A 121,896-nucleotide genomic window follows, 5' to 3' on the forward strand; every position below is an offset into this window, starting at 1 on the left:
TGCACCTAATATGTGTGGGAGCCTGGGGTATCCCTTTAATAATATAAACCCACCCAGTATAACTAACTGTAACCTAACCTACACAGTGCACCTAACGTGTGTGGGAGCCTGGGGTGTCCCTTTAATAATATAAACCCACACAGTATAACTGTAACCTAACCTACACAGTGCACCGTATCTGTCTGTGTGGGTTTCTGTATGCCTGTACCTGAATCTATGTATGCCTGTCTGTTAATGTCTGTGTCTATACCTGCATATGTGTGTACCTGCTAACGGCTGCGTCTGTGTATCCTGTCTGTGTGCCTGTGTATGTGTCTGTCACTGGGTGGCTATTTGGGTGTGTGCACCTGTATGTCTGTTTTAAAATTATAACTATTTAGAATTATTACACACACAACCCCCACACACTCACATTCTGCCAGTCTAACATATACACACAATCACCCTCAGCCATCTCCACACATAGATATCACACTCAACCTAGTCCCCCACAGTCATACACAGTGACCACAGACACCCCACAAAAGTCTGTTGGTTAGAGAGGGAACAAGGAGGTTCAAAGAGGGGCCATCATTTAATCTTGAAAAGGACCACTTTCAAGTTATGTCCTTGGAGTGGAGTGTCGCTTTAATAATTGTCATGATTGTTTTTCTATGATAATTGATTGTATTTGCAGCAACTGAAAGCGTCCATAGAACTAATAAAACGTATATACTTACTGTCATTTTCTGTTCATGAAGAAACGTGCGGAAAAATAGAGTGTTTTCTCATGTTAATAGGATCTAATTTCTTTGTGCCAACCAGATGGAAGAGTGATCATTTCTGTGCGTTATATAGAGTTAGAATACCCAGCGTGTGATGGTGTCACCTCCCAATACAGACAGACATCGCACTGGGTCCTAATTAGAGATCCCATGGTACCCGCAGGTTAAATAATTAGTAATTATTAGTAATAAAAAGATTTAAGATAATTATTTAGGATATGAAATATTATATTTTTATTTGTTTGTTGGTGTGATCAGTGTGATAAGAGAGAATTGGAATATTAGGTAACAATTTATGAAAGAAACCTACAATCTAAACCAATAAAAATAATATAATGGCACAATTCTGCTCTTATATAATGAATCACTATGACGTCACTATTATGGTGTAATTAATGTAACCGCTTAATTCTGACATCACTTATGTTCTGTAATGATTCTATTAGAGTCGATGTTTGACATCTCTACCATTGTGGAATGATGTATGACAGTTTAACTGTGACATCACAGTGGATGTGTAATTCGGGACAACCTTGTAGGCACAATTTGATTAAAATCCTGGATTTTATTATAGACAGAAGGCTCATATTATGGTCATGTAAATCTTATAAAATCTCATCAAATAAAATGTCTAGAAATGTGACTATCTGGTTTGAAACTAAATAAATTGAAGGTGGATTCAGACGGCCAGTTAGCTGCTTTAAGAATATCGTGTACCCTGCCACCTGCCTCGAAAACGCATGTCGCCCTTGAGGAACGCACACCAAATATCGCAAAATCAATATCTGCTCACTGACCTATCTCGGTAACGTTTTAGAAGATACAGGGAGAAAAGGCTTTTGATAATAAATGAGCAATCGAGAATATTTTGGCTTCCTAAAACCTAAAGTTTTTTATTCATACATTTTTATACATAGTTTTGGTTTATCTGAGAAGCAAGGACAATTAAACAAACTGAATCAGTTTTCGTTCTTCTAGATAGCCTAAAACTAACATCGTTCAGAGTAAAATGTATGTTAGCGACATCTGATATTCTTTTAAAAGAAATTAAACACAACACACTATGTTTCCAAGACAACTGTTTTAAGGTCAGTTTTTCATTATCATCCCTGGATTCAAACAGATGTAAAACTTGATTATCATCCCAGGTTTCTGTATATTTAGGTTGTGGAGGTCTCTTCATTCGGATGCCCTTCATTAATCTGCAAACAAGAGGATGTTTTCCTACCAGAAGATTATAGATAAATATGTGATTCGCTGAAATTGTTTGTGGAACGCCGTCACTGAGTGCTATACCCACATGTGTCCCCCTCTCCCCACTTGTCCTGTCACATTGGACCCCAAGGACTTGAACTGTTGTTATGTCACAAGTTGAATAGATGAGGAACACAACTGCAGATTAGATTATTTCCTTTATTTTAATAGAGTGCAACTAATGGTAGGGAAAAAGTCCTGTAAGTATGCACAATTAATGTAGCTTTAACCCCTTAGGGACACATGACGGACATATTCCGTCATGATTACCTTTTTATTTCAGAAGTTGTGTCCTTAAGGGGTTAAGGATCCCTGGATGTTGGAAGCAATTTGATGAAAGCAAAAGCAATAGCAATTGTAGCAGATTCAGTAGCAACAATGTTGTAGCAAGAGATAATTAGTAAGCAGTATACATTTCACTAATAATGCAATTCCCAGAATAAAGAATAAGTGTATACTTAGAGTATGATGAGAGTAGTCTTCCACAAACTGGGTCACTGTAGTCAGGAAGGAGCATAAACATTCAAGCAGTCCGGTTCTTGAGGGTTGGAGAGAGCAGGATGAACGAAATTCAGATCAAAGGAGTGGAGAAGGCAGGGAATCCGTTTGACAATCCAGGAGTTCGGTACACAGTATTACAACAAAGAGGAGCATAGCCGGCACAAGGAGTACGGAGGTAACCTAACACAAATACTAAGCAATTTTAAAACTGGCGTGGTTTCTCTATAAAGGCGTGCGAAAGCCGCGTCAGAGAAGGGGGCTGGGACTGTTCCGCATACCCGGAAGTGTCAGAACGGAGCCGAAGAGGAATTGACAGGTAAGTCCTGACAACTGTAGACTCAAGGGGGTCCAACCGACTTGTTGCAGGCCCGTTGTGGATCTGGCCACAGGTCTGTCTATTTCTTTGGGGGGAGGTATGTGATGGATGGCCTAATTTGTTTGGCGCGGGCCACAAGCTTGCGGCCCCATTTTTGGGACTGTTTTACATGTGTCTGTATATGCAGCTGTGGGTCAACAAAGGGGGGTGGGTGGGGCAGCAGTTTTGTAAAGTATAGTTCAGTGAAGTGTATTGCTTGTCTGTGCCTCCTGCCCTTCCCCTTCCTTTTCCTGTCACATCAGCTTCTTTTTTGTGTTGGAGACCCCATGTAGGGGTCTGTGCATGTAAAACCTTGTGTGACTAAATAAACAGAGTTAGTTTGTGTTGTTCTCCCAGAGCTGTGTGTCGTCCAGTTACTGTGGGGGTGGGGGAGGGTAAATGGATGCCTGCTTGTTGGAAGGGCTCCCTAGCGGCTGAAGGAAGGTATTAGTGGAGGTCACCGGTCGGGTGACCCGGGGGGTGCTACAATTGGTGGCAAGTGGTGGGATGGCACTTCCCAGCTGTATGGAACCAGCTTTCGTTAATCGAACAAGCATGGCGCCCAGTTTGACAATCTGCTGACAAGGCTGCTGGCTTTTCATGGACCCAACTTCGCTGAGGAAACCATACAGGACACAAGGAATATTGTGGCCAGGCAACTGCAGCACAAAGCAGAGCGGCCGTGGGAGTTATTGGGAGTGAAGGCAACCGGTCTTGTTCCTCAGCGGCAGTGTGAAGTCCAGGGAACAGAGACGCCCGGTCTTGTTCCCCAGCAGCACACTGCGTCCCAGGGAGAGAAGTGTTCTGTCCTTCCTCCCCAGCGGCAGTGTGAGGTCCAGGGAACAGAGACACCCGGTCTTGTTCCCCAGCAGTAGAGTATGTCTCAGGGAGAGAAGTGTTCCGTCCTTCCTCCCCAGCAGAAGTTTGAGGTGCAGGGAACAGAGACACCCGGTCATGTTCCCCAGCAGCAGTGTGCGTCCCAGGGAGAGAAGTGTCTCTTCCTTCCTCCCCAGTGGCAGTGTGAGGTCCAGGGAACAGGGAGGAAGGACGGAACACTTCTGTGACGGAACGCCTGGCACCCTGACTGGGTGCCTCTGCCAATCGTTGCTTCCTAGTCGCCTTGAGTACTATAAGCACCGCACCAGACACCATAAGCACCATAGCCCCTTAGCCACCGCAGCTTGGCTGGGGTCTCGCCGTCCCTTCCCAGGCTGGATAAAACTCCTGGATCCAGCTCCCAGTGGGAAGGCCTTTCCTCCAAAAGAGTATAGCAGGTATAGCAGTGTAGCTCTTACAAGCGCTAGTGATCATAGCAATCCAAAGAACAATCCCAGGAGCAGGTATTATAGCTGGTATAGCTGTTTCCTACAATCACAAGACGAGGCTGCGTGTTGAGGGTGAAGTGAACTGATTTTAATGGGACCACACTTGGCCTTTTATTGTCACAGCTTACCTCAGTTGGGAGTCCGGTAGGCAGAGATTTATGCTCACCTTTGCAATTAAACATAGGCCAAGGTGGTCAGGTAATTCACCTGGCCTGTGAGTCTGTGCACGGGGGCTGTGCAGGATATTGTCCAAGTCGCAGTGCAGGTAAGGACACAAGCAGGAGAATCCTCGAGGGTAAGCCAAAAGAAGTCAGGATAAACGATGAGAAAGCCAAGGTCAGGAGCCAACTGGAGACACTGGATCACAAATACAAACACAGGAACCAGAGTCAATGAACTGACACTGCCCTCAGGGAGAGGCAGTGTCTTATACCTGGCTAATTAGTGATCAGCTACAGGTGGACCATGAGTGACAGTAGCAGTCACAGGTAAAGTCCAGCCCCCAATGCTGGAAACATGGCAGGGCTAAGATTCTTGCCAAACCAAGAACTGAAACACAGGCTTAGAACCATATAGCACCCAGGTTCAAATCACCTGTTTGGCACTTCTGGGGCGACCTCGTCTAGCCGTCTGGGTGTCACGATGAGAACTGTGACATTTATGACAATCCCCTTGCAAGGGGTCCTCCCACCTGGACCTGATGTAAGACTGAATTACAAAGTAACAGGCCAATAAAAACAGTGGTATAATACATGACACTCCCATACATAAACAGATAATCCCTCCTCTGGGCCTGGGAGATAATGTGATCAGGAACTGTACTAATCTAATCCAATTATCTCCAAGTACAAAACATTCCAAAAGTTACACCCCCTGATAGCCCTGATCTGGGTGACCAACATATCCAAAAATCATCCAGATCAGTTCAGAGGTTCAGGAATTTCCTGGAAGTCATTTATTTGACCGACTGCACGCATGGTCCCATGCCCAAAACAGTTCCAGAGAATCAGGGCTTGCGGTCGGTCTAGTTCAGTAGTTTGAAAACGAACAAACTACCGAACAGAGTCAATAGTCTTACCCTGGAGCTTGTGCCCCTCATCCAGACAAATGATTTCACCGAACAGTGCCCTTCTAAGTTGTATAGAACCGAATGCAGGCGATGGTGAAGTCCAGTGGTGTTCGGTAATTTCTGTGTACGATTTTAGTTTAATGAGATTCATGCCCAAACACCGCTGCCTGCATTCATGTGAACAAGATGGCCGCCACCTTGTGGTTGTCCTTCCGCCCCAGCGGCAGTGTGAAGTCCAGGGAACAGAGACTCCCAGTCTTGTTCCCCAGCAGCAGCGTTTATTATGGGTGTCGTTTGGGTCGTTTAAGGGGGTCCAACCGACTTGTTGCAGGCCCGTCATGGTCTGTCTATGTCTACGGGCGGAGATATGTGATGGATGGCCTGATTTGTTTGGCGCGGGCCACAAGCTTGCGGCCCCATTTTTGGGACTGTTTTACATGTGTCTGTATATGTCTGATTACTTCATGATCAAATCGTGGTTGACTCTTTTCATCTAGTAGTTTAGATTTTGAAGTCTTTTCAGACAGAACATGTTCATTAGAAATAAACTCACTAGAGTCTTTAATGTAAATATCTGAGTAATCAGAATCAGAATGAACCGACTCATTATCAGGTTCCTCTTCACTATCAGAAGTGCAATAGGAATCAGGTTTCTGTCTACGCAAGCTCTTCTTTAGCAGAAAATACTCCTCCCGGTTTGAGGGTCTTTCTCCAGATTTAAAATTAACATTTTCAATATTGCTCCATGAGAGCAAAGAATCCTATTAACTTGGTCTTGAATGTTTGTGGATGTAAAGTTAATTTTATCGCTAATAGGATCGTCATTCTAATGTTTGTGTTTATGAGTTGCCTTTCTACAGATATGATCCCTATACTCTAAGTCAGTGGAATCAGAACAAAATTGCCTTTTGTGGCTCAACGTTAGAGATTTTACTTTTACATAGTAAAGGACTTAGTGTGAGTCTCCTTCATGGAAGACATGGCTGAACAGTTTTATTAACTGTTTCATCCAAAACCATTTTAATTTGTTCTTCGGAGCTTGTGGTCAGTTCAAACAAACAACCGCCAACGTAAACTCAGAAACGCTTGTAAAGAGAGGAAATTGCTAAATTAAGCCAAATATCTCAAAGATATATTAATAAACTATACATGCAAATCAAACTAACACTAAAAATAGCACAAAAATGAGGAGAAAGCAGTATAAAAATTAAGTCAAACTAGAATCAATAAAAATAATAATGAAATAATAATAATTTTATAATATGCAAATATAATTAATACATGAGCTAATTATATAAAAACTTCCTCACATATAATTCAAACCTTGAAAAAATACATATCCTTCCAGCATGACTGCTGACCCGAAAAACAAACAAACAAACCGTGTTGCCCAATAAAACACAGGAGTCCTAGATGTATCGGGATTGGGCAATGGCCACAGATTTATTTAGATTAACAATAACAATGCCAGCAAACATGTTTGGCCTGTTGGGGTACTTCTCCAACAGACAGCTCTAACTGTAAATCTAAAAGTCCAGGGCAGTCTGCCGACCGCTATCAGCTCTTGGCCACTGCGACTCCCCGAGTCGATTCGGCAGTTTCATCCACTGTATCTGTGCTGGCCAGGAATGAGACCAACATCTATAAAAATACAAGGGGAGGGAAAGGTTAGGCTCTCTCAACTCTTTCTCTGCCACTGGTCCCCTCCCTTCTTGTCCCTTTATATCTTGTCCCACAATTGCAACAAATGTATCCCTTTAGTCCAAGCCCCTTGGCCTGGCTGGCCAGCAGTCGTGTTCTCCCTTCCTTATGGTCCAGGGAGATTCTGGAGTGCAAAAAAGAGGAATAGAATCTTGAGACTCGACCTTATTGAGAGACTGTTCCTGATTGGTTGAATTACATTTTCTATATTATCATGTTTGGTTAGTTTTCCTCACATTTTACATTTGCTGCTATTGGAAGTAGTATAGACAGTAAAGAATAATACTTACACCCTGTCTGGAATAAAATTAATGTATCACAATCTAAAATCACAGATTAATAACGTTTTGTCATCTAGTACGGATAAACTAATGACGAATCAGCAAAACATTCACTAATGAATCAAAAGCGCCACTTTTAGTAAACCATTGAGTTGGCGTGTGTCCCCCCCGGTGTCCTTAAACTGAGCACCATCTTTAACTGCTTCTTATTCCTGACTTTATAAAGTAAATATTTAATTCACACTCATTAATACATCAATTCAAAACATCCAATGACAAAAAAAAAAAAAAAAATTCTGGATGAAATCAACAAAATCCATAAAAAATATTGAATGGTGCCTTTGCGTGCTGCGTATTCTATTTTGCGTTCACTGCAGATATAGACCTTTCGCGCAGTAATATCCAGAAGTCCTACCACTGTTAATATCCTAATAATCTTCCAAAAATCTAAACACACAATGAATTATTCCCACAGTTAAAACCGGTCCCTGTGCCGCACTGCAGCTGGTACAGAGCTGAATAATTGTACGGGGAAATCATTCCCGTCTGTTTACTGCGCACCTGGCTCTGGATCCCAGCTTGGTTTGATAATTACCACCAGTCGTATGTGTTTCTATTTTTTAATAAGTCTCAGTAATAGTTTCCGCTCCTCTGGGTATCTTTGTTTGAAGAGCCGGTTTATGAAGACAGCTTGCAGGGATTGTAAGTGTAAATTATTTGCTGAGCACAAATTGGAGCTCCGGGACCACAAATCCAAATTTATTCCCCTACGAGCAGCCTAAAGGATGTCCCCCAGCAATTAGCATGTTTCATGGTTACACATGGTATATTGCAGAGTTTGGTACAATGTTTATTCTGTGCTGGTTAAACAAGGCCACCAAGAATGGTTTGCCCGTAAGAGGACTTAAAGTGACACTATAGTCACCAGAACAACTACAGCTTAATGCAGTTGTTCTGGTGACTAGAATCATTCAGGCAATTTAATGCAAACACTGCCTTTTCAGGAGAAAATGCAGTGTTTACCTTGCCCCTAGGGACACCTCCAGTGGCCATTCTGCAGATGGCCACTGGAGGTGCTTCCTGGCTCAGTGCTGCACAGTAGGCAGCATTGCCGTTCAGTGTCTCCACGCTCTGCATGGGGATGCTGAATTTTCCTCATAGAGATGCATTGATTTAATGCATCCGTATGAGGAGGTGCTGATTGGCCAAAACAATGTGTGGTTAGCCCCCTTGCCGATTTCAGCCAATCCAATGCTTTCCCCATGTGAATTCTGATGATGTCACAAGGGTCTCCAAGGGGGCGGAGCTAGCACCGGCGGACCCACGCGGCACTGGAATTAAGGCGAGTTTTAATTCTTTCTAAGGGGGCTAAGGGAGGGCAAGCCACCTAAACACATGGTTGTGTTCCTGACCCAATAGTGTTTCTTTAATAAGTGAATTTACTAAAAATGTAAATGTTTATATAACCCACCTATATCTGAGTTATTCAGGGTGCTGTTTGCAAAAGCTCTTTTAATAAACATTAGTTATTCCGAATGAGTGCCTGACATTCTTGTAGGGTACCTTCCCTTTAATACATGGAGAAAAGATATGAAGGATATTTTGCATATAGACCAAGCCCATAGTTTAAAATTATGCTAGTTTTAGTGTACTAATAATCTTAATGACAGGAGTCTTCATATTTTGCATATTTTTCTTTACTTAACTCCATAGCAGAAAAGAAACATATAGAAAAAACAAGAACCAATCAGAAATAAGTAATGTATATATGAGTCACAGTGAACCCAATGACCTCCTCTTTCTTTATGCAACATCAAAGGTAAAACAAAGAAATCATAAAGCATGAATCAGTATCCCGCAGAACGAGGATTCCAATCAAACCGGGACAGCAAACATGTCCCCAGAAGCAAGTCAAACTGAAAAGAAAATGTGCTAAAGGTTTAGTCATATGGAAATAAACATATGAAATAATATATCAATGCAGGCAATCAATTAATCTCAAGTATACATACATCATAGCAGAATCTAAGCAATACCACATAACCTAAAACACAAGAAACATTATTAAAGGGATACTAAAGTGCCAGGAATACAAAGCTGTATTCCTGGCACTATAGCTCCCTCTGTTTCCCCCTCCCTCGCGTGCCCAGCCTCCCCCATTGAATAAAGGGTTAAAAACTTTTTATTTGCTTACCTGATTCTAGTGCCGATGTCAATCGGCGCTGGGTCGAAGCTCCTCCTCCGTCCCTCGATGAGCGTGCTCTAATGCGCATGCGCGGCAAATGCTGCTGACGCTGGAGGTCCTCATGCAGAGTGTGAGGACATCCAGCGTGAGATACTGGACCAAAGGTACATTTCAATTCAGGAAGCCCTCTAGTGGCTGTACATGTATAAAAATGTTTAATCTCCTTCGTGAGATCCAACAGAAGGTGGGAATGAGCGCCCCCGAGGTAATTGAAGTAACACACTGCAGACACATTTTCCATCCGGAGCAGAATGCAATAGTTGGACCTTCCTTTTGCCAGACTGTGGATGGAGAACAATCCCGCCAGGAGCTCCAAGCAATTGATATGCATATAGAGTTCTTGAGCCATCCACACACTTCCTGTGGACAGACCTCTGCTGGTCACTTCCCAGCCCCAAAGGCTGGCATTGCCAAATATGCCCAGCTGTTCCAGTCCTGCATTCTGTCCATCCAAAGCTGCAGTTTCATCTGCACCCTGTTTGCTGTTGGGACCGGTTGGTCATAAGTGGGATTCTTCTTGAGGAACTTGTCCTTCAGTCGCTGAATAACATGGAAGTGTAGCGGACCCTGGAAGATTGCCTGAATTGAGGAAGACAACAGCGATCCGTGTGAGCATGCAGAACAGGATGGAGTCGTGATGGACTATCCTGGAAATCTTCCTGCAAACAGAGGAGACCTTCTGAGGTAGCTAGTTTCAGAGTACACAACGTTGAATTGATTTCATACTGCAGAAACTGAAAGGTCTGTGTAAAAACTGGTTGGAATCGTCACTGTTAAATCTTCTTAATTTCTTCTTATCTTCAGTTGATTGATATATATACGTCTTTTGTATATATAGTCTTGGGCCAAATGCTCGCCACAATAATATATGTCTATATTATTGAAAAGTACTAATACACAATCTGACTTACGGTTTCTTCAGGTTTATTCTCAGTTACGGATACATAATAAAACAACAAATGATGTTACAGGATAATGGACATTCAACAGCAGATGGTAATTGCTGGACATCTTTACATCCTTACATCTTTACATCGAGAGAGCCAAGCGAGAGCCAAGAGAGAGATCGAGAGAGACCTCGTGCCCCTCTGTTACTATATATATGTGCCCATACTGACTATAACTCTAGCCATATAAGGACAAGACCCCCAAATCCACATTCCAGAGTTCTCATACAAAGAAAGCTATATGACTTAGACCATCTGTTACTTATGTCAATCAACACATCCATATATTATCAATAGAAACATAGAATATGCAATATTCTACATTCCCTCTGTTTATGGTTTGTCTTAAAACCATAACACAATGTCACTAAGCTGTCCATTCATACATCACTCGTATCTCAGTCTTTGAGCATAGAACAAGATGTAGTCACAACTTTCTATTATATGAGAGTTCTTAGAAGGTCGGGTTTCTATCCCTCATACTGCTTACTTTACATTAAAACTCCCTTTGTTTCAGCTATGTATTGATATCCATATCCATGTTACATCATAACTACTTGAACATCATATATACATATATATAACAATAATAAATGAATAAAATAAAATATTTACAAATGTTGATCCAATAAACAATGTAAAGCAATCAGAAAGATCAACCTGCTCAGCTACAGTCATGTCTTTGTAGATAACAAAATCAAGATGATAACTTTCTAGATAATCACTGTGTATCACTATCATATTCCTACAGACACATATAGCATAGTATTTTCATTCTCAATACCTGATATTACTTAAATACTAATACATGTATTGCTTGTATATCCCGTCCAATTATATTTCCATGAATCATATGGTTTCTAGCAACCTTAAAATCTTTATGTCATTTCTATTCATAAATTACATTCCTATATCATTAATACCACCTAGTGATGATTGTATCAATACTATACAATCATAGTATTTAATTTGTATATTTAGTAGGCTCTCACTAACTGAACTATTTCAACACTACTTATAAGTCTCATTCAAAGGATGTGTTATCAACCATGAAGTTTTATAATAATTCTTCAAATAATGTTCATGGTGTTGACAATACTTATTGTCCTAGAAATTCTCCACCCAGAAATCTTTCTATCATAGATTTGTTTTTGTTTACATAATTATAATTTTCACTGAAATTCCACCTTGTAGTAACAAACTTTTCATTCAACAGAAACATAGTTTACTTTAAAATAACGTGGAAAGAATAATATAAATTAATTATCATCACTCTCCTCATTAGACCTTAATTGTGATGACTTATTAATGTAATACATCTTAAAAGCAGGATTGTCCTAATGTTCTGACCAATCCGTATTCCTTAGTACACTTCTACTGAATAAAATAAAATAAACAAAAATTGGGGTCATACTGCCCAGAAACTCTTATTCCTAGTCTGTGTCTTACAAACTCAGGATACTCATCAAATAACTTATTCATTCATTGGATACCGTCATATCCAGAAACCTATTCTCCCTAGTCCATACCTTTATAGACTTAGGTCAAATATAATTGTGTACTATACTCCTAACTAAACTCAATTCAATTCCTCTTGGATCTCTGAACTCTTATATCCAAGTCATTCTTAATATATACCATTACTTAATATTAATAATCAATATAAATTATCCTTCCTTAGTTTTCTTCCTTATGTTACCATAATTTGTTTTACTTCACCTCGATATAAACAAATTACTCATTATAGTTAATCTATGAAATACTATTGCACTAAATCTTTGGAGTATTAAGTAACCATGATCCTTATTTTATCAACTTCATATTTTATCTACTTCTGATACTTCTCATTCTGTGTATAGCTAATAATGTAATAGTTCTCTTCATAATACTATCCTTTCATACACATTTATAAGTACTCTATTTTGGTATTAATACTCATAACTGTTATATAACTTTTCATTGTGTGTTTTCCTTTTTGTTAATATTTAGGGATATATATGTATTTTAGTGTCAATATTTTATTTCTTTGTAAGTCTGTTAATCTTCTGTATCAAATTAACTCTGTAGAATCTTCCATCACAATTTGCAGATCAGATGAAAAGTCTCTTTCCAACAGTCGATGTCAAGTTGTCTGAAGGAATGCTTTCCTAATTTACTGCCACAAAGATCTGTCACGCTTTACCAGATCAGTTATTTCTGTCTAATTCGTTGCTTCATCCACAGAGCTGCGCAGTTCTGGGCTCGGATCTGGACGCTTGCCAATCTCTGCCACGTGCTTGCTTCTAGAATTCACGTTGTATCTTGTGCTTTTTGTCTTAGTTGTAGAAAATAGTCTTGTACAGTCTTTGTGATTTGAAAACTTTCTTTTTCTTACAAACACAGTTCTTCTGTGACAGTCTAGATTTTTTTTTTCTCTTCAAGTTTGTTTTCCCAGTTCCAAAACAGCTTTGTAACTCGATTCTTCTCTCTCCCCTCTTGAAGTGGGATGAAAAATTGAATAGAAGACTGGCTGGCTAGCCAATGTAAAAACTGGTTGGAATCGTCACAGTTAAATCTTCTTAATTTCTTCTTATCTTCAGTTGATTGATATATATACGTCTTTTGTATATATAGTCTTGGGCCAAATGCTCGCCATATTAATATATGTCTATATTAATAAAAGTACTATTACGCAATCTGACTTACGGTTTCTTCAGGTTTATTCTTAGTTACGGATACATAATAAAACAACAAATGATGTTACAGGTTAATGGACATTCAACAGCAGATGGTAATTGCTGGACTTCTTTACATCCTTACATCTTTACATCGAGAGAGAGAGAGAGAAAGAGACAAGCGAGAGCCAAGAGAGAGAGCGAGAGAGACCTCGTGTCCCTCTGTTACTATATATATGTGCCCATACTGACATCAGACTATAACTCTAGCCATATAAGGACAAGAACCCCAAATCCACATTCCAGAGTTCTCATACAAAGAAAGCCATGTGACTTAGACCATCTGTTACTTATGTCAATCCACACATCCATATATAATCAATAGAAATATACAATATACAATATTCTTCAGTCTGTGAGGGAATCAGCACGGATTTGGACTGATTCACTGGTAAACCTACAGATTCTAGGAGATTTACAACATGATGTATGGTCCCTCAGTCTCGTTCTGTCCAAAAAGAAGATCAGGATGTGATCCAGATAAGTGACCATCAGCTTCAGGATCTTTGAGCATCAAGGGCCAAGCGGAGTCCAAAGGAAAGGCAAGTAAGCAGACAAGGTCATCCCGAACCCGAATCAACAACCGAACAAATGGACGACTGTTGACATAAGCAGGGATGAAGAGGTAGACATCCTTTAAGTCCAGGTATGTAAACTAGTTGCGGTTTTGGAGCAGATCCCGCAAGACGTATATACCCGGCACATTAAGGTGAAGGTAAATTACGTCAGCATTAATTTCCCACAGGTTGATCACTGGTTGAAAAAAATAACCTGTTTTCCTCCGGACCAAGAACGTATTGCTGAAGTAAATGGATTGGGTGGAACAGCTGCCACTTGACAGGTAGATCCTTGAACTTGATCATGTATACCCCTGAGAACTTTTTCATGGAATATTGTGCCAGAGATGAGAAAATGTTCACATATTTTTTTAGCTTTTTTTTTAAAGGCTTCCCTAAAGAGCTTACCCAATACCTGAGGGCTGAGTTGTCTAGCTACTAAGACTGTCAATTTTCCGTCAATGTGGAAGAATGCTGCTTTGCATCTCTCTGAAGAGACTGCTACATTTGTGTTTTTGCAGGATACTCTCTAATGTTGTGCGCCCATTCGCGCACCATGCCCACATCAAATGACTCAGCTCAAGAAAAGGCATTATCTGCTAGACACACTATGCATGTGAGGGGCCCAACAGCATCCAGGAGCTTGTCCTGTGCACCTTTAAAACCTCTTTCCTTGGGTCTCGACCTCCACGGGCCACGCCAACATCAGCTGGTCAATTTCTGGCATCAGGGCATACATTTCAAAAGGTGGACAGGCGGTATCCAATCACCAGAACAGGGTTGGCGTATGTTGCATGGGTTGAACATGCATTGGCTTGTAGCATCTAGAATGACCACCGGGTCCAGCTGGGAAGGCACCTCCCACACCATCCTGTCCTCCAGCACCTGGGGCTCCCCTAGAAATTTTTTTTTCACAAACACAGAGTTCAACCTCTTGGTGGAACCCTAATCCAGAGGCATCTACTTTCCAATCATGAAGTATTGAGAGGGACTGGGGTAGGTCATGGTCTTCATCTGAGAAGTGACAGTGTGGCGGGAGCAAAGCAGCTGGAGCCGTGTGTAGCTTGCCACATTTGAGGGGATTTTTGCCCTTAGATGATTTAGGCGGAGCCCCTTCTCCCTTCCAGTTGTATTTAGTGGGTGTGAACACTCCCTGATAGGAGGCAGAGTCGTCGGATTCAGACCTACAGTGGGCACGATGGGGGTAATTTCTAAGGTGTTCCCGGCGAGCTCTTTAGCAGTCAGAGCTTGCCGGGAACACATTGGAAAACACCCTTTCTACTGATGCAGCCAGTGCTGCATTGATCATAGCCTGGAAATCTACCAGAGTCTTAGTAGTTCTCCATATACAATCACAATCACAGGCCACTGTGGCTCACCCAATGTATACAGTACCACAAGGGCAATAGTACGTAGGCATCCAGACCAGATAAGATGTGATATACATGCGCAGTAGACTAACTGCAATACGTAATGTTAAATGAATAATTCACTAAAACTTCAATGATTGGTTGATTTTGCCTTCTGTATACACCCCTAAGAAAAATGTGTTTCATATATATACACGATGTACACGCATTAAAAACACACACTTTCATGAACTTCATAATAACTGGCGTACATTGATTGTTCACTCCAGTGAACATACATAGAAACAAGCGAAGCAGAATGTGTAGTGCATGAGTTCATGGCAGCGTAAGGGTTACAGACCCTGTAGAATTTTGAGCCTAACACATATAGACCTAGCCCATGATTTATATTACATATAGACCTGGTCCATGATTTATATTCCATGTAGACTTGACCCACGATTTTTACAACATATAGATTCAGCCCATGATTTATACTACATATAGACTTGGCACATTATTTATTTTACATATAGACTTGGTCTGTGATTTATATTACATTTAGAGTTGGCCTATGATATATATTGACCAAGCCCATGATTTATATTACATACCGACCCAGCGCATGATTTTTATTACATATAGACTTGGCCCATGATTTATATTACATATAGATCCGGTCCATGATTTATGTTACATATAGATTTGGCCTATGATTTATATTACATATAGACCTAGCCCATGATTTATATTACATATAGACTTGGCCTATAATTTATATTACATTATTGATATTATATTAGGATGCTGATATTGGCACTTATTGATATTATATTTGGAAATTGCTTTATAGATTGGGTTAGGGGGTACAGGGAATCAGGGATTACATGGGAGAAGGAAGGTCAGGGATTACATGGAAGAAGGGGGTCAGGGATTACATGGGAGAAGGGGAGGTCATGGATTACATGGGAGAAAGGAGGTCAGGGATTACATAGGGGGTCAGGGATTACATGGGAGAAGGGGAGGTCAGGGATTACATGGGAGAGGAGGAGGTCAGGGATTACATGGGAGAAGGGGAGGTCATGGATTACATGGGAGAAAGGAGGTCAGGGATTACATAGGGGGTCAGGGATTACATGGGAGAAGGGGAGGTCAGGGATTACATGGGAGAGGAGGAGGTCAGGGATTACATGGGAGAAGGGAGGTCAGGGATTACATGGGATAAAGGGGAGGTCAGGGATTACATGGAAGAAGGGACGTCAGGGATTACATGGGAGAAGGAGGTCAGTGATTACATGGGAGAAGGGGGAGGTCAGGGATTACATGGGAGAAGGGGAGGTCAGGGGATACATGGGGGTCAGGGATTACAAGGGGGTCAGGGGTTACATGGGGGGTCAGGGATTACATAGGGGTCAGAGATTACATGGGGGTCAGGGGTTACATGGGAGGTCAGGGATTACATGGGGGTCAGGGATTACATGGGGGGTCAGGGGTTACATGGGAGGTCAGGGATTACATGGGGGTCAAGGGTTACATGGGAGGTCAGGGGTTACATGGGGTCAGGGGTTACATGGTAGGTCAGGGATTACACAGGGGGTCAGGGATTACATGGGGGGGTCAGGGGTTACATGGGGGGTCAGGGATTACATGGGAGAGGGGGGTCAGGGATTAAATGGGGATCAGGGATTACATGGGAGAGGGGGGTCAGGGATTACAATGGAGAAAGGGGTCAGGGATTACATGGGGGTCAGGGATTACATGGGAGAAGGGGGTCAGTGATTACATGGGGGTCAGGGATTACATGGGAGAGGGGGAGGTCAGGGATTACATGGTGGGGTCAGGGATTACATGGGAGAGGGGGGGTCAGGGGTTACATGGGAGGTCAGGAGTAACATGGGGGTCAGGGGTTACATGGGAGGCCAGGGGTTACATGGGAGGTCAGGGGTTACATGGGGGGTCAGGGGTTACATGGGGGGGTCAGGGGTTATATGGGAGGTCAGGGATTACATGGGGGTCAGGGACTACATGGGGGTCAGAGATTACATGGGGGTCAGGGGTTACATGGGGGTCAGTGGTTACATGGGAGGTCAGGGATTACATGGGGGGTCAGGGGTTACATGGGGGTCAGGGGTTACATGGGGGTCAGGGATTACATGGGGGGTCAGGGATTACATAGGAGAAGGGGGCAGGGGTTACCTGGGGGGTCAGGGGTTACATAGGAGAAGGGGGGGGTCAGGGGTTACATGGGGGGTCAGGGATTACATAGGAGAAGGGGGGTGGCAGGGGTTACCTGGGGGTTCAGGGGTTACATAGGAGAAGGGGGGGGTCAGGGGTTACTGATTATTGGGGATCAGAGATAACAGGAGGGGTTAGACTCTGGTAGAGGAGGTCATGTCTCGGTCTCGGTCTCGGTCTCGGTCTCTCTCTCTCTCTCTCTCTCTCTATGGAGGGAAGGACCCAGCTCCCCCCAGTCAGTAAGGCCAGGGATGTACTGAGCTGCTGGTAACATTTCTGTGAGCTATAAACACAAGAGACACAGACACCGGATAAATGGTCGCCCCTATCAGCAGGACACAAACACGGGCTGATGTCTCTGGTACATAGCGCTCGGTCTCCCTCTTCGCACCGGAAGTGATGTCAGAGGAGCGGCGCTGAGTTCTCGCGAGGTCTGCCGAGATCTCCCTCTTTCTCCTGCAGCTGCCGACATGGTAGGAAGCAGGGCCCGCGCGGCCCGGGGATGGATGGGGATTCGGGGCCCTTGGGGGCCACAGGGCCGGCTCGGAGGGTTAGAGACCTTCCTGGCAGCCAGATGGGGAGAGACCTGAGGGCCCCGGGGGCCACAGCGAGGGAGAGACCGGCCATAGGGAGACATGTGGCCGGACCTGGCCTGAGACAGCGTGGGGACCCTGCCCGGGAGAGAGAGGGGGGACTGGGCCTGAGACAGCGTGGGGACCCTGCCCGGGAGAGAGAGGGGGGGACCCGGCCAGGGGGGAGAGAGGGGGGGACCCGGCCCGGGAGAGAGAGAGGGGGGGGGGACCCGGCCTGAGACAGGGAACCCAGCCTGGGGGAAAGGGAGGATCGGGCCTGGGGGGGCTTGAGTGAAAGGGGGCAGGGAGAGGGAAACTGAGGATTATTGAGGTGTATAATATAAAGGGGTACATGGTGCAGGATATTATTGGGGTGTAATATAAAGGGGTACATGGTGCAGGATATTATTGGGGTGTAATATAAAGGGGTACATGGTGCAGGATATTATTGGGGTGTAATATAAAGGGGTACATGGTGCAGGATATTATTGGGGTGTATAATATATAAAGGGTACATGGTGCAGGATATTATTGGGGTGTATAATATATAAAGGGTACATGGTGCAGGATATTATTGGGGTGTATAATATATAAAGGGTACATGGTGCAGGATATTATTGGGGTGTATAATATATAAAGGGTACATGGTGCAGGATATTATTGGGGTGTATAATATATAAAGGGTACGTGGTGCAGGATATTATTGGGGTGTATAATATATAAAGGGTACGTGGTGCAGGATATTATTGGGGTGTATAATATATAAAGGGTACGTGGTGCAGGATATTATTGGGGTGTATAATATAAAGGGGTACGTGGTGCAAGATATTATTGGTGTGTATAATATATAAAGGGTACGTGTTGCAGGATATTATTGGTGTGTATAATATATAAAGGGTACGTGGTGCAGGATATTATTGGGGTGTATAATATAAAGGGGTACGTGGTGCAGGATATTATTGGGGTGTATAATATAAAGGGGTACGTGGTGCAGGATATTATTGGGGTGTATAATATAAAGGGGTTCGTGGTGCAGGATATTATTGGGGTGTATAATATAAAGGGGTACGTGGTGCAGGATATTATGGGAGGTTTATTGGGGTTTACAATATAAGGGGTACATGGTGTAGGATATTATGGGAGGATTGTAGCGTATAGGGTACGATATGAGAGGTTCATGGCAGGATATACGAGAGTTATTGTTATGTCTAGGGACCAATATAAGCAGCATATGGCGCGGGGTGTCTTTAGGAGGAATATTAGGGTTTGTAATTATCTGGTGCTATGGATTAGTAGGACACATGGTAGGGTCTCTGCTGGATGATGGGGTAATTGTGCATGCTTGGTTTGTGGGGTTCAGACTATTAAGTTCCCTGTTCGAGGCTTTCTCATTGACAGAGGAATTGGCTGGGAGGAGAAGAACTGCAATTATGGACACATACTACAAAACTTTGTGGTTAAATGAACACTTCAAGCAATATAACTCCATCTATAGATTTAATGGGACATTCCAGGGACCAGAATAACTTCAACTAAAAGGTTGTTATGGTGACAGGGGAGTCTCTTGCCTCAAGAGGTTAAACCGTTTCCAAATGGTTTAACACCAAAGTTGCCTCTAGCAGAGATGTAAACTTATTTTAGATGAAGTTGTTTTGGTACCTGGAGTGTCCCTTTAAATATTTAGATTAAGTTGTTATAGTGCTTAAAATTTATATTCCTGATTTAAAAAAAAAAGTGCAATACTGTTTCCTATTTTATACTCGTGTAATTGGGTTATTTAGTAAGGCAGGGGTAGGTAACCTTCAGCACTCCAAATATTATGGACTACATTTCACATAATGCTTCTACTGCCGTAATGCTGGCAAAACATCCAGGTATATGTAGTGTACAACATCTAGAGTGCTGAAGGTTGCATACCCTGTTGCATACACTGTCATAGGACATTTTTCTGTATTTTATCTTGGTAGTCCCGAGGCTAGAGTCACATCATGACACTGTCATTTGCCATGGTGTGCAACAGTGCTCGGAGAGAATTACTGATCTTTATTCATTGGTTGATTTCACTGTAACTCAGCCATTCACCTGGTCAGTGACAGATCTGCGGTGATAGTTTTTTGTTTTGTTTTTTTATAAGCTGTACAATGACAGTCATATATTTTTTTACTTTATTTTTCCAGCCTTCCAAACTAAGAAAGACTAGGAAGCTTCGTGGACATGTCAGTCACGGCCATGGCCGTATTGGTAAGAATTTCCTCTGCTTTACCTTGTAACTCTTAATCCAAATGTTGTTTGTAAATGGCCCCTTTTCTCAATAAACTTGGCAGATGGGCCAACTGCCATCTCTGTTAAGCTTTGGTGATTTATAAACCTGACCATGTAAGTTTTCTCTGTTGAAATGTTGTTTTCTGGGAATATATGAAGCTTTTTGTGTTTTTAGTATATTGCTGCAGGATCACAATCAATGCAAAGTACTTTAAATCGACTTAGTTATTTTAAATGCAGTCATATCCCTCATGAAAGTTATTATTTAAAACAGTTATATTATGTATTGTGACTATAGAAAATTCTATTCCATAATCCCGAGACTAGAGTCACATCCTGGCACTTCTGGTTGCCTTGGTGTGCTAGAGTACTCGGAGAGAAAGTACTGATCTTTATTCACTGGTTGGATTTCAATATAGCTCAATCAGTCACCGGCTCAGTAACATGCTGATAATACGTAATCATTAAATTCATTATTGTACTGTAATGTGGACCGCTGGCCTATAGGAGGAAGCTGGTCCAGGTGATTTTTTTCCTAAACTAATGCCAGTTTCATGTTATTTTGATAGGCAAACACAGAAAACATCCTGGTGGCCGTGGTAATGCTGGTGGTATGCATCATCACAGAATAAATTTTGATAAATAGTAAGTATTTCTGTGTTTATGTGCAGAATATTAACACAATTTGTTGGGACAATTCAGTCTTTGTGGGTGTAGTCTTCAACTCTGTGCTTGGCTGTTTAAAGCTCTCTATACGCCTAAATATGAATTATCCTCTGAGCAGCCACAGCCTTGTTTAAGCTTATGTGGAATATGAGGTGACTTTCAATAGATTGCCTACAAGATTATTTATCAAAGTCAAAATAGCCACTCTGGAACAATTATCTACATCAGTTTTGTAGTCATTTGGGTTACTCTGGCCTTAAATTTGAAATTACCTTTAAATTCTTACTTTAGTAAATGACCTTCTAGGTCGAAATCAGATGTGACGCCAGTGCACCTGTTTGACACATTGCTTTTATGCCAAATGCAAGCCTTTTATAATTTAGAGCAGTAGAAAGACGTGCCTCATAATATAAGAGCTGGATAGAAATCAAATGCTTCATATTTTTTATTTTCTTCATGCAGTTTAGATGTATTTTTTTAATTTCCAGTCACCCTGGATATTTTGGCAAAGTTGGTATGAGACATTACCATCTGAAGAAGAATCAATCCTTCTGTCCCACCATCAACTTGGACAAACTGTGGACTCTCGTTAGTGAGCAAACAAGGCTGAACTACTCAAAGAACCCTGCTGGTCCCGCACCGGTCATCGATGCTGTGCACGCTGTAAGTAGTGTCCAGTACACCTTTTACTCACTAGCATAGTTTTATGTTCGGCGGTCCTAGAAATTTTCAGTTCATTTATTTATTTTACATCAAAAGTAACTTAACTTTCAGTAAGTTTTTCCAGTGCCTTACTTTGCCGTTATTGGCTCTTGTTATCTATGTAACATAGCACTGGCGAAAAAGCTCTAATGCGCACCATTTTCTACTTACAATTAGGTGAAACACAATGTGATTTGATAATCTTTAAAAGTTCCTCTTTTTTGGTTTGCTCTTGTCTCAGGTGAAATTGTTTACCTATTAGAACTTTGTATGCATGTGTCCATGACTTGAATTAAAGCTTTATTTTGTTTTATTTGTGGAACAGTAAACAGGTTTGTGTATTATTACACGCACTCCTACTCTATCCATACCCCTGTATACGGAGCGTAAATGAATAAACATCCATATACCGCCTTTTATCCATCCGCAGTCATATAATCGTCACAGCGGTCTTTGTATGTGAGCAAAGTAAGGGACAACTATGACTCCAAATGAATTTAAAAATCAGCCAGCAAGTTTGAAAAGAGTTGGAGGGAATTTATTAATGCTTATAGAAAATGCAGCAAGAAGTTAATTGTATAGAAAGAATGATTTATTAGCAACACAGTTTAATCTTCTAATCTGCTGGTAAGTTATAATGCTAGACTGTTTCTCATTAACCTGCCCCCTCCTGCTTTACTCTGAAATGGCCTACTGCGCCTGATCTCCACTTTCCATGAGGCAGTGTTTGTCATTGGCCTGTGCCTCTGTCAGCATTCAATACCTGGATTCCTGTTGGACAAACCGATCCCGAGACTAGAGTCACATCCTGGCACTGCTGGTTGCCTTGGTGTGCTAGAGTACTCGGAGAGAAAGTACTGATCTTTATTAACTGGTTGATTATATTGTGAATCCACCAGTCACCGGCTCAGTTACACTTTAACCTTCTCATCAAGCATCCCTTGTGCAGTGACTTTCCATACATGGCACATCGGAGATCCCAGTGTGGCGCTCTCTGCCTCTTTGAAGCTGGGTGTATCTGCTGTGTCAGGATCAGCCTGTAGGGGGCAGGTGTTAAATCCTCAGAGTAGACCATGGTATCTCTGCCTGTCAGTCTCCTTGTTCCTGGTTTAATTCTGTGTGATTTACAGACAATAGGGGCGATTGTTAGGATGATGGAAGAGGTTCTGTAGCAGTATGTTTAAATATAGAGTAAGGTTTTGTTTGAACGTTACCTAGTAATGTTTTATTTCTTTCCCAGGGGTATTACAAGGTGCTTGGAAAAGGAAAGCTCCCTAAGCAGCCAGTGATCGTCAAAGCAAAGTTCTTCAGCCGAAGAGCAGAAGAGAAAATCAAAGGTGTCGGCGGTGCTTGCGTGCTGGTTGCTTAAAGATTTAATACTCCCAATAAAAATTTGTTCTTTACATTGTTTGGGTGTTTTTTTTCCACATTACAGAATGTCTTATTATCACTGCAAGGTCGTTTATAGAGGCTGCGTACAGGATTCCCTTAATGTAAAGTGCCAAATACTCAGCCAGGAAAACTAAATTAAAGGAAAACTATAGGCACCCAGACAACTTCAGCTCATTGAAGTGGTCTGGGTGTGGTACTTCTATCAGTTTAACCATTCAATTGTAATTATTGCAGAGAAACGGCAATAATTTATAGCTAGGGTTAAAGGACCACTATAGTTGCCAGGAAAACAAACTAGTTTTCCTGGCACTATGTAGTCCTTGGGTACCCCCACCCTCAAGGCCCCCCTCCTACTGGGCCCAAGAGGTTAAAACCCCTTCAGCCACTTACATTTCTCCAGCGCCGCACTCCCTCTGTACTGGGGAACTCTCCACCCCCTGCCGATGCCAGTGCCGAACGCGCTGCAAGAGCCGCGTGCCTTCAAACCGCCCATAGGAAAGCATTACTCCATGCTTTCCTATGAACGTCCAGCGTCTTTTCACAGTGAGAATCGCGGAAGTGGCTATCAGTGAGACGGCCACTAGAGGCTGGATTAACCTTCAGTGTAAACCTAGTTTCTCTGTAACTATGTTTTCAGCTGCAGGGTTAAAACTAGAGGGACCTGGCTTATTGAGCTGAAGTGGTCGAAGTGCCTATAGTGGTCCTTTAACTCCACCTCTAGCAAGGGGGCTCTTTAGTGCAAGGAATGCAATTTCTAGCCTGTTTCCTTTTAATAATCACAACCTTTAATTTGAATCTAAGTAATGCTTTTTAAAAAAAAAAAAAAAATTCTTATTTAACTAGTCCTGCTAATCATTGAGAAAGGGATAATTGGGGTCTCACTGCTCAATTCTCTGCTATTTATGAATTAAATCCCTTTTGTTAATGCAACCCTAGCCACACCTCCCCTGTTTGTAAATCACACAGCAAACATGGGGCGTTGTTTCATTTTTAATATTGATATAGCGCCAGCATATACCGCAGCGCTTTACAATTATAAAATGGGGGTGATTGGTGAACTGAACTTCCTGCTGGCTATTAACGGAACAGGAGATATAACATAAATTAAACAGTGAGAAATAAAGGGAGTTTAAAGGGACACTATAGTCCCAAGAACAACTACAGCTTAAAGGACCACTCTAGTGCCAGGAAAACATACTCGTTTTCCTGGCACTAGAGTGCCCTGAGGGTGCCCCCACCCTCAGGGACCCACTCCCGCCGGGCTCTGGGGGGAGGAAGGGGTTAAACTTACCTCTTTCTCCAGCGCCGGGCGGGGAGCTCTACTCCTCCTCTTCTTCCTCGCGACGTCATCGGCTGAATGCGCATGCGCGGCAGGAGCCGCGCTCGCATTCAGCCGGTCGCATAGGAAAGCATTCATAACGCTTTCCTATGGACGCTTGCGTGCTCTCACTGATTTTCACAGTGAGAAGCACGCAAGCGCCTCTAGCGGCTGTCAGTGAGACAGCCACTAGAGGCTCTGGAGGCTGGCTTAACCCTCAGAATAAACATAGCAGTTTCTCTGAAACTGCAATGTTTATAAAAAAAAAGGGTAAAAGGTAGCTGGACCTGGCACCCAGACCACTTCATTAAGCTGAAGTGGTCTGGGTGCCTAGAGTGGTCCTTTAATGCAGTGGTTGCAATGTCTATAGCCTGTTCCTGCAGGCTTTTTAATGTAAGAATGCCCTTTTCAAAGAAAAGACTGTTTACATTACGGCCTAGGAACACCTTGAGTGGCAGTCACTCGGCCAACAGAGATGCATGTGCAGCATTGACGTTCCCTAAAGAGATGCATTGATTAAATGTATCTGTGAGGAGATGCTGATTAACGCAGCACGACTTTTTGCTGTGCATGTGCAATAGCCTCCCAAAGCCGCGCTATTTGAAAGCATTGGATTGGCTGAGATCATAAAGTAAAATTATAGCCAATGAATTGAATCCATCTAGATGCGTGGCGCTGGGGGAAAAAAGGTGTGAAAATCACCTATTTAATGGGGGCTTGTAGTGATCTTTGTATTCCTGCGGTTGTTTCTTCAAACATTAGACCTCACTCTAGAGAAATTGCTTAAGAAGACTTTGCAAGTTACATGCAGGGAGGAGTGGTGGCTAGGACTGTAAACCAGGTTTAACTCAAATGGCAGGGATTTGAGCAGTGAGACTGCAAGTGGCAAGGTCTAAACACCAAAATGAAGCTAATGTTTTGGTACTTAGTGTGTCCCTTTTAATTATACTTTTATGAATTTCTAAAGCCACTTTAAAAGGATGTGTGTCCACTACAATGGTGACTTACAGAAGCTATTGTGTACTGAAATTCTGATCAGGCTCAGCCAACTACTGCTGATGTTGGCTTTTCTTGTATTCCCTAAACGATGTTTAACAAGTGGTTGTTTTTTTTTCACTATCTCATTGCATCAAACTTAAATTAACTCCTACAATTCTCTCAAAATATCAGTGCATGATAGGAGTTGTAATCTAACTGGCCACTCAATATGATGCAACATAAAGTTCCTGACAGTTTTTTTTTTTTTATTATTTTTTTTTTTCCTTAAGAGCAGGTGTGAAAAATGTGAAGTGATTTGTTTTTTTAAATCAGGGTTAGTTAGCTAAAAGGACACTATAGTAAACACTGTCTTTTTAGAGAAAAGGCAGGGTTTATATTGGGGTCTAGTGACACCTCTAGAAGCAGTCACTCAGAGGGCTACTCGAGGTGCGTCCTGGGTCAGTTCTACACCATAGAGATGCAGATTGGTGCAGTGAGGCATTTTGCTGTGCATGTGCAATAGCCTTTAAATGCTTTCCTATGGGTAAGTATTAGATTGGCTGAGATTGTCAAATTTGGTAATATCAGCCGAGGAGGGGGCAGTTGCATGAAAACCTGCAAGGCACTGGAAGTAATGTGGAGCATTCCTTGACGAAAAATACCTCATCGTGGGCAAGAGTAAAGTATGACAGATGGCTAGCACAAGTTAACCAACTGCAACAAAAAGTTTACAAATTAAGATTTTCAGATCCCAAAAATAATATATTAGGGAGAATACGTGGGAGTAGTAATACAGAGAACGAGGGGGCGCACTAGACCCCGATTTTCTTTACTATTTGTGATTTGCAAATGTCTGGATCCTGTACTTTTTATGAAATTTGATGTAAAAGCTCTGATTTTAAAACGAACACTGAATGGTGCTGATTTGATTAGAATGACCGATATTCGACTGGATTTGGCTTTAGTAAATGTGAGAATTCCCAATCTGTTTTTTGCGCTGTGGAATTTGTTGGCGCTTTATAAATTTTAATAATATGGGTAGTTATGGTCAAAACCTTGTCATCAGTATATTATATCCAAAATACCATTAAAGGAACAGCACACACAAAATAAAATATAGTTTTTAATTTTACAATTCTACTGAAAATCACAATAGGTGGGTATTTAGTTCCACCACGTGGTCATATTGTGTTAAGCCCACCATTACTTCACAGTACCCCAATATCGGTGGGTCCTACACAGTGGTGGAATTACAGCCGGAGCAGCTGCACTGGGGCCCCGCACACTATGGGGCCCCGTCGGGTGGCGCATGGACTTTTTTGCTTTATCGGTAAACAGGGATCCGGTCAGGTGCCACGGCCCTTTGTTTGTGACCGGGCACCTGTGATATTTGCTGACCCGGAGGAAGTAACAGCCGATCACTTCCTCCTAGCTACTTATAAAGTGCGGAGCGTGAGAGGGAGGAAATTGAGGAGTCACACAAAGGTAGCATTGGGGGAGAGAAACAGGAGCTGCAGCAGGACTCTAAGCAACTTACCATCCTGTAAACAAAAGGAAACAGGAGTGTGGTTACAGATATAAAAATTTACATTCATGTGTTTATAAAAAGTATATATAAAAATATATTCAGTAAGGGTGCTAAAAAGGCATTCAAAAAGGTTATAAAAATGGGGGGGGGGGGAACAATGTAGAATTGTAGAAACACTAAAAATGAATTAACAAAACAGAAATATGTAAAAAATATATTAATAAGTAGGGATGTGCCGGGGCAAAAAATTTGTTTTGGTTCGGAAATTCAGGTAAGTAAAAAAAATTGTCTGCTTTGGCAATTCGGGCCAATGGCATTCGATACAGTTCTTCAATACGGAACTTAGGTAATTTGGAACTTTGTAAGCATCCGAATGTCTGATTTGCATGAAACCAATTGCACATGTCTAGTAAGTGGTTGTGGTGGCAGTCCTGGCAATGGAAGGCAGAAGCCCTATAGATGTGTAAGTGGTTGTGGTGGCAGTCCGGGCACTGGGAGGCAGAAGCCCTATAGATTTGTAAGTGGTGGTGGTGGCAATCCTGGCACTGGGATCCCTACAGATGTATAAGTGGTTGTGGTGGCAGTACGGGCAACTGGGAACCCTATAGATGTGTAAGTGTGTAAGCATCCAAATGTCCGAATTGCATGTAATTTGGCCGAATATACATTCAGAACGAAACGAATTGCACATGTCTATTAATTAGCAGCTACACACTTAAGTGCCTTACACCATTAGGGAAAGAAAACCCATAACACAGTTAATTAGAAGTGTATATAAAGTGGAGCGTAACAGGGAAGAGTACACTCTAAAATAAATTAAATGATATATACTTACGTGGATATCTTTACTCCAAGTTGAGGAATTCCATATATAATAAAAAAGAAGAAAAAAAAGACAGTCGTGTAATCCTGTTAAATATATGGCATTTAAAAATTGTGATTTATATAAAAGGAGTATTACTCCTACCACTCTCATAAAGTTTCACACTGAGGTGATTATATTAAGATCTCTACTCTACCTCACGAAAGCTCAGTCAGTATGAGGAGAGATGTTCTGCAGTCTCTATAAGGCGTCTCCCTTGATGCAGCTTTGTCTTTCTCCGAAATGATTTTATTGTGTGTGTACCTGTGTCACAGTGTGTTTGTGTCTGAGTGTGTGTGTGTCAAGGTGTGGCAACAGTACCTACATAGCACCACTACATGTACCCACATACTCTATACAAAAACATGCTTATATTCAAACGCACAAATACAACCCAGCAAGGATGGGGCATAGCATTGTGGGAGTTGTACGACAGATGGGGATCTACCTTTTGGCCACCCTTGCAATAGAGGGGGGCCCAAAAAAACTTTTTGTACCAGGGCCCTCTCTACATTAGTTCCGCCACTGGTCCTACACTAATTTTAACATGGTAGATTAACATGCTGACTGCAATAATAACTGCTTCCAGAGACCCTTCTCAATCTATGCTTTCCTGTGGCCACCTCCAAGGGGGCACCAATAGTGGATAGGTGGGCTGCTCAGCTAATGTAACTAACTGAACCCCCATATTTGTTTGCTGGGATAGGTGGTTTTAAGAAGCCTTGTAAAATTGAAAGCTGTGTTTTTGTGTTTGTATCTGTATTTTGTATACATTGACGGTGGCACCATTCTTGTGAAATGCATGTTCCGGGTGTCCCCCTCAATCCCCCTTGTTATCAGTATATTATATGTTATATTATATATATTATAAGTCTTATGTAAGAGATCAAGATTTCACAGCCTGCGCTACTAGCGAGGTCAAAAAAGTTTCTTGCCACAGAAAGCCTAGAGGGTCCATGGACCATTTACCAGGGCTGAATTTTTACTAGCCAAGGCTGAATTTTTACTAGCCAAGGCTGAATTTCTACTAGCCAGGGCTGAATTCTTCTCACCAACAGCAAATGCAGAATGGACCTTTAGAGCCCTTCATGATATAATATACAGTTATATATACAGTAGGGATGTGCATGGGCAAAAAATCTGGTTCAGTTCAGCTATTCTGGACTCCGGCAATTCGACACTACGGTTCGGCACTTCCAAAATTTGTGACTTCTGAAATCCGGGACTTCGGTTAGGCACTTCCGAAATTCAGGACTTCGGTACTTCGGTTAGGCACTTCCGAAATTCAGGACTTCGGCAATTTGGGACTTCAGCAATTCCCTAACCCTGACCCCTAACCCTACCTCCAACCCTAACCCTACAGCCACCCCTAACAGTACCCCAACCCTACCCCCAATGCCAATCCCACCCCTAACGCCAACCCTTACCCTACTCCCAACCCTAACTCTACCCCTAACAACTACCCTACCCCCAACCGTTGCCCTAGCCCCATCCCTACCCCAAACCCTATCCCTAACCCTACCCCCAATCCTACTCCCAACCCTACCCCTAAGCCTACCCCTAAGGGTTGGGGGTAGGGTTAGGGTTAGGGTTAGATTCCTGTTATTATTAACGTAATTTACCCTCCCTCTCTTGTTTTGCCACTTTTCAGAAATCCAAAGCACTTCGGCAATTTGGTTTGGCACTTCTGAAATTCGGCACTTCGGTTCGATTCGATACTTCCAAAATTTGGCACTTCTGAAATTCGGCAATTAGGACATTCGGAAGCATCCGAATGTCCAAATTGCCGAAATTTGTCTGAATTTACATTCGGAACTAAACGAATTGCACATGTCTAATATACAGTTTGTATTAAATTATTTTTACCGTTGACTCCCAGCTGCAATGGGTAAAGGGGGAAGGACACAGCCTTATCAGCTTCTATTTTATTATTCTATTACCTGAGAAAGCTGGTAGCTGTTTTTTGTTTTTTTTTTGTTTTGTTGTTTTTTTTATTAAAAGGGGATTTTAAAGCAAAGTCCTTTTAAATTTATACTAATAAATGAGAAATGAGTAAAACTGCTAGATGGAAGTTGGAATGGTAAAGGAAAGTTATAGGATCAGAAGCTGAACTGATACATAACAGGTAATTGTGGCTACCTGTGTGAAAGCAGAATAAAGAGGGCTTCTTGTGGCCACAACCCTCCCCTGTTCCCGGAGAATAATGTGATAGTTTCTGTTTCAGTAAAGGTCTTTGGGTTTGGAAGCTGCGTGGCCGGTGGTTTATTGCAGACAGTGTTATCTGTAACGATACATTATTACATTAAAGGGATGATAGAGCTCCCCCATCAATATATCACAGTACACCCCTAAAATAGACTCACCACAGCAAATGTTTTAACAGGGAATGGACATACAAAGAGAAAGAGACCTATAAATACTGGCAGAATTCATTCCATGTTTGTGATCAAACCATGGTGGCACTAAAGTAATGCTGCCAAGGCTGTAATTGTGACAGTAAATAACGAACAGCTTTCCATTATCGGTATTGTTTGCTGACCCTATTACTGTGCTGGAATGAAAGCTCCATTCTGAAGGAAAAGGAGAGTGGAGCAATTACAATTATTTATACATCACCAACCTATTCCACAGCGCTGTACAATAGATAAACCAAGACAAACAATTACTTCTGACAAAACGCATCTGACACACAGGAAAAATGTTTACTGTTTATACATTTATTAGCACAAAGACTAACTCTAATGTTATTATAAAACTTCTACGTGGGGTGTCCATCTCATATATAAATGTTTTATTATATAGATAATGTATAGATAAGTACAGATACACAACAGGGTAAAGAAATAGTACATTACATATACAAATATGATACAATATAGAAATTGGGATACAGCTGAGTATCCAAGAAAAAAAGATAACAAATAATAGGTCACTGGTCCCTGTATTACAATATACAAAATCTTTAACAAGGAACGATAAACTCCGCTGTCACTGTTTTCCAGGAATTCCTGATATATTGATCTTACTACCCAACTCAATGATACAAGAAAAAATATATTTTAAGGCTCAAGAAATCATTTATTTATTGAAAGAAAGAAAGAAAGAAACAAACAAACACTAACAATGTATATAAGTATCTCTGCACTGATTGCCTCCTGGACCTAGTTTCCAATACGCCAATCATGTTTTGTTAGAATTTAGTGTTTGTTTTGTTTACCTATGTACAGTGCTGTGGAAATCGTGGGCATTATATAAGTAAATAGTAATTGTGATTGAGTGATTGGATAGAACTAATTTATTGTCAGAAAGAGATTTGTTCAATCTACAGTTGTGCTCAAAAGTTTGCATACCCTGGAGAATTGGTAATATATGTACTATTTTTAAAGAAAACATGAGTGAGCAGGCAAAACTATTTTTTTTTAAATGGGATTCATATTTAATTGTAGGTTATAACAGAATAGGACAATCATAAAACAAAACATGGCAACAAAGAAAAAAATTGAAATGACCCCTGTTCAAAAGTCTGCATACCCTTAGTTCTTAATACTGTGTATTGCCCCTTTAGCAACAATGAAAGCGTGAAGTCTTTTATATAGTTGTCTATGAGGTCCCTAATTCTTGCAGGTGGTATAGCTGCCCATTCGTCTTGGCAAAATGCCTCCAGGTCATGCAAAGTCTTTGGTCGTCTTGCATGAATCCACGTTTGAGATCTCCCCAGAGTGGTTCAATGATATTAAGGTCAGGAGACTGTGATGGCCACTCCAGCACCTTCACCTTTTCTGCTGTAACCACTGGAGGGTTAACCTGGCCATGTGCTTAGGGTCAGTCATGCTGGAGAGTCCCATGCGCAGCCTTCGTGCAGAAGAATGCAAATTGTCTAACAGTATTTTCTGATCACATGCTGCATTCATCTTGCCATCAATTTTTACAATATTCCCCGTGCCTTTAGAACTCACACCCCCCCCAATACATCAGTGAGCTACCACCATGCTTCACAGTGGGGATGGTATTCTTTTCACTATAGGCCTTGGTGACCCCTCTCCAAACGTAGCACTTATGTTTGTGACCATAAAGCTCTATTTTAATCTCGTCACTCCAAATTACAGCGTGCCAGAAGCTGTAAGTAGTGTCAGGGTGTTGTCGCGCATATTGTAATCAAGCTTTTTTGTGGCATTGGCGCAGTAAATGCTTCTTTCTGGCAACTCGACCATGCAGCTCATTTTTGTTCAAGTATCGTCGTATTGTGCTACTTGAAACAACCACAGCGTCTTTTTCCAGAGCAGCCTGTATTTCTCCTGAGGTTACCTGTGGGTTTTCCTTTGTATCCTGAATAATTCTTCTGGCAGTTATGTCTGAAATCTTTCTTGGTCTACCTGACCTTGGCTTGGTATGAAGAGATCCCCGAATTCTCCACTTCTTAATAAGTGATCGAGCAGTACTGACTGGCATTTTCAAGGCTTTGGATATCTTGTTATTTCCTTTTCCATCTTTATAAAGTTCCATTACCTTGTTACGCTGGTCTTTTGACAGTTCTTTTCTGCTCCCCATGGCTCAGTATCTAGCCTGCTCAGTGCATCCACGTGAGAGCTAACCAACTCATTGACTATTTATACACAGACACTGATTGCAATTTAAAAAGCCACAGGTGTGGGAAATTAACATTTAATTTAGATTTTAGCCTGTGTGTCACCTTGTGTGTCTGTAACAAGGCCAAACATTCAAGGGTATGTAAACTTTCGATCAGGGCCATTTCGGTGATTTCTGTTATCATTAGGATGTAAAAAAAAACAGCCAAACAACTATGTTCATATGATCACTATGGCTTCATATGATCACTATGGCTTCATATGATCACTATGGCTTCATATGACCACTATGGCTTCATATGATCACTATCATTCAATAAAAGATCATTTTTTGCCTGAGCAGTCATATTTTTTAAAATCAATGCCAAAATGTCACCATTTCTGCCAAGGTATGCAAACTTTTGAGCACAACTGCATGCATTCTGGATTGTATATACATCTGTTGAATGATACCATTTATTATTCCCTATGCCCCCCAGTAATCACACATCCTATCACAAAAATCCAGGGTCCCATGAATGAGTGGTAGATGTTGTACCCCGTTCCCACCAGCAGGGGGAGCAGTGAGCAGGCTGGTAGTTACAATGTCTGCAGCTGTGAATACATTGTCTCAGGATCCTGCACCGTCCCTTTAAGAAGGAGGAGAGGCTGCTGGCAGGGGGAGGCTGACCCCAGGACACATCATTAGAGAAGGAGCAGTACCTGTGCCAGTCCATGTGTCAGCCTCTGCCATGGGGACCCAATAGCTGCCCAGAGCATGGCTGCCAAGGAGGACCTATACAGCAAGATAGTGCCCAGGAGGGGCAGGCAGAACCGGACAGGGACCATCAGACATGGATCTTCCCTGGAGATCCTCCTCTCCATGGGCTTCCCTAGAGCTCGGGCGTAAGTCTCCTATTTACTTACATTACTGCAGGAGCTGGGGAGAGGGTACACTCCGTGTACTGTGAGGGCTGGGGAGAGGGTACACTCCGTGTACTGTGAGGGCTGGGGAGAGGGTACACTCCATGTACTGTGAGAGCTGGGGAGAGGGTACACTCCATGTACTCTGAGAGCTGGGGAGAGGGTACACTCCATGTACTGTGAGGGCTGGGGAGTTGGTACACTCCATGTACTGTGAGAGCTGGGGAGAGGGTACACTCCATGTACTGTGAGGGCTGGGGAGAGGATACACTCAATGTGCTGTGAGGGCTAGCAGAGGGTAGACTCTGTGTACTGTGGGAGCTGGGTAGAGGGTACACTCCGCGTACTGTGGGAGCTGGGTAGAGGGTACACTCCATGTACTGTAGCTAGGATAGGCTACACTCCATGTACTGTAAGAGTTGGGGAGAGGGTACGCTTCATGTACTGTGAGGGCTGGGGAGAGGATACACTCCATGTACTGTGAGGGCTAGGAGAGGGTATGCTCCCATGTACTGTGAGAACTGGGTAGAGGGTACACTCCATGTACTGTGAGGGCTAGGATAGGGTACACTCCATGTACTGTAAGGGTTGGTGAGAGGGTACACTTCATGTACTGTGAGGGCTGGGGAGAGGATACACTCCATGTACTGTGAGGGCTAGGAGAGGGTACACTCCATGTACTGTGAGGGCTAGGAGAGGGTACACTCCATGTACTGTGAGGGCTAGGAGAGGGTACACTCCATGTACTGTGAGGGCTAGGAGAGGGTATACTCCATGTACTGTCAGAGCTGGGTAGAGGGTACACTCCATGTACTGTGAGAGCTAGAATAGGGTACACTCCATGTACTGTGAGAGCTAGAATAGGGTACACTCCATGTACTGTAAGGGTTGGTGAGAGGGTGCATTCCATGTACTGGGAGGCCTGGGGAGAGGGTACACGCCATTTATTGTAAAGGCTGGGTAGAGGGTACACATCATGTATAGTGAGAGCTAGGAGAGGGTATACTCCATGTACTGTGATACCTGGGTAGAGGGTACACTCCATGTACTGTAAGGGTTGGTGAGAGGGTGCATTCCATGTACTGGGAGGCCTGGGGAGAGGGTACACGCCATTTATTGTAAAGGCTGGGTAGAGGGTACACATCATGTATAGTGAGAGCTAGGAGGGGGTACACTCCCTGTATTGTGAGTGTGAGTTCTGGTATTTTGAGGCTGGGGCCCTGGCTGTATTCTGAGTGTAAGTTGGGGTATTTGGAGGCTGGGGCCTCTGCCAGGGCGCATACTAATCTGGTCTGTCCCATGGCTGTGTCTACAGGTAGAGCACATGATGAGATATTGGGGCACATTATCAGTCTGCGGCCAGTGGCTCGTTCCCACATAGGGCCCATACAGCCCATGAATGGGCCCTTGATACAGCCTTCTGAAGTGTTGCAGAGTATCAGCCATTAGGCATGGTGGATTGGAAGACGACGAGTGAAACATATAGGAATTATTTCCTGTCTCAGTAAAGTGTTACTGGGCATGTAGTCGGCGTCGTGCTGTGTCAGAGGAGAGGACTGGATGGCTTTATCCTCTGTAATATTGTATTAACACTGGATTTTGTAGAGTGCTCGGCCTACTGGGCCATATCGGATGTTAATGCACGCCGTACGTTCTATGGTAGTCAGTTTTATTAGTGGGAGTTTCGATTATCCTTCGGCACGTCGAGCAGGATACTGAAAACAAAAATACATGTAATTAGTTATTAACATGATTGTTCTTTTAGATCTGTAGACGGTAATTATTTTCGGTCCAGTTGTCTGGTTAATTTCCACGTTTCCTGTAAATTTGGTGAAAGATTTTTCTACAGTGTGTTTTCTAACAGAAATGGATTTATTACTTGTAATTTACGGATAATCTCTTTATGTCTCTTTTCGTGACCACAAGGACAAACACAATTTAAAGATTTGTGCTGACTTAACTTGTGTTGATATATTTAGGCAAAAGTATACAACCTGTTATTCAGTTCTTTGCAATATACAGTTTAGTTATTAAATCGATTGAATAATATAATTCATTAAACATTATGGATTGATCAGTTGAGGAGATCTTAGTACGATAATATTTTAACCCATTTTTGTGTCTGTTTTTTTCTCCTCAATCTATCTATTAATTAGAAAGTGCCATAACTTGTCACGTCAGAAACAAAATCACTTGAATTGGAACGTTTCCCGCATTCTGAAATAGCTTACTGCTTCGAGTATGTGTTCAAAGATATAAACCACACTCAGATCTATAAATGCGTTAACAAAATGTGTGAGAAATATGGCAAAAACAAGCAAATTCTCGTTAAATTCCTCCTATCGTGACCACCATAATCTGATGTCACTTTAAAAAAAACAAAACCATCACGTAAGCAATACATTGTACCAGCCAAATCAAATGTGTAGGTAAAAGGACCTCCAGTACATTATTCTGTCTTTTACTCGATTTACTGCTGTGCTAGATTGTTAGCTCATACGATCAGTAGCCTCTTATTGTGGTGGTTTGTTTCTTTCTGTTTTCTGTTATATGCCCACATTAAACTAACTGCGCTATACTCCTAAAACAGGCGCTATACTGTACTGTTTTACTAGCTATTCTCAAAAAGAAGCAAATCCCATGAAAACCAACAGAATGTGTCTCAATAATTCGCACGCCGGTAACAGCATTTATTTTACCTTGATAAATCTCACTCTGGATCTTCTAAACGCCACCTGGTGCTGTGAACTTAGCGCAGTGTATGGAGTAAATCTTCACTTTAAAATTGACAGATTTTATGTTGCGCTTTACACGATTTGCAATGAGACACATCGGGGTTATTTCTAAACGGTGATGTGCTCAGTTTGAGGCTGTTTTTTTCCCCCTTTTGCACCAAAGTTACTACGCCTTTTCTGTTTATTTTTTTTTCCTTTTACATTTTGTTGTTGTGTTTTGGGGTTTTTTTTCGGACACAGTTTTCCGCTACCATCAGTTAAACAGTATAAGTAGCTTTAACTTCCTTCAAAGAATTAAAAAAAAAAAAAAATCTTTTAAACTGCGAATGCAACTTTTCCCCAGTTATATTGCTGGGTTTTCTTATTTTATAAATGTAATCAAGGGTGCAAAAAAAAAGGATAAAAGGATGTAGTTTAAAGGGTGCAATGAAATTCGCCCTACTGCAATCACAAGCACGTCTTTGTAATGACGTCTATAGATAATGTATTTACATATTGATTATATAAATTGAAACCAATAAAAAAAATAACTGATACTGTGAGATTCCTGTGTTTGCTGCACATTTCAAAGATCTGCAGCTTCTGCAGTGAGCTCTCAGCAGGGAAGGAGGTGACCGTATTGTACATATCCCATAAACCCTTGCTCAACTGTAGTTTACCTGGTCAACCTGCATTTGAAGATTATACCCGGCCACAGGTAACTTCATTGCAGAAAATGGAATTGGATGCAGATTTTTTTTTTTTATGGTTTTTATTTTTTACATTTATTAAGTCTCTCTCCACACTAGTACGCCACACTGTAGGCAACAAACGCGTCTATTCACCCTATCGGCATTGCGCAGCTGTTGTCGATGAACTCACATGTCACTGTACTATTGACGCAGAGAAGAAAAAAATGGCAGATATGAATTTACAATGTTCCGAAAAAAATGACATTTACTTCTAAACTGCCCTGATCTTGTATTGGACCCAGAGTGCAATTTTAGGCTTTTACCGCCCTTATGAATTGAGGTAAATCATTATAAAATATCAAATAAAATAATCACTTTTATTAGAATTGCGTCTAGCTGATCTCACCATAGAAACGACTCACTTCTCAGGGTTATCAGTAAATTGGGGATTATCAGGCATTCAAAGCCTTCTCTCTCTTTTTTTTTTTTATATTATTTATTTTTAATTGCCGTCTCAATACACACGGTACATATCATATCATACAAGGCCATAACACCTGGCTTTCCAACACCGTGTAACGTATGGTAGCCCATGTGTAACCGCGATATCACATCATAGTCTCTGACCGGCGATAGTAACACTGGTATATCTGACGACAAGGTTTTTATAAATAGATACGAAAATAATGTAGCATTGGTCGTAACCATATAACCAGCCCTGCCCTACCCACTTTCTGATAACGAGTATGCACGTATAATAAGAGACATGCTCGTAGGTATTTATGGGACTGATGGAACTATGGGTACTGGCCCAACCAATGCGCAAGAAAAAGTAAATGTGTAGATATAATAAGAAGGGGAGGAGGGGGGGATAGGGTAGGGAGGGAGGGGGAAGTCGAGAGATACTGGTGATGTATTCTTTGTGAAAGTTATCCACCAAAGTTAGGGTCTCCGTCCTGGGTGTCTGGGAGTAAATATCACTTCTAGAGAGCTTTCCTTCCCATCGTTTACGGCTTGCCAGGGGTGGGGTTCGGGATTCTGTTTACTGGGTTAGGGGGCAAAATTTCCCCCCCCTCCCAGCTCCCAGCTCCCACCTCCCCCAATCCTCCGTCTCTACATCTCCCAGAACCAAGGATGTTGTCTCCCGTGTGTAAGTCCCTAAGTATATTGGTTCTCAGTGGGTCATAAGGCCCCCCAGCTCCCACCTCCCCCAATCCCCCGTCTATACATCTCCCAGAACCGAGGCTGTCTCCCGTGTGTAAGTCCCTAAGTATATTGGTTCTAAGTGGGTCATAAGGCCCCCCAGCTCCCACCTCCCCCAATCCCCCGTCTATACATCTCCCAGAACCGAGGCTGTCTCCCGTGTGTAAGTCCCTAAGTATACTGGTTCTCAGTGGGTCATAAGGCCCCCTCAGGAATCAAAGCCTTCTCTAAAGTGAAATATTAGCAGGATGATCTGAAATGTAAATTTGATGCGTGAAGTCATCTGACACAAAAATCGTGGTGTAGTGACAATTCTATCTAAAACATTTAAAAATTCCTTTATTTTTACACTTTGTAGCGTAAGTGTCGCTGTCACAATATCTGTCTGTTGAGAGCTCTGTGCAATGTGTTATAATAACTAATTATTAATATAAAATAACGCAGGATACCAGGAATAAAGAGAAATTATCAGCAAGATAATAGATTTTATAATTCAGACCGCAATAAAACTGATTTGAAAAAAAATATTTTAACAATGTTTGTTTTTTTTAAACAAATGTTTATTATAAATAAATGCTGAAATATATATGTTATATATTTAACTATAAATCGCTGTTTTTACTTTTTGTAAAAGTTGTTTGGAGTATGATTTCCTGGCGCTATATGTTAGCAAGCCAGGATAATTTATATCCTTTCCATGTGCCTGATTGTCTCGTCGAGCCTTATTTTTGCCCGAGGTTAAAACCCCACATGAGGTTTTCAGTCTCACAGCTTTTTAATAGGCCGTCCACTGTCTTTCTCCTAGTTATGGATTTACCAAACTGTTCAAAAACTTTACAGACACTAACAGGGCCATTAACTAAAGCGAGAATTAAGAGTTAATTCAATTGAAAGACCAAAATAGTTGAACTGGAAACATTCTCCAAGTCAGCTCTGTGATTATTTGGGCTACTCTGGCCTTAAATTTGAAATACCCTTTAAATTCTCACTTCAGCAAATAAGCCGATAGCTGCCATGCTGTGAAAGAGGGATGTTTACAGAGCACCAACACATTGTGTCACGGTGTACAATAGCATCATGACATTTAGTTTAAACACAGGTAAAGGATTAATCTGCGATGCCATTGTAATTATAGCTTTATGTAGATCAGTGGTGTAACGTAACAGAGGGTTAACCCATTGATCACTCACTGACGGTTAATATAGTGGTGTTTAAAGAATTAACTCAATTAAATTCCACCATTATCAGTTGTATAAACACACATGTATACACACACTCACCTTATACATACATACCCGCACACACACACACACACACACACACACGTTAACCTACCCATTTACATACACACTCACACACACGTTAACCTACCCATTTACATACAAACACACACACACGTTAACCTACCCATTTACACACATTCATACACACATGTTAACCTACCCATTTACATACATACACACACACACGTTAACCTACCCATTTACATACATACACACACACACGTTAACCTACCCATTTACATACATACACACACACACGTTAACCTACCCATTTACATACATACACACACACGTTAACCTACCCATTTACATACACACACACACACACGTTAACCTACCCATTTACATACAAACACACACACACACACGTTAACCTACCCATTTACACACACGTTAACCTACCCATTTACATACATACACACACACACACACACATACACGTTAACCTACCCATTTACACACATTCATACACACACGTTAACCTACCCATTTACATACATACACACACATACACGTTAACCTACCCATTTACACACATTCATACACACACGTTAACCTACCCATTTACATACATACACACACACACACATACACGTTAACCTACCCATTTACATACATACACACACACACATACACGTTAACCTACCCATTTACACACACACACACACATACAAGTTAACCTACTCATTTACATACATACAAACACACGCGTTAACATTCATTGAATAATGAATTCAATTCAAAATTGTAAAATCAGCTGTGACTAGAGCGGAGTTGGAGAATTTCTCCAAATCAACAATTTTAGTTTAAAATGTGCCAGTCAGGTTTACATTTTCTACAATTTGGGAGATTATGGAATAACCCGATGTGCATTACACGGGTGACGCTGTTATCTCTCATTTATCTTCTCAGGTTTAAACAGAAATATTCTGCTGTTAGGATCCTGTCCATTTTAAGATTAACAAATGTATAGTTTTGTTGCTGCTGCCTGCCAAACTGTGTGTGTATATGTGTGTGTTTATATATATATATATATATATATATATATATATATATATATATATTGCTGTTAGTATATAACTCTGGGAACATCTAGATATAGTTCATGTACACAGATCTGTTACTACCTACTTCTTCTCGGTTAGCTCTATATAAAACTCTCTGCTATACCCCCCACACACCCAATTTCTCCTCTAAAACTTTTATTACTGGTTTATTTTATTTGAAGAACTAACCCATAAATGGCTGCATGTTAGCTTTTACTTTCTGCTTTAATTTAATCTTATACCTGATATGAGGTATTAATTGATGACCCCATTAAATCTTGGTCAACTTTCTTAAGACGATCAATACTTCGCTACTGTACTCAGTATCAAGATTTAGAGATTGGCTGCCGGAAACCTGTTGATCTTTATTTATTGAACAATTATTTTCAGAAATTGATTTGCGACATTTGACCGTTGGGAAATCCCAGAATTTTTCTATAATAAATGTGACCCTCAAAGTCTGGCTGAAGTATTTTGTGATGAGGCATGTTTAGCTGGACATTAATATTCTTTCATTTACAGGGTGACTTGCGTCGTGATTCCTGTGTCTTTAATAAAACACAATATATATATATATATAGATAGATAGATAGATAGATAGATAGATAGATAGATAGATAGATAGATAGATAGATAAAATGTTCTAACGGTGATAATATTGAGATCCGTAGCTGTGGTTAAATTGTCAGAATTATCTCCTCATTCACTGAGATTGAAAGGGATGTTTCTATGGTAAGAATCGGTTACTTGAAATTAATATTATGATGCAGTTTATACGGCTGCGTGACGTTTTATTCAATAAACTAGTGTTACAGCGTCGCGCTATGACAATGTCTGAAACCTTTCAGTAGACAGCGCTGGGGCCTTTTTTTGTATAAATTATTTACCGTAAGAGGAGTGTGTGTGACACATACGTGTGATGTATTTTGTCTTCACGTTTTTTTAGGGTAACACTGTATTCTAGTGATGCACACATTATACCGAGTTTCAGGTTATGAAATGATTCATTGACATTTGGAAACATTGAGAGTTGATACATGTGCGGCTGTTTGGGGACATACTGCGCCGGGTCGGGGAAGGTGTTTAGTAAATGATTCATGGTGATAAAAGCGGTCATGGTTCGAGAACTGCTATATGTGTAGATACGGTGTTGGACTTTAGGCAATTTTTCTGAGTATTTGGAAATGATTTAGGATACGCAGGGTTTACATTTAGCTGATGTTGGCATATAGCGAGGGCAAAGCTGGCACGTTCACCACGCATGGTAATCTAGGCAAGCATGGAGTAGAAGACACTTGGTCATAGGTTGAGATAGGTAGAGGTCTGTCTACATTGGGAGTCTGAAATCCGAGTTAAACATAGCAATGGAATGTTTCATCCTTTAAAGGTACTCTGTCATAGGCTGATGGAGTATTCTTATACAGAGTAACTGATCACACCAAGTTCTTGCTCGGCGTGATACAGGTCCTATGTGCACATTTCGGATTTTGTTACTGGCCACCGTTTGTGCATCCTGTGTTCCTTTCTGTTTACGTCCATTCAACTAGCAGCGATCAAAGAAGGAATCCTTTAACGCATTTATAAATCAAAGCTATAGACACAATGAAAAATCTGCAAAACGAGTCAAACTGCATAAAATAAAATGGGAATGAGAGCCAACTCCTTGTTGGCCAATCTCCATACAATATCTGGATGGACATTACAGGGCATGTGACAGGTCGCGGCAGCCACTATGTGCAAACACCTATCTGCAAAGGGCCGGAGTCAACTAATGGGAGGATGGGGGTATATGTCCTTCTCCAAGAGTGCTATTAGTGTAGCATGCTGATAATAGTGTAAAATAGCCAGCAAATATGGAGTGATAATATTTTCATATAGCACCAGTGACAGTCTGATTATAATATAATAGTGTGATATAGCATGGTGACTGTGTGATTGTAATATAATAGTGTAATATAGCACAGTGATTGTGTGATAATAGTGTAATATAGCACGGTGATTGTGTGATAGTAATATAATAGTGTAATATAGCACAGTGATTGTGTGATAATAGTGTGATATAACACGGTGATTGTGTGATAGTAATATAATAGTGTAATATAACATGGTGATAGTGTGATAATATTGTAATATAGCACGGTGATAGTGTGATAATAGTGTAATATAGCACAGTGATTGTGTGATAATAGTGTAAATAGCATGGTGATAGTGTGATAATGGTGTAATATAGAACAGTGATTGTGTGTTAGCAATATAATAGTGTAATATAGCACTGTTCTAGTGTGATACTAGTGTAATATAGAACGGTGATAGTGTGATAGTAATATAATAATGTAATATAGCACTGTGATAGTGTGATAATAGTGTAATATAGCACGGTGATAGTGGGATAATAGTGTAATATAGAACGGTGATATTGGGATAATAGTGTAATATAGCACTGTGATTGTGTGATAGTAATATAATAGTGTAATATAGCACGTGATAGTGTGATAATATTATATCAGTGTAATATACCACGGTTATAATGTGATAATAATATAATAGTGTAATATAGCATGGTGATAATGTAAAAATATTATAATAGTTTAATATAGCACTGTGATATTGTGATTATAGTGTAATATAGCACAGTGGTAGTATGATAATAGTGTAACATTGAACGGTGATACTAGTGTAATATAGCACGGTGATAGTGTGATAATTGTATATTAGTGTAACATAGCACAGTGATAGTGTGATAATAGTGTAACAACAAACTGTGATAATAGTGTAATATAGCACGGTGATAATTGTATATTAGTGTAATATAGCACGGTGATAGTGTGATAATAGTGTAACATCGAACGGTGATACTAGTGTAATATAGCACGGTGATAGTGTGATAATTGTATATTAGTGTAATATAGCACAGTGATAGTGTGATAATAGTGTAACAACGAACGGTGATAATAGTGTAATATAGCACGGTGATAATTGTATATTAGTGTAATATAGCACGGTGATAGTGTGATAATAGTGTAACATTGAACGGTGATACTAATGTAATATAGCACGGTGATAGTGTGATAATTGTATATTAGTGTAATATAGCACAGTGATATTGTGATAATTGTATATATTAGCGTAATATAGCACGGTGATAGTGTGATAATAGTGTAATATAACACGGTGATAGTGTGATAATGGTATATTAGTGTAATATAGCACAATGATAGTGTGATAATAGTGTAACAACGAACGGTGATAATAGTGTAATATAGCACGGTGATAATTGTATATTAGTGTAATATAGCACGATGATAGTGTGATAATTGTATATTAGTGTAATATAGCACAGTGATAGTGTGATAATAGTGTAACATCGAACGGTGATAATAGTGTAATATAGCACAGTGATAGTGTGATAATAGTGTAACATCGAACGGTGATAATAGTGTAATATAGCACAGTGATCGTGTGATAATTGTATATTAGTGTAATATAGCATGGTGATAGTGTGATAATAGTGTAACATTGAACGGTGATACTAATGTAATATAGCACAGTGATAGTGTGATAATTGTATATTAGTGTAATATAGCACGGTGATAGTGTGATAATAGTGTAACATCGAATGGTGATAATAGTGTAATATAGCACAGTGATAGTGTGATAATAGTGTAATATAGCACGGTGATAGTGTGATAATAGTGTAATATAGCACGGTGATAATGTTATAATTGTATATTAGTGTAAGGTCTGAGCTCCTCCATCGTCCTCGAGCTGTGACCTTATTGATTGGTGAGAGAGAGGTCACGGCTTAAGAGAATTACCTGGGGAGTCTCTGAGGATGTCTCATTATAAAGAGCGTCAGAAACCCTTAGAAAGTAGAGTGGAAACATTGTGTTCGTGGGCGTGGACTGAAACTCTGAACGACCTCTGTGGGGACAATGTCTATACTTTAATGTACAAAGGAAATAAATGAGTAATGGATTTCCGTTATTCAGTGAATCTCTGGGAATTCCCATTAATAATAATCTGCTACGCGTGGTCTTCATTTTACCAAACGTTTGTTTACTTTCACCCCTGGCGACCACTATTCCTTATTATCCTCAGTAAGGACAACATGGGTTCCTTATTATCCTCAGTAAGGACAACATGGGTTCCTTATTATCCTCAGTAAGGACAACATGGGTTCCTTATTATCCTCAGTAAGGACAACATGGGTTCCTTATTATCCTCAGTAAGGACAACATGGGTTCCTTATTATCCTCAGTAAGGACAACATGGGTTCCTTATTATCCTCAGTAAGGACAACATGGGTTCCTTATTATCCTCAGTAAGGACAACATGGGTTCCTTATTATCCTCAGTAAGGACAACATGGGTTCCTTATTATCCTCAGTAAGGACAACATGGGTTCTTGCTCCCTACCTCCCTGATGTTTTCTCTCCATACATAGTATGGGGATATCATGTTATACACTAGTATTAACTGTGTACCACGGAAGGGTATTCTCGCATAAGAAGAAATATATAGCAGTATTACCCATGTATCAGGTCTAAATACTCCCTAGTACTAGTCGGGTATGAGAGCTGAGTACTCCTGCCATGGAATTACTCCCCAGTACTAGTCGGTACTCCCGCCATGGAATTGCTCCCCAGTACTAGTCGGGTATGAGAGCTGAGTACTCCTGCCGTGGAATTACTCCCCAATACTAGTTAGGTATGAGAGCTGAGTACTCCCAGGGCCGGATTAACATAGGGGCTGATGGAGCTGCAGCTCCAGGCCCATGGAATAGGCCCATGGAATAGGCCCACACACTACTCTTGGGTTTGCCACCTGACTGGTATTTTACTGGCACCGCCGGTATTTGAGGCTGCCTGGCCATGCCGGTATTGCAGTAATACCGGAAATACAAATGCACGTATTTTTCGCAGAATAAATGTAGATTACTCTGCAATACCAGCACCGGCCACTAGGGGTCACTGTATGTAGAGAGAGGCAGGGATATGAAGTTACAGCATATCCCTGCCTCTCTCTACTACTCACTGATCTGTGGGGGAGCAGCAACACAGCACAGAGTCCAGACAGCAGCTCTACAGCTCAGGTAAGTGAGGGATGGGGGGGGGGGGAGGCAGCAGGGACACTAGGGGACACTGAGACACTAGGGGACACTGAGACACTAGGGGACACTGAGACACTAGGGGACACAGACACTAGGGGACATATGGGGACACAGATACTAGGGGACATATGGGGACACTGAGACACTAGGGGACACAGACACTAGGGGACACAGACACTAGGGGACATATGGGGACACTGAGACACATGGGGACATATGGGGACACAGACACTAGGGGACACAGACACTAGGGGACACACACTAGGGGACACTGAGACACTAGGACACATGGGGACACAGACACTGGGAGACCTGGGAACACAGACACTTGAGGACGCTGAGACACATGGGGACGCTGAGACACATGGGGACGCTGAGACACATGGGGACGCTGAGACACATGGGGACGCTGAGACACATGGGGACGCTGAGACACATGGGGACACTGTGAGGCATAGGGACACTGTGAGACATAGGGACATTGGGAGACACTTAGACATTGGGGCACGGAGACACTATGTCCCCATGTCTCCCAGTGTCCCCACGTCCCAGTGTCCCCTAGTCTCCCAGTGTCTGTGTTCCCATGTCTCTGGGTGCCTAGTGTCTTAGTGTCCCCAAATGTTTCAGTGTCCCCATGTCTCCCAGTGTCTGTGTCCCTAGTGTCTCTGTGTCCCCATTTCTCCCAGTTTCCCTAAATGTCTCAGTGTCCCCATGTCTCCCAGTTTCCCCATGTCTCTCAGTGTCCCCATGTCTCTCGGGGACACACTGAGACATTGGGACACTGGGAGAAATGGAGACACTGGGAGACTAGGGGACTGGGAGACATGGGGGCACTGACACTATGATACATAGGGACACAGACACTGGGTGACTTGCGAGACTGAGACACTGGGAGCCAAGGAGACACTGGAAGCAATCCATCTATACAGCAGAATCCAACTGTGAGTAGTTTGTTGGTGATTTTACAGAATTTCTCTGATGTCACTCCTTGTGATTTACATCATGTGATGTCATGCATAACTAATTAATTATACAAATGATTAAGGCTGGTATTTTTTTCCAAGAAAGGTGGCAACCTTAACTACTCTTGACATACTCTTGCTTAAAGGAGCACTATGGGGTCAGGAACACAATCATGTATTTCTGACCCTATTATGTTAAAACCACCATCCTGGCCCCTTCTTGCCTCCCTAAATATAGTAAAATATTACTTGTATTCAAGTCTGCAGCTGCTGGCTCTACCTCTGAACTGACTGTCTGCTGACATCATCAGAAGTGGTGGTCTGAGCAAATTACAATACTTCCCCATAGGATTGGCTGAGACTGTCTAGAACTAGGCAGATCAGAGGCAGAGCCAGCACAAGTCCAACATAGCCCTGGCCAATCAGCATCTCCTCATAAAGATAAATTGAATCAATGCATCTCTATGAGGAAAGTTCAGTGTCTGCATGCAGAGGGTGGAGACACTGAGTGGCAGTGCTGCACACTATGCAGTACTGCCCCAGGAAGCGCCTCTAGCAGCCATCTAAGGAGCGGCCAACCATCTCTGAAAAGACAGTGTTTACTGCAGAAAGCCTGAATGGAATTATTCTACTCACCAGAACAAATACAATAAGCTGTAGTTGTTCTGGTGACTACAGTGTTCCTTTAAGTTTGGAAGCTTAAGAGGGATGTATGGGAACAAAACTTGTGTGGACTGGCTGACAAAATTAGTTTAGGTAATGCAGACGTTGGTCTCTCTAACACTGTGACATGTCCCCTTTCTTCTACACTCACTACATACACATTTTCTCTGTCTCAGGAATTTCAGCCTGCTAGTAAGAAGGTAAGGAGACAAGTGGACCAGCGAGTGCTAGGGGACAGTCCTTAGAAAGCATGGAGTGAGCGCATCATTAGACGCAATTATGTCAAGCTCAGGGTGCTGCCTGCATAGTATGCCCTTAGTTGGACAGCCTGCATGATTGGCTGGCAGCCTGACATGCATTCATGCCACGCTGACCTTCCAATTCTTTGGACAAACATGCCCCCTTTTTGGGCACGTTTACCCCTTTTGGTGGGTCCGGTCACGTGATTCGCACCAGTGGCACACCCTTTTACCCCGCCCATTGACTTCCTGCTTCACTGGACACTGCTGTTAGGGGGTATGAATTTACTTGAAAGATGAAAGCATAAATTAGAGAGAGAGATTAGCATACAGTATGTGTTTTCTTATAGCTGCATCCTATGAGTTTCCCTCCAGTACCATCTCCATCAGATACATGACGCTTGGGAGGTATGACTGTTTTAGTGTTTTTGGTCGATAAGATTCCGTAATTAGGCCCATCATAATTGTCAGCACCAGGCCCACTGTGCTCTTAATCTGGCCCTGAGTACTCCCGCCATGGAATTACTCCCCAATACTAGTCGGGTATGAGAGCTGAGTACTCCCGCCATGGAATAATACCCTGGAGTATTAACCCTGTTCTGATGTGATGACGTGGCCCGGTTGTGATAGAGTTTATAGGAAAAGCCTCTGTGGTTCAGACGTTGCTCTTTATCTTATCGAGATGCAGTTTAGTTCCTCATTATTTACACTCTCAAAGTGTCAGGAGTGTGGCCTTTAAATCTGATAAAAAAAGAACAGGGTTTGTTAAAAACTTCCCTTTTTACATGAAAATAGCACCGAGTGGCTAATATTTACACACAGAACCAGGAAGAATAGGTTTCACCTGATTCTATCATGGGATTGTTCTGTGTGTCTTACAAACTATGCAGGTGTAATGTGAGCTCAGTATTTCCATAGATAAATGTTTCTCAATATTTTTAAAATCTATTTTGTGTTTACAGTTTCCCCTAAGAGGACTTTTATTAGGCCTTAAAACATTAGAAATAAAATGCCACACTTCTAATTTCGAAACAAAGCTGTGCAGTCCATTCTGAGAGCTCTCCTCGTTTTACATTTAAAATTTGAAGCTGGATAGACATCGGGAAAATCTGTAATAAATTGTGACTTGGTGTGTGTCTTTTGATTCTTTGAGTGTTTGACTATGAGTGTGTCACTAAGTTTGAGTGTGTGTCTTGTAGAGCGTTTGTCAGAGTGTTTGGAACGGTCTATGATTGCTTCTGTTTAAATCTGTGTCTTTGAGTCTTTGTGACTGTATGTGTCTGTTTGTATGTGTGTCTGATTGTGTTTGTGAGTGTTTCTATGCATCCACATGTGTCTGTAAATGTTTGTCTCTGTGTTAGGGTTTGTATGTGTGTTTGATTGTGTTTGTATGAGATTTTCTATGTGTGTCTACATGTCTATGAATTTTTGTATATTTGCCTGATTGTGTTTGTGAATGTCTCTATGTGTGTCTCTGAGTGTTTCTATGTGTCTGCATGTGTCTGTGAGTGCTTCTATATGTGTGTGATTGTGTTTTTTGAGTGTTTCTATGTGTCTGAGTATGTGTGTGAGTGCTCGTATCTGTGTCTGGTAATGCCTGAGTGTGTGTTTGAGTGTTTCTTTGTATGTCTGTGAGTGTTTCTATATATGACTGAGTGTCTGTTAGCATTGACTTGTTTGTGTGTGTGCATGCATGTTTGTATAAATATTTAACTATGTCTGTGAGTTTATCCGTAAGTGTATGAATGTATCTGTGAGTGTTTCTATATGTGTCTGACTGTCTGTTAACATTGGTTTGTGTGTGTTTTTGTACAAATGTCAAAATATGGCTGTGAGTGTATCTGACTTTGTCTGTAAGTGTTCCTATTTTTTTCTGTCTTTTACCACTGACACACTGTGTGTGTGTGTTTGTACAAATGTCTAAATATGTCTGTTATTATTTGTACTGGTGTTTATAGTGTTTTTGTGTCAATATTATATTTTTATAACAAAAGGGAATTTTACAAATATTAGAGCCAGATGTCAGTTTAGGAATAATATTCATATAAATCTCCATGCTGATTAAACAATAATCAGTTATGGTGATCAGCTGGGCACAGGGAGGGCAAACATTACTACCTAATGCAGACACTTCAGCCACTTACCTGCTGACCAGGAAATGTATCTTCATTAACGTTGTGTCCTGCACGATGACACTAAATAATCAAAACATTGAAACATTGTTCCGGCAAAATGCAAATCACAGGACTTGAGCCTTGAATGACAGGACAAATAAAGTCTGAGCATAGGGCGATTTTTACATTAATAATTGCAGGACCTCTGTATTTTCATGTAAGGATTTTAGCAAAACCAAACTAATCCGAGCAAAACTATTTACTGTCTAAATAAAATATAATGGATGATGTCTAATAGACTGTCTGTTTTGCTGCTGAGCGTAGGGCGTGTATAAAATATTACATTTTTATATAGTGCTTCTTCATCCATTTACAAGTCATCCTTGGGGACATAGAGATCTCTTAATGGAATGTTGCCAATGTAGGTCATGCTAATTGCTGATTATTTTGGGAATCTGAGGTTTAGATCTGATTTAACCCATAGAGCATTGTTACTGTAATTTGGGGCTGATCCAGGTGTCTGCCTGACATAGCAAGGCCTTAGGTTTCCTGGAACAAGCATTAAATGGGCCAGGTCTGTCGGTTTATAAAATGGATTTTGTTTCCTTAACAATTACGTTGATTCAAGTATGTCACATCTGGCACAGAAAGTGGTTCAGTCGGCGATGGAAATCACAATCGGTGATGGAATGTTTGTGGCAATTGCTCAGTTGTTTTCTAACGTGTGCATAAAATACGAACATACTCACCCCGTCCCGATCATTTGCCTTCCAACATTAAGAAATCTGCATTTTATGACTCGAAACATGATCTGTCCCTTTATATAAAGATTTAACAAAGCATAGACGCTGCTATAGATAGAGTGGAGTAAATGGAAAGGAAGTTTAAATTATTAATGGCGTTTAATGCAGAGCGCGATGGAGGTTTTAACGTCCCATTTTAACCTGTTCAGTGTACCCTACATCCGCTCTCTGGGACTTGGTTAACCGCACAATATTTTCCCGGGTCTTCGGACAGACTCCACATCTCATACTCATACTCTACACATTAACTGTTTTGCAATTCAAATTCAGATGAAAGAAACACAAACACGTTGAGATATTGGAAAATTAACAGATCTCGTCAGTCCTGACGTGCGTCATTTCTAATCCCAACGTTATTTGACAAAATATCTCCTAAACTAGAGAGTAAAACTGGGGATAGTGTGGGGCCGAGTTTGGAAAATAATAGTGGAAATGGGACCAGATTTGGACAGCGCCAATTTAGATATATTTACCGTACCTATTCTGCAATGAACTCCTATAGACTGAAAGCTCATTTGAGCAGTGTCCTCTTCAGCCTATCATTCCTGTAAGTTTTCTTGTAATTGTCCTATTTATAGTTAAATCCCCTCTCTTATAATATTGTAAAGCGCCACGGAATCTGTTGGCGCTATATAAATGGCGATAATAATAATAATAATAACTCTCCTGGCTCCTGAAATCCGCATTGGAAGAGGATTCCAGCTCAAGGCCGATTAACAAAAATCGAAATTGGGTTTATACTGATCACCCAACTGCCTGCACCACAACCGCGCCGTTAAAGTCAGTCTGTATTTTAAAAGAAGATTTATTTAAAAAAAAATGTATTTCTCTACTGCACCCCCTTAACCCCTTAAGGACACGACATGTGTGACATGTCATAATTCCCTTCTTTTTTTTTTTTTTTTTTTAATTCTTTATTTTTGATGTGCATAGCAGAATTCACAGAGTAATCAAGACATTGCATAGTAAGACATGAGTGAATATTAACAAGATTACATTATGCCTGTCTGAGGTACTGCACAAGTCATAATTCCCTTTTATTCCAGAAGTTTGGTCCTTAAGGGGTTAAAGGCCCCTTCTAGATAAGGGGCTGCATATTTATTGTTATTATTCCATTATTATTAATACATGTTCTATAGCACTCTCTATGGGGTGGTGCAGCATGATGTGATTCTGACAAAAGCAGTGGAGGTGTACAAGAAATACAAACTGGTTTGTTTGCTAAACCAGGAAATACGACAACCGACAAGATAATTAATTACACATTTTGGCCCAAACAGCAATCTTAGAACATTCTCTCCATTTTTATGTTTTAGTGAATAAACCAGGAAGTGATTTTAAGGAACTATTCGTGATCTAGACTGACAGTATTACTGTACGTAATTGGCAGCAATTTGGATTTTATTTCCTTTGAGCAATTTGTGTGTAGGAGAATATTTGTATGAAATATCTGAAATAAACAAAAAAAACCTCTATTTGTGACATATTTTTAAGATCTGAAAACTTAAATAAATGTGAATTGCTGTATTTTTGACATCTTCCACTTGTTTTGAAAGCTGTGACATATTGATTGGCGCATGTTCCATAGTGAACGCACAGCATTAGATAGTTTCTCACAGTAATGAGCCTTAGGCAGAGAAACTCATTGTACTGACTTATAACCTTATACACATCAACAACCTTTACAACTACCCTTTCTATATCACTGTTAGCCTTTACTGCTCCCACTGGAAGGCTATTCTAGGTATCTACTACCCTTTCTATGTCACTGTTACTGCTCCCACCCCACTGGAAGGCTATTCCAGGTATCTACTACCCTTTCTATATCACTGTTACTGCTCCCACTGGAAGGCTATTCTAGGTATCTAGTACCATCTCTGCATCATTGACACTTCTTTATTGCTTTTTATCTGATTCCTTTTTCATATTTCCGTTCTATATTTGTAAAGGGCTGCTGCATATGTTGGAGCTATGTAGATAATATTTCCTTGTGGTTGAATGGTCAGTGGTTTTCTTGAAGCTTAGAAATAGCCGGACGCCAAGTTCCATTAGAGATTGCCAGTGAGTGTCATATGGGGCCGCGTTAAGCACATTTTGTGAGCAGATTATGGTTAAATAGGAAATCAAGTTATTATTTGTATAAAATGAAATCAATGCACCGCTATAACAGGATATTTTATTCTAACCTTGCTTGACGGGAGCATTGTGGTTGAAACGTTGCTGAACATGTGTCCAGCCCTGTGTTTAAACATTTTTTTTTTTTTTTTTTTTTGCTTAACACGGTTTCTTCTGTATTTTGTTTGGGTAACTTGTCTAAATCATACCCCCTTTGCGTTCTTTTTTTATCCAAATTGAAAATAAACTGTATTTTTGCAGTGAAATTAATGATTATATTTAGATATAGTGCATAAAAAGCCCAAAATATCCTATCCAAGTTCTGATTCTGCATTTTTTATTACGCCATGCGCAGCAGAGGAAGTAGCATCTCACAAAGCTATTTCAGTAATGATGTCGCCACCTCCGGAGAATTGTGGCAGATAGCTTCTTATTGCAGACATTGCGCTGTGATGTAAGAATATCGCTTTATTGTACGCTTTGTGATAAATAAATGGGATACGGAGGGATTTATTCACTAAACTCTGAATGGTGGCAAATATATACTAAATTAACTGATCTGTAACCAATTGTCCAAGCAGCTATTGTTACAGTTTTTTATGTTTAACACTAAATTCTGCCATTTTCAATTCAATTCCCCACAATTTGAAGTTTAGTGAATAAATGTTTGTGTGAAAAGAGAAATGTGCCCGACAGAAAAATGAAAGATGCCTATTAGAACTCATAATGCTTCATTATGTAGAGTTTGATCTGTGCACGTTAAATCGATACGATGTTTATCAGTGAAAGTGCGTTTCGTGCCCGCTGGTTGTAACATAGTTACATAGTTACATAGCTGAAAAGAGACTTGCAAGTTCAGCCTTCCTCACATTTGTTTTTGCTGTTAATCCAAAAGAAGGCAACCCCCCCACTCCCCCAGTTTGAAGCACTTCCTATTTTGCAAAAAACTAGGAAAAGAATTCCTTCTTGACCCCAGAATGGCAGTCAGATTAATCCTTGGATCAAGCAGCTATTACCCTACACTGAAAAATGATATCCTTGAATATTCTGTTTTTGCAAGTATGCATCTAGCTGCTGTTTGAACATCTGTATGGACTCTGATAAAACCACTTCTTCAGGCAGAGAATTCCATATCCTTATTGTTCTTACGGTAAAAAAAAAAAAACTTTCCTTTGCCTTAGATGAAATCTTCTTTCTTCCAGTCTAAACACATGACCTTGTGTCCTATGTAAAGTCCGGTTTGTGAGTAGATTTTCCCTGAATATATTTGTATAAAGTTATCATATCCCCTCTCGGGCAACATTTTTCTAAACTAAAGATGTTTAAATTTGTGAACGTTTCTTCATAGCTGATATAGCTAAAGAGGAACTTCGGAGGTAAAGCATATTTTAACGTCTAACCGAAAATATGCCATTTTGCTTTTTCCCGTTTGTTTTAGATTTAAATAATTTGTAAGGGATGACAGTTTGGCCAACACAAAGCTAATTCAAATAGCCCATGATTCCCTCTGCGTTGCCATCTAATCCTCATGCATCTGCAAGGAATGATGGGAAGTTGATGCCTGCAGGGTATAGTCTTCAGATTCTAAACTCGTTTGGACAGGGACCTCTTTATCAAATGTACCAGCATGTCATACGTGTTTTAAATCTTGTTTGCTGATGTACCTGTCTCTTACTCATGCACCCGTCTCTTACTCATGTACCCCTGCCTTGCGCATGCACCTCTCTCACATAAAACATTGCTGTTTAGACATTTATGGAAAATGTTCGGTGTCACTGCCATAGAAAGGAACATCTGTCATAGTTTATAATGAGTTTCTGTCTTACTTTTATTTACTATTTATTTAATTATTTGCACTTATTTATTTAACATAAATAATATCTCCAACCAATTCACCCTGAGAGTGCAGGCTGCGCGTATTCCCAGATAATTCTGGTTTTCGGATTAGAATTGTGGGTTCGTGCTAGAATTTATGCATTATTCTTGGCGGATAGTTTGGGAGGAACTGATAACTGTTCTAGTTTAATAGTGACCTTTATCAGTACATTCAGTTCCCCATCGAAAAGAAGGAAGTGATTGTTTTACATAATATGAACAAGGAAAACCATAGACTTCTACTGGGGCCCAAATACAGGAACCGCATAAATCGCATAGAAATGTTAACCATATAAACACCTATATAGGATGGACAGTCCCTATATTTTGCCCAAATCCCTCTGTCCCTCTTTTTTCACCTTAGAGTCCCCCTTTTTCTATGAGCTCCAAATTGTTGTTGTCTGAGTGTATAACAGAGCTCCAAAGCAATAATACTCCCAGTAATGTGTCTGAGTGTATAACAGAGCTCCACAGCAATAATACTCCCAGTAATGTGTCTGAGTGTATAACAGAGCTCCATAGCAATAATACTCCCAGTAATGTGTCTGAGTGTATAACAGAGCTCCACAGCAATAATACTCCCAGTAATGTGTCTGAGTGTATAACAGAGTTCCACAGCAATAATACTCCCAGTAATGTGTCTGAGTGTATAACAGAGTTCCACGGCAATAATACTCCCAGTAATGTGTCTGAGTGTGTAACAGAGCTCCACAGCAATAATACTCCCAGTAATGTGTCTGAGTGTATAACAGAGTTCCACGGCAATAATACTCCCAGTAATGTGTCTGAGTGTGTAACAGAGCTCCACAGCAATAATACTCCCAGTAATGTGTCTGAGTATATAACAGAGCTCCACAGCAAAAATAATCCATGTAATGTGTCTGAGTGTATAACAGAGCTCCACAGCAATAATACTCCCAGTAATGTGTCTGTGTATAACAGAGCTCCACAGCAATAATACTCCCAGTAATGTGTCTGAGTGTATAGCAGAGCTCCACAGCAATAATACTCCCAGTAATGTGTCTGATTGTATAACAGAGCCCCACAGCAATAATACTCCCAGTAATGTGTCTGAGTGTATAACAGAGCCCCACAGCAATAATACTCCCAGTAATGTGTCTGAGTGTGTAACAGAGCTCCACAGTAATAATACTCCCAGTAATGTGTCTGAGTGTGTAACAGAGCTCCACAGCAATAATACTCCCAGTAATGTGAGTGTATAACAGAGCAACGCAGCAATAATACTCCCAGTAATGTGTCCGAGTGTATAACAGAGCTCCACAGTAATAATACTCCCAGTAATGTGTCTGAGTGTGTAACAGAGCTCCACAGCAATAATACTCCCAGTAATGTGTCTGAGTGTATAACAGAGCTCCACAGCAATAATACTCCCAGTAATGTGTCTGAGTGTATAACAGAGTTCCACAGCAATAATACTCCCAGTAATGTGAGTGTATAACAGAGCAACCCAGCAATAATACTCCCAGTAATGTGTCCGAGTGTATAACAGAGCTCCACAGCAATAATACTCCCAGTAATGTGTTTGAGTGTATAACAGAGCTCCACAGTAATAATACTCCCAGTAATGTGTCTGAGTGTGTAACAGAGCTCCACAGCAATAATACTCCCAGTAATGTGTCTGAGTGTATAACAGAGCTCCACAGCAATAATAATCCATGTAATGTGTCTGAGTGTATAACAGAGCTCCACAGCAATAATACTCCCAGTAATGTGTCTGTGTATAACAGAGCTCCACAGCAATAATACTCCCAGTAATGTGTCTGAGTGTATAGCAGAGCTCCACAGCAATAATACTCCCAGTAATGTGTCTGATTGTATAACAGAGTTTCACAGCAATAATACTCCCAGTAATGTGTGAGTGTATAACAGAGCTCCACAGCAATAATACTCCCAGTAATGTGTCTGATTGTATAACAGAGTTTCACAGCAATAATACTCCCAGTAATGTGTCTGAGTGTATAACAGAGCCCCACAGCAATAATACTCCCAGTAATGTGTCTGAGTGTGTAACAGAGCTCCACAGTAATAATACTCCCAGTAATGTGTCTGAGTGTGTAACAGAGCTCCACAGCAATAATACTCCCAGTAATGTGTCTGAGTGTATAACATAGCTCCACAGCAATAATACTCCCAGTAATGTGAGTGTATAACAGAGCAACGCAGCAATAATACTCCCAGTAATGTGTCTGAGTGTATAACAGAACTCCACAGCAATAATACTCCCAGTAATGTGTCTGAATGTATAACAGAGCTCCACAGCAATAATACTCCCAGTAATGTGTCTGAATGTATAACAGAGCTCCACAGCAATAATACTCCCAGTAATGTGTCTTTAAACTGCAATAAATGTGTTTACAAATCAGTCTGTGTGAATAAGATACATTGTTCTTCTTCTAAGTTACTTTTCAGTTTTATAAATTGTTATTAGTAAGAACAGCCCCACCTCTGGCCACATACCACTTACACCCCTTATAATAAAGGGATTCTATAGTGCCAGAAATTACTGTGCGTCTGTGCAGGGAATCATGGGAAAACCACACATCAATGCACGGGAAGAGCACAGAGAATTTCTGCCAAACTGCACAATAGTGAGGTGAAGCCTGCAGTGGTTATGGTGTTAGTGGCCATTTAAATCTGTTGTTGGAGCACTCGGTCCTTTGTCAGAGCTCTGTGACCATGATGTTCGGTGAGTTCTTTGAAACCGCAGTGGCAGAGCAGACAGCCCCATGGGTGGGAGACGGTAACCTGTGTGGGCACAATTCAAATCAAAGAAAGGGCACATTTACTGTCTGTGCAAGCTGTGCCGTCTATCTTACAGTGTGTTTTATGCATCGGCGTGAGCGGAAAATGAGCCAATTGTTGATTAACGCAAGAGTTTCCATGTAAAGGCTGATAGTCTTATCTTATCCGTCGATTTTAAGTAATTAACTAAATATAATATTCTATACAGACTGCACACCGAGACACTCTAATATTCTATGCAGACTGCACCCGGACAGTCTAATATTCTATACAGACTGTGCCCCGAGACACTGTAATATTCTGTGCAGACTGAGCCCGGAAGGTCTAATATTCTATACAGACTGCACCCCGGGACATGACAACGCTTTAATATTCTATGCAGACTGTGCCCCGGGACATGACAACGCTTTAATATTCTATACAGACTGCGCCTGAGACATGACAACGGTCTAATATTCTATACAGACTGCACCCCGGGACATGACAACGCTTTAATATTCTATACAGACTGCACCCCGTGACATGACAACGCTTTAATATTCTATACAGACTGCGCCTGAGATATGACAACGGTCTAATATTCTATACAGACTGCACCCCGTGACATGATAACGGTCTAATATTCTATACACGCTCTGATACTGATTTTGAGGAATAAATAATTAATTATTCTATGAATATCCTACAGACAGTCCTGACATATCATGGCATGACACACGTATGAAGTACATTTTCTGGCATGACACATGTATGATGTACATATCCTGGCATGACACATGTATGATCTACATATCCTGGCATTATACATGTACAGTGTGGGGAAAAAGTATTTGATCCCCTGCTGATTTTGAACGTTTGCCCACTGACAAAGAAACGATCAGTCTATAATTTTAATGGTAGGTGTATTTTAACAGTGAGAGACAGAATAACAAAAAAAAATATACAAAAAAAAAAACGCATGTCAGAAAAGTTATAAATTGATTTGCATGTCAATGCGTTTTTCTGGAATTTTTTGTTTTTGGTTTTTCTGTCTCTCCCTGTTAAAATACACCTACCATTAAAATTATAGACTGATCATTTCTTTGTCAGTGGGCAAACGTTCAAAATCAGCAGGGGATCAAATACTTTTCCCCTCACTGTTTGAAGTACATATCCTGGCATGGTTCTCAGTCAAACTAACAGCTATATCAATGCATGTAGTTCCAAGGGTAGTGTGGTGTTGGTGTGATGGATGTGCTAGGATTGGCGGTGAGGCAGTCGCCTAATCTGACCTGATGGCGGGCCGCTCGGAATGAAAAGACACGGAAATCCTGAGAACTCATTGCTTTGCTGATAATTATTCTATTTAAAAAAACTATTATTCATAAAAAACATTGCAAAAACTGTTCGCTAATAATAATATGAGCATGTTCATTCTCTTTACACACCAAAGTTCACCAATAAAACAAGACAATCATTCATTGAGCAGAGCTCCGGCCAAGTTTCCGCTCCGGCCTTTTATCGCAGATTCTTTTGCAGCAAGTTGCAATATTGTAAGATACAAACGTTGGGATAAAGGGCTTTTATACACAAGATAATCAAAGCAGGCAAATAACACTTTCTTAAAAACGGTAAGAGAAACTGGGAGACATGTTGAATCAGGAAATCAATTTTTATTGGAGCAAAATGGTTAAATCATTATTTATGCTCAGCTAGCAGAACACAAGTTCAATTCATGAAAATTGACAAACAGAAACAGATCCTTCCCCAGATCCTTCAAACATCTATCCCAAAATTGGACTTGGATCTGCAACTGATTAAGATGTTTGATTCACCAAATAGTGAAACGTATTGAATTTCTAAATCTGGGACCAAATATCCGCGTTGGAGAAGATTTGCATGTTTAGAGTATAGACGCTTATTTTTGATTCTAGATCTTCGAGAGAACTTTCTAAATTCTGCAAACCAGATGTAAAAAACAACCAAAGGAATCTCCCCGAAACCATGAGCACAGAAGTGGGTGTAGTTTGGGGAGCCCCACGCCCTATACCACACGGCTTCTCTTCATGTAAGGAAGGAGTTATTGTGCCGACGATCACTGTGTTTCTCAGCACCAACAAGAAAACATTTTTTACATTTATTTTCCATTCCTTCGAACCACATCAAAGAAACCATTTTCTTTCCTAAGAGACATATCAGAAAAAAAAAAATCGAAAACAGATTTAAATCGAAACTGTTTCAAACTAATCAACTTTTTCATTTACTTTTACAATTATTGTGAAACCGCTGAGGAAAAGTCTTAATTTTAGTTTCCTTGTATCTAGATTATTATCTCTCTGACATTTAACCTGCAGCTGTAGGATAGATCGTGCGTTATGTGTAGCAAACCGCTCTGTTCCTATTAATTCAGGGCTACTCACTAAACTAAACCATGACCTGTCTGAAATTTCAAAGGAAAATAACGTAAGTCAGAAACAGCTGAGCTAAAAATATTACTGAGAATTGTTCCTGTCCGTGTTTTTTTGGCGTAGAATTTGACATACAATGGTGACTTCTCGACTATTAACAGCAATGGGGTTTATTCACGAAACATCGTTCAGACAGCTATGAATATACAGCAGATTTGAATACATTTTCCTAAATCAGCACTTTTTGCCAACATTTTGCAATTGAGTTTCAGCGAATAATCCTGACGTTTTGAAAACAGAACCTCGGATGCTGTTATTCCATGATGTTGCGACATACTAAAAATTCTACAAGCAGCAAAGTAAGGGAAAATGTCAAAACTGACTGGACGGTTTCGTGATTGTGAAATGCGGTGACATTTCTGTGAATATCGCTGATTGCAAACACTGGAAAAAAGGGTTTATTTTTTTTTTTGTTTTGTTTTGTTTATACGATTTTTATTGTAGGTCAAAAGCTATACAGAAAATGACACTGCAACAGTGTTGAATTGCATCATTCGAAAAAAGTTTCCAAACATTTGTGCTTCCAACCTAAAAATAGTTTTCTAAAAAAGGGCCGTTTACATATTAGAAATACAAATAGCAAGTGAGACGCTTTAAGACGGCAAACGTTTCTTGTAATAGAATAATGCTTCCTCTTTCCTGTCCCTTTCGGTGACATTACGCAATAAACAGACGTGGCCCCGTAATGATCAATATTTTATACACGTATTAGCTGTTTATTCACAAAGCCGTGATTTGGGATTGAAATACACGATTTAGACCAAAAGATAAGAACTGGACAAATTCTCCTCCGCCTATAGCAGTTATTTGTCCATTATTAAGGAAATTGGTCATTTTGCTCCAAAATAGCCAAACTGGTGGAATATGTTTTTTAATAAAGCAAGAATTGCAGAAATTCAACATGGATTTGGAATTTAAGGCTGAACTGGGGCCAGATCTGTTGGGAGAATTGTTCCACTTTCTTTATTTTTGGCCTAATTTAAAATTCATTTTGACTTCTTAATAATTCTCAATTTAGTGACTAACCCTGTAATTGTTTCGCACACAGCAATGTCACCCTAAACCTGATTCTTCCCGTTAAATTCCTGACAAATCACAGTTTAGCAAATCACGTTGTTTTGTAAATAAGCCCCCTTTGTGTTTTATTTTCTGGGGTTTAGTATGTAAACCTCTCGAGGATAACCCGTCAGAGAGAGAGAAACCTTTAGGGACTGTAAAACCGTTCTCTGAATATTGCACTATGTACTATTCTGCTGGGAGAAGAGATGTGTAGTTGGTAATTATGGCTGCGTTAAAGGTCCTAACAGGCCAACTTCTGAAAAGGAAAGGGTTGGATTTTTTTTTTTTTTTTACTATTTAGACCAGGGGTGTCTAAAAGGTAGATCCCCAGATGTTTTAAAACTACAGCTTCTATGATGCTTTGTTATGCTAAAGGTCTTCTAATGACTTGCAAAGCACCATGGGAGTTGTTCGACAACATCTGGGGAATCTACGTTTTGGGCACCCCTGATATAGACTGACAGATTGAATACAGACAGAATGAAAACAGTTTGGACCTCACAGGCTTCTCTAAAATCTGAGAAGTTATCTGTTGCCCATGCGGTGGTTAAGAGGGGTGCTGCACCCAGTGGTGTATTTTGGATTTGTGCTGCCCTAGGCACGACTAAATTCGGACACCCCCAAAATCTAAATTTTTCCCCCAATTTGTGTTAAGACCATATTTTTGACTGACAGACACATGCCCTAATTGATACATGAACTGATATACACTCACTGACAGATATACAGTCATTGGCACACACATACAGTCATTGGTACAGACTGTTTAACCAACACACACTTTCACTGACAGACACACACTGACATACCCACTCACTGACAGGCACACACTCTCAGATACACATAAAATGACATACACACACTGACACACACTCACAGGCACACCCATTCTCACTCACAGACACACGCTGACAGCTACACTCACTCACAGTAAGGTGGACAGCCCCAGAACACGAGGCAAACAAGGCATTTGTCTGGGAGCTTGGGGTGGCATTTTTTGGCGCCCCACCCTGAAAGTGCCGCCATAGGCAAATGCCTTGTTTGCCTTGGGGTAAATACATCCCTGGCTGCACCCTAAATTTGCATGACTTGGCATGTTTTCATGGAAGCACACATACTGTTACTAATATCCCATTCATAATATTGTACTTAGAATGGAAGGAGTATTAGATCAATGCCAGGGATCGTATTGCAGTGAATTGATTCAATGATTTCAATATGAGCCTGTCCCAGTCCGATCAATAGCAATGCTGTTATATTACTATAGCTCCCAGCATGTAACAGGCTGCTCGGGTTAAAATCTGAGCTGAATTACATTTGCTGAACAGGAATTAAGAAGCACAATGGCTTGTCACATGTCACGTACGTTTAACTCATAATGTATATATTACGTACAGTATACAGGGTTTATTTCACAAGGGTATTAAACATTTTAACCCCAGAAAGTGCAGTTGGAGAATTCTTCCAAGTTAACTGTTTTCACCTACAATTTGTGATTTCCTTCTCAATTCACCACAATTACCATTTATGTAATTTATTGAATCCTGATTATTATCATCTTCCTGTCCGCCCGCACCTCCCACGTCTCACCCTTCTGTCAGTCCCTACATTGGCTTCCTATAAAATATAGAGCTCAATTTAAAATTCTGGTTCTTGCTTCCAAATGTCTACATAATGCTACTCCCACCTATCTATCCTCCCTTATACACAAGTATGTCCTGTCTAGGCCCTTACGATCTGCTGAAGACTTACGTCTATCTTCTGTCCGTACTCCCACCTCTGATGCTCGCCTTCAAGACTTCTCGAGGGCTGCACCGTTCCTGTGGAACTCGCTTCCCTCCTCCGTTAGATGCTCACCCAGTCTCCACTCCTTCAAAAAACTGTCACTAGTCTAATACTATCCTTACCTTTTGTGTCATTTTACCCCACTCCCTCTAGCATGTAAGCTCATTGAGCAGGGCCCTCAACCCCTCTGTTCCTGTGTGTCCAACTTGTCTGGTTACAATTACATGTCTGTTCGTCCACCCATTGTAAAGCGCTGCGGAATTTGACGGCGCTCTATAAATAATATAATAATAATAATTTCTTTAACCCCAGCCGATCCTCCATCAGCCGAACGTCTCCCTCAGCTGAACATCACCCTAGCCGATCCTCCATCAGCCGATCCTCTCTTTCAGCCGAACATCACCCTGGCCGATCCTCCATCAACCGATCCTCTCCCTCAGCCGAACATCACCCTAGCCATTCCTCTCCCTCAGCCGATTCTCTCCCTCAGCCGAACATCACCCCAGCCGATCCTCTCCCTAAGCCGATCCTCACCCCATGAAGTGAATAGCACAGTGAGCTAGGACAAGGGACCAGGATCCGCATCTTTTACACAAACTGCAACACATAATCAGTATTTAAACTGGCACTAAGTCTATGTGCAGTGCAGACTGGCCTTTATTAAAACTGAGGCACCCACTGACTGGCCCCTGCTTGGTATGGCTGATATGGAATTGAAATATTGCTTTTGCCATATTTGGCTGCATTAACAGATTGATATCGCTGAAATAGACCCATTAGCTATGGGCGAGCAGGCAGCTAGGTGGCAGCTACCTTGGTGGAATCACTGGAGGGTCCCGTCACTTCCTTGTTCTCTTTAATGTGATGTCATGTTTTCTTTAAATGTAATTTGCAGTGGTTATGGTACGGAGACTTAACCAGTTCTTCAAACAGAAACCTATCTGTCTCTGTGCCGTACCCTTTCCCTACTGCAGCCATGTTGCGGTCTTTATATCCACTGAATTCCTATATCTCCATGCAGTGCCTGGGGCCCTTAGCGATGGCTCCGGACTCCCAGACACCAGGCCAGGATTGCAATTTGAATACTGAAGTAATAAGATGAACCCCAAGGCCAGTGTCTGTATATTTACCTCATTACGGCATAGAAAGTGCACCTCACGTACACTGTGGGTGCTTTTCTTATCACTGATTTTCATGAAGAAAAGCTTTAAATGGACATTTTTCATTACATCAAATATAATATGTCCAGTTTATTGGGTTCTGTGACAGGTCTGTGACTAGGCCTAGGGTTTGCACAAATTTACACCACAAACCATCTCGAAATGTAGAAAATTACTCATCTCCCCCCCCTCCTGCAGCTGATTGTGTACCCTCCCCCACCCTGCCTACTGCTAAGACCAGAAAGGGTTAATGCTAAGTCTTCACAGACTGAAATAGCGGATACGGCTTATACGGCGTGAATCAATGGATGAGCCCTAAGTTTTTTATTGTCAGTCTGCATTTGGCTGTGAATTATTTATTAAGCTGAAAGTTCTGTACGTTTTAAAGCTCTGGGCAGATTTCGGTCGAAAAACAACTTTCACAGTAATATCTCATCTGCTTGGCTGCCATTGGAACCTGCGCAAATGGCCATCAATGGCAAATAATCTTTAAATTCATGTTGAAGCTGCATAAACACATTCACTTATCATGCACAAAAAAATGTGTGCATGTGTGTGTGCATATATATATATATATATATATATATATATGTATATGCAGGGGAGGGCTGGCAGCCTTAGGCCTGGGGGGCAAAACCAGTCAAGTGGCCCATTGCGCCACCAAATCAGTTCACCATCCATGCCCACCTTTTTCTGGTTTTATAACGGATATTGATGTTATGCTAATCAGTAGCTCTTTGCCATACTCGCTCCTTCACGGCTCTGACTTTCAATGTTGTCAGAGCACAGGCTGAGAATCTCTGAGCCTGTGCTCTGACTCACTAACTGAGCGCCGGAACCACGAGGGAGAGGATTTGATCTGACTGCACCTACTGCTGGTGCGCACCAGTGGACCACCAGCGAATCGTTTAAATTAAATATGCTGGTGTACCCAACTTGTGAGCTGTGTTGGCCGCCGGGCGCCTCTGTTGTCATGGCACCCTGCGTGACCGCACAGCTTGCCCACCCTAACGGCTGGCCCTGCTGACACACACTGATGTTACTACTTAGACATCCCTCAATATTAATACAGAGATGAGAGTAAACACCAATAAACTGTGGAAACAGAGCTGATCCCCCCCAAATTTATAAAGGTTTGCTTAGAGGATTTATTCAAGATTAAATCATGCCTCCTCCTCTCTCCCCCATGCGCTGCTCTGTAGGCTGGGAGGAAGTGAAGAGTAATCACAGTCTCCCAGCACAACGCCACCTGTGGCTGCATGGGGAACAGCTGTTTAATGTAATGCTTGCAGGACGGCCAGCTGCCGCAGAACCTCTTTGTTTCCGTCTCTGCAAAGGGCTCCAGGCACTGCTTGTTGTGAGTGTGAGCCACTGTAAATTAGGGGCAGAGGGCACTTGCACTACGGTCAAGACGGGTCTGGGCAGGAGGAGAGTGCAGTGCAATCAGTGCACTCCCCTCCTGTGGGTCACCAGTAGACTGGTGCACCTGCCCAGGATCAGAGCCGGTGCAAGGATTTTTGCCGCCCTAGACAAAATATAAATTTGCCGCCCCCCCATGTGACATCACAATGCCCCACCCATATGATCTGCCATATGAACTAACGCCAGTGCTGCACACAGTGTGTGTTTACATTAAAAAGCCTGCAGGGACCAGCTATAGACACCACAACCACTTCATTAAGCTATAGTGTCCCTTTAATGTGAGGTAAATTATAGATTAGTGTCACTAATAATATACTAGATTGCCTACTTACAATTAGATGAGGATGATGATGGGCTGCAGTTTGGCTCCACTGGTCTGGTGTAGAACAGGACCCCTGGAGGCTGTTTGCAACTGTGGTCACAAAATTCAATGTTCTGGGAGAATTGGAAGCAGCTCCATTTTTTGGTGGCCTCTTACACAGCTCAAGGTCTGGGCCCCAGGGCCTGACGGTTAGTATGCCCATAAGGTCCACTCATAAGTCCACTTATATGTTCCACCCACCCATGAGCTCGCCCACAGGGAGTGGAGTGTGTAGGGGATGTGTTATGTGTTATTTAATATGTGTGCTTATGGTATGTAGTGTATAGGGATACCAGTTTGTGCAGGTGATGCAGTGTGTTTGTGTGTAGTGGAAGCAGTGTGTATTTGTGTATAAGGGATGTATTATGTGTTTCTGGTTGTGTGTGAGGGATGCATTGTGTGAATCTGTGTTTGTATGCATAAGGGATGCAAGGTGTGTGTCTGTATGTGTGTGCATTGAGTGTAAGAGATGCATTGTGTTTCTGTGTGTATGTAAGAAAAACATTTGTTTGCATGTGTGTGTAAGGGTTTGCATTGTATGTTTCTGTGTATGTGTGCAAATGATGCATTGTCTTTGTGTGTAAGGGTTGCATTGTGTGTGTGTGTAATGGATGCATTGTGTGTTTCTCTGTGTGTAAGGGAAGCATGTTCTGTTTCTGTGTATGTATAGGGATGCATTGTGTGTTTCTGTGTATGTATAGGGGTGCATTGTGTGTTTCTGTGTATGTATAGGGATGCATTGTGTGTGCGTGTGTGCGCGTAGTGTGAAAGAGCTCCCTGTCTTGCCCCCTGTCCTATAGAGCTGTCCCTTCTGTCCCTTAGAGCTCTCCCCTGCCCCTTAGTGGTCTCTCCTCTCCCCCACCCTCCCCTAGCGGTCTCTTCTCACACTCACCCACCCTCCCTGTGCTCTTCTCATCCCCCCTCCACCCTCCCTGTGTTCTTCTCACTCCTCCCTCTGTGTGTTCTCACCCCCCCTGTGTTCTGCTTACCCCCCTCCTCCCTGTGTTCTTCTTACTCCCCCCCTTGTTCTTCTTACCCCCTTCTTATTACTCCCCCCTTCTTCTTAACCCTCCTACTTCTTCTTACCCCCTCTTCTTCTTCTTACCCCCTCCTTCTTCTTACCCCCTCCTTCTTCTTACCCCCTCCTTCTTCTTCTTACTCCCCCCTCTTCTTCTTACTCCCCCTTCTTCTTCTTACTCCCCCTTCTTCTTCTTACCCCCCTCTTCTTCTTACCCCCTTCTTCTAATTACTCCCCACTCTTGTTCTTACTCCCCCCTTCTTCTTATCTCCCCTCCTTCTTACTCTCCCCCCTCCCCTCTTCTTACTCTCCCCCCCACCCCTCTTTTACTCTCCCCCCCGCCCCTCTTCTTACTCTCCCCCCCGCCCCTCTTCTTACTCTCCCCCTCCCCTCTTTTTACTCTCCCCCCTCCCCTCTTTTTACTCTCCCCCCTCCCCTCTTTTTACTCTCCCCCCTCCCCTCTTTTTACTCTCCCCCCTCCCCTCTTTTTACTCTCCCCCCTCCCCTCTTTTTACTCTCCCCCCTCCCCTCTTTTTACTCTCCCCCCCCTCCCCTCTTCTTACTCTCCCCCCCTCCCCTCTTCTTACTCTCCCCCCCTCCCCTCTTCTTACTCTCCCCCCCTCCCCTCTTCTTACTCTCCCCCCTCCCCTCTTCTTACTCTCCCCCCCTCCCCTCTTCTTACTCTCCCCCCCTCCCCTCTTTTTACTCTCCCCCCTCCCCTCTTTTTACTCTCCCCCCTCCCCTCTTTTTACTCTCCCCCCTCCCCTCTTTTTACTCTCCCCCCCTCCCCTCTTTTTACTCTCCCCCCTCCCCTCTTTTTACTCTCCCCCCCCTCCCCTCTTTTTACTCTCCCCCCCCCTCCCCTCTTTTTACTCTCCCCCCCCTCCCCTCTTTTTACTCTCCCCCCTCCCCTCTTTTTACTCTCCCCCCCTCCCCTCTTTTTACTCTCCCCCCCCTCCCCTCTTTTTACTTCCCCCCCTCCCCTCTTTTTACTCTCCCCCCCCCCTCCCCTCTTTTTACTCTCCCCCCCTCCCCTCTTTTTACTCTCCCCCCTCCCCTCTTTTTACCCCCCCTTCTTCTTACCCCCTCCCCTGTAGGTGGCCGAGCTGCACTCCGGTCCGCGGTCCCGGCCGGAGTGATAGGAAGGTGCTCAGGGTGCACCTTCCTGTCAGTACGGCCGGGTACAGGAAACAGAAACTCATGTTCCGCGCGGAACAGGAGTTTCTGTTTCCTGTACCCGGCCGGACTGACAGGAAGTGCACACTCAGTGTGCACCTTCCTATCACTCCGGCCGGGACCGCGGACCGGAGTGCAGCTCGGCCACCTACAGGGGAGGGGAGGGAAAAGCAGCTGCAGCCGCCGAGCGCTCTTTACAGAGCGCTCGGCGGCTGCAGCATTTAAAGGGCCGGCCCGCCGCGGCCGGTCCTAAAATAATTTCGGGCGGCCTGGGGGGCAATTGCCTCCCTGCCCCCCGGCCCAGCCCGCCCCTGTGTATATGTATATGTATATATATATATATATATATATATATGTATATAAAATTTATTGTGACTCCTGGGTGCTGTTTATTCTGAAATAAAGTGTTTCGTGTATAGCTGACAATGACTGGCGTCAGATATATTGTGGTAAGTTGGCTCACGAGGCGTGGCAGATTAACAGACATGAAATGAGGACTTTGGAAAAAGATGGCCCCATAGCTTTAATTTCACCCAGGAGTCGGACGGACCCTTTCTAGCAGCCCGGAGAAGCAGTGCATTCTGGGGAGCCTTCCCCATTTACAGCTGACACATATACCATAGCCATAAGTGTGAATGTTCTGTCACTAATGTGTAAATTAATCCCGAATGCATCGCTCCGTCCGTGTGACAGAATAAAGTAAATCCCATCACTACCCCTCGTGACTCCTAACACTTTTGTCCGTCATTAGAAGAACTTCTATTACTTTCAATAATGTTACTTTACTAATAATCTATTATCAGTTCAGATACTGCGCTTCCTCTGCACCGCACTGTGCGGGGAAAAAGGGAATCAGCCGTGTGCTTTTATTACAGCAATTTAATATAAGAAGCAATATTTACCAAACTCTGGACTGACTGTAAAATGCCAAGTCGTACAAGTAAGTTTAGTAAATAGCCAAAATATCATTTTTAGTCAAATTCAGAAGGAAATCTGGAGAGTTTTCTTGATGGTGTTTATTATTATTATTTTTTTAAAATTCTTTTTTTTTATTGTGCATGAAATCACAGAAAAGCTGACGATGCCACAACAGCATAGTACAAGCTCAATTACGCAGGTTTTTGACATAGGTGGCATTGAGTTATTGGCACATTTTTTATATTGGTATGAGGAGAAACAAGCTAGGTTCATACATCTGATTATAAGCTCCCAGAGTGACAAACCTTGACTTCAGTGTGCTTGGCGTGGTGGGCATTGTGAGAGTGACTGTGTTGTATTATAATAAGGCGTATGTGTTGATGGCATGTCTAGTCTGGGTAATGCTATACCGCTCGCTGGTCTAAAGTAGGCTCGAGGGTGACATGTTATGTGTCCTGAAGGTTATACTGAGCCTGTTATAAGTGAGGTACGACAGACATGGGAATTATTAGTTAAAACCTTAACTTGCTTGCATATGTGTCTGAGTCTAGTTACTGTTCGCATTCAAACGATTTAAACAATGAGTGAGACCCCCCTGTGATCCCCTGTGCGAGCCAACATAATAACATAAAATAATGAAGAAAAATTAAGAGTCATCTGATAAAATGGTTGCGGATGTTCAATTGAGGCATATTGAGAGCGGGTGACAGTGGGCACCTTGCCTTGCATTAAGTCTCAATCTCTGTATGGTCAGCCGATGCCTTGTCTGGGTTGGGTGCTTCCTCTCAGTGTGTGTGGGCTCAGAGCTCCCGTGTTTTGCAGCGGTGTGGTGGTCTGTGAGTTTAGTGACATCTGGCCGCATGTTGCGCTGGTTTCACCTGCCCTAGGCTGGGGCAGTGTCGTGCTCGCCGTCTTGATGCAGGTGCCTCTCTTTGATGCAGGGTTCGCCTGTCGGTCGGGCTGGTCCTGCCCCTCCGAAGCGTAAGTCGCTGATGAGGGTGTCGTGGGGGTTTTCTCCGTGGTGTCTTCTGGGCCCTGGGCCCCAGTCTGCGGTCATTCACCCTGTAGCTCGGGTGTGGTCTCGAGGGGGCTCCCTGCTGATCCTTTGCTTTCCCAGGTGTAAGGCTAGGGGGAGCTCCCGCTTCCCTCTGCTGGATTCCTCGTAGTGAGGTGCATGGCCCATCGGCAGTCAGTGGTATGTGCGCCTGGGGCTGCAAACAAGCTTCTAACCGCTGCCAGAAGGAGGTGAAGATTACATCAAGACGGTGCTCAGTTTCCAGCCAGGCAAGTTTTGCACAGGCTGTGTGGGTTATCCCGGTCTACCCCCACAAGATACCCTTGCAAAGCAATGGGAAAGAGACGACTAATACCGAGACCAACACTTGCCGCCAAAAAGGCTCCTAAAATGGAGCCTTTTTTAGGAGCCTTTTTGGCGGCAAGTGTTGGTCTCAGTATTAGTCGTCTCTTTCCCATTGCTTTGCAAGGGTATCTTGTGGGGGTAGACCGGGATAACCCCCACCGGTCCAGAGGGGGGGGGGGGGAACAGGGGCTCAAGGCTCGAAACTTGGTTGGTCGTGGCGTTAGGAGAGCGGCCGTCTCTCCCGTGCCCGCCATCCAGTTAGGCCTCACCTTCGTGTCGGGTGAGCGGGCTTCGGTATGCCGCTTATTTGGTATCCACATGTATCCCCCGGTGTCACTGCACTCTGGGTGGCCCTTCTGGCCCGATTGATTGCCTTTTTGGCTTAAAAAGTCAGCTTTTTGGTCGTGGTTCTCAGGAGCTATCGTGGTTAGCGTCTTCTCTGTTCCACGGTCAGGCCCCTCCCCCTCGGTGTTTATTATTTTTGTCAAGTTTATTGGCTGTAAAATTTCATCCAAATAGTAAAATTGGGATATTTTGCAAACACCGAACTGCCTGTAAATTGGCAGATATAGTGATAATCTCCGAGAAATATAAATCAGTCTATGATTGTCTAAAAACTGGGATTAAATAAATAGCTATTAAAATCTGATGAATGCACACTAACAATCCGTACTGCTGACCTTAAACTGAATAAACCGGCTGATGGTTAGGGATTTAACCCTTGGTGTGTATGGATCAGAATGATATGCATCATTTAACCCTTACATTGCTCAATATCACCTTTCAGGAGCTATCAGTCAATCATTTATCCAACTGTTTCACTGGGAGATAGTGAACAAACTCGAAATCCTTTATTCATTATGCTCAGTCCCTTCTTTAGTAAAAAAACAAAAAACACTGATGAGTTAGGCAAAGAAATACATTTTGATTTATTTAAAAAAATTTTTTTTTTTTAAATCTTCAATTATACTGGCTCCGTGAATGTATATGTGCAATTATTCCGATTGTCATTTAACAGGAAAGCCTTTGCTAAAACGATTGTCTTAAAGAGGGCTGTAACTCATAGTTTTGTTTGTGACTGTTGTGACCTCGAAGAAAACGGACGGCGCTGGCTTACTTCCCATAATTCCGTGCCCCAGTTTCCCATCGTGGTCCAGTCTCTGGATTTGGCGAGTGGAGCTGTGTTTACGCAAGGAACCATGTCCATTAGCGCTCATTAGCCTGGACTGATCTTCTAGGCGGTTTGATGAACAGTCTCTACCAAGACCGCGTGGCTGCATCGGCTGCGTTACGCCGGTTAATGCTGCCGTAGCGTCTGCCGGGCTAAATAAAAAGAAATTGTCACGGCACATGTCACAGTTCCTCTCTAAGCCCCTGCCAGTAGTTCTAACATAAGCTTTTTGCTGCAAATAACTCGATTTGTTTTAGAATCTTTCCCACTGCCAGAAAATGAGTCAAAATAATTTGACAGCAGACACACGTGTAACAGCTTGCATGGCAATATGTCTGCACTGGGGAATATCATCTTCCCGCTACAACGTTTGAGAACAAAAGACAACTCTCTGCTATTCCTGCACAGAAAGACGGTGACAGTGACACAGGGACAACAAACGTCGGTAGCCCTGAATAAGGAATTGGGGCATTGGACCCTTCAGCTCCTTCACTAAAACAACACAACGTGGGGCCAGGATTGAGATCCTTCGGCCACTTCCCGTTTCAGAGAAGCTGTAAATTTAGAGCAAATGAGGAAGAGTCAGAGTTGAGAGAGTTTATTTTGTCTATGTAATAAATTAAGTAAATAATTAATAAAATGGATGTTAATCAAAGTAATCACTGTCAGAATGTCTCCATATAATGTGACCTGCTCCCTATATTAGGGGTACAAGTGATGTAAGCAGAGTATTCTACGGGGTCAACCTTTAGTTACTCTTTAAAACTTGTGTTTACATATTTATTTGCTTTTAAGACCCTGTTTCCGAGATTGTTAACAGGAGGGCCCTGACTTGGTTCAGGCCTACCAATCAGCCCCCGATTTGGGTAATATTATGGAGTGCGCACTACAATACTGGGCAATCATAAATGAATACTTTATATCACGTTAATAAAGGATTAGTGCGTCAGGAATATCACGCTGTGTCATACTGTTTCTTTGAAACAAAACTCCATCAAACGCTGTCCTGTACGTTATTGTCACAGCTGCCTGTTACAGCCGCGGATGCCACCTTAAACGCAGTAATGTTATATGAAAGCCATGGTAGTTTTTATACAATAACCTTATGTAGTGGGGCACATGAAAATACAGGGCATTAATTAATACTCAGCTGAAGTCAAGCATTTATAGAGCATGCTAATTAATGTCACAATGTGCCATGGGCCACATAGCATGTGTCACATGATACAAGGTAACCTTACCTATATTTCTATTCACTAAACAGGGTCTGCAGTCATCATGCACCATCCGCGAAGTTCGAGTTTTATTGACCCCTGGGGTCAGTAGCCACGGTCACCCTTGTCTAGTGCCTTAACGGGTGACGGCTACACAACGATGGCGGCGACTTTCAAAGGCGATTTCTCTTTAGTGATTGCAAGAAGTAAATGTCACATTTTATTTTACTGACTGTTTCACGCTTTCAATTTCCATTGAGTGGGAGGTAAAGTGGTCACAGAGTGGTTTTAAAGGTGCAGACTTAAAAAAAAAAGAAATAGGAACAAAGTCTGTTATTCGGTTTATAGGGTGGGGACTTTGCATTAACCATTTAAATGGTTAGAAGGTTTAGAATTCAACACACATTTATAAGGATTCCAATGAGAAAGCGGATGTTTAGACATTAATTTAAACAAATATTTTTTATAAATTTAATAAATTCCAGCAATATACATGGTTTATCTATCAAATGCAAAATTACCGGCTTACACTTTTATTCATGTGCGTGTGTGAGATTGCCTATTTGTAAAAGTGCGTGTATGTGAGAGTGCGTGTGTATATGAGCGTGCGTGTCAGTGCGTGTGTTTGTGAGAGTGTGTGTGTGTGTCAGAGTGCGTGTGTATATGAGAGTGCATGTCAGTGTGTGTGTTTGTGTGTGTGTGTCAGAGTGCGTGTGTATGTGAGAGTGTGTGTGTCAGAGTGTATGTTTGTGAGAGTGTGTATGTGTGTCACTGTCAGAGCGTGTGTATATGAGAGTGTGTGTGTGTGTGTGTGTGTGTGTCAGAGTGCATGTGCATGTGTGTGTCAGAGTGCGTGTGTGTCAGTGCGTGTGTATGTGAGAGTGTGTGTGTATGTCAGAGTGTATGTTTGTGAGAGTGTGTGTGTGTGTGTGTCAGAGTGTATGTTTGTGAGAGTGAGTATGTGTTGGGGGGCTGCGCTGTCTGATTACATATGGGGAAGTCCTATATTTGCTGATATTTCTATAAATCGCACTAATAAAATTACAGATTCTGAGAGATTTTGATTAATAATAAAGACTTGCTTGTGCACTTGAAATGATAAAAGCATAAAAACCTGTTGTGTTATTTGTGTCCATTTATGTATTTTTAGTTTTTAACGATTATAGGCGTGGGATATTTTTAGATCTGTCAATGCTGGTTAACATATTTTGCGCTATGGAACGAGACGTGCTAAAGGTGACAGTGGAAAAAGGACTGAGGTGTGCTAGCAATACATGTATTGTGGTAAAGACTACGCAGAGACTGCGCAGAGGGCGGGGGCACACACCCACATAACTATCTCTCATGGTGATCACTCTGGACATTAATCATTAAGCTGTTAAATGTGTTTTTACAATAAACATAAATATACATTTAGTTCTTCCTAATAACGCATATGAACATTACACAGCAGGGAGACTTACGTATGGACTTTATTCACCCCAGAAGTAGAGTCTGTATTAAAAGGACTCACAAAACTGCCTCCATCTAACTGCCCATTCCAATGAACCCAAGCTATCCTGCCCCATCTAACCCACCCCTAGCTATCCTGTCCCATCTAATCCACCTCCTGTTATCTTGCCAGATTCAACCCACCCCTGATATTGTGGCTCAATCTAAGTGCCCCATCTAACCCACCCCCTGTTAAAATGCCCTATTTAACCCATACTCTGCTATCCTGAATTCCATCTAACCCACCACCTGCTATCCTGAACTTCATCTAACCTGGTATATTTAGGGGTAAATAGGGAGCTGCTGTCCATGCCGGTATATTTAGGGGTAAATAGGGAGCTGCTGTCCATGCCGGTATATTTAGGGGTAAATAGGGAGCTGCTGTCCCTGCGGGTATATTTAGGGGTAAATAGGGAGCTGCTGTCCCTGCGGGTATATTTAGGGGTAAATAGGGAGCTGCTGGCCCTGCCAGTATATTTAGGGGTAATAGGGAGGTGCTGGCCCTGCCGGTATATTTTGGAGTTAATAGGGAACTGCTGGTATATTTAGGGGTTAATAGGGAGCTGCCGGTATATTTAGGGGTTAATAGGGAGCTTCCGGTATATTTAGGAGTAAATAGGGAGCTGCTGTCCATGCCGGTATATTTAGGGGGTAATGGGGAGCTGCTGGCCCTGCCGGTATATTTAGGGGTAAATAGGGAGCTGCTGTCCCTGCGGGTATATTTAGGGGTAATAGGGTAGTGCTGGCCCTGCCGGTATATTTAGGGGGTAAATAGGGAGCTGCTGGCCCTGCCGGTATATTTAGGGGTTAATAGGGAGCTTCCGGTATATTTAGGGGTAAATAGGGAGCTGCTGGCCCTGCCGGTATATTTAGGGGTTAATAGGGAGCTGCTGGCCCTGCCGGTATATTTAGGGGTTAATAGGGAGCTGCTGGCCCTGCCGGTATATTTAGGGGTTAATAGGGAGCTGCTGGCCCTGCCGGTATATTTAGGGGTTAATAGGGAGCTGCCGGTATATTTAGGGGTAAATAGGGAGCTACTGGCCCTGCCTTTATATTTAGGGGTAAATAGGGAGCTGCTGACCCTGCCGGTATATTTAGGGGTTAATAGGGAGCTGCTGGTATATTTAGGGGTAAATAGGGAGCTGCTGGCCCTGCCGGTATATTTAGGGGTTAATAGGGAGCTGCCGGTATATTTAGGGGTAAATAGGGAGCTGCTGGCCCTGCCGGTATATTTAGGGGTAAATAGGGAGCTGCTGGCCCTGCCGGTATATTTAGGAGGTAAATAGGGAGCTGCTGGCCCTGCCGGTATATTTAGGGGTTAATAGGGAGCTGCTTGCCCTGCCGGTATATTTTGGAGTTAATAGGGAGCTGCTGGCCCTGCCGGTATATTTAGGGGTTAATAGGGAGCTTCCGGTATATTTAGGGGTAAATAGGGAGCTGCTGGCCCTGCAGGTATATTTAGGGGTAAATAGGGAGCTGCTGGCCCTGCCGGTATATTTAGGGGTTAATAGGGAGCTGCTGGCCCTGCCTTTATATTTAGGGGTAAATAGGGAGCTGCTGACCCTGCCGGTATATTTAGGGGTTAATAGGGAGCTGCCGGTATATTTAGGGGTAAATAGGGAACTGCTGGCCCTGCCGGTATATTTAGGGGTTAATAGGGAGCTGCCGGTATATTTAGGGGTAAATAGGGAGCTGCTGGCCCTGCCGGTATATTTAGGGGTAAATAGGGAGCTGCTGGCCCTGCCGGTATATTTTGGAGTTAATAGGGAGCTGTTGGTATATTTAGGGGTTAATAGGGAACTGCTGGTATATTTAGGGGTTAATAGGGAGCTGTCGGTATATTTAGGGGTTAATAGGGAGCTGCTGGTATATTTAGGGGTTAATAGGGAGCTGTTGGTATATTTAGGGGTTAATAGGGAACTGCTGGTATATTTTGGAGTTAATAGGGAGCTGTCGGTATATTTAGGGGTTAATAGGGAGCTGTCGGTATATTTAGGGGTTAATAGGGAACTGCTGGTATATTTTGGAGTTAATAGGGAGCTGTTGGTATATTTAGGGGTTAATAGGGAGCTGTTGGTATATTTAGGGGTTAATAGGGAACTGCTGGTATATTTAGGGGTTAATAGGGAACTGTTGGTATATTTAGGGGTTAATAGGGAGCTGCCGGTATATTTAGGGGTTAATAGGGAGCTGCTGGTATATTTAGGGGTTAATAGGGAGCTGCTGGTATATTTAGGGGTAAGTAGGGGGGCTGTTTGACTATTTTGTCTTTCTCAAGATTGCTGCTATTTCAGGATAAAATCTGCGTTTCCGTGACAATCTTTCGTTGATTTCCGGTTTAGTGATGGGCAAAGCACAGATTCTGCTGTCAGTTAAGGGTTTAAATTTCAGTCTCTGTGATGAACCTCGCTTTTTTAATATAAAGGTCAGAGCCCCAAACTTTGCTTCCAACATGTCGGGTTCTACCCATCGGGTTACCCTACCAGCAATGGGATCCGCGCAGGAAAAGGCTCTGTATTCCCACAATGTGCTAATTACTCTTAATGAACGAGGTATTACAGGATTGTACGGGGAGCAATTACCAGCAGCGTTATTTCAGGATGCCAGCCTTAATTGAAGCTTCCATTGAAGGACAAATTGCACGTTTTGCTGAAAGCAAAGAGCTTGGATTCCGTAGAAACTGCAAATTGTATCAGTGTCACTCGGTCAATGAGTCGAGCTAAAAAAAACAAAGGAAATGTTACAGCAAAATTCAGATTATTTATAACCCATCGGTGTTTTAATTAATTAATTAAATGATATAACGATAAGCGACACAAGGGAAGCAAGAAACAGAAAAGTGCGCTATCGCCATGGAAACCAATGGAATTGCACAGAAATATTTTTTGGAGTTCTCTGTATCTCCATGGTTTTACGCGGTATAATCTCACCGTAGCACTGCTTAGGAAGCTGGTATGTCTACACTGATCCAGGTCAATATCTTGGGGAGAACGACTTTAAAACCTTTGGAAATTCATCGGTGAGAGATAAGGAAAATTCACATTGACCAGCGATGCAACTTTATTACTTCCTGTGGAATCCAGATGAAATATCCTGCGGGACGATATTTGTTAGAGATAATATAAAGAATACTTATTGTCACAGCTGAGGAGCCATCCTTACCAAAACCACTTCCTGGCAAGCAAAACCTGTTCATCAATGAGCCGAGACGAATGGGGAGATGATACGTTTCACAAGCTCTGACACGTAGATTATACAGAAAAAAACACTTGTAAAACAGTCACCGTCATTTTTTACCTTCTGTGAATGGAAGACACGTCTTGACGGAGGATTGAAATATGGGATCATCGTCTTTTTTTTAAAATCAGTTTAAACCTTCGTGAACAAATCTGTCCCAGTCCTCCGTTTAATAGATCCTCTGTGGTGAGGATGACAGGATTGGATGAATACAGCGTTACGGAATCTGATGGTGCTATATAAATAATAAAATAATAATAATAATGGCTCCGGAAGGACGCAGAACGAATTCACATGAGATGGCTAGTAATAATAATGATTCCTTAACTGCGATAATATAGGTTAGATGGGAAGGGCTTGATAATGGCTGGTGCTTTTGCAGAATTAATAAATACAGGTGATTGCCTCGGGTCATGCTGTTTAGATAGGTATGGGCACACTACAGGGCGCCTGCTGTTTATCTCTCAAAATAATCTGTTTTGGTTGGACTCTACTGCGGTGCATACTAGGCCATGTTGCTAAGCGCCTTCATGTATATATTTGTTCTATGTGTGTCATATTAACACAATTACTGCCGCAATAAGCCAAGCTTCAAACATACAGAGTCACACGGACCCTGCGTCCATCTGCCAGGTGTACCCCTCGAGTGTAATATTCCTAATTCAATCTGGATATTGTGTTGTCGAAAAGCACACATAAAACTTTATTTGACCTTGAAATACATTCACTAATCTGAGAATTGTTGAGAACTAACTACAAAAAAAAAAATGTAAAAATATTTTTACGCCAAAACAGCCCGACTGGAAACCTTTTCCAATGTAGAATTTTGCCCTAAACTTTGCGATGAGCTGGTCAGTTCTCCAAGAATGTATGAAAAATGGCCGCTTTGTGCCCAGCTTCTCGACTGATTGGAAATGGCGGCTGCCACGAGCTCAGCGATGGTTTAACCATGTGGTAATCGGGCAGCTGCGACATGCGCTGTCTGTATACTGTGTGTAAATGCTGTCTGAGCGTTCTCTAATCATGCTGATACAATGTATTTATTAATGTGACATTAAACTTCATCTCTGGAGAATACAGTAATTACAACGTATTTATTTTAACTGCCTTTATTTTTTATTTCTATCCTAATTAAATATTTACAAACCTGTTGCTTCTTGTGAGTACTGTACATTAAGAATTAATTTTGCTGCTAGATTCAAACAGTGGCATGTTTCTGCGAATTAGGTAAAATTAAGGGATTAGACTCACATTCCCAATTCTTCTATTCCTGTGAATCTGCCAAAACCTGCTTTAAATAGAGTGGGCGGAAGCCCAACCCTTGGAGGCACTATCCATGAAAATGTTTTATTTAATGATGTGCCCAGAATGATCTGCTGAGGTAAAGAAACATATTTCAGACATTGATTTAGGTGCTGAGATACACCCAGGCCCTGCTTCCATGCGATTAAATCAAACCATTGGCTAGGAGCCGAGGGCGAGAGAAACTAGCACTAATTTCCTTTTAATAACTAAAGAAATGTCTAATCTGTTATCAGAATCCGTTAATATAATGTTATTTCAAACAGTAAACGGTCTATGAGACACAGAGGAGGAAGTGGGATCTGCAAGGTGTGTAATTCGATGAGTATACATTGTAACAGTGCGACATTGTGTCTCCCAGCACAATGTAATGCCACATGCTGTGTTATGAGAGGAGCAATGATCTGAATGCTAAGACTGGATTTTTTAAGATGTTAATAATATTATTCATAGCATGTCCATTTAGCAGTTAAACAAATTATATATATAAAAAAAATCGAGTTTAACCTTCTGAGTAATATTTTGTGTATTCCTCATTCTCAGGTTCTCTGCCAGAGGCCTGCGAGTCTGTCTATCTATCTATGTATCTATCTATCTATCTATCTATCTGTTTGTCTGTCTGATGTCAGTCAGTCAGTCTATATTACTGCTATGAATCACCTGCATATTCCAAGCTGCTGAGATGCAGGGTAAAGTATTAAGCACGCTGTCTGCCTGTGCTCATTTGCATGTTGATCTGGGAACTCTGGGAGAGTTGTGGAAACATCATGTCTTGAGTCTGTATGCCCAAGAAGGACCCCTCAAAGTCCAACTTGAGATATGCAAGTGATTCACAACAGTCATTTTTCTATTTTCACTGCATGAAGTTTTATTGTGTTTGATTTCACCACAATCTTTATAACACACACACACATATATATCATACCGTTCGAGGTCAGCGTTTGAATGACCCTCCCACCACTCCACATTCTCAACACTTTTTCCTTTTCTTTTCTTTCTACTTTTCTTTTCTTGCCCCCTGGTGGGCCCTCTTTATTTACAGGCCTACCGTATCGTAGGTCCAGGCACACCACAACCGACTTGCTCTTCATACTATCCTACGCTTATACTGGAACTTACTCTTTATACGGCTATGTGCCCCTAACACAAATATACATACATATATATATCTCCTGTGCCATGATTCTTATTTAATCACAAATAATGCTTACTTAGTGTAAAACTCATCATGTGGATTTTAATTTAAATAAAAAACAAGACAGAATGATAGAAACCAAATGAAAACCAAACTCCCAGCATTGGGCCATCAATATCTGCATAAATTCTAGTGAGTGTAGATTATTCAGGGCACCCCTAAAGTAACCGTCCCCGATGTCTGATCTGTACCAACCCTGTAATGGCATATGCCTACTGTGCCAGGCTTGTCATGTGAAGATATTGTTAGTAGCGAGAGCTCAGAGTTACGTACAATCCTATACATTGTGACCATCAAATATTCTATTCAAACTACGGACTCTCATTTTACATGTCCATTAACCACAAACAAAAAAAAAATAGTACAATATCGAGTTGAAAAAGATTAAATCAGATTCTTTTTTTTGTGTTGAGTATTCCATTACTACATTGTAGTTTAATCACGTTTTGCTCCTAATATATTATCGCAGTCACATATTGTGTGTATGTACAGAACACATTGTCTAAATGATACAAAGCTTTAAGAAACCTCAACGCCTACACAGGAAGCTCGATTTGTTTGTCTTATCAGACCTTTTAAAACTTCAAGGAAACATGTGAAATTGATGGCGGTTTGTTAAAGGTCATTGTGACTGAGCTGACCCAAACACACAGCATGTAATAGGGGGTTTGATCCTCTGAAAACCTGCGCAGGAGAAATTCACATTTGCTTTAATTTCACTGAACTGTTTGGGTTAGTGTTAAGTAAATACAGATTTGAAATTCTATTGTGAATTAGTATTAAGTGTGCAGCTTTAGCTCAGTAAATATTTATCTAAACATGTAATTATAATATTACACATTGCTGCACAGGATAATTACTGTATGTAAACACCATCAGACTATTAATGTAACGCCTTCACTATAAGGTGGATTAACATATAGACTGCAGTTCAGGAATATCTGAAAAGTAAAATCGTGCAAATGCACCTATTTATCCTTCAAAAAACATATTGGGAGGATAACAATTTGTAGCAATATTCGTAGAATTAATATTCTTTGCCTTGCAATATGTCAGACAGAGACATAGACGTTTGTCTGATACACTACAGGGAAGTAAAATTAGTCCTATCCGTTTATTTAGCAATTTGAAGAATGATGCTTTCTGATATCTCCTCCAGAATGTAAAAATAATGGGTAGGTGGATGGATATTATGACTACATACAGTAAGTACTGATCCTTGGCAAATCCAGCTGTTTCCTTGTTAGAGCAGTACTCGTTGCTCACTGGGACAGTATTTACTGTATAACACTGGGTGTTTGTCACTGTCCTCAACGCTTGCACTTGGTCCCATTAAAGCCCAATTCGTGCCCGTTTACCCTACGTGGTGTGCCAGGTGAGGCAGTATCTGGGTCAGTACTGTAAAATCTCTTTGAGAATTTCCTGCACATTGTATCTTAGTGAATACCCTGAAATACAGGGGAATTACATGGTGTGATGGTGTGTTCGCCATTAAACGCGCTTCTTGCTCGTACTGATCATCTCTCGGCGCCATTCTTTGACTTTGATCATGAATGAATATTAACTCGTGCAGTTCTACTTGTTACTTTATAATGAATGTAATGTCTGTTTCAGGAGCGAGCGAATGAATACTAGTAAAACCTTTTACTTTAACGTTGAATTATTATTCCTCATTCCTCCTCGCCACAGTAAACTTTACTGAAATATTTACTGCAGTGAATAGTGTAGCAATATGGATAATAAAAATTAACTCCCCCCCGAACTCCCGAATTCTGGTCACCCCGAGCACGTCATGCACACCCCGGCATCGACAGTGAATTGATGTGGGATGCATGCGCACTGAGACATTCCTTCCTGCTCACACCCTTGGCATTGCAAGGGTTAATTTAATTTGCACGCCATGCCCTGTGTGGCATGTAAAGTAAAAATAAAATAACATAAAACCTGTGGCTGACTTTTAGATATTCGTCTGTGCAAATATTTGTGATTTTGACAGCTGTGCTTAATGTGTTCATTCATTCTTTTTCAGACAGAAAGCCTTGGCGTCGACGGGTGGGCGGAGCGTCCAGGCTGCGTGTGATTGGTCAGTACCTGCTTTTTGTTACTCATTATTGATAAACGTTAAAAGTCTGCCTTTCACATAGTAACACGGTAACCAGGTGTGTTGCTCGAGGCTGAAGGGCCAGGGGCTACAGCCAGTGCCGGCGCAAGGATTTTTGGGTACATAGGCGAAGATGCATTCCCTCCCCCCCCCCCCCAAAAAAAAAAATTACATCTTCATCTTTGTGCCTCTTAACCTCCCTTTTGTGTTTCTTATCCCCTCTTTTAAATGTATTACTCCTTTTAGTGTATCTTATCTCCTGTTTCTTTCCCCATTGTGTGTCTTACACCTCCCTTGTGTATCTCTTACAACCCCCCTTGTGTGTCTCTTATCTCCCCTCTTTGTATGACTCTTACATCCTTCCACATTTTGTGTGTCTTACTCTTCCCAGCCCCCTTGTGTGACTCCTTCTCTCCCAGCTCTGTTGTGTCTTTTACTCTTCCCAGCTCCTTTGCGTGTGTCTCATTCACCCCCAGCCCATCTGTCTCCACCACAGCCCCTTGTCTTTTTCCCCTTCTGAAGCCCCGCTGTGTGTTTCTTTCACATCCAGCCCCTCTCCCCTCCCTGTCCCTTAGTGGTCCCCTCCCTTCCCTGTCCTTTATTGTTCCTCTCCCCCTCCCCCCTTCTTTCTCTGTCCCTTAGTGCTTCTCTCCCCACCCTGTCCCTTGTTGCACCACCCACCCCTTCTTGGTGTGCCTACTTCCTCTCTTGTAGCGTACCGAACGGAGCGGATCCCGTTACAGGAACTTTAGATTCCTGTACCCGGCCAGACTGACAGGAAGTGCTCTCTCAGTGAGCACTTCCTGTCAGTCCGGCCAGGTGGAGGAAACAGAATCTCCTGTACTGTGGTCCGCTTCGCTCGGCCACCCTACACTTAGTGGTGTATACACACTGACAGTCACACACACTAAATGACAAACACACGACGTCAATGACAGACACAGGCTCACTGATTTGACACACATACACATGGTGATGTCATATTCCGGCATCAGTAAACAGCGTGCAAGGGAGCAGAGCAGGGAGATCACAGCTCCCTCGCCGCCTCTCATGCCAAATCCGCGCACACCGTGCCGGGGAGTCCAGAAAGTAGCCTGGTAGGAGGGAGCGCTTATGCTGTGCTGCCTTATGGACGCGCTGACCCTGGCTACAGCTCAGGATACATTTTATGGCCCCTCGTTGAACTACGCCCCACACCACGCTCTAATTCTGATCCTAAACCCTAACATGTTTAGTGAATCACAAAATGACACCAAATCCTGGGAGACAGGAGAACTAATGTAAAAAGACGCTAAGCGAATAAACCAAACACTTCGTGTGGCCACATTTAATTCTGTGTAGATTAACGTTTTATTATCACTATTTTTTCAGGTTGTTTTCTCACGTAGATGACCCCTTCTTAGACGACCCTCTTCCTCGTGAATACGTCCTGTATCTGCGCCCCACGGGTCCCCTGGCACAAAAACTGTCTGATTACTGGCAGCAATCCAAGCAGCTGTGCGGCAAGAACAAGGCTCACAACATCTTCCCACATATAACGCTCTGCCAGTTCTTTATGGTACGTCACCAGATCGTCAACGAGTTCCTCACCGGCAGTTCGTACCGTGGGTCTATTATCACACAATACCACTTATAGCAAGAGGTTCAGTTTAAAGGGATACGGCCCAGCATGGCATATAAAGTGCATTAAAAATGTGCAGAAACTAAAAATATATATAGTTACTGTGGAAGGTATTGTATATACTGTACACAAAGCTGTGGAGAAAACAGACAAAAGACGGCTATTGCTTTATCCTCTATTGCACTGCTGAGCGTTTTCCATCGACAGTGCTTTATGGGAACAGCAAGGGCTTCTGGGAGTTGTAGTTCGATTGTCAGATTTCTGTCCTAGAAAGCTAAACAATACATTAAAACATTAAATACATACATTAAAACATGAAACTAAACGTGAAACTAAATTATATTGTAATTAGGCCACACTTACAGTGCCATTAGAAGAGACACAGAGCCCGCCTCTGAGGGGCCGTAGGATTACTAGGGATATAAAATGATCTGTATTCAAAGCAATGTTATAATTAACTGTAGTGATTAATCTGACGCAGGGTGTCATTTTATAATACTTTACAAAATGCAATGAGCTCAACACACATTCTCTTGTTTTCATTATTTGTATACACTTTTTTCTTGTACACATTATCTTGTGTTGAATTCTTAAACCATTAAAAAACAAAGCACTGTTCCTTCTCCCTCCAGTGCGAGGACAGTAAAGTGGATTCCCTTTGCGAAGCTTTGCAGTCTACTGTTACCTGTTGGAAAACCAAATTCCCCAACCCACTGCCTCTGGAACTCTACATTTCTTCCAACTTCATTGGTCTCTTTGTATCGGACGATTGTGCAGAGATTTTAAAAAAATTTGCAGCGGATTTTGCCGCAGAAGCGTCACTAAAGACCGGTGAGTAAACGCCAATCATTGTATTTTTCTCATTAGCTGAAACCTCGTTATAACTCGCACAGTAATAATGTGAATAGTAATTAAACAGTCTGCAGTTGGTTGCATTGTGGGAATTGTAGTACAGTGGTAACTGGAGATCCATCGTCGCTCAACAATCTTTTAAAATAAACGTTTCTCTTTTTTAAGAAACCACAGTGCAACAATAACACAATGAGACACATTCCCCAAACCTGCGCTCTAAACTGTACAGCGCTGTCCCATTGTACAGCGCTACGGAATTTTGCTGGCGCTATATGAATAATAAAATAATAATAATAAAATAATAACTGTGATCTGTGATAAATAAGGTCAAAATACCCGAGTTAATCTCAAACTTAACTGAACTTTAGAATTTCTCCAAATCTTCTGTTTCACCCTGAATTTTGTAACCCCTTTTTTTTATGTTTTTTTTGTTAATTTGTAAAAAAAACTAACAAAAAAAACCCAAACTTTTAAACCTTTAAATTTTAATTTGCTTGATGAATAAAAAATAAGTTTTTTGATGATTCCATATTCAATACATTTTTACCTTTTTATAAAAGTGGGCTGAGCTATGGTTAAAGACAGGATAGCTGTATAAGGAGGATCGGGACCTGGTTTAGTCCTGCAAGGTCGGGCGCTGTATCATGCCTTCAGATATTTGCAGCCGCTGCGTCAGATTGCTAGACCGCAATGCAGAGTCCCGGCCGGGGTCATATTGCACGAATCCGGCTGATTCGGTAATAAACGGAGAAAGTTGAGATCTGCAAAGCGCACAATGTCCTTACTTAGTGTCTAGGACAGAGATACGCCAGGCGACAGGGCTCTCCTCTTGTAATTTAACCACACGGTGAGCGCGCCCTCTGGCACATTCTCTGATTTATTTAATTACTAGACTTTTACAGTTTTATACTGTAGGTTTTAGCATTTTGTTAAACTAAAGCTAATAGTCCATAATGATTTATGTTAAATGTGATGTTTAAACAGTTAAAATGTCAAGGCTTATAATACCGACTATATAATAGAGCTGTACGTAAGAGCGCAGCATATAGACAGCTCCAGAAAGAAAAATATGCCCCAAAAAGATACCCTCAAAGTGCAATTATTGCTTTAATACATGCATGAACCAATTTAAGTATTCCAATGAAGTGAACCCATAACAGGACAATACAAATAATAGTGCATTATAGTATAGACAGTGTGCAAATATTCAGTGAAATTAATTTAGAGTTCTGCTGAACTGCGCATGGACGGTATAATCCCCGTTTTAGGACTCATGTAGGTCCAGATGGTGAGAGGTCTCCAGATTAGGTAATGCCAGCATAGTATATGAAAACAGAAGCAAGAGAAACTCCAATGGTGAGTTAAGTACGTTCAAATCCAATATAAAGGAAGTATTATACTTACAATCCCTAGAGCAGGACTTGCTCTACTGTTATAGAGCTTGGGTGGTATAATCCCCACCTTAGGATATTGAAAGTACCAGGAAGCAAGATGACCTTAACTATACTGCCTGACCTCCAAACTATACTGACTGCCCACCAAAATGTACTACCTGCCCCCCTAAACTATACCGCCTGCCCCCAAACTATTCTGCCTACCTCTCTAAACTATACTGCCTGCCCCCTCCAAACTATACTGCCTGCCCCCCCCAAACTATGTTGCCTGCCCACCCAAACTAGGCCGCCTGCCCCCCTAAACTATACTGCCTGACCCCAAACTATACTGCCTACCCCCCCAACTATCCTGACTGCCCCCCTAAACATTACTGCCTGCCCCCTACTTCCCTTTGGCCAGTATGACCCCCTGTGGCCTAGAGGGGACCTGTCTGCCCTGTGGTGGTGTACTGTGTGCATGCCCCTGTGGGTGACATTGGTTGAGATCTGATCAAGGTACATTCCCAATCTGTGGTAACAGAAGTCTGCCGGAAATTCCTGCCGTGTTCGATTAAATGTAAAATGTATGTAAAACATTCCACCCAGAGAGCAGCTAGTCTGGAATAATTCTAATAAAGTGTTTCTACACCTTTAGTGGTGATGGTGACACACCGCTTGCTGACTCAGTCTGTTCAGTGTGGGACTCATCTCATTATCTGTATCTATTGAAGCCTGGCGGGGGTAGATAAGAGGCAGAATAACTGCCATTCACTATCAGCGACTCCGAGGGTGCTACTCCGACAGTAGACAGACCGTTTACATCAATCTGTGCAATATGAAGTCTATTTTTTGGGCTTATTGAAAGGGAACTACAAATAGTTTGGGCACATTCCCACAATGCAGCTATTTTTCCAGTTTTGTATTTTAACCCCAAATTCTCCACAATTTCTGTTTTTAGTGAATAAAACCCTCGTGTTTAAATGCTGTACAAGTATTCAGAAGTTCCTAAAATGACCCTTTTATCCACAACCCCTGGTAGGTATGGAAATCTGTAGCAAAGGTATAGATCGAAACGTCCATCCATCCAAAATCAGGCTGCGTTAGAATCACACAATTTGCGTCACAGTTCTAGGAAATAATAATAAACTGCAATGGGGGGGGAGATGTTGAGGGTTTTTAACACATAATTGACGACAAAAAAACCCAACATTAGCTGTCGCACAGTAATTTATCTTCTATACGTAGCGTAAACGCGAATTGTATCCTTGTGTTAGATGGTATTTTATTTGTATACTGTAAAACTGCACCCTGCTCAGAGTGACAGGGGAACTTTGTACCATTATAAACCAATTTATGAAAGGTTGATAGCAATACAGAATGTGCAGGCAGCAGGAGGAGGCGTGTGTGTTTTAGATTGTAAGCTCTTGTGGGCCCTGTTCACCGAAACCTACTATTCCCGTATGTCATACATAGTTACATAGTTAGATAGCTGAAAAGAGACTTGCGTCCATCAAGTTCAGCCTTCCTCACACCTGTTTTTTGCTGTTGATCCAAAAGGAAAAAAAAAAAAAAAAAAACCCCAGTTTGAAGCACAATTTTGCAACAAGCTAGGACAAAAAAATCCTTCTTGACCCCAGAATGGCAGTCAGATTTATCCTTGAATCAAGCAGTTATTACCCTACATTGAAAGATTATATCCTTGAATATTCTGTCTTTGCAAGTATGCATCTAGTAGCTGTTTGAACATCTGTATGGACTCTGATAAAACCACTTCTTCAGGCAGAGAATTCCACATCCTGATTGTTCTTACAGTAAAAAAACCTTTCCTTTGCCTTAGACGAAATCTTCTTTCTTCCAGTCTAAACGCATGGCCTCGTGTCCTATGTAAAGTCCGGTTTGTGAATAGATTTCCACACAATGGTTTGTATTGGCCCCGAATATATTTGTATAATGTTATCATATGCCCTCTCAGGCGACGTTTTTCTAAACTAAATAGGTTTAAATTTGTTAACCTTTCTTCATAGCTGATATGTTCCATTCCTTTTATTAATTTTGTAGCCCGCCTCTGCACTTTTTCTAGTGCCATGATATCCTTCTTTAGAACAGGTGCCCAAAATTGCACAGCATATTCAATATGTGGTCTTACCAGTGATTTATAGAGAGGCAAAATGATATTCTCGTCCCGAGAATGAATGCCCTTTTTCATGCATGACAATACCTTACTGGCCTTGGCCACTGCTGATTGACATTGCACATTGTTGCATAGTTTGTTGTCTATAACAATTCCCAAGTCCTTTTCGTGTGTTGTTATCCCTAATTCACTTCCATTAAGGGTATACGTTGCTTGTGTATTCTTTACGCCGAAGTGCATAACTTTGCATTTTTCAACATTAAATTTCATCTGCCATTTGAGTGCCCAGTCCTCCAGTCTATCTAAATCCTTCTGCAGCAAAGTAATATCTTGCTCACATTGTATTATTTTACAAAGTTTTGTGTCATCTGCAAACACTGAAACATGACTTTCAATGCTGTCTTCAAGATCATTTATAAAAATGTTAAATATGTTTTGTTAGAATTAAATGTTTGCCTTGTTTCTTATTGTACATCACTACGGAATATGTTGACGCAATACAAGTAATTATTATTGTAATTTTGTGGGGTGTCGCGGGGCATATGAATTGAAAGTAGTTTTTTTTACATTTTGGCTAAACTAACTGATAGAAAAACATTGAAATTGCAGATTCTTTCTAATTGAGCCAATTCAGACTCTATTGTTTTAATTCATTTCAGTTTGTAATAATTCTCCTTATAGTAAATAAACCCCACAGTCCCGAAACAGTTAGATTTCGGAGAAAATAAAAACTTTTGATCTGAAATGTGTAATTCTGTTTCTTTTTTTTTCTTACTGTTTAGTAAATAAATTCAGATGTTTAAGTGCAAACACTCCACAGAAAAACACCTAAAAAATGCAAGACGACTCAAAAAGGTGTAAACAAATTATTTTCTGTACTTGTGAATATTATCAAGGTTATCTTTAGGCAAAACTGACAAATTGTCTTTCCAAGTTAACACTGCGTGACCAGCAAATCTTTGATAACCAGTGTATTAAAACATATATTATTATTATTATTTTATTATTTATATAGCGCCAACAAATTCCGTAGCGCTGTACAATGGGTGATATATATCAATTCACTATCACAAAAATAGTGCTCCAAGAGGATTTTTGTGGAAAAGATATGTTTTAATATATGAATGTTGTTTATCAAACATGATTTGGTCGTTCGTGGTTTAACCCATTGATAGCTGAGCTGGTTTTGGAACGATGAGAGGTGTTAGCGGGATGACACGGGATTATTCGTACATTGAATAACGGTTTCTCAGGACACCACGTAATAATGCAGACATTATTACCTCTTTTTACTGGGTCTCCAGCTAAACCGGTTTTATTCTGGGTCATCCTATGGCACAGTAACAGATGCTGTCTTTATACGTTTCAGGAGAAAATATGCATGTAATCTTTTTCTTTTTACTCGGAGGGAAAAGAGTAGCTGTCAGTACGGTGTGCGCACTTCTCATCGTTTCCCTGCCGTGGGTTCAGTCCGAGTCACCTTCGGCTAATTAGACTGAGTGGGTGGCGAGTGAGTCACAGGGCTACACAGATGTGCAGGTCCCACCCGGATGCAGCTCCAACCATAATCTGGGCCCCCACACAAGAAATGGACGATTTTATAGGATTAGATTCACGTATATATTTACTTATGAATTGATTTTTGTTTTTAACTTGAATTTTGAACACTCAGAATGCAGTGCTCGTTTTCACGGCTTCTCAAGGGGCGATACTTTGTATTGTAGTTACGAATTACTACTTTAGCCGAAGTAGTCAAAACGAGAGAGTTCATGCAGCCGAATGATTACTTTATTCATAAAAAATACATGAATGTAACCACTTACAAGAAAGAAGCTACTCTTAGATTAACTTTGACAAAACAGCGTCCTTCGTGGTTTTCATGAATCACACAACGAATGATCTGTTGTGAGCGATACAGTTTGCAGTAAAAGACTGACAGCTGAACTACCAATCCCAGAATCCGAGAAACCACAAGGCCACAATCTGCTTAAAAATGCTAATTATCAGAGACCTGTGTTTACAGAGACGTTTCCGTTATTTATCGTTTACCAGAATAACCTTTCTTTCAGTTTATTTAGAGACGTCGTATCCTTTGGAATTAGAGCGAGTCTGTTGACTGGTTTAGTTACCAGCCTCGTGCATTCAGCGCAGTAACTGTTAGGAAGCTGCGAGAAGCAATGTAAGGCTTCCGGCTCGCCAGCGTTCAATTTCCCTTCAGGAAGTTTACACAGAGATAACTGACCGGGATCCTAGCAATGTCAGATGAAATATATTATCATTAACTGCAAGGCTGCCTTATGGTCAATAAACAAAGCTCTGCTCGTCGCACAGAATGGCGGTTCATGGCATTTATTCGGGTTCTTGGGGTCGTTCACTCTACCAGGAAATCTGAGAAGGGAATATCTTCTTTTATGATGAGATAATCCACTTGAATTAGTCCCCAAAAATTACAACTGAATCAATACGGCATAGTCCGTTCTTCACAATTCACAGTTTAGTTGTTTTTAATGAATTAAAAACCTGATCTTAAATTAAAAAAAATGTCTGACTTCACCTGGATATTACAGTTTTTCATTCAATAGCATTTCATGTAAATGTACGTCTTTTCGACCCATTTATCTAATGAGGTTTATTGCAAATTGCAATAAACTGAAAACCTACTTGAAAAATGACTTAAATAGCAGATATGGGAAAAATTCTGCATCTCAGCTGTGGTCACAGTTTTACTCTGTTATCCTCTGTTTTGAAGTTCCTTTTTTAATTGACTTCAGTTCACAATTTAATAAATCGTGGCACCCCTCTCCCCTGGCTGTGAAAGAGTTAAGGTTTTGTGGTACTTAAGCCAATTCAGTGAGTTTGCATTCACGGTATCAAAACAGTCACATTCGCTTCCCTTCTTCTAAAAATATACTTTCTTTAAAGAAAAAGGTAATTCAGGGCAACTGTCTTCCTTCTCGTTATGTTGCAATCTTAGATCTAACGAGACAATATTATTAGGACATCAGAAAAAAGAGAGAAATCTGTGTGGTTTTGCTGGTAAAAGCTGGTAAATAAATGAATAAATAACATGTGATCGCGCATTGTTTCCTGAAGCTCTAATAAAATGTATTTTACTGCCGTAGGGAAGATAAAGCAGCTATTTTCAGCGTCAGACGGAATGTAAGAGTTGGATGTAGTTATACGTGTGTCTGCTGTCTCCCCAGATGTTCGTGTGGAACCTCACAAGAAACAGCTGCATGTGACTCTGGCATATCATTTCCAAGACGCGCACTTAGCGACGCTGGAGAAATTAGCTCAGGGCATTGACGTCACCCTGGGATGTGACTGGGTCGCAGCCATATTCTCCCGAGACATTCGATTCATCAACCACGAGGTAACAATCAAAGCACGGGTCTCCCCTAAAGCCAATTTATGCCAATCTCACCTTGTAAAACGGAACCATGGGGTTTGGACACTTAAACAGTAACTGCAACAAAATACTCCGATACGTTGGCATAAATATGGAACTGTTTTGGCAATTCTCCACAATTTCTTACTTAGGCCTCAACTTAATATTGTTAAATATGTTTTTCCCAGTGATTTAATACTTTTGGAAATACTTTAAAAATGAATTTTTGTAAAAAATATTTAAAAAAAATATGATATATATTAAAACATTATATCAATATATCAAAAATATATATTTTTAAAACATTAACAAGTTCTAAACGTTTATCCAAAAATAATTATTCATTTGAAAAGCTTATAAAAAATAAAATAAGGAAATGGAGGCCATTGTGAATAAATCCCAGTTTAGGTGCACACGTAACCCCCTCTCCTGCTCGTTGACTGCGGCAAGCTGGGTCAGTGAATGAATGTGTGAGAGGAAAGAGGTTTAGGAACATGGGTGTCCAGCCACGTCCTCAAGGGCCGTGTTCCTGCCAGAAACGCACAGCTGTGTGAAGCAGCAATCAATGTAGCAGCTGGAATTCCCTGTAACTGATCGCTCTCCTACACTCGGACAAGTTAGAAAAAGAACCCAAAAACATTACAACTGCCCTGACCTGAGAAACCACCTAAACCAGCTGTCCCCCCCATAACCCAGCTCGTTACCTACACTGAGGAGAAGGGGCAGCATAGGGTGACATACATTTACTATAAATATTGTATTAATGTATTTTGGGGATTAACAAAAACACTAAGCTGGTTATATCTGCCCAAACGATGTCCTCAATTCTGTTGGCCAAAATACATTGATTGCCAGAAGCCAGCAATCGCTTAAATATTACTCATTTGGACCCAGCAAACAGCAAATTCTGGACAGTAGGCTTTATTCACTTAAACCAACTAAGCTAGAAATATAACTAAAATCTGAACATTTATTTAACAAAATGTGCAATTCCCTTTTCAGGTCTCCACAATTCTCCTTTAGAGAACCCCTCGTTCCTTCACCCCAGTAAACGCATTTGCAGCATATACCGGGGCGAATAATGCAGCAGGAGTTAGTAAAAAGCCAATTTTCATGTTCTGCACTTCCGCCTTACAGCGACTTTGCCGTTGCATGATGCCCCAGTACATCTGTGTGTGCTCAGGCATCTAATGAGAAATATGACACACACGCATGTACACTCGGCATTTTATCTCCCAGTTCTCTGTGTGAATGTGTACAGCACTGCGAGGGTTAACTCGTTTACATACTTTGCACATTTTACATATAGACATAAAATAAACTATAAAGAATACAAAAGAAAGTTTAGTGCAACCAAAAGCTAGGTTTTAGGTTCAGCACAAAGTGAGGACGTGTCAGTTCCTGTTTAGGTGAATCAGCCTCATGCGTTATTTGTACCCGTCTCATGCTAGGTGTTTGATAAATTTAGCAATTCATATCGAAGATCCGGCACTGAATTCTAATGGGCGTATTCTGGGTTGATTTCTGCAGACTCTGCAAGTCTTGTACCCATACTTGCCCCAAAATGACGATGAGCTGGAGCTGGCCCCTGGGGATTATATCTTCATGTCTCCGGTGGAGCAAATTAACACCAGTGAGGGCTGGATTTATGGCACGTCACTGGCGACTGGATGTTCTGGACTTTTACCGGAAAACTATATCTCCAAAGCAGACGAATGTGGCACGTGGATATTTCACGGGTGAGTAGATAATGGGGGCTGATGGCAGTCCCTGCCCAGTCACAAATGTATTAGCTGTGTGGGGGCTGAGGGGTAATGGCTGCACTGACTCAGTCCTCAGTGAAGGAGAAGCCAACCATTCTCCCCCCCCCCCCCCCCCACCACCACCACCACACTTGTGCCAGCAAGCGGTGGGTTGGAGGATGCCACCATTCATTTTAAAATATAAAACTATTAATTTCTGCCAAAATGTTATGCCCTCGTACCCCATCTTACTACCCTTGTAACTGTAACCCCTCAGACATTTTCTGACTGCCCTCAAATCCCCTCTTACTGCCCTCATATTCCTCTTACTGCCCTCTCACTGCTCTCATAGTGTCCTCTTACCACTCTCTTACTGCCCTCTCACTGCACTCATAGTGCTCTCTTACCACTCTCTTACTGCCCTCTCACTGCACTCATAGTGCTCTCTTACCACTCTCTTACTGGCCTCTCACTGCTCTCTCACTGCTCTCATAGTGCCCTCTTACCACTCTCTTACTGCCCTCTCACTGCTCTCATAGTGCCCTCTTACCACTCTCTTACTGCCCTCTCACTGCTCTCATAGTGTCCTCTTACCACTCTCTTACTGCCCTCTCACTGCTCTCATAGTGTCCTCTTACCACTCTCTTACTGCCCTCTCACTGCACTCATAGTGCCCTCTTACCACTCTTTTACTGCCCTCTCACTGCTCTCATAGTGCCCTCTTACCACTCTCTCACTGCCTTTCACGGCTCCCATAGTGCCCTCTTACCACTCTCTTACTGCCCTCTCACTGCTCTCATAGTGCCCTCTTACCACTCTCTTACTGCCCTCTCACTGCTCTCATAGTGCCCTCTTACCACTCTCTTTCTGTCGTCGTATCCTTTCTTACCGCATGGTGTGGGGGTGCTGACAGTTTGAGTTTACTCGATTTAGTTTAACTGTTCCGTACCGTAGACGTAGGCATGCTGTGAAGGTAAGTACCAGATTCAGGTGTAGGTGATGATTGGCTGTTTTTTTTAGTAGTTATTCAACAGATACAGTGTTTCCTGCTCACTGAGAATTCTAGGTTATCTGTCCATATACCATCCATGGTCCCCAGTTATAAAGATACCCCAACTCTTCATGGAGATACAAACTACACCATAACTAAGGCTTAATTCAGCTACGGACCATGTCACAGAATGAACCAAAGATGGAACTGTAAAATGTGGCCAAGCTGGGCTCACACAAGTAATTTGGCCAAAATTCCAGATTCATTTACATCCAGCCAATAGGACAATAAGGCAATATAACGTTAAGATAAAGGCAATATAGCTCAGGTTGCCGAGTTTCCTTATCGAGAAAATCTAAATCCCCACATTCTCTTTTCATTTATTGATAAACTATTTCCCTACACTACCATAATTTACTAAACCAGGGACTGGATTCAGAAACCAGTCCTGTTTAAGCCCGGATGCGGACCAGTTACTGTCTGCGTAGAATGATACAATTCCGGGTCATGGAAGTAAATATGAATTTCTTTTCTCAGATCTTATTCTCTTCTAAATACGCTGCCCTCCGCCATGTTTTCTGTTGGCGATGGCGTCTTGGAGAAAAGGCAACAGGAAGAGCACGTGTTGGGGGACACAGCGTCACTTACTATTATTTGCCAGCCCATGCAGGTAGGTCAATCTCTATTCCTCAATCAGAACTTTCGAAATCTGAGCCACGCGGCCACGCACACGTCTGGCTGAACGCAGTGTACGTGAGGCTGTAATGCTGAATATTGTTCTACTGTTGAATGTAATATACAAATGTCAATTTTACTGTAAAATATGCTGAAATATGTCATGATTTTGTTTTTCTCTGGAGTTGAAGTTAAAAATGTCATTACAGTTAGACGGGAGATAAAGATGAGTTAATTTGTTACCGTTTGCAGTCATTGTGTCCAACTACACTCAGATTCTTAGTGAGTTCTCAGAGTGAGCATTCTCTCAGCCATGTATTTATTTATTTATAACTGGTAATTATAAAGCGCCAACAGATTCCACAGTGCTGTACAATTAGTGGAGGACGTAAAATATACTCAGAAAAATACAAAAGGTAGAGAGGTCCCTGCCCGTAAGCTGAGATCTAGCCATTTAAGCCCTTTTATACAAAGCTTGCAATCTCCACACTCACTGTTTAGTAGATAAACCCCGTTGTGTTTTAGCAGAGAAAGTGCAGCTAATTTGCATAATCCCCTGCGCTGTAAAGGGAACTGGTCCCGGTTGGTCAGTCTATCTGTTCCTGTTTCTCTTATTATTAGTTTTCAAGGAAACAAACCTTATGGAAATCTACTTAAAGCCGTTTTTTAAAAACCCTGTGATAGTGCCCCCTAGTGGACGTTAGTAGATCAGCTCATAATTACATCATCATTTTCCAGACAGAATGTCCAGGATGTATTGCTTGTCATATGATTGTATCTACCGCCAGAAACGACCAAATACAAGAGAGAATTGTAACCGATAGGGCGACATCGAAACAAAGTGCTTATTATTTATTTAAATGCTCCTTCAGCTTCTTGTCTAGATCCAGACAGACGTTCTGTAGTGTCTGAAAAATTTAATGTTGTCCCATTTAAAGGCACAAACACATGAAGGATGAAACAGTTTGTAAATCTCTCCGACCCGTAACTGGAATGGAAGTGGCTCAGACTGTCACTGGCAAAGACGCCCTGCTCGGAATATCTGGGTTTTACCATAAAAATTTATCAACTCACTGCAACTCACTGTTTAGTGAATAGGACAGTAATGTCTAACTACAGAACTGAAGATATATACAAATTCTGTGACGCTTAGCTGGCCTACATTGTGCCTGCTGTACTAGACTGAGATAATGTCCCTTTAAGTAGACAGTAGGCAAACCATAGAACTGCAAGCACTTCCTGTTAATTATTAACACATAACCCACACATGTCACAGCAGCTGTAAAACATGAAATACATCTTAAAGGTACACCACAAGCCCCTAAAGTACTTCACCTTGCTGGGGGAAGGGGCGTGTGGACCTCAAAACACTCCACCATTATCCATACATGTGTCCATTTATAACTGTTTCTTTAAATACGTTTTATACTCTGACGGAACGGCAACAAATAAAAGGACCGAATGTTACCGAATGTTATTGGAGTTTTTCTTTTCTAAACACGGTTCTGCTTCCCCAGTTTTGATTGTAACTGTTTATGGATCAGTCTTTATGCTGTGGAGGTTTTAAGATATTTTTGTACAGCTATACATTTCCTTTTCCGATTTCGTTCCAAGCAGCCGCTGAGAATTAGCAGTCAGCCTGGGTCTTCGAAGAGCTGTCTATTTGTATGTCGGCATGGCGAAAGGATGGATGTCGTATTCGGAAAATACTGGCTGTCCCAGTGCTTCGACGCTAAAGGTGTGTCTCGTGAAATATGGGAATAATGTACGTCAAGCATAGTGAACGTTTAAACATAGTGCTAATTATTACATATAATATATCAGAATATGATTTCATTTATAATATATCTATTAATTATTACATATAATATATCAGCATATGATTTCATTTATAATATATCTATTAATTATTACATATAATATATCAGCATATGATTTAATTTATAATATATCTATTAATTATTACATATAATATATCAGCATATGATTTCATTTATAATATATCTATTAATTATTACATATAATATATCAGCGTATGATTTCATTTATAATATATCTATTTATTATTTCACATAATATATCTATTAATTATTTTATATAATACATTTATTTATTATTTCATATAATATATCTGTTAATTATTTAATATACAGTAATATATCTATTAATTATTTCATATAATCTGTTAATTATTTAATATACGGTAATATATCTATTAATTATTTCATATAATATATTTATTATTTCATATAATATATCTATTCATTATTTCATATAATATATTTATTTATTATGTCATATAATATATCTATTAATTATTTCATATAAGTAAAGGCTGCTTTAAGGAAGGGTCTCGCAATGACACAGAATCACTGAGATGAACCATTTCTATCTCTAGTGGGGGCAAATTAACAGAAATTAAGTAAAAGGACACCAACATGAACCATAGTGCTGTATAATTGGCAAGAAGCTAGACAGGGTTGTTCAGTATTCAATTATCAATAATTCTGAAAAACAGATATTTTTATTTTTCCAAATTGACTTACTAATAACAATTTATAGAACTAAAATGTAATTTATAACCAGAACAATGTATTTTATTGAAACAAACTGATTTCTAAAACACCTCTATTGTAGTTTAAAGATTACTAGTATAGCTAAGATTTATTGTACTAATATCGCCTGGAATGGAACAGAGCTTTAGTAGCCATAATGAGAGAGCCATGTGAGCACCATTACCAAGATGGTGGCCTGTGGCCTGGCTATGTTTCAGTAGATTCTTACATGATTGACCCTGTAGTCAGGAGACACTATGCAGTCCTATATATTATCATACCTAAACATGAAACGTGCTTGAAATGTATTTATTTATTCACTCAGAAAGGTTGATTATTCTGATACTTTTAGGCCGCTACATGAGGACAAATTTGAACATGTTGCCCAGTTTACCTCAGAGGAGTGGTGGCTACCGAGATTATGAGAAGGATGCGCCTATAACAGTACTGGGATGTAAACAAGCCAAGCTCATCGGTAAATTAAAAACCAGGAGAAAATTCTATTTGTTCTAATAATGAGTATTCTACCAATCCTTGTCAATGTAGATTTCTGTCTGTGCTGCCGTTACACGTGTTAAATATATTCTGTGATTTCTGTCTGTGCTGCCGTTACACGTGTGTTAAATATATTCTGTGATTTCTGTCTGTGCTGCCGTTACACGTGTGTTAAATATATTCTGTGATTTCTGTCTGTGCTGCCGTTACACGTGTGTTAAATGTATTCTGTGATTTCTGTCTGTGCTGTCTCTCTATGTGTATCAAATATATTCTGTGATTTCTGTCTGTGTGTGCAGTGCATGTGGTTATGGTGAGCCAGCGGTTGTGAAATCACATGTGATTGTTCATGCGCAGTGATGTCTTCGTACAGGCCAACCCCCGGAGTGGATAAGGAGGGGGAGCATGACTGCTGCCCGGAGAGGTTGCCATGGTGACAAAAATTGATACAATGTTTGGGATGAACTTGGACCGGGGTCACTGGGAAATACTTACCAGACCACTGGAGAGCACGCTGAGGGAACCTAGCAGTGCTGTTTCTGGTCACCTTTAAAAAGAAAAACTGCTGTTACTGTTTTAAAACTGCTGTTCCAGAATTTTGCCACTGCAGTTAATAACCTAACATCATGGCTCATGTCCCTGACATGCCCAGAGAGGCTCTACTCACGATTTTGCAGGCCTTTCAGAGGACACACGGCGCAGAGTCCTATGCTGCACTGCTTCACAGCGTCCAAAACACCCAGGAGTCTCAAGAGGGGTCGGGGCCCACCAGAGGACGTCGTACCCGCCGTTCCAGGCCGCCATCCAGATTGTCTCCCAGTCCGGTGAGGAGAGCCAGGGCTGTGCCACCAACTACTACCAGTCCAGGGCCGAGTGAGGCTGGCCCCCTGCGGAGGAATCCGGTTTCCGGAAGAAGAAGGAGCGGGGAGAGGTGTTCCACGCGTCGGATGGCCCGGTCGGGGCCTGGCCATCAAGATGGCGGATCCCAAGATGGCGCTGTGGGAGAGGTGAGGTCGCGCAGTCCTCACCCTTCTCTTCCGGCTGCAGCGGATGTGACGTCAGGGCGTGCGGCCGCACGCCGGAAGAGGCGGGGCGCCGCACGCCGGAACGCCGGTGGCGCGTACGTGACGTCTGCGGGTCAAGGAGCGCAGACGTCACAGGCCACTGCCGAACCCGGAAGTCCGGGTGAAGATGGATCCGGGGATTCCGGAACGGAGCACCGCTGGCCCCCCGAAAGTGGAGATGGCCAGCGGGTGCAGGCAGGCCGGCGGAGGAACTCGCCAGGGCATCTTGGGACCACCAGGGAGAGGAGAGGGACGCAGGATTCCCCTCTTCTTCATCACCCCAGGAGACCTGAACGTGCTTCTGCAGCCACAGAGGAGGGAGGGACGCAGGATTCCCCTCCACACACCCACCCCAGAAGATCTGGAGCTACCATGGGGGTGAGCCGCCAGCCCCCTGGAGGGCAGGCTGGCAGGCTGGCCACAGGACCTGTATTGACGGATGGATCGGATGTGGAGCTGATGGAGAGACCCCTGCTCCAGAACCGTGAGTTGGAGTGCGCACGCGCTTGGTTAGGGACAGAGGGGGTCTCTGGGCTGGAACAAGGGAATACTGGGGAAGTCATAAAATTGCTGCGCTTAGTATTAGATCGCTTAGGGCAGGTTGGCTTAACTGCGCAGGACGCTTCACTTCCCACGGGGCCCCCTCCGTTGGGTTCTATGGAGGGTACTGCAGGGGGGCCGGTGTGTGACATAGCCCCCCTGGGGATGCATGTGTCGCTGGAGGTGAAGGAGAAAATATTGAAGGGTGAGTATGTGGACCTCATATCGTTAGTCCCTTTTGATAGGGAATCTGCGGATAGACCGCGACGTGGTGAGGCGACGGAGATTGGAAAAGGTAAGGAGCTCCCCCGTACCTTCGGTAATTGGTTGCAAGGATTTGCAACTTACGCTAGTATTTTGTCGACGAGGTTTCCAGAGCGGGCCCCGTCTTTGTTTTCTTATTTGGATTTAATCTGGGGGGCTTATAAAGTTTATGGGGGTCAATGCTGGTTTAAATACGACCAGCAATTTAGACAAAAAATGGCGGTTCGACCGCACATGCATTTTGGAATGCAAGATGGTAACCTTTGGTTACTTCTCATGACCCCGTGCCGTCCAGCCTCATCGTCCTTTCCTTCGGCCGCCGGCACTCCTGGTGGAGCGTCGGCCGGGATCAAGAAGGGCATCTGCTGGCTCTTCAATGAGAGTCAGTGCAGGTGGTACAACAGTTGTCGATTTAAACATGAGTGTTCCCACTGTGGTGGGGCTCACCCGGCGGTTCGGTGTTTTAGAAGAGGAAAACCCCTCCCCAGGACGGCATCTAAGGATGACGCTCCTCGGGGGGAGGACCCCGGTACGGGCGGAAAAACTGCTTCCGTGGCTCGCACGGTACCCCAGGCATAGAGATGCGCAGGTGCTTTGGGAAGGTTTCACTGACGGTTTTAGGATCCCATTTACTCCGTCTGGGGAGGCGTCGTTTGCGCACAATTTGTCATCGATTCGGGGTAGGGAAGGGATTCTGGCGGCTAAGCTGCAAAAAGAAGTGGACTTGGGACGGATGGCGGGTCCGTTTTCCTTTCCTCCGTTTGATAATTTGCGGGTGTCCCCATTGGGCCTCGTTCCTAAGAAGGATCCGGGGGTGTTTCGGCTGATTCATCACCTGTCTTTTCCAGCGGGGGCTTCAGTTAATGACGGGATTGCGAAGGAGGATAGTCGGGTCCGATACGCTTCTTTTGATCGGGCTCTGGATCTCGTTCGGGAAGCAGGGCCTATGGCCCTGATGGCTAAGTCTGATATTCAATCGGCCTTTCGGTTGCTCCCAGTTCACCCTTCCTGTTTTCATTTGTTGGGATGTCAGTTTCAGGGGGAATTTTTCTACGATATGTGCCTCCCCATGGGTTGCTCGATTTCTTGTTATTATTTTGAAGTTTTTAGCTCATTGCTGGAATGGATCGTATCGGAGGTGTCAGGTTTTTCTTCCCTCTTGCATTATCTTGACGATTTTCTGTTCGTCGGTCCGGGTCACTCTTCGCAATGTGAATTCTTGTTGGGACAGTTTAAGGCAGTTATGCGAGATTTAGGGGTTCCAGTGGCAGAGGACAAGACAGAGGGCCCGAAGGCGGTTATTTCCTTCCTGGGTATAGAGATTGACTCCATCGGTTTGGTCTTTCGTTTGCCCAGTGATAAATTGGGGACCCTTACGACCATGGTTGATCGGGTGAAGGGTGCGCGGAAGGTGCAGCTTCGTCAGATGCAATCCCTGTTGGGCCACTTGAACTTTGCATGTCGGATCATGCCTATGGGTCGGGTGTTTTGTAGACGGCTGTCTCTGGCTACTGTCGGCATTAGCCTTCCCCATCATTTTATTCGGGTCACCAAGCGGCTCAAGGACGATTTGAATGTCTGGAGTGAGTTCCTCGCAGGGTACAATGGTCGGACAATTTGGCGTCGAGAAGCGATATCTAACGTGGCCCTGGAGTTGTTTACGGATGCCTCCGGCTCCCTGGGCTTCGGGGCATTTTTTCGGGGACGTTGGTGTGCGGAGCCTTGGCCTGCTGCATGGCGCGAGGCGGACCTGATACGTAACTTGACTTTTCTCGAGCTTTTCCCTATTGTGGTAGCAGTGGAATTATGGGGGGAGGAGCTTGCGAACAGGCAGGTGGTTTTCCGCACGGACAACATGAGCGTGGTCCATGTGGTGAATCGTTTATCATCTGGCTCGGTTCCAGTATTGGCTTTGTTACGCCGGTTGGTTCTGCGTTGTTTGGAATTTAACATTTGGTTCCGAGCAATCCATGTTCCCGGAGTGTCTAATGTCATTGCCGACTCTCTTTCTCGCTTTCAGTGGGATCGTTTTCGGGAGGTCGCTCCAGGAGCCGAGGAAGCCGGTCTGGTATGTCCCACGTGCTTATGGACCCTCGATTTCGGAACCTAGCAGACCTGTTCAGGAGATCGCTGGCTCCCGCTTCGTGGTCTGCCTATCGGGCAGTGTGGGATCGGTGGCTGGTCTTTGCGAGAGAGTTCGGTTTGTACTCCTCTGAGGGTAGGTTGCTGTCTACTTTGGCTTTCATGTCCTCCTTACGGGAGCGCGCAGCTTCGGTGTCATCGGTGGAACGCAGTTTAGGGGCTCTTTCTTTCCTGATGCGCTGTATGGGGTGGGAGGACCTTTCAAAAGAGTTCGTGGTCCAGAGGGTTCTTCGGGGATGGAGGAGAGAAAGGGTTCCTGATTGTAGACGGCCGGTGTCCGTCCACTTATTGGATGATCTCTGTGGGGTTCTCTCTGCGGTGTGCTTCTCCCCCTTCGAGGCGCTGCTCTTCAGGGTGGCCTTTTCTCTGTGTTTTTACGCTGCGCTGCGGATAGGTGAGTTGGTGGCCGCGTCGGCTAGGACTCTGGCATCTCTTCGAAGGGGGGACGTTCGCATAGGGCAGAGTGGAGTGGAGGTTTTCATTCGGAAGTCCAAAACAGATCAGTTAGGTCGGGGGAGGTCGGTTAGCATTGGTGCTACTGGGGGTAGGTGGTGTCCTGTGGCGCTGGTAGGTCAATACGCGCGCTTACGGCCGGAGGCTGCAGAGTCCTTTTTGCTTCACGCAGATGGGTCAGTCTTAACCCGGTCTCAGTTCTCCAGTGTTTTTAAGACTAGTTTGCGGGCTTTGGGCATAGAGGATAAGGGATATTCTCCCCACTCCTTCCGGATTGGTGCAGCAACTCAGGCGCGACAGGTAGGGTTGTCCGATGCTGCAATTCAGCGCATGGGTCGATGGGATTCTCGCAGGTTTCAACTGTATATACGTCCTCATCTGTTATAGTCTGTTGGTAGTTATGATGTGTTGTTTTCTTCACAGGTTCCCCCCGGTATGTTTGGATCATCGGTCACTCCTTTATTTATTGGGCGGCTAGGCGCGCTGAGCACAGACCATACGGCCGGAATCTAGGGCTCCCGCATGAGCAGGTTAGGGTTCGATGGCGGGGGATACAGGGTTTGGAGTGGCACCAAGTGTATCCGGAGTGCGTCGCGCTCCGGCGCTTCGTGACCGGGTCAGTGGTTCTGGTACTTCATGCCGGGGGGAATGACTTGGGACGGTGCCGAGCTGTGGATTTAATTTACGCGTGCAAGCACGACTTGGCCCGCTGTATGGCGCTTTTCAGCGAGGTCACACTGGTGTGGTCCGAAGTTATTCCTCGACCGGCTTGGGGGGCGCTGCCACACGCCAGGGCGGTGGAGCGCGGCAGGCGTCGTTTCAACATGACGATTTCACGTTTTGTGCGTAGGCTGGGTGGCTTTGTGGCACGTCATGTGGAGCTGGAAGGGAACAACGCAAACATAATGAGGGCTGATGGGGTCCACCTAAACGAAATTGGGCTGGATATATTTAATTTGGGGTTACAGTCAGCCATTGAACAGGCGCTGGCTTCGGGGGGACGCAGTCCTCTCCAGGGATAGGGGAGAGGCTGCGGTGGCGGTTTGTCCTTCGCCAGCAAGTGGAACTGAGAGCAGTGCCCGGACGGGCTTGGGGAGTCGCAGCCTGGTCTGGTTGAGGACGGACTTCAGGCTGAAGAGGCTCTGGAAGATTTGTTGTGTTAGCTGTCTGCTGGGAAAACCCAGCAGCTGACAGTTGGTTTAAATTATGCTGGCTTAATAATAAAAGCTGTGGCCGTTGCCCTTACCCACAATTTGGTTGTCTGTGTTTTATTGGGGGGAAGGGTAACGGAAGATAAAAAGGGAGAGGGTCAGCAGTCAAGGCCAACCCCCGGAGTGGATAAGGAGGGGGAGCATGACTGCTGCCCGGAGAGGTTGCCATGGTGACAAAAATTGATACAATGTTTGGGATGAACTTGGACCGGGGTCACTGGGAAATACTTACCAGACCACTGGAGAGCACGCTGAGGGAACCTAGCAGTGCTGTTTCCCGCCCACCCTCCCTGGGTTGGTGTGAACACGGGATATGTTATGGTTATATGTGTTGGGTTTGGTGTGTTTTCTTTTCTGTTTCTTTTGTCACAGCTGCGGTTTGTCCTTCGCCAGCAAGTGGAACTGAGAGCAGTGCCCGGACGGGCTTGGGGAGTCGCAGCCTGGTCTGGTTGAGGACGGACTTCAGGCTGAAGAGGCTCTGGAAGATTTGTTGTGTTAGCTGTCTGCTGGGAAAACCCAGCAGCTGACAGTTGGTTTAAATTATGCTGGCTTAATAATAAAAGCTGTGGCCGTTGCCCTTACCCACAATTTGGTTGTCTGTGTTTTATTGGGGGGAAGGGTAACGGAAGATAAAAAGGGAGAGGGTCAGCAGTCATGTCTTTTACTGTGTATTTTCTGTTTTACAGGGGAAGCTTTACTGGACAGTAAAACGGTTGTAGATTTTATTTACTGTTCCCCATCTTTACGCTGCGTCCAGACAGCACATAATATATTGAAAGGTAAGCAGATACGCACCAACTAAATTTCAACCATACCTTCTATGATTTAATTACAACTTTCTGATTAATCTGTGCATTGCAAGCGCTATGTAAAGCTAATCATGTCTCCTAAAACCTTGCTACGGCAAACTCACATTGCGCCATCTGTTGGTTAATAAATTAAGAATTGTGCAATCCAGGTAATCGGAGATATAAAATGCTTGTTTACATTGTTACCAATTGTTTCAGGTCTTAAACAAGAAAGTAAGAGTAAGATTCGCGTGGAACCGGGATTATTTGAATGGACTAAATGGGTGTCTGGTAACACCCTCCCATCATGGATCCCGCCAGCAGAATTAGCTGCCGCAAACCTGAGCGTTGACACAACCTACAGGTAAAAAACTCTTACTATTAAATAGTACTAAAAATACAAAAAAATTAAAATAGTGCCAATTTAAAAAATTACAATTTGTACATTTGTCTGCAAAGCAATCTATACACAAAATGACTGCGTTATGATACTTTATATGCTAGCTGTGTCTCCTTTCCTTCAGATAAATGTTATGTTAATAGTGTTTTCAATCAAAGTAGTGTAGTGTTGGTAGTGTAGGGGTGAATATGAGGTGTCACAGTGGTTATGGTGCCATTTTAGAATGGTGGATCTTATGTATTATTACGGCACATTGGGCCATTATTCACAGCCAGCTGTGTCAGCTGACGGCTCTCAACCAGTGTATAATTTCTCAGCTTGATAGGAGTTGTATAGTGGCCCAGCATGATAGGAGTTGTATAATGTCCCAACATGATAGGAGTTGTATAATGTCCCAGCATGATAGGAGTTGTATAGTGGCCCAGCATGATAGGAGTTGTATAATGTCCCAGTATGATAGGAGTTGTTTAGTTGCCCAGCTTGATGGTAGTCTTACAGTGACCCAGCATGATATAAATGGTATAATGTCCCAACATGATAGGAGTTGTATAATGTCCCAGCATGATAGGAGTTGTATAGTGGCCCAGCATGATAGGAGTTGTATAATGTCCCAGCATGATAGGAGTTGTTTAGTTGCCCAGCTTGATAGGAGTCTTACAGTGACCCAGCATGATATAAATGGTATAATGTCCCAACATGATAGGAGTTGTATAGTGGCCCAGCATGATAGGAGTTGTATAATGTCCCAGCATGATAGGAGTTGTATAGTGGCCCAGCATGATAGGAGTTGTATAATGTCCCAGCATGATAGGAGTTGCATGTACTATGCCTGCTCAGTCAAGGACAGCAGGCGTCTGGCAAAGCCCCACGTCAGTAAAAACCTTTTTTCAAACACTATTGTATGGTCCACATTGGGGACTCCTGGCTCCTTAATCACTAGTACCCCCGTAAGGTTGTCATTACTTATTACAAGACTTGTGACATTTTCTTTGTCATCTCAGATTAACATCACCCTTTAAGTTTTATGTAATGACTGAGTGAGATTGTATCGTGACACATCCAAACATTACTGCCGTTTGTTCTGATAAAAAGCCAGCTCAGAGTACAGCGCATTGAGCGATAAGTTATACACAGACAGGTCGGCTACTACTCTGACCTTTAATTTGGAATTCACTTTGGATTCTCATTGCAGTGAATAACTCTGTGGATCTTACAGTTCGTATCATGTCATCTCCCAGAATTGTAAGGGTCGGCAGTGAGTTGTGCAGATTGCTTCTGATGTAACTGAAAACAATATATTGGGACCCAGAATGTCACTAGAAAAAATATATCACTAACCACCATAAAACTTGCAAATCTTTAAATCAAAATAGAATAACATTGTTTTAAAGGACCACTATAGTGCCAGGAAAACATACTCGTTTTCCTGGCACTATAGTGCCCTGAGGATGCCCCCACCCTCAGGGTCCCCCTCCTGCTGGGCTCTAGGGGGTGGAAGGGGTTAAACACTTACCTTTCTCCAGCGCCGGGCGGGGAGCTTTCCTCCTCCTCTCCTCCTTCCTAGTGACGTCATCGGCTGAATGTGCATGCGAGGCAGGAGCCGCGCGCGCATTCAGCCGGTCTCATAGGAAAGCATTTACAGTGCTTTCCTATGGACGCTGGTGTCTTCTCACTGTGATTTTCACAGTGAGAAGCACGCAAGCGCCTCTAGCGGCTGTCAATGAGACAGCCACTAGAGGCTCTAGAGGCTGGATTAACCCTCAGTATAAACATAGCAGTTTCTCCGAAACTGCTATGTTTATAAAAAAAAAGGGTTAACCCTAGCTGGACCAGGCACCCAGACCACTTCATTAAGCTGAAGTGGTCTGGGTGCCTATAGTGGTCCTTTAACTGTCAGTTCTCACATAAATGTAGATGTTCAGCTATAGATTGATGTGCAGTGATATTTACATACATTGACACAATTTATATTGCCCGTTTATGTGTTCACCCTTTGCAGAAATATTTGAGGATACAATATTTAAATTTATTGTGTAACGTCGATCTTCTTACAATATATAACAGGGTCTGAAATATTAGCAGAGAAGCAGAAATTAAATTTTATGCAACCATCAATAGATCCAATAGAAATGGATAAGTAACCTGCTTATGGAAATGTTAAAGACATTTCTGGAAGTATTGCTATTTCAGCCTGCAAGTAACGCCTGTAGTGTACTCGTCTGCATTCTAACGGAGACATGAAGAAGCTCGCTATGATATTTCCTGTAAAGTTTGCAGCTGAGGGTGGGAAGTGGAATGTGACCCCCATTAGGAGCCCCATTACAGGGTTTCCCCTCTCTGTAGGTTAACACTGGGTGCAGGAGTAAAGGGGAGCTGTGTCATTTTCGGGTTAAATACAGGAGGCTGTGTGCGCATGTTTGAGTGTAGTAACATCTGGATGTACTGATTTCTGGAATCTATCAATGTATACGCCTGATTGTGTTGTGCCTGTTACTGCGCCCATTTAACGGTTCCTCAATGTGTTATTTCGTCGTAGACCTCACATTCCAATCAGCAAACTAATTATGTCTGAAACATATGACACGTATATGAGTCGGAGTTTCCAGGTCACAAAGGAAATTCTAAGTGAATGTAAAAGTAAAGGTATGTATTCTTGAAATCATCCTCTTTTTAAACTGTAAATGCTTACCCACCATGTTCAGATTCCAAATCTTTAATCCGCACCTGCAATCATTAGATATCGTTTGCTTCTGGGAATGGGGGGGCTTTGAGATTAAAGTATCCGACTCCCAGGAAGCCAGCAATTCTAAGGAAACACAGACAGGGTATCGCTGTAATAAGAAAATTTATCTACTAAGCTAAAAACTGTCTTACTGTAACGGAACCCAGTTATATATGTTCTATACACATGCAGCAAAAAGTTGTTGTTTTTTTTTAAATCAGTTTTTACCTTTTTTCAGGAAATAATATTTTGATCGTAGCCCATGCGTCATCCTTAGAGGCTTGCACCCGGCAACTGCAAGGACTACCGCCACAAAACGCAAAAGACTTTGTGCAGGTGGTCCGAAAGGTAAGTGGCAGAATGAGATTATGGGACAAGGACAGGCATGCTCCCTCGCAGCCCGGCTGACTAGCTCCTCTGAGTATTCTAGAAAAGTCAGCGATTCGGGGTTAGAGAAGGAATCTAATTCTGGAGCCCATTCAGTTATTTCTCTGCCACCTAATTTTGGAGTAAGTGGCATTTTTGCGACATTTTGGATTGATGGATAATGTACTATTCATCATGACCATATTGGTCCCTGTTGCACAATTTATATTCATGGGATAAATCATGATTTTAAGCTATATATGTGCCTTGTGTTTAATATACAGCTCGTTTACTGGCCTTTACAGTCTATATAGTAAACGTGCTACATTCAATTTATTAGGAGGACCAAAAACACACACACATTATGGGTTCCCCCTTTATCAATGCTTTTTTGGTCCTATAATAATTTGTGAGTAGCACTTTGTGTGCATCTTCTATATGTGGATTTGAACCTGCATTGAGCAACAGGGTGCAAGGGCAGAGTTACTACGTTTTATTTGAGATTGTTGGATACTCTAGTAATCCCTCCTCTATCTCTATGTGGCCACAATATAGTCTATATAGTAATCTTCGATTGGAAAGACTAATGGTCCTTTGTCCTCTCTGCAGATTCCGTACCTGGGATTTTGCTGCTGTGAAGAACTTGAGGACTGTGGTATATGGCAGCTGACGGACCCTCCAATTCTTCCCCTAACGCACGGACCCACGGGGGGATTTAACTGGAGGGAGGCATTACTCCAAGAGTGAACAGAAACCACTTGGGCTGGAATTTAAACCATGTGAACATATCTCCTACGGATACAAAACGCAAACCAACGCCAAACTTACTGACGAACCGTACAGAAGACTCGTCATAGCTTATATATTTATAAAAGATATTTTTGTTGGAAATCAGAATTTACATGGACAGAACCTTAAAGCTATAAACGGAAACCTATAGAAAGTTAAATTATTCGCCTATGCTTGGAAAAAGGGGGATAACGCATGTTATCTGCCGCCATTTTATTAACCTCAACTAAATGTCCGCTGCATGTAAGTCTCTTGACGTCCTTCCAGCTAGCACAACCAATGTCCAGCGGGTATTTAAATCAGTGTCTTCTCAATGTCGAATGATCGTTTGTTATTATCTGTTACACCGTGTCTGTTAAGAGTCATTCGGGGGGAGCTGGGTAACGTGATATTTAACGCAGAAGGAGTGGTCCGCACTCTGATATTTATATATTAAAGTTAGATAAACATTTTTTTAAAAATCCCATCATGGAAACTCCAAACAGAACCTCACCTACAAATGGAAGCACACAGCCATCTTCCTTCGCCATGCGGATGAATCATGAAGTGAACGAAATGGACTGTGAACGAGCCCTTTTGTTTATTTCGTGATTCAGAGTTTCCACCTTTGGCACCAAAAGGAAATTGATTATTAATGGGAAAAATAGATAATGGATGCTTTAGGAACAGTCAATAAATACTCAATTTATTCACAGATCAAGTGGGGACCAAACAGAAGGAGGAGGAACACTAAAAAGATCTATATTTATATACTATATATTTAATTAATATATAAATATAGATATTTTTACTGTTTTTCCCTCTATTCGTCTCTCTCACTTGATCTGTGAACCAAAATAGTGTAAAAATGGTCAATGCAATGTATTGCAAACCGTATACACCATTTATTGAACAAAGAGCCCTGAGAAGGAAAATGCAAATTTTCTACCAAAGCAATTAATCTGGAATGAGTGACTAAGAAAAATACAAACAGGCAGATTACATTGAAATGGGCACTTCTCTCGTCACTGATTCCTGACTTAACGAATCAACTCTTTGTATTTTCCATTTCTTATCGATCCAAGAACATCTGATGACGTTTCCTATCATTTACATTTAGTACTCCAGAGAATAAACGGCGCTGGAATTAAAATTAAGGTAATTTATATCTTTACTTGGTGTAAAATCTTCCCACGACTGGCTCTTTAATTAGCACTGGAGAGATATGCTCCTTAATGCACATATCTCTAAATGAATCATAATATATAAAGCAAACAGACGCACTACGCCGGGGATCTGACACCAAATTTTCTAAACTGGAAATTGCAGAGAATCGACAAGGGAATTTAACATTTATCTTTTTTTAAGTTTTTTTTATGCAAAATGTTTTATCAATACCTCTTCCATAAAATGCCGCAGGGTGCGTTGTCATAACTGCGAGTGTGCACTCAACTCAATGTATGGATTCTTCTGTGTGACGGGGAGAATCCTTTTATTTGGCATTCTACTGGTTCCTAGTAGAGTGCGATCGGTAAATGGTATCAGGCTATCTTAGGTGCTTGTTATACCAACAGTTTAATGGTAGAAATGATATTCCATCATTTGAAATGGAAACCAATATGTATTGTTCAGACTGTAAGGTGTATTGTGGCAGAATATCACATCCCTCCATACGGTACAATTTATTATTATAATAATAATAAAATAATAATTTTATTATTATTAGTCCCATTGTAGAAATGAGAAAAAGATTTTTATTTGTTTACATTTTTTTTAAGCAGTCACCACGGAAACTTGTGAAATGTTTTAGCTATTCTCCCCTTTTATAGTACCAGCTGGGAGCAGGGTGGCAAGGGCAGATTGAGTTATAAATGGGAAATCGCAGCGTCTTTCCCTCAAAATAAGACCGGGTCTTGTATTAATTCCCCCCCTGCAAAACACACTAGGGCTTATTTTCAGGGTATGTCTTATTTCGGGGAAAACGGTAGCAAGCATGTGCTAGAAAGCAGGTGTACGTTCGGGGGAATTCCCCTGGACATAGATCAGTTTCCTAGCACATGGAATTGCGCAAATCTATGTTCAGAGAAACTTCCCCGAACGTAGATTAACGAACTAGGGCGTGGAATCCCACGATTTTATGTTCGGGGAAAGTTCCCGAACCTACATTAGCGAACCTGCGACTAGCAACTAGGGCTTATTTTTGAGGTAGGGCTTATATTACGAGCATCTCCTGAAAATAAGCTAGGGCTTATTTTCGAATCATGTCTTATTTTTGGGGAAAAACTGTATATCTGTCAATCTATTGATCCTTCATAACAGAAAATGCAGGCAAAGGATTAAAACAATGTGAGCAAGTTAAAACAAAATGAAAATATTAACAGAATACATGCGTAACAGCAGATTTCTTCTTATCGTGTGCAAACAAAAAATGGTCAAACCAAGTGTGCAGCCCAATACAGAGTGATCTCGTAGTCTGTAAAGGAGTCTAACCTACAGCTGATATGACAGAGGTTTGTCTTATATATTTTGGCTTGTCATTTAATGGAGGGGGGGGCAATTATTGAAATAACGCAATTAAGATACGCTGCTGCCAAAGCAACGATAAGAATGAGGTTTTAATACTAAGAGTATGTAACCAACGCACAAAGCTTCTCGTTTCAGTAATTGCCCATAATACAGCCGCTACACCGCCGTAAATATTACAGATTTATGTAATTATGTTGTTACTTTGTATGTATATTAATACAATGAGTACCGAGTACCAACCTGAGTTTCTCCCGTCTTGAAAATTTAGGCCTAGATTTAATACGGTCGAATAAGGTATTCAAACTATTCAGTGTTTTTGGATAAACTTTTTAAATGATTTTTTTCAAAATTCAAAAATGTATCGTATAAAAAAATAAAATCAAAATATTAGAAAATTTTAACATTTTTCAAAATATTAACTCATTTGAAAAGTTTATCCATCAAAGTTAAATGGAGGCCACAGTTAGGGTGCATTGACTGTTGAAATTATCCCCAAATGTAAAGTGTCGGAAACCATCAGCACGGAGGGTCTGGGACCCATTCAGGGGAAGGGTTAAAGGTCACGTCAGACTTGTTATAAAGATATATTATATTATTATTAGACTGTGTGTTTGATGTATGTGGAAATCATGTACAGAGGACGTTCGAGATAAGTTCTGTTGTTGTATATTTGAATTGTTCCACGCCATGTTTTTCCAAATGATGTATTATGCAATATCTTTTCTTTATGTGAAACTAGAAAATTGTTCATGTTTATTTAAAAATGACAATCAATCCAAAAAAAGCAGAGACTTTAATTTTTATAAACTGCGCCCGAGCTTGGAGCTTCGCACGCGATCGGCGCTGAGCTGCCTGGAACCGAACGAAGGACTCGGCCGCGTTCAGGCCTTCTGTTTTCGGTTCACAAAGGAGGGAAAATGGAATAAAGGCATTAATGCTTAATATTTGTAGTCAATAAAGTATTTTTCAATGAAGAATGGAAAGGGCGAACGCTATTTAAACAAACCGCAGAAAGTTTGGAAAACTGTTTTTTCTCCATGAAGAAATATTGTGACAATGATAAAACGGTGATTCGAATAAGAAATACAATGGATTAGTCAGACATAGAGTATCTGGCCATTGCTGTCATCTAATAAATGCAGGTATGTAATACATTAAAATCCAGTATAAGAGAGACACTGCTCCTCTAAAGGAGGGGTTTGAGTCCTCCGATATCATTCCAAATGTGTGATGTAACTTTCATTAAAATATGAGGAACAAGTCATTTTCTAAAACATTAGAACGCGTTTCACGTTTGGACGCTTTCTCTTACGTGAACGTGTTCAGCAAAAAATGTCCAAATTTTGTGTTAAGACTCCCATTCCTCATAAAACGGCATGTAAGACAATGAGTACCTCCACAGTGAAAATTCCCAGTAGGGTCATACCCAGGGCCAGATTAAGAGCCCAGTGGGCCTGGAGCTGACAATTATGATGGGCCTAATTACAGAATCTTATCGACCAAAAACACAAACAACCATACCTCCCAAGCGTCGTGTATCTGATGGAGATGGTGTTGGAGGGAAAGGATGCAACTATACGAAAACACATACTCTATGCTAATCTCTCTCTAATTTATGCTTCTATCTTTCAAGTAAATCCAAAACCCCTAATAGCAGTGTCCAGTGAAGCAGGAAGTCAATGTGCAGGGTAAAAGAGTGTGCCACTGACGCAAATCACGTGACCAGACCTGCCAAAAGGGGTGAACATACCCAAAAAGGGGGCATGTCTGTCCAAAGAATTGAAAGGCCAGCCTGGCTTGAATGCATGTCAGGCTGCCCGCCAATCCTGCAGGATGTCCAACTAAGGGCATACTATGCAGGCAGCACCCTGAGCTTGACATAAATGCATCAAATGATGCGCCTACTCCACGCTTTCTAAGGACTGTCCCCTAGCACTCATATGTCCACTTGTCTCCTTATCGTCTTACTAGCAGGCAGAAGTTCCTGGTATATAGTCTGGGACAGAGTAAAAGTGTATGTAGTGACTGTAGAAGAAAGGGGACATACCACAGTGTTAGAGAAACCAAAGTCTGCATTACCTAAACTAATTTTATTGTCAGCCAGTCCACACAAGTTTTGTTGCCATACATCCCTCTTAAGCTTCCAAACGTAAAGGGGCACTATAGCCACCAGAACAACTACAGCTTATTGTATTTGTTCTGGTAAGTAGAACCATTCCCTTCAGGCTTTTTGCATTACACACTGTCTTTTCAGAGAAAATAACTCCACTAGCCACTCCTTTGATGGCTGCTAGAGGTGCTTCCTGGGGTAGTACTGCCTAGTGTGCAGCACTGACATTCAGTGTCTCCACCCTCTGCATGCAGACACTGCACTTTCCTCATAGAGATGCATTGATTCAATTTATCTTTATGAGGAGATGCTGATTGGCAAGGGCTGTTTGACTTGTGCTGGCTCTGCCCCCGATCTGCCTATTTGACAGTCTCAGCCAATCTCATGGGGAAGCATTGTAATTTGCTCAGATCACCACTTCTGATGATATCAGTTCAAAGGCAGAGCCAGCATCTGCAGACTTGACTACAAGTAAGATTTTACTATATTTAGGGAGGCAAGACGGGGGCAGGGGAGCTAGATGGTGTTTTTTACATAATAGGGTGAGAAATACATGATTGTGTTCCTGACCCTATAGTGTTCCTTTAAGCAAGAGTATGTGAAGAGTAGTTAGGGTTGCCACCATTCTTGGAAAAAAAATACCAGCCTTAATCATTTGTATAATTAATTAGTTATGCATGACATCACATGATGTAAATAGCAAGGAGTGACATAAGAGAAAATTCTGTAAAATCACCAACAAACTACTCGCAATTTGATTCCCCTGTATAGATGAATTGCTCCCAGTGTCTCCCTGTCTCCCAGTATCTCAGTCTCGCAAGTCACCCAGTGTGTCAGTGTCCCAATGTATCACAGTGTCAGTGTCCCCATCTCGCCCAGTCCCATAGTCTCCCAGTGTCCCCATTTCTCCCAGTGTCCCCATGTCACTAGGATACTAGCGGACACAATGAGACATGGGGACACTGGGAGACATTGGGCACTGAGACACTTGGGGACACTGGGAGACATGGGGGCACTTCTGAATACAGACATGGGGACACTGGGAGACATGGGGACACAGACATTTGGGGACACTGGGAGAAATGGGGACACCAAGACACTGGGAGACTAGGGGAAACTGGGAGCCATGTGGACACTGAGCCACTAGGGACACTGGCTGAGGGACCCCCCCATGTCACTAGGATACTAGCGGACACAATGAGACATGGGGACACTGGGAGACATTGGGCACTGAGACACTTGGGGACACTGGGAGACATGGGGGCACTTGTGAATACAGACTGGGTGACATGGGGACTCTGAGTCACTAGGACACTGAGAGACATGGGGACACAGACACTGGGAGACTAGGGGAAACTGGGAGCCATGTGGACACTGAGCCACTAGGGACACTGGCTGAGGGACATGGGGAGACATGGGGACACTGTTTCCCTAGTGTCTCCATGTCCCAATGTCTCAGTGTCTCCCAATATGCCTATGTCTCACAGCGTCCCCATGTGTCTCAGCGTCCCCATGTCTCACAGTGTCCCCTAGTGTCTCAGTGTCCCCATGTGTCTCAGTGTCCCCATGTCTCACAGTGTCCCCTAGTGTCTCAGTGTCCCCATGTTTTCCAGTGTCCACAAGTATCTCAGTGTCCCCAGGTCTCCCAGTGTCCCCTAGTGTCTGTGTCCCCATGTGTCCCCTAGTGTCTCAGTGTCCCCATGTCTCCCTGCTGCCTTTTCTCATCCCTCACTTACTTGAGCTGCAGTCTGCACTCTCTGTGCTGTGTAGCTGCTCCCCATGGATCAATGAGAAGTAGAGAGAGGCAGGGAGGGATATGCTGTAACTTCATATCCCTGCCTCTCTCCACACACAGTTACCCCACTGGTCGGTGCTGGTATTGCAGAGTAATCTCCATTTATACTGAGAAAAATACCTGCATTTGTATTGCCAGTATTACTGCAACACCTGCACAGCCAAGCAGCCTCAAATACCGGCTGTGCCAGTAAAATACCAGTCAGGTGGCAAACCTAAGTAGTGTTTTTTTGTTTTTTTTTTTAAACCATTTTTTTTTTTTTAAATGGGCAATGGGCCTATTCCATGGGCCTGAGCCTGGGCCTGGAGCTGCAGCTCCATCAGCCCCTATGTTAATCCGGCCCTGGTCATACCTGAACCTCCAGAGCACATATAAAGGGAGTTTAGACAGTGCCGCTATATTCTCTAAATTCATACTTCTTTTGAATATAACCCTAGTTGAATGGCGCTGGCTGAGTGCGCTATAATGACGCTGGCTGAGTGGAGCTATAATGGCACAGGCTGAGTGGCGCTGTAATGGCACAGGCTGAGTAGCACTATAATGGCGCAGGTTGAATGGTTCTATAATGGCGCAGTCTGAATGGTGCTGGCTGAGTGGCGCTATTATGGCTCTGGCTGAATGGCGCTATAATGGCGCTGGCTGAGTGACACTATAATGGCGCAGGTTGAATGATTCTATAATGGCGCAGGCTGAGTGGCGCTATAATGGCGCTGGCTGTGTGGCGCTATCATGGCGCTTGCTGAGTGGCGCTATAATGGTGCAGGTTGGCTCTATAATAGCGCTATAATGGCGCTGGCTGTGTGGCGCTATAAGGGCGCTGGCTGAGTGGCGCTATAATGGCACAGGCTGAATGGCGCTATAATGGCGCTATAATGGTGCTATAATGGCACTGACTGTGTGGCGCTATAATGGCGCAGGTTGAATGGCTCTATAATGGTGCAGGCTGAATGGCGCTATAATGACACAGGCTGAGTAGCACTATAATGGTGCAGGCTGAATGGCGCTATAATGGTGCTATAATGGCGCTGGCTGTGTGGCGCTATAATGGCGCAGGTTGAATGGCTCTATAATGGTGCAGGCTGAATGGCGCTATAATGACACAGGCTGAGTAGCACTATAATGGTGCAGGCTGAATGGCGCTATAATGGCGCTGACTGAGTGGCGCTATAATGGCGCTGGCTGAGTGGCGCTATAATGGCGCAGGCTGAATGGTGCTATAATGGCACAGGCTGAGTAGCACTAAAATGACGCTGGCTGAGTAGCACTATAATGGCGCAGGCTGAGTAGCACTATAATGGTGCAGGCTGAATGGCACTATAATGGCGCTATAATGGTGCTATAATGGCGCTGGCTGTGTGGCGCTATAATGGCGCAGGTTGAATGGCTCTATAATGGTGCAGGCTGAATGGCGCTATAATGACACAGGCTGAGTAGCACTATAATGGCGCAGGCTGAGTAGCACTATAATGGTGCAGGCTGAATGGCGCTATAATGGGCTGACTGAGTGGCGCTATAATGGCGCTGGCTGAGTGGCGCTATAATGGCGCAGGCTGAGTAGCACTAAAATGACGCTGGCTGAGTAGCACTATAATGGCGCAGGCTGAATGGCGCTATAATGGCACAGGCTGAGTAGCACTAAAATGACGCTGGCTGAGTAGCACTATAATGGCGCAGGCTGAATGGCGCTATAATGGCGCTAACTGAGTGGCGCTATAATGGCGCTGGCTGAGTGGCGCTATAATGGCGCTGGCTGAGTGGCGCTATAATGGCGCAGGAAGAATGGCGCTATAAAGGCACAGACTGAGTAGCACTATAATGGCGCTGGCTGAGTGCACTATAATGGCGCAGGCTGAGTGGCGCTATAATGGCTCTGGCTGAATGGCGCTCTAATGGCACAGGCTGAATAGCACTATACTGGCGCAGGTTGAATGGTTCTATAATGGCGCAGGCTGAATAGCGCTATAATGGCACAGGCTGAGTAGCGCTATAATAGCACAGGCTGAGTAGCACTATAATGGCGCAGGTTTAATGGTTCTATAATGGCGCAGGCATAATGGCGCTGGCTGAGTGGCGCTATAATGGCACAGGCTGAGTGGCGCTATAATGGCGCAGGTTGAATGGTTCTTGTAACGGACACCTTCCGATGACGGATGCTCCTAGCGCTTCCTGAGGACTCCAAGCACTGCAGCAGACACCACAACCACCGTGGACTCCACAACCGCCGTAGCTTAACTGGAGTCTCGCCATCTTCCTTCCACCCTGTATGAACCTCCAGCATCCAGGACCGTGTGGGGAAGACCTCTCCTCCAAGCAGGGCCGGTGCTAGGATTTTTGACTACACAGGCGAAGATGCATTTTGACGCCCCACCCCACGCCTCCCCCCAAAAATAAACAATGCATCTTCACCTCTGTGTCTCGTAGCCCCCTTTTGAATTTCTTACCCCCATTAGTGTTGCATATCCAACCTCTTCAATGTCTTACCCCTTTGGCCCCTTTGTGCCCTTTAGTGTGTCTCCTACAACCCCTCTTCTGTATTTCTTACTTCCCCGCCAGCCCCTTTCTGTCTCTTTCTTCCCCCCAGTCCCTATCTATCTCTCTTTTTCTCCCACATAGACATGGATACAGGCAAAAATACATACATGCACAAATACACAAACATACAGACACACAACCATACAACCACACAGACATAATTATTCAGGCACACAGTCACAAAGATATACAGACACACAGTCCTAAAAGTCACACAATCAAACAAACACAGTCATACAATCTACACATACAGGTACATTGTCGTGCAAACACAGACATACATTCATACAGACGCAGGCACACACAGAAATACAGACACAGACATAAAGAAACAGAGAGGCATATAGAGACATACATACACAATGATACAGAGAGACACACACACACACACTGACAGACAGACTGATATACACACACACTGAGACATATACACACACACACTGACAGACTGATATACACACACACTGACAGACATATACACACACACACTGACAGACAGACATATACACACACACACTGACAGACAGACATATACACACACACTGACAGACAGACATATACACACACACACTGACTGACAGACATACACACACACTGACAGACACATACACACACAAACACTGACAGACATATACACTCACACACACAAACACTGACAGACAGACACACATACACACTGACAGGCACACACACACACACTGACAGAAATACACACACTCTGACAGAAATACGCACACACTGACAGACAGAAATACACACACACTGACAGACAGAAATACACACACACTGACAGACATACACACACTGACAGACAGACACACACACACACACACTGACAGACAGACAGACACACACACACACTGACAGACATACACACACTGACAGACATACACACACTGACAGACAGACATACACACACACACACACACTGACAGACAGACATACACACACACAGACAGACATACACTGACAGACAGACATACACACACACTGACAGAGAGGCACACACACACACTGACGGACATACACACACACTGACAGAAATACACACACACTGACAGAAATACGCACACACTGACAGACAGAAATATGCACACACTGACAGACAGAAATACACACACACTGACAGACAGAAATACACACACACTGACAGACATACACACACTGACAGACAGACACACACACACACTGACAGACAGACAGACACACACACACTGACAGACATACACACACTGACAGACATACACACACTGACAGACATACACACACACACACACTGACAGACAGACAGACACACACACAGACAGACATACACTGACAGACAGACATACACACACACTGACAGACAGACACACACTGACGGACATACACACACACTGACAGACAGACATACACACACACACACTGACAGACAGACATACACACACACTGACAGACAGACATACACTGACAGACAGACACATACACACACAGACAGACATACACTGACAGACAGACATACACACACACACACAGACAGACATACACACACACTGACAGACAGACAGACATATACTGACATACAGACACACACACTGACAGACAGACATACACACACACACAAACTGACAGACAGACATACACACACACACAAACTGAAAGACAGACATACACACACACACACTGACAGACAGACAGACATACACACACACTGACAGACATACACACAAACACACACACACACTGACAGACAGACATACACACACACTGACAGACAGATATACACACACACACACACTGACAGACAGACACACACACACACACTGACAGACAGACATACACACACACACTGACAGACAGACAGACATACACACACTGACAGACATACACACACTGACAGACAGACAGACATACACACACTGACAGACAGGTTCAGGAGGGTGGCTTACCTGAGATCCAAAGTGCTGCCTGAGGTAGTTGGGAGTTGGAGGAGCTGCTCCTGCCCAGCCCCCCTCCTCTCTGCCTCCTCTCTGCTCCCATGCTGACGTAGGGGGCCGGCGGTAGCTCTGCCCCTGCTGGGCGCCAGCCGCGCTGTGTGCTACAGAGGGAGCAGGGATATGACGTGTTCATATCCTCGCCCCCTCCACACAGTCCGCGGCACTGCCGGCTTGCGCTCGGCCACGCTACAAGAAGTGACTGGCAGGAGAGGGGAGCTGTGCGCTTCCCTCCTGCCGGTCACCCGGACTTTTGCGCCCCCCGGGCCGGTGCGCCCTAAGGCGGCCGCCTGAGCCGCCTTATGGACGCGCCGGCCCTGCCTCCAAGGAGAGCGTAACAGGAGCAAGCTCTCAAAAGAGGTAAGTGATTAAAGCTCAAGGGAGTATGCAGCGCATAGCAATCCCCAGTGTGAATATAGCTGTCCCCTCCAATCACGAGACAAGACTACGTGTTGAGGGTCAAGAAGAACTCAGGTTTAATGACACACACTCTGCTTTTATGCAATTCTCCCCTGCAAGGGAGACGCCCACAGACAATTATCCATTATCCAATCACACAATGGTTACATCCCACAGATTCCCTCCCCTTAGCCTGAGAAGTAACCCAATTATCCGTACAATTTAAACATACTTTTTACCCAACTTTCATAACTCTAAAACTATACACCCAATATTAATAACAGCTACATATTATTAATCAGCACATTCGAAATACAAACATACCCAAAAATCATTTGAATCCGTTCAGCCGTTCGGGAGATAGGTATAAGGCACTTTTGACCGACCGCAAGCACATTTTCATGCCCAAAACAGTTCCATGGATTTGGGCTGTGCGGTCAGTCTATTTTACACCGAGAAAATGAGTAAGTCCCATTCGAACGAGCGTTCGAATCTTCGAACGGGACTTAGTCTCCAGCCGCAGTGTCGAAGAAGGTACGGGTCAGCGGTGTTCATGCAATTGGGTAGCCGAAAACAGTTCCATAGATTTGGCTGCACACACCGCTGACCGCGTTCGAATAAGTTAAAATGGAGTTCTTAAAGGGCAATACATCCCAGGGCCATAGTCGCAGGGCAGGAGGCTAGCGATCAGTCCTCTCCAATGCCCAGTGGCAAATGGCAGTTTGTCACAGTTCTATAATGGCGCAGGCTGAGTGGCACTATAATGGCGCTGGCTGAGTGCGCTATAATGGCGCTGGCTGAGTGGCGCTATAATGGCGCTGGCTGAGTAGCACTATAATGGCGCAGGTTGAATGGTTCTATAATGGCGCAGGCTGAGTGGCGCTATAATGGCGTTGGCTGAGTAGCGCTATAATAGCGCAGGCTGAATGGTTCTATAATGGTGCAGACTGAGTGGCGTTGTAATGGTGCAGGCTGAGCGGCGCTATAATGGTGCTGGCTGAGTGGCACTATAATGGTGTTATAATGTAGCTGGCTGAGTAGCGCTGTAATGGCGCAGGCTGAGTAGGCTCTAATGGCGTTAGGGACAGACTAATTGGTGCTATAATGGCATTATCATAGTGCAGGCTGAGTGAAACTGTAATGGCGCAGACTGAGTAGACTCTAATGGCGTTAGGGGCAGGCTGAGTGGCGCTATAATGGCATTAGGGGCAGACTAAATGGAGCAGGCAGAGTGGCGCTATAATGGCGCTTGCTGAGTGGCGCTATAACGATGTTATAAAGGCGCTGGCTGAGTGGCGTTATAATGGTGTTGCAATGGCACAGGCTGAGTGGTTCTATAATGGTGCTGGCTGAGTAGTCTTATAATGGTGTTATAATGGTGCAGGCTGAGTAGTGCTATAATGGCGTCATAATGGCGCTGGCTGAGTGGCGTTATAATGGCACAGGCTGAGTGGCTCTATAATGGCATTATAATGACGCTGGCTGAGTGGCGTTATGATGGTGCTGGCTGAGTGGCTCTATAATGGCATTATAATGACGCTGGCTGAGTGGCGTTATGATGGTGCTGGCTGAGTGGCTCTATAATGGCATTATAATGACGTTGGCTGAGTGGCGTTATAATGGTGCTGGCTGAGTGGCGCTACAGTGGCACTATAATGGCGCGAGCTGAGGGGCATTATAAGGAGGCAGGTTAGAGGAGAGAGCAGAAGCCCAGGGGTTACAGCCCGTGATGGTTAATAAATATCAGTTTGAGCTGACTAGAACAAATAAATCAGACTTGATAATTACATCTGTTATTTAGACAGGATAAGTATTAATAACATATCCTGTTTATAATCATGAAGATATATTTACAAACTCCAATAATCATGACAAACATTACATTCTGTGAGAAACAGCCATGTGAGACAGTTCTTCTAGTGAGAGACCCTGTGAGACAGTTCACCCAGTGAGAGACCTTGTGAGACAGTACATTCTGTGAGACAGCTCTTATAGTGAAAGACCTTGTGAGACAACTCATCTAGAGAAAAACCCTGTGAGACAGCTCATCTGGTGAGAGACCCTATGAGACAGCTCTTCTAGTGAGAGACCTTATGAGACAACTCATTCAGTGAGAGACCCTGTGAGACAGCTCATCCAAGCTCTTCTAGTGAGAGACCATGTGAGACAGCTCATTCAGTGAGAGACCATGTGAGACTGTTCATTGAACAAGATATCCTGTGAGACTCTTCATTGAGCAAGAGACCATGTGAGACAGCTCATTCAGTGAGAGATCCTATGAGACAGCTCGTCTAGTGAGATACTTTGTGAGACTGTTCATTGAGCGAGAGACCCAGTGAGACAGCTCATTCAATGAGAGACCCTGTGAGACAGCTCATCTAGTGAGAGACCTCGTGAGACTGTTCATTCAGTGAGAGACCCTGTGAGACAGTTAATCCAGAGAGAGACCCTATGAGACAGATCATCTAGTAAGAGACTCTGTGAGACTGTTCATTGAGTGAGATGTCTGGTATGACAGCTCATTCAGTGAGATACCCTGTGAGACAGCTCATCTAGGGAGAGACCCGGTGAGGCAGCTCATTCAGTGAGAGACCATGTGAGATAGCTTATTCAGGGAGAGACCCTATGAGATAGCTCCTCTAGTGAGAGTCCCTGTGAGACAGCTCTTCTAGTGAGAAACCCTGTGAGACAGCTCATCTAGGGAGAGACCCTGTGAGACTGTTCCTTCAGCGAGAGACCCTATGAGACAGCTCATCTAGTGAGAGACCTTGTGAGACTGTTCATTCAGTGAGAGACCCTGTGAGACAGCTCATACGGAGAGAGACTCTGTGAGACAGCTCATCTAGTGAGAGACTCCGTGAGACTGTTCATTGAGCGAGAGACCCTGTGAGACAGCTCTTCTAGTGAAAAATAAATGAATATTACTAGAGCTTCTATAAAGTTAGTAAATATACAA

At 42.6% G+C, this 121,896-nt stretch overlaps 2 protein-coding genes and 3 non-coding genes across 6 annotated transcripts; all 5 read left to right on the forward strand.

The window, feature by feature from the left end:
- Window positions 1-17,686: 17,686 nt before the first annotated feature.
- On the forward strand, window positions 17,687-22,907 carry RPL27A (ribosomal protein L27a). The gene is made up of 5 exons (XM_063436626.1): window positions 17,687-17,770; window positions 20,047-20,110; window positions 20,701-20,776; window positions 21,286-21,460; window positions 22,740-22,907. The coding sequence occupies exons 1-5, from the start codon at window positions 17,768-17,770 to the stop codon at window positions 22,866-22,868; spliced, it is 447 nt and encodes a 148-aa protein (XP_063292696.1). The 5' UTR covers window positions 17,687-17,767; the 3' UTR covers window positions 22,869-22,907.
- On the forward strand, window positions 19,838-19,967 carry LOC134578224 (small nucleolar RNA SNORA3/SNORA45 family). Its single transcript, XR_010086089.1, has one exon. It is a non-coding gene; the product is annotated as a small nucleolar RNA SNORA3/SNORA45 family (small nucleolar RNA).
- LOC134578222 (small nucleolar RNA SNORA3/SNORA45 family) lies at window positions 20,448-20,579 on the forward strand. Its single transcript, XR_010086087.1, has one exon. It is a non-coding gene; the product is annotated as a small nucleolar RNA SNORA3/SNORA45 family (small nucleolar RNA).
- Window positions 22,288-22,418, forward strand: LOC134578223 (small nucleolar RNA SNORA3/SNORA45 family). The gene has a single exon (XR_010086088.1). It is a non-coding gene; the product is annotated as a small nucleolar RNA SNORA3/SNORA45 family (small nucleolar RNA).
- A 9,868-nt stretch (window positions 22,908-32,775) lies between the features above and the next one.
- UBASH3B (ubiquitin associated and SH3 domain containing B) lies at window positions 32,776-108,366 on the forward strand. 2 transcript variants are annotated; one of them, XM_063436624.1, is made up of 14 exons: window positions 32,776-33,048; window positions 80,993-81,046; window positions 82,436-82,622; window positions 83,318-83,516; window positions 90,245-90,414; window positions 91,960-92,168; window positions 93,700-93,832; window positions 95,452-95,575; window positions 96,745-96,867; window positions 103,248-103,340; window positions 103,569-103,713; window positions 106,286-106,392; window positions 106,710-106,819; window positions 107,447-108,366. In XM_063436624.1, the coding sequence occupies exons 1-14, from the start codon at window positions 32,921-32,923 to the stop codon at window positions 107,582-107,584; spliced, it is 1,920 nt and encodes a 639-aa protein (XP_063292694.1). In that variant the 5' UTR covers window positions 32,776-32,920; the 3' UTR covers window positions 107,585-108,366. The 2 variants fall into 2 exon arrangements, with proteins under 2 accessions (XP_063292694.1, XP_063292695.1); XM_063436625.1 differs by having other exon boundaries at window positions 32,777-33,048; window positions 95,455-95,575; window positions 107,447-108,365.
- Window positions 108,367-121,896: the final 13,530 nt, after the last annotated feature.

This window comes from Pelobates fuscus, chromosome 11 (genome assembly GCF_036172605.1).
Source record: "Pelobates fuscus isolate aPelFus1 chromosome 11, aPelFus1.pri, whole genome shotgun sequence".
In the NCBI taxonomy this organism is placed as follows: domain Eukaryota; kingdom Metazoa; phylum Chordata; class Amphibia; order Anura; family Pelobatidae; genus Pelobates; species Pelobates fuscus.

Excerpts from the sequence above, each read along its gene's own strand:
- UBASH3B (XM_063436624.1), top strand. The coding sequence starts at position 32,921 with ATGGCTGCCAAGGAGGACCTATACAGCAAGATAGTGCCCAGGAGGGGC. Across the intron at positions 92,169-93,699 it reads GGCACGTGGATATTTCACGG|ATCTTATTCTCTTCTAAATA; the intron begins GTGAGTAGATAA and ends TTCTTTTCTCAG. Across the intron at positions 93,833-95,451 it reads TTATTTGCCAGCCCATGCAG|CAGCCGCTGAGAATTAGCAG; the intron begins GTAGGTCAATCT and ends TTTCGTTCCAAG.
- RPL27A (XM_063436626.1), top strand. Across the intron at positions 20,111-20,700 it reads TCACGGCCATGGCCGTATTG|GCAAACACAGAAAACATCCT; the intron begins GTAAGAATTTCC and ends TTATTTTGATAG. Across the intron at positions 20,777-21,285 it reads AGAATAAATTTTGATAAATA|TCACCCTGGATATTTTGGCA; the intron begins GTAAGTATTTCT and ends TTTAATTTCCAG.